We start from the raw sequence: 142,315 nt of genomic DNA, 5'->3' as shown, positions 1-142,315 counted from the left end.
AAACATGAAAACAACAGAGAGAATAATATTGTTATGTCCCAAGGCATACATCTATTAAACTTACCAGGATGTAGTATTTGAGATACCAATTTTGTTTCCCCGGCAAAAAATCGTTATACCCGCTAGTGAGGCATAAATTATAAACCGGATAATTAAATTTGATGATTTTTTTCTTTTTCCTCAATGTTTTATGGTAGAGAATTGTAGATTTCATGTAGGGACATTTATCTCTTTCTCTTATATAGTTTTTTATTATCAAAAACAAGAAGATAACAACTTAGTAAAAGAAAATAATAAAAGAAAGAATGGACAGAAGAATAAATGTGTGATTGATGCTTGAAGTCTCAGTCTTAGTACTACCAAAGTTTTGCCATTTCTTTCAGGCAGAGTGCGCATTATGCGTCAAGAATCATAAGATCAATTCATATAAACCATGTATAAGAGTGTGATGTTAGGATGACAATTTCCTCTTCCCCGTATCGTCTTGAATATGGATTGAGAGCCGGACCGTGGTTACAAAGTGTGTTGCCCTAGTGTGTCCAAAGAACTTGCATCTACCACATCCGTACGTGTACTTTGTCGATTCTCTTCTTGGGCGATATCTTTTGTTTGTTTTCTTCCGTGTCTTATTTTAACATCAAAGCGGCATTATTTTAATATCCATAATGTTTTGTGGAATAATCCATGAGTCTTGATTTCCAACCGATAGTATTTCACCTTTGTATGTCTCTTGGCAGCTTGTTTCTTGAACCAACCGCATGAAAGATGTAGATTTTGGCAAACTTCTTTTGTCTATAATCGCCATGGCATGTGTGCACGGTAACTCGTCGTTTGGAACTCCAAGCACTCACAAGTCATATTCTTCTGTGTCTACATTGTATTGATATCCTTCATCTTTCACAACAAATTTGATGGAGTTATGTTTTCTACCCGTGGAAATTGACAATATAAATGAGTGATATTTTTTCGGGCAATTTTCGATTATGTGAGAGTTATGCCCTTTCCCAAGATACTTCCCCGTATGCTGAAAAAAATAAGAGTCCGCTTTCCTTCCTTTAACTATTTATAAAATAGGTCAAAATGCTGTTCCTTTGTCCAAGATAACTTTTGTGTTTGTTTGATTTTAAACTATACATTGCTCATAAACTAAGATTTGAAGTGTATGTTGGTAAAATCTACTTTTTTCATTGTGAGTATAAAAACAAGGTCATAATTATGCCCTTACCGCATAATTCCATGCTAGTTAAAATAAGAATCGCTTCTTCCTACAGAATCTAAGTATAAAAATGGGGTCATAGTTCTTCCTTTATCCAAAGATAACTTTTGTGTTTGGTTAAAATTAAACTATGCATTGCTCACCAAACTAATATTGAAGTGTATGTTGGGAAAATGTACTTACTTTCATTGTAAAGCTCTACTTATCTTTTCAGCGAATCTTTTCACCAACATGTCAGGTCATGGGACGGTCCTATTGCATCCAATTTTCTCTCGGTAAAACCAATTTTGCAGCTTGTTTCGATGTAATCAATACATGCCATTATTGGCAACTCCCTTGCTTTCCTCAATACAGAATTCATTGTCTCGACATTGTTCGTTGTGAGCATGTTGTAACGCTTCGTCAGGTGTGGAATGAACGTGCCCATCTTTCCGTGGTTCTTCTTCTATGTATCCCGCAGCTTTTGGGTCGATTTGTTGTATCCGTGATATATAGGTACGAAACTCGCTCTGCTTGCAGTAGTTGCTGCATTGTAGAACAAAGGATAGATCGCTTCTGATGGAAATATTTTTGCAAGTTCTTCTCCATGTGGTAGATGATATTCCATGCCGGGTATCCGGATACGCTTGATTGCAGTTGCAAATTGATGCGTGGCGATCGAAAAGAATTGATAGGTCTTTGCGCGTGCCAAACACCTTTTTCACGTGTCTAAGAACCACCGTAGGATTCATTATTCTCGTAGTCCGCAATACCAAATGCTAGAGGAAATATGTCGTTGTTTCCATCTTTTCGCTACGTACTATCATGAGCACATACCGCGGTATTTTGATTTCAAGAAGGTTGCATCCACCATTATTATCGGGCAGTGTTTCTAACCCTCAATTGATGCTCCATAAGCGAAAAAAGCATACTTAAACTTATTGTCGCGAATTCATTTGATGTTAGCAATCGTCCTAGGGTTTCTTAATTTCATCATGTGAAGATATTGCGGTAGAAGTGTGTAGTTATTTTCTTGTTCCTCTTATGACATTATAAGCGTGTTGAGGGAACGCTATGCTTTGTGGTAACTAATGTAAGCCATATCTGCTTCTCATTTCTTCAATGAAATTTGGGTGTTATCTCTGTAGTGTACGGCGTACTAGGTCCGTAATGTATTCCGCTATGACTTTTGAAGTTGCATTCCTGCGTCGAGGTGATGAAATTTATTGAACAACTATGTCTCTTTTCAAAGTTAACTACTTTGAAAAGTTCCGATCCTCTCAACCTTGAACTGGGAAACGCCAAATGCAGTTGGTTCAACACATTCGATGTAATACCGTTGCGTGCATGACTTTTCTACCTTGTACCGTTGATGACGAGTAATTGCAATGTTATTCATGCACTTTTTCACGGTATCTTTGTCTTTGAATAAAATGCCAACTTCTATTTGATCAATCGATGCACTAGGTGTCAAAATTTGTGTATCATTTTGTATCCTCTTCCTCTTGAGTGTCTTTCTTTTGTTGCATGGCCGTGTTTCTCGCCTCTTCAACCGTCATGCTCGGAGTAAGTGATACAACATTCATTGAAGTTGGATCTTTGAGAAAGGTCATTGTTTACAACTTGCTCAATGTTTGGCGATTGCCATTGTAGCCGCCGAGGTGTCCGGTTAGGAGTTACTATCTCGCCCGCTTCATGTGGAATCCCAAGGTTATGTCCAATAGGCTGTGTTGTTCATCATCCAAGCCAATTTCGTACATGTCTTCTTCATAAGCAATGCAAAGTTGTTTGTCAATTTCTCTATGGTTTGTCCTTCGTCATTAGGATAGAGTCATTATGATGTTCTTGTAATGGGTTGTTCTCCGCATCACCGAATTGAACTCTAATATGAAACGGGAATTTCGGTTGTCATTGTTGTTGAGCACAGGTACAAGCAAGTGTGAAGATCAATGTCGTTTGTTACACGCATCCCTTTGGATGTTTTCTCACTGGTGTCAAACCATATGTTGGTCTCTTTTTGCTGAGTATCTTGTGTATGCCCTGCAAATATCTGTTGAGTGAATTGTTGAAAATTTACACCATCATTGACAAGTATTAGCTTGGTTTCATGATTAACATAATTGTAGGTGGCGTCCCATTTGCCGTTGAAGGCTACGTAGATGCATCTTGGTGTCATTTTTTTGTTAAACTTCCTGCATAAAGAAAGATTCACTTGAGAAAAACCAAAATGAAATGTATTTAAGTTGTTAGTTTTGAAAATTTAAGTTCCTCGCCTTTCTTCCCAGACTTTGCATGTAAAGTCATGATGTATGCCGACACGGCATACTTACCATTTTGTAAACAAGAAGTTCTCGCCGCTACAAAGATTCTTCAAAAACGGAGTAACTCGTTTCGCAACAGCTTATTCCAATGAGATTGCAACAGCTATTTTCATGAAACTCGAAAACCTCCTCTGTCTTTATCCAATTTAAATCAAATCCATCCAACAGTTGCGTTGGTTTATACTTCTATATAAACCAACACAACTTTTGGAAGAAGGAAAAAAAAACACTTTACTTCTGAAAATCAGATATAATCACATACAAAATGAACCAAAATCAACATATTGTACATGTTAATGGTGGCCACGGGCAAGCACATGAACATGCCCATCTTCATAACCAAATTCATCCTAATATTGCAAATTTGCAAATTACTCATGAAATTGCCGATATCAAAAGAGACATAGATTTTCCGAGGGCTCTTTATGGTGCTCTGCGTAGAAAATGATGATCTCAAGAGAATTACGATTTGTAAGGCAGAGGTTATTCCAAGACACCGGCCAAATTGACGATGGGGCAATTTGGAATGGGTACACATGAAATTAGAACCGATGTACTTATGAAGTTAGTATTTTATGTTTTGTGGACATATATATATTTAAATGTATGTGTAATGAAGTGTAAGTATCTGTAGGTTTGTAGAATTTTACTTTAATGGCTTCTAAATAGAAGTATTGCCTTCTCCGGCATACTTGTTCAGAAGTTTGTTCACAACATTGCCGATAACGGCATACTATACTTTTTGGTTTAAAAAAATAAAAATGAAACTTTTGTAAATTTAACTTTTGCCTCCTCCGGCATACTTGAGCACTTTTTGTTTTGCCGATGATAATGCACTAATCGTTTTTGGTTTAAAAAAATAAAAAAAAATGAAAACCTCTCTACCTTCATCCAATTTAAATCAAATGCCCGTAAATGCTATTGCAATTAGAGGATTGACGAACCGGACTAATTTATACTTATATAAAACTAACTTTGCCTTCTCCGCATACTTGTTATGAAATTGGTTCACAACATTGCCGATAACCCGCATACTATTCTCTTTTGTAAATTGAACTTTTGCCTCCTCCGCATGAGCACTTTTTGTTTTGATGATGATAATGCAATAATCGTTTTTGGTTTAAAAAAATAAAAAAATTGAAAACCTCCTCTACCTTCATCCAATTTAAATCAAATGCCTGCAACAGTTATTGCAATTAGAGGATTGACGCAACTGGACTAATTTACACTTCTATATAAACCAGAAATTTTGCCTTCTCCGGCATACTTGTTATGAAATTGGTTCATAACATTGCCGATAACGGCATACTATTCTCTTTTGTAAATTGAACTTTTGCCTCCTCCGCATGAGCACTTTTTGTTTTGCCGATGATAATGCAATAACGTTTTTGGTTTAAAAAAATAAAAAAATTGAAAACCTCCTCTACCTTCATCCAATTTAAATCAAATGCCCGCAAATAGCTATTGCAATTAGAGGATTGATGCAACCGGACTAATTTATGCTTCTATATAAACCAGAAATTTTGCCTTCTCCGGCATACTTGTTATGAAATTGGTTCATAACATTGCCGATAACGGCATACTATACTATTCTCTTTTGTAAATTGAACTTTTGCCTCCTCCGGCATGAGCACTTTTTGTTTTGCTGATGATAATGCAATAACTGTTTTTGGTTTAAAAAAATAAAAAAATTGAAAACCTCCTCTACCTTCATCCAATTTAAATCAAATGCCTGCAAATTATTGCAATTAGAGGATTGACGCAACCGGACTAATTTATACTTCTATATAAACCAGAAATTTTGCCTTCTCCGATACTTGTTATGAAATTGGTTCCGAAAGTTGCCGAAACGTTTTGCCGATATAATGCCGTACGCTTTTGTAAATTGACCTTTTGCCTCTTGTACACAGTTTGCCTTAATTCAAGTTTAAATCGATAAGCATTGCCTGATTTAAATTGAATTTATTATTATTACAATTTCAAGTAAATAAGCATTGTATACTAATTTAATTAAGGTATAAAGTAATTAAAATCGTATCAAAGCAACAAATCCAATCAATTCTATTTTTGTTGATTAATTTTATCATGCGCAATTTTCAACTCGAACCGTATGTCATCTCGCTTTTAATAATCGTGTCGTAGAAGATGATTTTTTTCAAATATTAACAATCTAAACTCAATAAAATCGTTAAATTGAGTTGAATTAAGATTTGTACCTTTTACTGATGTTGTAGCAGCAAAATCAATTGAGAAATCTGGCTTGGAACAACGATTTGAATAATGTGAAAAATTGGGAATGAAGTTGGGCTGGGTTAACGATATGAAAGAAGCAAGGATTTGAGAATAACGATATTTGTTTTTATATGTAACGGCCGGGATAATAATGTCTTTTTACTATGTTGCTTTTGCTCGGAAGGGCAATAATTAAAGACCACCATTTTGAGGGGCAAAATCTAAAGACCAGCCCAAAAGAGGGGCATTCGCGCCAATTGCCCAAGTTGTTTTCAATTTTTTTGAGTGTTTGGCTGGCCAGCTTATAAGCCATTTTATGCTTAAAATAAGCTCAAAAAAATAAGTTGGGGTAGCCCAACTTATTTTTTTTTGGCTTATAAGATGCTTTTTTTAAGCTAAGCCAAACGGGCCCCTAATCTATTGGTCGCTATTGAGGTCAATCTAATTACTACTCCATCTGTTCAATTTATATGACATCATTTGACCCGACACAAAGTTTAAAAAATAAGGGAACACTTTATTATGTTTACCAAATTATCCTTACTTTAGTGCCTACTTTTGTTGATTTTTTTTCATAACAAGTACACATCTTTAAAAGTAAGTGGAATCCAATAAGGGTAAAATAGAGATGGTGTCATTAAAGAGTTGCTTAATAAGGAGAGGTGACATTCATTTTGGAACGGACTAAAAAGAATATGGTGCCACATAAATTGGAACAGAGGCAATTCTACACTTAGTAATATTAAAATTATAGTATTTAACATTTAAATAGTCCAAAAAGTTTGAATTCTCGAAAGTTATGGACATTAACACTATCTAAGAATTGAATGATCTCATATATAACTTAGAACAATGATTCAAATTATTGTGAAACACTCTTTATTGGTTCATAAATATTTGTTAGTTCAATTGTTTTTAATCCTAATTAGTAATCTATATATAATATCTATAAAGCTAGGGATAGTCAATCCTATGTGGCATTCCTCAAGGTAGGGGTGTACAAAGTAAACCGACAAACTGCACCAAACCGATAAACCGAGTCAAACCGGAAAAAAAATCCGACTAGTGGTTTGGTTTGGCTTGATTTAGTGTTGAAAAAAAACCGACAATAATTGGTTTGGTTTGGTTTTAGCTTAAAAAAGTCAAACCGAACCAAACCAACCCGACATTATATGTATTCAATTTTTACAATATTTTACACATAAAAATATTTAATTGTAATATAATTTATAAATATTTCTTAAGTTTTTTCGTAGTTTTCTATCTATTGTCATATTATTCAAGCTTAAACTAAGAATTTTGAATGTGAATAAGTTTTATATCCTATGAATGTTAGTAACTCATATAAAGTCCAAACCAAAACCAACTCAACACTAATACTAACAAAAGAAATTCAATTTACTACTAGGAATGACAATAATGTTGGATATCTATTCTTTAGTTTTGCATAATTGGTTTAGAGAGTGAAAATACATAACTTAAGTTTTTTTTCTTATTATGTAATTAATACTTATTAGCCGTACTTATTTTAGCATGACTAAGTATTTTTAGATTATGGTCATTTTCTTTATGGCTTATTAATTAGCAATATTTATTTTAACTGATTTTATTATCTTTTGTTGAATATTTTAAAACAATGTCATCACTCTTCTCACATTTGCGTTATTTTTTTATGAAACAGCTTAATTACATAGTTATATCTTACTAGGACTAAAGAAATATTTGAAGTAAAAGTTATATGTTTTGTATCAAGACTATTCCGAAAGAAAAAAAAACCCGAATAACCCGAGAAAACCCGAGGTTGAAAAACTCGAATTTTATTGGTTTGGTTTGGTATATAAATTTAAAAATCCGACGCCATTGATTTGGTTTTTAAAAAATTCGAACCAACTCGGTCCATGTACCCTCCTACCTCAAGGCCTCCAAATGCATTTGTCTTTTATCTCTTTTTTTTTGGGACATTTTTAACATCATTTTTATCATTAATTATATTTAAAAGCTCACATAATAAAGACAATAAAGAATTGTAGTAAATAAATGAAAAAAGTGAAGAGGCATGGCATGAGCAGTTACATATGATTGAATTATAAGGGCAATAAACACACGGAAAAGGGCTAAATATACCCTTGTACTATTGGAAAAGGGTCAAATATACCCCTCGTTATACTTTGGATTCAAACATACTCCTGCTGGCTGCCGTTATACTATTGGCTCAAATATACCCTTCTTCCGTTAAAGTTGTCCACTTTGGACATCCTATCCTACGTGGCAGTGACATATGATGAGGTGGATGCCATGTGGCATTGCCACCTCATCAACCCCTAACCCATTTTACTCCTCCCCTCTTCCACCTCTAAAATTTCTACCCCTCCACCACCATTGCCACCATTATTGTTACAGCTCAAGATGAAAATTGCCCTTCCAATTCTTTTATAAACATCTGCCTTTTGTCCTACCACCTTTTTTAAGTGTAGGGAAAGTCCATAGATTATTCAAAGTCTTCAAGAATGCAAAACCTTGTGCCAGTTAGTGAATTTCTTTGTAGTTTCATCATTCATGGCCCATCTACCTCATTGTTATCGATTCTAACTTGGCCCCAATTATAATCGACTAATTAATTTGTGATGACTGGTATATTTACCCACTCGAAGTGTCCTTTATTACCAAAAAAGATGAAACCTTTTGCACAATGAAAGAGTGAAATACTCCACTAGGCAATCTTGTGTTAAAAGGTTTAAGCAAGGTCTTGGCTCATAATGTCCTTTAATTGCCAATTATTGAATGAAACTCTGTTGGGTTTGAGGATGGTGTAACATTCTGAATTGAGTTTATTTGCAGAAGAAGCTGAAGTTCATCAAAGTCATAAAATAATTTGATCTTATTTATATTTATATCTATATGGTGTGATTGTCTTCTTCAATACCCAAACAGAGAGAATTGGAAGGGCAATTTTCATCTTGAGCTATAACAATAATAGTGGTGGAGGGGTGAAAATTTTAGAGGTGGAAGAGGGGAGGAGTAAAATGGGTTAGGGGTTGATGAGGTGGCAATGCCACATGGCATCCACCTCATCATATGTCACCGCCACGTAGGATAGGATGTCCAAAGTGGACAACTTTAACGGAAGAAGAGTATATTTGAGCTAATAGTATAACGGCAGGGGTATATTTGAACCCAAAGTATTACTAGGGGTATATTTGGCCCTTTTCCAATAGTATAGGGGTATATTTGACCCTTTTCCGATAACCATATGTAGTAAAACATAATTAAAATGAATTGTAAGGGCAATAAACATATGTAGTAAATGATAATTAATGGTGAATTCATTTAATTCTTTTTCATAATCCCCTCTTTCCTTCTATTCTACCGTTTTCTTCCACGTATATTATAAAGTTTGTCATCAAAAATATATTTATTAGATAAATAAAGATTTAAATGGTCATGTTTTTCCTACTTAAGTCACTTACACCCTTTTGCTTTCCCTAATAATGCCTAATAACCGTTTCACTTTCCTTAATTAATACTAAAGAAAAAGAATTCATCTATATTATATAAGTCAGAGAAAAGAAATATGCAGCAATGATCCACTTTCAATTTCTTCATCCAATTCATTTTTTGCATATAAGAAGAGTAGTGATTTTTTTTTTTTGTTCTTCTAGCAATTTGAGTGAATGATATTATTTATTTTCTATTGGGATTGTTCTGTTTCCTACGTTATTTTTTATGTATGTAACGACTCGTCCGGTCGTTATTTAATACTTCGCAAATCCCATGCTCAATCTAGGTCTAGGATTGTAAATAATAAGCCCTATGTATTGTTTTAAGGATTAAGAGTGGAAAAATCAATTTCGGATAGAATTAGAAAATTGTGGGCTAGGTAAAGAAGCGGACCGCTATAGCTGTCAAGGGACTGCCATAGCGAACATACGACCGCTATAGAGGTCGAAGCGCGGCAGTGACCGCATTTTTGGTCACTTCGTTTATTTTACCCTCCTTTTTAATAAAAGACTCCCAAAGGCTGCTATTAGGTTTCCATATGAAAGAAAAACCCTTGACACCAAGAAAAAGAGACTTTTCTATTTCCTCCCCACCGTTCCCTATGACTATTACCTCTCATGGATTCAGATGAAGGTTAGAAAGGCGAGCAATTCATGGGGATTCAATTAGCTGTTCGTCAACAAGGTAGGTTATGGTTTACATGAGTTAGTTTTTGATTAGCGAATCGTATATACTTTTAGAGTTGATGGGAGACTGCATGATTAGGTCTTCGGGCATGGAGTTTGGATGGATATATTCTATAACTTAAATAAGACTATGTGTAAACAGTAGCTAGGGCAACAATGAATAATTATTTGATTGGGAAGTGCTATCATCACTGAGGGGTACTTCGTTGTTTAGATTATGCATCCCTAGGAGTATGTGATTTCCGTCTTTATTCCCGAATGTATTGAAATATTCATGTGATTGTCTTTCTTGTTAACAAGAGATTTGTATTGAGAGGACTGAAGTAAATCGAGATTAGTACTACGCCTATCAAGGGCATGATTCGTGACTTGTTGATTTATTGCATCATTGCATTGCATTGCATGGGTCATGAGGAAATACATAGAGCAGGAAAGACCGAGTATGGGCAGTTGTGTTATCTGGCCTTATGGCCGTTTGAGTTGAATACGAGAAATCTATATGATATGTATCCACGTCCGAGGTTCTATCCGAAGCGGAGGTTTATGCTCGGGTCCGATGAGTATCCGGAACGAGTGGTACATGGACACCATGGGTCCCCTGCAGGTCATGACTACTGAGCAATGACATCAGTTAGCATGTATGTACAGCGTGGTTGGGCCCTTGCATCGCATCTGCATTGCATTACATCTCATATTTCTACGTCCTACTTGTGTGTACTGCTAGCCTGTTATGTTGCATTGTGCATCTTTTATGATTTTGTAGAGATTGTGTAAGGTGGTGATTATTATAAAGGTATGTGTAAGAATAAAGTACTGAGTGGTAAGTTGTCCCATGGGGATATCAGAAGCGATAAGTGAACTGGATAAAAAAGTTTTACGGCTAAAGGTTAGGAATTAGATGTTAGTGTAAATGAGAAGATGAGACTTAAGTAATTGGCTTAAGGGAAGGTGGAATGGGTTTAAATGACCAGTTAGATAACCGGTATTTTCCTATGGGGATGAAAGAAGTGAATAGCTGAGAGTAGAAAGGTAAGCTAGTGAGGGTGTAATAACCTATATTGAGAATCATTGAGGGTCTTTGGCTTATCTACTTATCTTATCAACTTTATATTTTGTTGCGTGTACTAATCTTAATCGACCTATGATGCTTACCAGTACGTGTGGTGTACTGATACTACTCTTGCTACATCCTTTTTGGGTGTAGATATGTTGCAGGTTTTAGTTGAAGTTTCTTCGTGTGGATTTCCAGGCATTCTCCTCTGCTCCTTGTCTCACTCCTGTGTAGAAATTGATCATTTATTTGTCTTCTTTGTGTAGTAGGAGCTCTTGTACCTGTCAAGATTAGATCCCGGGAATTTCTTTTCCGTTGTATTGTATTTGAAACAGAGTCTATATGAAGTTTATTCCAATATTGTGGGTTTTAAGAAAGTTTGATTTTAAAATGGATGAGTAATTGGGTGGTTGGTCAGGATTCGCCTACTGGTTGGTATTATGGTAGGTGCCCGCACCATCCACCAGTTGGGGTCGTGATAATGTATAATATTGGTTTGATTTATTTTATTATTAGTCGTTCTGGTCACTTTTTTTTCCCCTATTGCAAGTTTTAGATTGTAGGTTCTTTTGTTCTTTCGCTACTATGGCAAACATTTAGGACCTGAAAAGATTTGGTGGTTTTGAGATTATGATTAAAAATATTGAGAATTATGTTCAATTAAATATGCTTCGATCTTCTATCTATTATCGAAATTAATTGTGTCCCAGCTCTTTTTTTTTTTCGTTTTGTCCGTCTATTAGCGGCTGTTACGATATTGATATACTTGAATTTTCAGGCTTATAACTTAAGGATTTTTATTACATGTGTGGTTTGTTCTTTTGGGGTGTTGAAAAATTTTAAGCTACCAACAATATGTTTCTTTTTTATATATTCATCTTTACTTCAGATTTTGATAGATCATGAATCCAAGCATGAGAACTCCACTGAAACATTTTTTTTCTTCCTTTTTCTTCTTCTACTTTCTCATTTGTCATAACACAATATTTGTTTCGAGAGTGTGAGTTTTTGTTATTTAAAAAAATGAAGAAAAGAAAAAATAAATGAGGAGAAGGAGAAAAATAGCAACTTGATTTCTAACGTAAATTAGTGAACGAAATGTGTGCATGCTTTTCTTTTGGTGTTATTTCCATTTGAATTTTCTTCTTCTTTATGTAGAACAAAGAGGGGAAGTAGAAAAATTAAATAGGAAAAAAAGTGAGAAAATAGTTGATTCCAGCATGAAAAATTTGTTTCCATATGATTTTATCTTCTTTCCATGTTAGGAAAATCGAAGAAATTATAAAAAAAAAAAAAATGTAGTTCTAAAATTTAATGGAAAATTTTAATTAAGTTGATAATTTCTAAATGAGGAGAAACAAAATAATAAATCTAAATCAATTCTATTTAAACTCGAGGACTACAAATCTCTTTTTAAAAATATTTAAATCAAATTTTGACACTTCGAATGGCATACGGAAGTTTTTGAATGGTCTTCATATCCTTAGTTATGTATAAAGCACATCATCAGTGTAATTCAAAAACATTAAAAAAAAAAAAAAACTGAAATTCACATGATTAAAAAGATGAGCTGGATTTCACCTCTTTTTTTTTTCCCATTTAGTATTGGAGATGTCAAAAAGAAATTTTCGTAGTAAAAAAGTTTTTTTTTTTTTTAATTGAAATTATTGATGGTGCTTCAATTAAAAAGTATAATGACATAGGTAAACATAAATTTATATGCGTATATATGAAAATTGTATATCTTTTATCTTGATTACATGTATAAAGTATTTTTTAAATTCACTAACTAATTCTCATACGCGCGGCCAAATTTACTAGTGACTATATATGCAGACCAATTGAGGTATACACATAAAGATAATAAATAGCTAACGACTTGTATTATTGAAGTACTAGTAATATTTTTTTTATTTTTTTTCCTCACCTCGGTGTTCAATATCAGTATTGAAGTTCGACTATATTCGTATTCACGTCGTGTAAGGCCCACCCTATCAAGAATTTTTTTCATACTCAGAGCTCGAACCTGAACTTTTGATTAAGAGAGGAGCAGCCATCTGCTTAGTGGTCTAGTAAACACAAGGCGGGCCCATAAATAAAAAGCATCAACACCACGTGTGGCTTTGCGTCTTATATTAAACAAACACATACTCCCCCGTCTTTTTTTTTTTTTTGTTCTTCTCTTTGGTCTGGATAAAGCAATAGGGAAGGTCGGAGATGCTAAGGTTGCCGACGATTAGCTGTATGACACTAAAAGTGATTTATATACCTCTGCAGTTTCTTTTGACCAGAATCTTCTATGTCCAACACGAAGCAAAAAAAAAAAAAAAAAAAAAAAAGGAAATCTTCTTATTGAACTTCAAGAATTAAAAAGTTTACTTTCTTTCATAATTTAAATTTTCAAATGAGACATCACATAATTTAATAGAAATTATAAGGCCACAAAGCATTAAAAGTGTTTTGAAATATTAACCGAGAAGAAAAAGAAAAAAAACGTAAACGAAGATTGTATTGATGATAGAAAAGAATTTTGAGTAGCGAATAGTGATTCAACATTTGAGGAGTGTTTTTGTTATAGTAGTAGTCTTAAAAAAATGAAAGTACTTTTTTAAGCTATTCCTTAAAAAATGAAACACAACGTCTGCTATATATTACGGAAGAACACTTATTTCTTCACTAAAACTTGATCAAACAACTTCATTCTTTAAAATAAGTAATTTTATTTAAAAAAATAAACATTTTTGGCCATTCAAAGATTGGCCAAAAAAGCTATTAATATAAAACAAGGGAATTTATATATACTGCTTTCTGGATATATTTTTCTTATTTGTATTAGACTGTATAGAAGGCTTGATTTGTTAAGGTGTGATTATCCTAAACTCCATTACTTTCTGTTTTTATCCAATATACTCCAGCCGGAAAAAGATACAAATGCAACCACAGAACTTCTCCTGCATGTAAATTACTCACCACATTCTTAAAGTTGTGTTTTTTCTACACAAACAAATTAAACGTTACGTTTACATACACGCTGCACGCATTTTAATTATTAGACAAAGAAAATGAACTTATGCTAAAATTTTGATAAATAATACAGCATCAATCAGGCAAATTGAGTTTAATCTTAAACCGTGAGGAATTATGGCTTCAAGCTGTCCAGCATGCAGCCTTGCTTTATGGAAATAAAGAAGAAAAGATGAGTGACGTGCCTAATAATAAAGGCAAAGAGGCACAAAATTGATTGATCTAGACATTTTGCTTATCTTTTCCTTACTCTGTTTTGCTCATAGGAGTCATTTGATTGATTATATTAGTATTAATTAATCCCAACATAAAATCTTGCAAAACTAATGCAGTAGTTAATTAGTTGCTGGATGCATGCATCACAGGCGGAGCTAGGGATTGCAAGAGGATTCGATTTGTCGGAAAAAAATATTCCATATGTATGAGGTCTAGTTTTTTTTAATGTATATATAATAAATAGATGTTGAATTCTCTCGTCTTTTGTGTGTTTACGTTTTTATATTTTGAATCTTCTTAGTGAAAAAATCATAGCTCCACCACTACATGCATGAGAAAATATAATATCCCGCATAAGAGTAATGTAATCTGGATTCACGCCAAGAGTCCCATTTTAGGGTGAAAATGCTCCCTAGCAAATGTTTTTCATTTCCAAGATTGAGAAAAGGAGCTACCACTGTTAGAGATATCAAAAAATATTACAGATTAAGGATAGATGGATACTTAATTACCACTCCACCTCAACATTTTATGGTAATTAAAGTGTTCAAAGATAAAATGTCATTATAGTAAATATAAAACCTATGTATAACCTTTTTTCCATTATTAAGAAATTATTGTATAACGATCTTTATTATTGTTCACTTCTAACTAATTCTTATATTATAATTTATGCATATTTAGTATTTGAATTAAACGGTTCCATTGAGTGTCAATTTTCTTACGGTTAATGGAAATATCATTTTTGTGTTTAAGGTAGGTTGTCAAGTAAAATATCATACCAAAAAAAAAAAAAAAAATTGTAAATATCATCCCTTAATAATCTCATCTCTTACATTTCTTTTTATTCTAACGAATTTTGTCAATACTATCATCATTATTATGAAAAGCAATATTGTGAAGTTCTTGAGAACAGCTCATTAGTCTAACTTTATGTCAATTATAGCTTAAAGCTTGTTTTTCAAAGATTTTTTACTTGCTTACGTTCGTGAATAATCCAATAATGATAAGCAATAGTAGTAGACAAATGATAAGCTTTACGCCTCTATTAATATCTCACTTGAGAACTACATTTTCACTATGTGAGTAAAGACACAGTGTTCACTCGAAAGTATATCTTATTTCGATCAGGTAGTAACGTCCGTTCAAAATTTCAAATTCGGTCAAATAATTTAACACTAGTAAACTATAAAAAGAAAAGTAGTAGTATAGTATGTGTTGGTCTTTTTGGTGTGAGTTGGGTTTGATCCCATGATCTTTGGATTACCTACGTAACAGAGAATTAAATGCAATTTATGGGCTCGGAATTAATTAATGTTACTATTTTGGTCACAAATTCTGTTTTAATAATTCTGGTTAAGGATCATGAAGATAACGATATATCATATTACGAAAAAATAAAAGTGATATTCTTGATTCTTGATGAAGTTGTAAGTAGAATATATGTTTTAATGCAAAGCTTGCTATGGGCTTAAAGGAGTTGGATAGGAAGACATAAAAAGAAAAAATCTGAATCAAACTTAGAAATAAAAATAGAATTAAGTTGTTCGCTATCATTTGTACTTGAATACAACTCCAATAATTTAGAGGCATTTGAGACAATATTTCCAATATATTTGTCAAATATAAAAAATAACTAAGAAATTAAATCACCTATAACAGATGAATAATGAATATTAAAGATAGGTTTAACGTTATTTTCCCTGTTATCAGCAGCTCACCGCAAAGAACAATTTTCGTTAAGTCCCTAAATTACTGCTTATAACTAAGCAATTGATAGTGCGGAACAATCCCCAGTTGCAAGAAAAATGAACATAGAGTTTAAGTTTGGTGCACCATCAGTGTATAAGACTTTGTACACCATCAGGTAATCTCAATGGTAAACATGGTAACTTTATCAAGTAATTAATAGTACTACTTATAATTTACAGAAGAGAAAAAAATATATTAAAGGTAAGTTGAGTCCTATTTGTTCTCTAACTAATTAATTCCTAGTTGTGTTGGTAACAGATTTATTTCCTTCTAGTTCTAACGTTTTTCTTTGAAAGGGAGAAAGAGACTGCAACAGACGGAAGCTTTGAATAGGGGAGCGAGAGGAACAATAAAAGATTAGCGTAAAATTTTTAGAAAAGGAATATTAATTAGAAAAAAATTGGTGATCTGCAATTGCAGGTTAATGTCACCTGAAGGTGTAAAAAAAGGGTACACTGATAGTGCACCAAATTTAAACTCATGAACATATAAGCTTTTATCATGAAATTTTAAATAATATATAATTTCACTTCATAATTAATCACTTAACCATCTCATTATTAAAAAAGGTGGAATTAGCTAGGAAATTCACCGTTAATCTGTCGCTAAATAGCCTGTAGCTAACAAATTTTTTTTGGCTAATATGTTGGTCAGTATAATTAGCGACGATTTTTTTTTTTTTTTTGCTTAGTAACACAAGTTATCTATCGCTAATTCCTATTATAGTGATAGTTATTTAACAAGGTTGGTGTAAACACGGGGACCGGGTACATATATAAGTTTTTACCTATGTTCTTATTGGGTTCTTGATCATTCAAGAACGCGTTTCTTGATTAAAATTCATTCTATTTTAGACACAGAACCTTAATTTTCTTTCCATCGTTACGCCCTCAATATTTACTTGTTTTAAACGAATAAATAGTTATTCCCATAGTTCAGACCGTCATCTTGCACCTCGGTTTTGAATCACTTATATCCGAGCCGTATAGCTTGAGAAATGTCAGCTTCTTGAATCTGCCCATCAAATCGCTTCAAGAACAAGATCCTGGTCGATTGGTTCTTCGTTAACTCAAAGAATCACATCAATTTGGTATCAGAGCACAGTTGAGGAATATTATGGATTATATGCAAGAAAGAAGAGGACGTTGGGTTCAAGACTATGAAAAACTATGGAAAAAGGAATCTCTTTTCCACACTAGATGTACCTCCCATGATAAGGTATGTTCGGTAATCATTGATAAAGGAAGTCATGTTAATGTTCTTTCTGAAGAGATGGTTTCTAAACTTGGCTTTTCAACAAAACCTCATCCATATCCTTATAGCATCAAATTTGAGAATGATGATGGTGGTTTAGAGGTAACTCGTCAATGCCTAGTTTCTTTTTCTATAGGCAAAATATATAAAGATCTTGTTTGGTGTGATGTAATAAAGATGGATGCTTGCCACTTATTACTTGGAAGACCATGGGTGTATGATAGGGGTGCTAAATATGATGAATACCGTAATACCTATTCTTTCACAAAGGATGGGAGAAAAATCAATTTAGTTCCCTTGAATCCAGAAGATGTTGTTAAAGACTCTAAGTATGTTGATGATTCTTTTGTGACCAAATTACAAATCATTGGTCCCATAAATGTGGAACAGCAAACGGAGGAGAAGAATGAATTGGATCCACAAGTTGAGGATTTACCTCCAAAGTTTGATGAGAATCCATTGGAGCATCCAACTATTTGTGAGATTGATTTTCCATCTTTAAGTGATTTCGAAAAGAATCCAGATTTTGTTTCTTACTCCACACCAACCAAAGTAGCGTATTGCGTAGGACCAATAATCTATGAAGATTTGGAAGAGAAAGAGAATAAGTTCTTGAAAAAGGAGTCCATGAATGAGAGTTTAATTTATGATCTAGTTCCGAAGATTTATTCCTCAAAAGGTTGAATCTTTGCAAGAAAGTGTAGATTTAATATCTCTCAATTTCATTGAGGTTAATGGCTATAATCATGTCAAATATGAGAGCATCAAAATCATCAAGGAGCTCATAAGAAGACATGATTTATTCTCTAACCCTGATCCAAAGGTACATGAATTTGATTTATTTAAAGGTTTTTGTGGCACTAACTCAGATTTTGCATGCAAATACCACATCGACACGGGAGCGTTCAAGATTCATGAAGATCAAAAGGAAATAAGCTGTGATCATGGTTTACACATTGAAGATCAGTTTAAGATGCTACGTTTGAGAAATCATGATATAAAGTTACTACTACTAAGGAAGTGGGATTTAGTTCGGCCATATGTAAAGATTCCTTTCAACATGATGAAGCTCTATGATAAACTAGAAAAATGCAACTTAAAGCACAGTGGTATGGTTTGTTCCAATTTTTTTTTTGTTTGCTAATCTTTCACCATTTATGGAGCCTTTAGACTCAAGGACGAGTCTTTCTCAACAAGGGGAGAATGATGAAAGATGAAGAAGATAAAGAAATCCAAGAAAATCAAGAAACACAAGACTGAAATTCAAGAAAAGGAAAAGTCCAAGAAGCTCAAGTTTGAAGATTATTTCCCATTCTTGTTTCTTGAATCCTTTTCTAAATAGGTTTCTTGTTTCTTGATTTATATTATAGTAGGATTTAATTTCCTATCATTAGTAGGATCTTTATCCTAGTTCTAGTATTATTCTAGTTTTTTTTATTCTTTTCCTTGTAGAATAGGGATTTTACTTTCCTTGTTTTTAGTTATTTCCTTTCTAGAGTAGAATAGGGATTTGTAATCATCAAAAAAGAGACCCTAGGCCTATATAAAGGGTTCTTATTCTTTGTTAAACACTATTCACGTTTTTGAGCATAAACCCTAGTTTGCAATAGAGTTATTTTCTCTATTTGGTCTTCTTTATCCTTGTTTTTGGTTCCAAGCAAGGTGGTGATACTCTTTATCTTGTTTTCAATAGAGTGTGGTGTTTCTTTATCACGTAAGTTGATTTCAAGTGGTGACTTGGGAACTTTGTTGGTTCTTGATCATTCAAGAACACGTTTCTTGAAAACAATTTCGTTCTATTTCATACCCAGAACCCTAATTTTCATACACAAAGTTCCTCTAATTTGAGATCCGACATGATTGACTTAGTTAACATTGTGGAAGACAATATTGCTGCTGGCGCAGGATTGCAATGTTTGAACTTTATCAATTATATGTGGGAACACAATTACATCGTTGAACTTCATAGTGTACTTTATCCTATAATTGTTTGAGGGTAAAGCGTTGAAATTTAAGTGATTATAGATATTGACTCGACATGATATATAGTAGCACGAATATAAGTACTTTTGCAAGTAATTTGGAATTCTGTTGATGATTAAGTGGTTGAAGATATTGGTTAGACATGATAGTAGCACAAATAATGTGAGAGATCATGGTATATATGTATAATTAAATATAGCAAAATTATCTTCATTATTACTTCTTTCAATTTTGGAAAAGCACTTAGAAAAGTTTTTCAACAATCGTAACTATACAAGTGTGCTTCGTGTTGAAAACACACTTTGTCTTCCATAAATCAAACCAAAAAATGTTCGAAGCTAGCTAAGAAGAACGTAACAAAAGGTTGTCTTCACAATGTAAAACCAAAAAAATTATCCAAAAGTGTTTTCTCTCTTAAGGTAATTCAAATAGTACATCACTACCGAAATGTTTAAGTGATATATACTTTAAAGAACTATTAATTACTTTATTTTGTGGGTTATAAGCGGAGTGTCGTTACGACTTACGATAAGCTATCTACATGTTATTATAGATTATTTAATCTGACGATGTAAATATATTACACACTATCAGGGCATAAAATCTGAGGGCGACAAAACAAGCTTATGAAAACACGACTCATCTAACCAATTCAATGACCCGCTCATAGGAACTTAGCAAATACTAGTAAATACACAACTATTTACAGAACCTATAACTATTTTTTAATTTGCAGAATCTATAAACTATACCCTATAAATGATAAAAGCAAAAAATCAATAGATATGGTCAATTTGGTATAAATATGGTAACAAATTTATACAGTTTATTTTTTCCTTAATTTGTCCCTATAAATTCTCCTTTCCTGCCTATCATTAATAATATGATGAAGGCAATAATATTAAGTATTCAATTAGTACCATGTTTATACAAGTTATATTTTTTCCTTAATTTGTCCCTACAATCTCCTTTCCCACCTATCATTAATAACTAGTTAACCAACCCGCGCTTCGCGCGGTGAAACATTTCATTTTATAAATATAGGTAAAATAATTCTAATATTATAATAAAAATAAATAATATAATATAAGTCATACAATAATTATGTCACGCTGCAAGAGTCGAAAAAAGATAAAAACAAAAAGTATTAGTGAACTTAGAAATATATTTCCGAATTTTTAGTGAAAAAGGTAAAAATTCAAGGGAAATCCCTTTAAAATAAATATATGTGTGTATGTATGTGTGCCGCACTTTATAACTCATTTTTTTCTTATTCTAACATAGATTATTTAAATATATAGAGGTATCTGATTTTCTGTTTTATAGAATAAAACTTTTGTTTTTCTGAATTTTTCTCCTATATAAATAAAAGGAAAAAACTGAAATTAAAAGAAAAAGATATTGTCCACGGAAATGGTTATGCACGTCTAATCCCACTGTCTTTCTTTTATCAACTTTTGTCTTCCATTGTTTCATTCCTTCTCGCTTCAAATCCAATAACTAACCTCCTACAGAGTCCTACTCAACAAAAAATATTATTTACTTCCACTATTTCTTTTCGTGTCTTTTCTCCTTCCTCATTAAGGTTTCTATCGACTTAAATATTCATCTATAATCCATATCCATATATAAAGAAAACTGGAAGCATCCTAGTGGATTAGACTCCATCTTTTACAACGTGTAGTATTATTTTAATTTAGCTCCCAAAAAAATATATCTATGGTGGTATGTCATATATTCCTCTGCTCTATACACATATATCAAAATCAAATTACATCAAAGGAAATGATTGTCTATTTACCGTAAAGTTACGATTTGCATGCCTGCTTGCTCCAAATATTTCTTTGCTTCAATTCTTCTTGATCAATACATTTGTGGAGAAATTAGTAAGCCAAAAATAAATTAGAAGACATCAATACATGTTTAGTAAGCTAATAATGAAATTAGATGTCATCCCTCATATAGCTCGTAAAGTTTTTTTTTTTTCATTTATCTATAAAAAATACAAAAATCACTACTTAAATTATTTTATTTACACCTCCTTCTCGTCCTCTTCTTTTTCCTACCTCTCGCTAACTCTTTCAAGAGTTTCTTAGACATCAATTGAGAATGAAACGAAAAAGAAGATAATAACATCAACTGAAAATACAATAATCCACCAAAAATAACATATCAATAAATCACAACAAAAAATAATATGGATAAATAAAATTACACCTACCAAATCATGTAGATAAATTGAAAAGAACAAACAACACCTGAAAACAATTATTATCAGGGAATCAATATATCAATGAATTACTAAAACACGGGAGAAATAGTGTTACATCTAAAGTAACAATGTTCTAGGCCAAAATATTACGAAAAGATAAAGAACACACCAAAAAAAAAAAAAAAAAGAAGACACCAGAGGGACTGACCTGACGCCAAAAACAATAATAAAATTAATTGAGAACAAAAGGGACTATCTGAAGAGGACTGACTCTTAGGAGCCATATTTATTTTCACTAAAATGGAGATCATGGTCTTAAATGATATAACAATAATAGGTGTTGGTAAAAATACAACGAAAATACAACTACAATTGAAAAATAAAATGAAGAAATAAAAGTATCAAAATGTTGAGTCCAAAGCTCCACCAAACGAACACCAACCTTCAACTAAATAAAACTCTCTTTTTTTGCTCACTTTTCAAAAACTCTCTAATTTTTTTCACACCCCACAAGGTAAGGATGACTCACTATTTATAGGTAAAAAATTCATCCTTGAATTGAATTAGAAGTGAAGTGGGAGAGTGAGTTAATCAATTGAGAGAATATGGAGGGGTAAATTGTAAGAATATGGGTTAATAAATGAGATAGTGGGAAGATGAGTTTCAAGGCAAATTATGACCACCTCCTACCATATTAAACGTGAGAAAATGAAAGACCAAAATGAGAGACCACTTCTGCCTTATTATGGCCCCTAACAGATATGTTAGAAAAGATTAAATGTCACATTTTAATATTTATAATTTATATGATTAAAATGCTCCAAATAATCAACAATAGGTACTAAAGAGGCCGGTAAATAATGATACCTACAAAAGAATTGTAACGTACATTTAGAAGTTTTGATGGAATCAATATTAAGTGTAATAATTTAATTTATTTAATAGTAAAAATTCCATCGAAAGATAAAAATAATTTTGGACAAAAAAAATGAGAAAAAGGATCAAACAGATGCACATGCAGTATTTATAATAATGAATGTAAATAATCGACGTTAAAAAAAAAAAAATAGTAACGTGAGAAGTTGTAAGAGAAATAAGCTATGTTGAATAATTGTAATAAGTGTAATGAGTTTACATAATTATATTGAATAATAGTAATGAGTGTACATAACTACCTATTCTCCTCAATTAACCACTATTATCCTGACCATTTGTCTTCATCCGTTAATTGACAAATTTAAGATATTATATAGGAGAGTTCACTTTTAATTAATAAGGATAGTAGAAGGAATTTAGTTACTTAGGACATTTTTTTGGAGCAAAATGAGAAGAGAAAAATTCAAAAAAGGAAGAAAAAGATAAATATCAATGGAGGCCATAGAGAGGTGTCACATCACCTTGTTTGTGCCTAGCTTTATATTATGTATAGATATGATGAAGGCAATAATATTAAGTATTCAATTTAGTACCATATTTATACAAGTTGTCCCTACAATCCCCTTGCCTACGTATCATTAATAATATGATGAAGGCAATAATATTAAGTAGTCAACTTAGTATAAATATGGTAACAAATTTATACATGTTATATTTTTTTTCTTAATTTGTCCCAATAAATTCTCCTTTCCTACCTATCATTAATAATAGAATAATAATGTGATGAAGCCAATAATATTAACTATACATATACGACATAATATACCATCTACTATATTAAAAATAATATACTATATACTATATATATGCATATATGTGCATCGATATACTATATTAATATAAGTTGAAGAAAGTGCATTGATATACTATATAAGTTAAGTTAAGCATATAAGTGCATCAATATACTACATATCTTATGAAATACATTAATATAAATATACCTCTATATTGATATTTTAGGAATGTAAAAAGTTGTATTTATGTAATTAAAAAGTTCAAATTTTGAATAAGTTGTATTTGTGTAATTTTTTTTAAAGTGTTGTAATCTTTTTAATTATCATTTTAAAAAGTTGTATTTATGTGACTTTCCCTTCTATTTAATCAGCCTATTTCATCCTGATTATTTTAGCCCACCTAGACGTTAGACTAACTTAGATTAAATATGTAGCTCAAATTGATCCTTCAAAATATTTTTTAATTTGATATGTTATATATAGCCTTAAAAAGACAACTTAAAAAAAAAGTTGTACTAGTTTGTTTGGTAACTAAACAGATTCTCAAAAAACAAACAAGGAAATTATAACTTGCAAGAGTTGGGGCCTCGGGTTTTTCTCTAACTCATTGTTTAGCTCATTTTAACCGGCCATTTTGATTCACCAAAATTCATTCCAACTTGCCCATTTAACACCCCAAATAAAATGTAAGCTCAAACTTATCGAAATTACATTGGATTAATAAAAAAAATAGGGTAAAATAGGGTCACCAACAAGAATTCTAGTGAAGTGGTAAGTAATTCTTTACCTTAATCAGAGGTCTCGGATTCGAATCTTGCTAGGTACAGAGTTGCACTCCACATGTGGGACTTCTCAACATGAATCCGCATTTAATTAAGTCCCAATATAAGAATTGGACATCGACCGGAAAATCAAAAGAATAACCAGAAAATAGGGTCAAATGTCAACAGAAAACACTGGTGGTTTCCTTTCTTTGGGAGTTTATCCAAAGTCGGTGACATTAACAATTGGACAAATCACAAAATGGTGCTTCATTCAAAGGGCACCCTAGAAGGTCCAAATTTAAATACCACTACTAGGAAATCTCAGATTTGGTAGTTACTAGTAACTGACTCGTAATCTCAAATTTGGTACGGATGATTTATTTGTCAATTGTCATCCACATGTGACATATTTTGAAAAGAACTTTCCCTTCTCCACATTAATTTCATGAATAAGTCAAGTTCCTAACAGTATTTTTACTTTCTAGCATTCTCAGGAAACTCTTCAAGGCAATTGCGTTTTTCTTGGGTCAATTCGATCTATAGAATTTTGTCCCGAATGATCAGTTATGTTTTTCTTTTATTTTTCTTTTATGTTGCCAAATTATTACTTTGGTTTCTACTTGAAGGTAGGACGGTATGGTAGCAGATTTTCTAGCTAATTATGGAAACTTTTGAGCTTAATTAAGTATGAGAAAGTCTGGGTTTCACGTGGATTGGCTGATTGAAAGCTGCTTTTTGAAATTATTCTCCTTTACATTTTATTTAAATCCGTAAAGACTTTAATAAGACTGAATCTTCAAAATTAGTCCTTTTTTTTTTTGTACTGAAGCTCCTTACTTTCCTGTATTGTATTTTTGCATTCATTATCAAAACAAAAACAAAAAAAACAAAAAAAAAGGTTAGCTTACTACAGTGAAGTGCCACAGGGAGAAATGCCTAATATCTGTTCTTGTCTTAGGGAAGCAATTGCCCCATGTGTATGTTTTTTTGCGTCGAGTATCCATGAACCACCTTTATAGTCAAAATATTGAAGTAATTAAATGGATTCAACAAAGTCAACTATTCGTCATATCTATTGATACACAACAGGAAAAAAAATGTAACATAATGTAAGCGTAATGTGCTTGTCATAACTGGATTATTAACGGTAGTAAGTGCAATAAGTTTAATCGAAATTAAGTGTATCAATAGTTGCTATCAAAAGCATGGTAATATAATGTAATTAGACTAATAACATTAATAAGTGTACTAAAGTTTAGTAAAGTGGTGTGTTAATATGTTTGTAACCACCTACATTTTATTTCATTTGGATAAGTACTAAGTGTAATCTAAAGTAAGTTTAATTGGCTTGTAACCACTTACTTTATGCTTCATTTTCAGTTATGGAAATTAATTTATTCCATTATATTCTATTGATAGTAACAAATGCAATATAACAATTATATGAAATGAATTTTACTGGCTCAGTATTTATCAATTTTAAATCTGTTTCTCTATTGATAGAGTTAGTTATATGCGTACATTCTTTTGAATAGACAAAAATGCAAAAATGATGATTATATGAAAATTGCATTCGCCCACGCTAATATATATATAGTGCCAGCTCAAACAATTATATGAAATGAATTTTACTGGCTCAGTATTTATCAATTTTAAATTTTAAATCTGTTTCTCTATTGATAGAGTTAGTTATATGCGTACATTCTTTTGAATAGACAAAAATGCAAAAATGATGATTATATGAAAATTGCATTCGCCCACGCTATATATATATATATATATATATATATATATATATATATATATATATATATATATATATATATATATATATATATATATATATATATATATTGCCAGCTCAAGGGCCAAGCCAAGTGTGATGCAATGGCTTTAGGCTAGCTCCCGAATTTTTAGGACCCCATTTTCTCCAATTCATAGTAATAGGTTAATTTTTTGGTATGTAGTTTTTCTTACAAAAATATTCAATATTTATGGAAAATAAATATAAGATCTTTATAATAACAAAGAGAATTATTTAGCCAATGTGATTGATGATGACATAAGATTAATTGACATTCTAATAATAATTGTATTAGATTTGAAAGGCATTAAATAAACAAAATTGTCTTTTTCATTTTTTTTTTCAAATTTTCATGCATCGCAGTAAATAAATTTATTAAAGTAATTTTATTTCGATATCAAGTTATCAATTTCTAGAATCAGGTTCTATGTTCTAACTTTTTACGAAGCATCTTTTTCTTTAAGTTTGAAATTTATTAATTTTTAAAAAAAATATTTTTACCAAATAGTATTATTTTTTATTTATTTATCAGAACTCAAATACATCAATTATGAAGCATGAGCCAGGTTACTTAATATGATTTCTTTTTAAAGTTTAAGGCTTCTTAATAAAGTTTGACTTTAGGCCCCCATTGTCCTTGAGCCATCCTTGTATTGTATGTATACTAATCACTTACTCGAAGCCAATTTCCCACTCTCGTTATGTCCAAATTCCAAAATAAAAGTAAGAAAATCAGGATAAAAGTAAGAATATCAGGAACTCTTCTTCGTGGATTTTATTCCAATTACAAATTAGCTAAAATTATTATTAACTTACCTTTATTGGTGAGGATAAATATGTATTAGCATGTTTGCCACTAACATTTTATTTCATTTGGATAAGTTCTAAGTGTATCTAAAGTAAGTGTAATGTGCTTGTAACCACTTACTTTTAAATTTATTTAAATTATGGCTATTATAGTAAGAAATGCAATATGCTTGTTAAAAAAAACATTGCACTATCTCTATAATTCGTGCAATATAATGTTCGCAGAATTGCCCTGGCCTTCTTTTGGGGTGGTCTTTAACTTTTGCCCCTCAAATTGGTGGTCTTTAATTTTTGGTCTTCGTCTAAAACTGAGGGGGTTCGAATTCGCTCGATCCAAAATTTTTAAAAAAAAATCGCAAGACGATTTTGAATTTCGCTCTTTTCCGGCGGACTTTTAGTTAAGATAACTAAAAGTACGCGAACGGGATTTTTTTGTCTTGAGGCATTTATTTTATTTTATTTTTACTTTTTCAAGGCAAACTTTTAGTTATGCGTAAGGAAAAGTTAAACTTATGGGCATACTTTTAATTATGCCTTAACTAAAAGTGTGCCCCATAAGACATAGCTAAAAGTATGTCTGACAAGGCGAAACTTTCTTTAAGACATAACTAAAAGTTTGTCTTAAGGAAAAGTTCTGTCTTATGGAGCATACTTTTGGTTATGCCTTAATTAAAAGTCTGTCCCATAAGGCATAACTGAACTATGCCTTAAGGAAAAGTTCTGCCTTATGGGGAAGACTTTTAGTTATGCCGAATCCGGCATAACTTTAGTTTTTTCTTGATCCAGCATACACGCCCCCCAGCTCTGTCTTGCGAAATTATTTTTTTTATTTTATGCCTGAGCGGGGGTTCGAACCCAGAACCTCAGGTATTAGCCCACCTTTCCAATCGAAGGCCAAAACTTAAAGACCACAAATATGAACGCCAAAATTTAAAGACCACAACTATGAGGGATGAAATTTAAAGATCACCCCAAAAGAAGGACAATCCGCGCAACAATTTGATGTTATTCGGTCTCCTCTTAAAGTCACACCCGAGGTCCTCGGTTGTACCCCGGTCACTTCCGATAAATACTTATTCACACTCGATATTTAGACTTATTTCCACTAGCCAATCCCGATCTCTTTATGTCCAAATCCGAAAATAAAAGAAAGAAATCAGGTAACTCTTCTTCCTGGATTTTATTCCAATGATAAATTAGCTAAATTATTTACTAATTACCTCTATTGGTGAGGATAAATAAATAAATAAAATGAATATATTTAATTTAGTGTTTTATTTAATGTCTTACCAACAAAAAAAGAATATACACTTTGTTTTTTAAATTCTAGTACTAGTATATTCAGTGGCAGATCCAGAATTTTCATTCAGGGTATTCAGAAAAAAAAAAGAAGCTAAATATAATTTATTCAGGGTGTTCAAAAGTTAATATATGCACATAAACACAAAAAATTTACCCCATATATACCCTGTAATTTTTTGCCGAGGGTGTTCCCTTGACAACATGTAGATCCGCCCCGGAGTATATTCTCCTATTCACGTCTTTATCTACCCCATTTCATGCCTATATAAAGAGGCACCATCTCCATTCTGCTTCAACAACAAGAAGAAGAAAAAAAAGATCGCCTCATTCACTATACTTTAATTAGCATTCTGCTTCACTAAAGAAAGTTCATTTATCCTATCTACATAGGAGTCTTTCTATATAACAAAAGGAACATGATAAATTATTTTGAAATACTTTTCTATATCTCTATATTTCTTCTTAGTATCTTTTCATATTATTTTTGTTTCAAAAATGACAAATCATCATCCCAAAAGAAAGCTTATAAGCTTCCTCCTGGATCAATGGGATGGCCTTATATTGGAGAAACTCTTCAACTTTACTCTCAAGACCCTAATGTCTTCTTCGTTAACAGGCAACGGAGGTACTATTTAATTTTATGTTTTTATGTCTTAGTAGTAATCTTTGTTGATTTGACTCTTCAAAAATGCTAATGAATGCGTGTCGGATCCTCCAAAAGTAGTGTATTTTTTGAAGATCCGACAAGGATGCGTTAACATGTTTGGAGAGTCCGATGGTAATAATTAATTTTCATTTGTAGAAACTAACAACATTAATGGCTGAACAATCTTTCAGGTATGGTGAAATTTTTAAGACAAAAATACTAGGATATCCCTGTGTCATGTTGGCAAGTCCGGAAGCTGCCAGATTTGTACTAGGGAACCAAGCTAACTTGTTCAAGCCAACTTATCCTAAAAGCAAAGAGAATTTGATTGGTCAATCTGCACTTTTTTTTCACCAAGGAGATTACCATATTCACCTCAGAAAACTTGTTCAAGCTTCTTTAAATCCAGAATCCATTCGTAACCAAATCCCTCATATTGAAGAATTAGCGATTTATGCGTTGAATTCATGGGCTGGTGGACATGTTGTCAACACTTATCATGAGATGAAAAAGGTTGGTTTTGATTTGAAAGGGTTTTGTAAAAGCCGAATTTCATAAATCTGCTTATTTTAAAAAGTTGTTTTTCAAAAAAGTATTTTTGGAGAATATCAGTTTGGCTAATCGATTTGAAAAGCAATTTTGTCAATACTAGGAAAGAAGCTGGTCAAGATTCCAAAAATACTTACAGGGAAAAAGTATTGTTGAGAAAATTATTTCTGTATTTACCAAAATCACTTATTTTTATTCTAAACGTTGACCAAAGCTTTTAGAATCTTGGCCAAATAGGCTATTAATTAAGTACTTCCTATGCTGACCCGGTAAAAGATTTTTTCTGACTTTTTTTTTTCTGTGTGTGTGTTAGTATTCGTTTGAAGTAGGTATACTTGCTATATTTGGACGATTGGAAGGTCATGTGAAGGATGAATTGAAGAAGAATTATAGCATAGTTGATAAAGGTTACAATTCTTTTCCAACAAATTTGCCAGGGAGTCCTTATAGAAAGGCCCTTCGGGTAAGTGTCATTTTAGTCATATATCACTTAGTTATTTCAAGGTGCATGAAAACTGATCGATTGTCTTTTTATTATATTATGTGTGAAGGCAAGAAAGAGACTTGGGAAGATTCTAAGTGAAATTATAACTGAAAGGAAGGAGAAGAAGCTACTAGAGAAAGGGCTATTGAGTTGTTTCTTGAATTCTAAAGATGAAAAAGGAATGGTAGTAAATGAAGATCAAATTGCTGATAATATCATAGGAGTTCTATTTGCAGCGCAAGATACAACAGCAAGTGTTTTGACTTGGATTCTGAAGTACCTTCATGATAATCCAAAGCTTCTTGAGAGTGTCAAGGTAAAAGATCTAGAACATTCCGTTTTTAAACCTTGTCTTATCATTTCTTTAAAAAAAAGCTATTGATTTGAAGACATTGTGGTTTTATTGGCATTTAATGTTTGGCAATAATTAATGATTTCGCAGGCTGAACAGAAAGTGATCTGCAAGTCAAATGAACAAGAAAATCATGGGTTGACATGGACACAAACAAGAAAGATGCCCATCACTAACAAGGTAAGTTTTAGTAAATTCAGAAGCACGGAGCTAGAATTTTGAATTTTAGAAAATGTAATTTACTGACTTTTAAATAAATTATTTACACCTCTTAAGTCGATTTAAAAAATATATATATATAGAAATACAAAATATAAGCCAACACTATTGAGTTCAGCCAAACTCGTAAGCAGAGGAATTGTAGCTTCGACCCTGTTACTAATCCAGAGACAGTTACAAAGTTTTTCTTAACAAATGTTCTAGGACTATGACAATCTAATATTAACCTCTTGACAATGCATCTTGTTTAGGTTGTTTTGGAGACACTGAGACTGGCTAGCATTATATCTTTCACATTTAGAGAGGCTGTGGCTGATGTAGAATACAAAGGTAAGAGCATGGAAAAAAGACTAAATTATATATAGTGACTGCGTAAATATGTTTTTTTATTATTATTATTGTAGTTAAACTTATTATAGCAAGTCTCTTACCATTTTAATCAAATATATCTATTACTCCATGCTTATCATAGAGATCCTTGTTGCTTGGATCCTCAATAATTGCCGCCGTTGGATTCTCCAAAAATAAATAACTTTTGGAGGATCTAACACATGGCCGACAACATTTTTCAAAGATCTAAATAACATATATAGTACTTGTAATTATTTTATAAATGACATAATTACGTACATCATCAATGGATAATGTTTAAACTCATTGAAAATGTGGGATGTAGGTTACCTTATTCCAAAAGGATGGAAGGTAATGCCTCTGTTCAGGAATATTCATCACAACCCAGAGATCTTTCCTGATCCACAAAAATTTGATCCTTCAAGATTTGAGGTACAACACGATCTTTAATACGTGTACTTCTTAATGATTTTATTTACCTACCCCATATTTACTTACTAGAAGTAAAAAAAAGAAATAACTCCAAATGAAAATTGTGCATTAATTATATATATTCATATTTATATTTGCAGAATGCGCCGAAACCCAATACATTTATGCCATTTGGCAGTGGAGTACACGCTTGTCCAGGGAACGAACTTGCCAAGCTGGAAATACTAATTATGACACATCATCTAGTCACTAAGTTCAGGTAGTTGTTTTCATTTTAATATAATAATCCTTCCAATAATCATATGATCATGACATGTTAAATCATGCTTTTTAATGAGTTAATAATGGATAACGTGTCATCTAATCTTGTAAAGCGTCGTTTAGGACACTTATTAGTGTTTCCTCAAAAGTAACTACTGTCGTTATTTGTAACAAACTTCATTGAACAGTTAAAAGTAAATAAATGAGTTACGATTTTGGACTAAGCAATTTCAGATGAACTTCAAATCGGAAGTCCTTGTAACAATAACTATGCATCATTCTCAAATAAGTTAGAATCCATTAAACCGATAAGTCGTTATATTCAATAATTTCAAAAGAAGAGGTATGGACCAATATGTGACCACTTCTTACTCAAGGCAAACATGTAAATGTGAAATGCATGCCAACGCTGTGATCTAGACATTCGCTCCAAATTATTTATCTTATTTGTAAGCTTCTAATAGTTATCACGTTATTCCGTAAATTAATCATACTATCACTATTTTCCTACTGAAAATTTTCAATGAAAAATATCCAGTGGTTATTGCCAGTTTGCCACAGATAATTTGATGGAATCAATGAGAAAAGAAAAAATAATAGTGTTTTCATACAAAAAAATTAGGAAGTTTCTCGGCGTTTCAATGGGAACATTTTTCTCACCATGTGTTTTTCCAGTGAGCTGGTTCGGTATGAATGAGGTGGGAAATCATGTTTTATAACACGAACTTCCCACTGATTTTCGGTGGGAAAAACCTCTGTTTCTAGTAGTGTATTTATGCTAAATATAATCGATTTTGACTCAGGAAAAAAGTTCTTGTGTTTAGATTCTTGCTTGATTATCATAGTTGGTGAAAGATAATGGAATTGAGAGGTAGTTGATTGACTGATATAATTTATTTGTGTTTTTTTTTTTTTGGTTATTTACAGGTGGGAAGTGGTAGGATCTGGTAGTGGGATTCAATATGGACCATTTCCAGTGCCAGTGGGTGGACTAGCAGCAAGATTTTGGGAAGGATCTACCACCTCAAACTAGAGGCAGGCACTGAGCAGCAAAAACAAAAAATCGCTGTTCTGATTTGCATATCTCAAATGATTTCATCAATCTTATCCAAGATTATTTGCTCATCCCCAAAAAAAAAAAAAAAAAAAATGAAAGAGATCTCCACATTTCACCCTACAAATTAGTTTATATTCAAGAATTTACTAAATTTGAGTACCTTTACAGCTAGAATTTTGTACAATTTCAATTTGCAAGAATTGGAATTCACAAACTGTTAAATTTGATCACTCAATTCTTTTAGTTCCTTTATTTTGGCTTATGTTTGACAAAAAGCAAATAGACTTTGCCCATGTGTTGAGATGGCAAATGGGATTTTTCTTTAGTAGTACGCCTTTTGCTTTTTGCCATGTGTCTTCTGAGTACAGGTCCTTGTGTAAGGTCCTCATCAGGGAGGCTATTGAGGAGCCAAGTGTCGTAGGTTATATTGGGTGAGTTAAAAAGTGGTGGGTGATCTCTCAGCTGGAGAGCACAATACCTTAAAAAAAAAAAAGGGGGAACAACTTATGATTGACCTTGTATATCGCTAAAATGTGGCTAATAGATTTTTGTGTCCTTTGAAGAATTTAAACCTTCTGGTTCCCTGCATGTACTCTTTTATCTATCAGGAGAGACATTCTCCTGAATAGGTATGGAGTCATCTTCTTTTTTTTCTTTTTTTTTTTTTTTTTAACTCCCAATGTAGTCTTTTCCAACACGAATTCATATTAAGTCAGACCTCAATAGGAATATCAAACACCGGATGAAAAACAAAATATTGCTATCAAATGGATTCTATTAGGTCTATAGCTTTAATGATACAGACACTACATGTGAATTTGTAGTCTGCATCTCTCAAAATTCCCCACTTAATGAAAAGAGAAGATATAACTCATGGTAAAAACTCGAATTTGTGGTTTTATAAGGAAGAATGTTTAGTCTAATGCTAATCAGCAGCTGCTTGAATTCATTTTGCTAAGGTCCATTTTCCTCTATCATTCTGAGCTTCCTCACAGTTCACTGCTCCGGAAATTTGGCTATTTGAACTTCAGGAAGAGGATTGGCTTTGAAAACTGGGCACAATGTCCCACTCCCGAACCCGTGAGTGGACTACTCAAGCTGCTCCCATAGCTAGAGCAGGCACCGCGTGCCGGCCAGGTGATGGACCGAGAATGGTTCCTTCACTCCCACTGGAACCTAAAAACTTTGATTTCTCAAACTTTGATTTCTCATAAAAAAAAAATACTTATAAGGTTAAAATTATTTTTTATGTATATATTGTAGATGTTGGCAGAGTCCGTAATATTTTGAACCCCAGGCGGACAGCCCCACCAGTCTAAAGACAGCCCCACTAGGTATACTGCTATTAATTTTGAGATTCAGGAATAGCGATGCAATTGGAAGATATTGGAAAGACGTAAACCAACAAAAGCACAGGAGTGGATCAGATACAAAATTCATATATAATATAAAGTTAGGCATAGATACGGTGATGTGGCACCTCTCTCTGGTCAGCATTTGCATTTATCTTTTTTCTCCTTTTTTTGACATTTTCTCTTTTTCTTTTATTGCATTTTGTGGTTCATTTATAGCACTAATCTATGGAATAATAATGGAATAAGCTAAGCCGAAATAAACCTAATGTAAAAATATAATGCTGGCAATTAAAGCTGCAACGAATAATTTTCCTACATCTTGGCTTATGAAACGGCTGCAGCAATAATAAGGTTAGCAATTGATGCAGTCAATTTAATTCATCTAACTTTGTCAATATGCGGTGTGAATTTTAAAAGGCAAGACATGGATACAAAGTTTCCTAGATTTTAACTTATGAAACGGTTTCAGCACTAATAAGGTTAGCAATTGATGCAGTCAATTTAATTCATTTAACTTGGCCAATATGCGGTGTGAATTTTAAAAGGCAAAACATGAATATTTATGTATTTTTGGTAGTAAACATTGTTAGCAGCATGAAGACGGGCGGATTTACTAAGGACTAAGGGGTGTCATCCGACATTACTTGGTTGAAATTGTTTACGAAATACATATGTAAATAATATGCAAATACGAAAGCAAGTATAAATTATTAAAGGTGACACCGCTTGACATTGTTCGCTTTTACCACAGCGGTTTGGAGCTCATTTTCCACTAACCAGTCGCGAGTTCGAGCCTTGTGACTGCATATTTTTTGAAACTTTGACCTCAGTTTTTTAAAAGATGGAGAGGTCAATAGGCATTGAGCTCTTTACCTCTTCCAAATAACTACCAACAAAATCATTGGGACTAAATTGTGCTGATGCTTTATTCCAAAAACGGAAAAGTATGTGCTATGTATAATGAACAGGTACGACAACAATGCAACGCCTATGTTAAAATAAGAACATGGTCTAGAAGTTGGCATTTGGATATAGGTTTGGAAGTAAGTACCATTTTCCCTGTAAGTACCATTTTCCCATTATTTTTAATTGGTATACCGTGGTATCCACTATCCAAAATGGTGCTATATACAGTGTAAACATAAATAAGTAACATGCTTTGGCCGTTAGCTTCTTATCATTTTTTATTCGAATATTTACAATATCATATTATAATGTTAACGTTATAAAAAGGTCGTAATACTTATTTAGTAATTTAAATTACACTTGAGTATTTTTTATTTTTTTTCATATCGACGCTACATATGTTAAACTGTATTTGCCTTTTCTTTCTATTGTTATGCTCTCATATTAGTCATTGCTCATTTATTTATTATTTTAAATTATCTGTTCCTTATTAATGCGGGTTTTCAATTTTTTCTATTCTTAAATATTCTTACTTTGTGCTTAAAGGGTCCTAATTTTTGGTAGTTTGATCTCTCTATGTTTTTTTATTTTTGGTCAGTGCTCTCGGTGAGAGATTCGAGACTATAACTGCATGATATAATTTGTTTCTATTTGCCTCTAATTTTTCTTTTTCTCTTTTACTTCTTAATTTCTCCTTTTTCCTATAAATTTATGGCTTTGACTTATCAACAATAACGATAAAGTTATCTTCGAGTGACTTAAAGGTCATGGGTCCAAGCCCTGAAAGCAACCAGTACTACTTGCATTAGGATAGTACGCGGGTTGTCTACATCACACCCTTTAGGGTCTGGCCCTTCCCAGACCCGGCTCATAAGAGATGCTTTGTGCATCGATCTGCTCCTCTCTTCTTCTTTTTTTCTTTTTTTTTTCTTTTTTTATCAATAATAAATATTATGTTTTTTCCATTTAATGTTTATATATGGTAAAAGTTATCATTTTTCGGTAGAAATAATTCCTTAAGCTAAATGTATGAATAACTTGATTATCTTAGGACCTTAAATAGGAGAAAAAAGTCCCGATACTAATGAATTGATGATTTATGAAAAATAAATCTCGAAGCAAAAGCTTATACTACGTTACTAAAAATACAAAATGCACTACAATAGAAAATTAAACAATAAAATAACGCCTGCTACTTTAACATAAAACTATTAGATAAGTTGCTAACAAACGTTCATACAACCTTTCTATTGATATAAAATGTTAGTAGTGCTATAGAAAATGAAACAATAAAAAAAATTACTACTGCAACATGAAAATATAGGTGATACTAAATGGTTTTAATAAGGAATCTTTGTTTGTTCAGATTTGAAAATTTAAAAGGATCTTTAAAAAAAATTGTAGTTTTGAATATCGTATAAATAACAGTTCATAATTGAATAAGATTTTAGGGATCAAAGCGCGGACAAGTTTACTAGTAGATACTAGTATAGTTTAAGGACTATCAATAATTTCAATATACAAGAGTACAACAACAACAAAACAACATACCCAGTGTAATCTTCCCACAAGTGGAGTCTGGGAAGGATAGGGTGTACGCAGACCTTACCCCTACCTTAGAAGTAGGGTCAATATACAAGAATATGCAGTATAAATTCTTATTATAAGTAGAACAACAAATACAAAGGTATTATAATACAGATGGGTAAGTTTAAGGAAAAAGGAAATTGTTTCAATGTGTGCTGAGCACCAAGAATGATTATACAGAAGCACTAACATTACGCAGAAGCAAGTGAAAACCAGACCAGTTCAAGCATCCGCCGGAGCAGGAGCAGTGTATTTAGAAATAGCTGCAAGTATCCTTTCTTTGTCTCTAGTTGGAAAAGCTTCCAATAGGACTCCATTTTTATAAAAGTGAAAAAGGGGTACTGTCTGCACCAAGTCAATTAAATTTGAAATATCAATTTTTTGTAGCATAACCAATTCTACATAAAAATAATAAGGACATCAACCAGATTTGAGAAGTAACAATTCTAGTTGCATCAAAGACCTCTAAATTATTTCTAAGCCATCAAAAAAATGCACCTTGATTCGCAGTCGTTCAGCAACCTCAGATTGTTCATCATATTCATCGATCACCTGTAGAGATGGGAATCATTATTCACACTATCTTCTGCTTCATCAAGTAGGAAAAAGTTAAGAGGATATGCTTTTACTCCTACCAAATCTAGACTAGAACAGAAACGCTCCCTGCTTCAACCAAAAAAAATGCAATGAATAGGCTAATATCAGCTTAAATGCATCCAAAACCACCAAGTACAAATTTAGATAACCATTTGCTTGCAAAAAATCCTCGCGATATTTGATATTTAGGTGGAAGAGATAAGGTGAAGTCACCAAGCCTTTTCCTTTTTTAATTATGTCTAATGTAGTATTCCCTTCGTTCCAATTTATGTGAAGGTGTTTGACTGGGCACGGAATTTGAGAAAGAAATGATGGCTTTTGAAACTTGTGGTCTAAAATAAGACATGGATACTTGTGTGGCTACAAATCATCTCATTAAGGCTAAAATGGAAAGTTTGAAGTTAAATTGTTACTAAATATAGAAAGATGTCATTCTTTTAAAACTGACTAAAAAAGAAAGAGTGTCACATAAATTGAGACAGTGGGAGTACTTACATTGTGTTTTAAAAATATAACTGGTGCTTGTTCATCACCAGCTCTCCTGCATAATTTTACAAACCCTTGCTCTATGTACTTGCAGCTCCCACAGGCGGTGCGGTAGAAGTCTACCACAACCAAAGCACCGGTCTTTTTCGCTTTTTCCAGTACCATGGAGAATTCCTCATCAGTCTTAAATTCTCTCACACATTCAACAGGACATACCTCGTCCTCTTCATCAAGTAGTTCATCAATGTTGTCATGAACCGTGCTCTGAATTTCTGAGCATTGACGCATTAGACTTTGAAGTGTGATATTCAGATCAGCATGTCTAAGTTCTGAACGAAGTCTTGCCTTTGAATGAGATGATTCGATGTTACTTCTACAGGAAAATGAATTAAGCAATGTATGGGCTGATTCATCACGTAGTAGATTTATGCTTCTAAAACTCAAGTTACACTGCCAATCAAGAACGCTTAGTCTTTGCATGAGTCTATATTAAGAACTGACCGACTGAAACCTGTATTTCCACCGGATGGAAAGCTCTTAGAGATTTTTGACAAGCAAAATTTAACATCCACACATAATAAAGCGGCAATTCCTTGTGTTTCTTCAGATCAAATTCTCATGAATTGAGATTATACTGCAGAGCCCGCTGAAATCAAAAGGCCAAACTTTAAGGAATTGAAAAAGAAAAAGAATTATTCCTGTTTAGAATAGAGGCAGCCACATATATTTCATAAATTTGAAATCTAGGTAGGACATAAACAATCAAGCAGAAGCTATATCTACAACAACAAAACTAGAGAATGCAGCACTTAATTGTATCCATCTCAGCATGAACCTGCACTTTGATATATAATCTCTCTATATGCAGATTGAATATGCCGCTTACGCAAAAGCAGAATTGAAAATTCTTGCTCCAGTGAAAAGTAAAGGCTATTACAAAGTTTGAGGTCTGAAGGAGGCAGTATGCTATAAAGGTTCTACCAACAAGCACCTATAACGCTAAGTGTAGCTCTATCTTTCTTCAGTCTGTTCGCGTTGGTTATACAAGATAAGCATTTTATGAACCAAAAACTAGTCCCTTGGCTTCGTGACTTATAGACTCAAAATTTAGCAAGCGCAGTTGGCAGAGAGTAGATAAATCTCTAACATGCAGAACTAGATTATCCCCATTAATGCATTAACCTAAGTATCACAATCCTGAAGGTCCATTCTATAAGCCTCTTTTAAACTGGAATGTTAGCTTCCTTTGCATTTGCAATATTAATACCCACTATTAAAATGTCTATTAAAGGCAACAAGAACAAATTCCACTAAGAAAATCTAAAGTTGGAGAGCCCATTTAGCCTATAAACTCATTAGTGTTTCTCTTTCTAATCAGGCTTAATACACAGACATTCCCTCAAACTTGCTAGCAAATTTCATTTAGACACTCGATCTACAACTTGTTCCAATTGAGCATAATATGTTCCTATTAGACACTTTCGGCTCATATTTTGTGTGTTCTCAATTGCACATTACTTAGATAAGTCAACCACTTAAAATATATCATTTTCTTTAATTATACACATCATACTCAATTGGAACATGCTTGAGGTTTTACGACTTATTGAAACTAATTCGTATAAGTAAATGTCGTAAGATATTTTAAATGGTTAACTTATCTAGATAATGGGCAATTGAGAACACGCGCACACAAAAGATTCAAAATTTGAATCGAAAGTGTCTAATAGGAATACTTGATCATGTGTTTAGGTGCTCAATTGAAACAAGCCGTAGTTCGAGTGTCTAAATGGAATTTGCTGGAAAATTTGAGGGGCTGTCTGTGTATTAACCTTTAATCAATGAGGGAAAATTAGCACATAACAAGTTCAAGTAGAGATAAAGAGAGAGAAAACAAATGTCCACATTCAAATATTAGATAATGGACCCTTAATTAGATATAAGTCTTGAAACAATGACATAAGGAACACCCAAAGAAGAGTTACTAAATTAGATCAACAAAATAAAGAAAAGGCAACAGAGTTAAATTGGGAAACAGAAAAGCAGAATAAAATTGAACCAATATGAAAAATAAACAAAAGGGCTTATAGGGAAGTGAAGTTCAGATAGTAAGGTTTCAGAAGAGATCTATAGTTACCAGTTTGCAGCAATGGCGCGAGTCTGCAAACTCTGGAATAAAGAAGCAATTTTTATATGGATGAGAAAAAGGACACGTTATCATTTTATCACTTCACATGTTGCCTGTCCTCCTCGATGTTGCGTTTTTTTGGGCCCTTTACGGTTTTAGACCAATCAATTTGGCCATTTACACACCTAGCGTAAAGTCAAATACTGTTACCGTAAGGACTAGGAAAATTGCATATCCATGTGATAGGTGCTAAATTATGTGAACTTTTCATACTTGAATTTTATATTTTATTTATTTTATATATGTACAGAAGCGGATTCATAACTTAAAATTAATGAATTAAACCTTTGAGATTCTTAACATTAAATTCATTATATTATTAAAACGAAAAAGAGACAAAATTGTCTCTATACTTTACATCGGCACTTTACCCTCCGTTAATAGTTGGCCGATTTTTCGCCCTTACCGTTATCAAAAGGTGTCACTTTTGCCCTTTCAGCTAACAAAATCTTTAAAAAACAAAAATCAGAAAATTCATACGAAAAAGGGCAGCCCTGTTCTATTTCTATAGCTGAGGGGCAATTTTGACTCTTTTCAATTCTCTCATCCTACTCATTTTCTTTCTATTTTATTTTTCTTTTCCTTTCTCTTTTTTCTTTGAAATCTTTCTTTTACTTGTGCTTTAAGGGGTCATTGGTATGCGGACTAAATTATTTCGGGATATAATCTCAGGATTATAATCTCGAGGCTAATTTATCCCATCTGGGAGATGGAATAAAATAATTCCAAGGTTAATGAGATAAGATGGGATACCCTATCCTGATTAAGGCATTTTATACTGCTTAATAGAAGGTATAAATTTATCTCAAACATGGTACAAAATTAATACCAAAAGTGCTAGGATATCCAACTTATATCATGTATGTAACGATCTAGAGCTCGTTTGGATTGGCTTGTTTACCAGCGTTTGTGGCCCATTTTTCGCGCTTAAAATAAGCCTCAAAAAAATAATTGAGCTTTGGCTTTAGCTTATCTAAAACGTACAGATAAGCTACTTTTTTTAAGCCTATCCAAACAGGCTCCTAAGTGCGACAAGTGCAATTACGCTCCTTGAGATTCATTTTTTTGCGCGGATTGCCGCTTTTTCCAAAGGTCTTTAAAAAGTTCATATTTGTGGTCTTTAAATTATGCCCCTCATATCTTGGTCTTTAATTTTTGCCCTTTGCATTGCAACTAAGCGTTCACGCGAAATCACAGGTTCGAGTTCGAACCCACGCTCAAGCATAAATTTAAAAAAAATTGCGGGGGCGATGCGGGTCGCGTGTATGCCGGCATACTCTTGTTAAGAATTACAAATTTATGCGGACCGGCATACTCATGCCTTATGGGCGTACTTAGCATAAGTATCTTGCCGGTCCATATTGCCTTATAAGGCATACTTTTAAGGGCAAACTTTTATACGACGACATAAACTTGTGAAGGGACCGACCCCGCATACTTATGCCAAGTTTAAGGCATAAGTATGTCGGGTCCGCATAACTTTGGTAATTCCTTCACGAGTGTATCCGGTGGGGGCATAGCAAAATTTAAACTCGCCTTGCGAATTTTTTTAAAAATTTTTGACGTATGAACAAACCCATGAATTTTAACCGGGAAAAAAATTTAAAGATTTGAAATATGAAGCAAAATTTAAAGACCACCCCAAAAGAAGGACAATTCGCCTTGATATTAGAAAGTGGAATCTAGATAGGCCCGTGTTACTCATGCAATTTCTACTCTATTCATCACCCAAGTTCACTGAACTAAGTTTTGGTTTTGGCCCACGAGCCTAGCTTATATGCATCTGAGTAAGCCCGAAATATTCACTTTAACTGATCTTACTCAATTCCGATCTGCTGTTACCATAAAAAATCAAAAGAAAAAAAAAATAGTAAATACAAGTTTTAACTCTAAGTAATACTAATTGGTAGAGCTCTATCAGGAATTGTAAGTTCCAATTCTTAATGTAACAGCTTACAGTCTGCCGACAATTGAACTCGAAAAAAAAAAAAATTAATGTGAAACTTGTCTTGGGCAAATCTCAATTCTCACATCGAAACGGGAGAAAAAAGTTAGACGTCACATAAGAAAGAGAGCTGAAGTCAATTGTTTAGGCTCATTTTGGATTAAAGCGCAAGGGAACAAAATCGTGAGGCCCAATACCATGAAGTAGCCCGGAGGGGCGGGCCGAGCATACCTTGACAGTTGGATCTGGATTGTGACACTTAGGAAGGGGAAAGAGAGAGAGAATAGTAAGAACTAAAGTCACACTTATTATGTAGGAGACTTCAGTCGGTATCACCGGTGATCAATTTTCTATTTTTCACGATAATCTCTGAACACATCGACTAAACAAGAAGAAGTGCATTCAAGCAGGGAGATGTAGTATGGTTGCAGGCCAAGAGAGTAAGGTCATGTAGTTAAGCAGCTTTAAAAATGTGTACATATACTTTAGTTCGTATCCACTACCACAAAAAAGTTATAGCTTATAGTAGCATTTTAGATCCATCTCTCCACACTTAACATAGGATGGAAGTAATTGCACATTTTGACCTTCAAATGGACTGGTCTTTAATTTTTTTCCCTACAAATGGACGGTCTTTAATGTTTGCTCTTCAAAATTGAACTTATGTCTATAGGGGTATAAGTTCCTTAATTTTAATTTATTATATATTTAGCACCTATAGGCATAAGTTCGATTTTGAAGGACAAAAATTAAAGACCAGCCATTTGAAGGCCAAAAATTAAAAACTGGCACAAAATAGGAACAAAAGTGCAAATGATCCCATAGGATGTTGCATCTCAAATGAAAATAAGGTACTAGCTGGGTTGGACACAAATTGGGCTCAAAATAAAATAGTAATGCCCAAATAGAAAGAGAATATCGGACCCAATCCTCTAGCCTCAATCTGGTCTAGTGCAATTACAATTGGGAAAAATTACATAGGATACCTACTTAATACTCTTTATTATAAAATATATAGATAGTTTTTTCTTATTTACAAAACATAACGATATATTACGAAACATGAAACATGACGGATTTTCATATATTTTTCGTTTTTTTATTTTTTTAAAAAAAATAATTTTTATATTTAAAAAAAAATTAAAATTTTTTTTTGCTCAAAAGCTTAAAAAATTACCTCAAATTTTTGTGTATGAAAGCTGTATGAAATGTGTATGTTTGAGCGAAATTTTTAACAAAATTTTCATATACAAAATTGTGAGCGAAAACTTTAAGCCTTGAATATTGTATGAAAGTTGTTACAATGTTGTTGTAGTTGTATTAATTTTCCAAAAACCTAATATGAATTTTATATACGAAAAAAGTGAATGAAATTCTAAGTCTTCCGCGAGATATACATATTTCATATCATTGTCATACACAAAATTTTGAGCGTAATGTTTAAGTCTTGATTGAGATATACACATTTCATACGTTCTTTATACATAAAATTTGAGCGAACTTTTTAAGCCTTGAGCAAGATATACACATTTCATACACAAAAATTTGAGTGATTATTTTAAGGGGTGAAAATCATTTTCATCCCCTAAGTTTAGCTTAAAAATCAAACACATCCCCCACGTTTGAACAATTGACATTTTCATCCCCATCTCAACTTCCGGCCATTGACCAGTAAGTTAATCGATAGTTGACCGGTCATTAAAGGGCTAAAATGTAATTTACTAATAGTCGAATTTAATAAATGCCCTTAATTAATCATATACATTCTTTTCATAATTATCATTTATAGTTCATGAGCTCACATTGATTACTCATGTTTAAAAAAAATAAAAAAATAAAAAAAAAGAGCTCACGTTGACTAATGTTATTTGTAGCCTTTGGTCATGAATAATATTTTTTTTTCGGAATATTTTTTCCAAATTTTTTCAAATCAGTGTTTGGTTATAAAATAATCCATTTTTACCAAATCCAATTTGAAGAAATGATAATTATGAAAAAAAAAATGTATATGATTAATTAAGGGCATTTATTAAATTGAAATATTAGTAAATTACATTTTAGGCCTTTTTATGACCGGTCAATTATCGATCAATACAAGTCGAATTCAATTGTTCAAACTTTTCCTTTGATTTTTAAGTCAAACCTGGGGGATGAAAATGATTTTTACCCTTATTTTAAGTCTTGAATGTTGTATCAAAGTTGTATACAATGTTGTTATAGTTGTATTAATTTCATAGAAATCTAACGTGAATTTTATACACGAAAATGTGAGCGAAATTTTAAGACTTGAGCGAGATATAAATTTCATACTCTTTTCATACACACAATTTTGAGCGAATTTTTTAAGCCTTGAACGAGATATACACATTTCATACATTTTTTATACTGTTTTCAGAGTGAACTTTTTAAGCCTTGAGCAAGATATACACATTTCATACATAAATTTTTGAGCGATTTTTTTTTTTTTAAATAATTAATTTTTTTTATTTTTAAAAAAAGCATGTTTGTATAGGATTTTTAATGTTATGTTTTGTAAATATAAAACTATAGTCACGTTTCGTAAATATTTCTCCTTAAGATGTATATATACGTAGTTGTCCCTTACAATTGTAGCGAATGAGAAGCTTCTCTTTTGTTTAGTTTCGTTAGATGAGACGATGAGTAAAGGCAATGACCAACAATTAATTACTCCCTCCGTCCAATTTATGTGATGTAGTTTGATTGAATACTGAATTTAAGAAATAAATGAAGACTTTTAAATTTTATGGTATAAAACAAGCCAAAGATATTTGTGTAATTATAGATCATCTCGTTAAGAGTAAAAGAATAAAGTTTAAAATGAAATTATTATCAAATAAGAAAATACTCCCTCTGCTTCAATTTTACTTGTTTAGGACTTTTCGTTGGAATAAGACATAATTTACCAATTAAGGCACTGACCATATTTTTATTGGGTTTGAAAGATTATTTGAAGTGAGTAATTACTACTATGAATAAAATAGAAAAAAAATAAATTATCTTCTCTTGATATACTAAAAATGATAAATAAAAATAAAAATTTATTTTTAAAATATTGGACAAATAAAAATAAAACATATCATGATTCTTGAAACCGAAAAAAGATATTCATGTATTATAAATTATTTTCCTTTTTGATTTATCTTTTTTTTTCTCATTACGATTTGTTTTCTTCAACACAAAAATTTGGAAAATTATCAATTTCCACACTCGCAAATTATAAAATAAATCACTAAATAAGAAAATATGTCATTTTTTTTAGATTAATTAAAATGAAAATTGTGTCATATAAATTCGGATTGAGGGAGTAGTATTTTCCTTTTTTTTTTTCAATCAGGCCGTATAATTTATTTCCCTATTTTTTGAAAAATTATCGATTTGTCTTCTTCAACACAACAATTTGGAATCGCCCATTATCAATTTCCACACTCGCAAGTACCTACTTCCCTAAAATAAATCACGGTACCTATCACACGTGGTTTCATTAAACAGCGAGTAAACAAACATTCAATCTGCAAGCGCGTAAGCGCAAACCCCCTAATTCTTTGCTAGTACGTCATCCTAATCTTGCACATTGAATTGCGTGTCGATCCACTAATCATACGCCCCTTGCCACCTCTATTACTTGCAGTTATTAGTCGTCTTCTTCGTTGGTAACCAAAACTTCAATCTTTTTTTTTTATCTTTTTCACCAAATTCTAAATTTTCAACTGCCATTTTAATGCCCATTAATACTTCACTCTATATATTACTCTTTCTCTAGCACATAAATTTATTCATTGTGTATTCTTGTTTTCACCGTTGAGCTTATTTTTTTGCAAGTATTAGCCATGGCGGATAATTCCACTCAGCTTAAATCTGATGCTATATTTGATCAAATGAAACTTCATCTTTCTACTGATGCTGGAAAGGAACTTATTAAGAAGATTGGTCTTGTTTACCAAATTAACATAGCCCCTAAGGTCCAAATTTTTCTATTTTTATATTCATGTATATATGTAGTTTTTTTTTTTAATTATTAATTTGTTTTTTTTTTTTTAATTTCTCAATTGGCAGAAAATTGGATTCAATGAAAAGGTGTATGTTGTTGATCTAAAGAAAGGAGAAACAAAAGAAGGTTTGATCTTCTTTCTTTTCTTGATTTTTTTTTTCATGCTTGTTCGGGTCGGGTATTTGAATTGTATGGATCGCTAATTGAATTGGGTATTTGGGAATTTAGGGCCATACGAGGGAGGGAAGCCTGATGCAACATTTTCATTTAAAGATGATGATTTTGTGAAAATTGCTACTGGCAAAATGAACCCCCAAATTGCTTTTATGAGGTACTACTATTACTATTACTATTACTCTTCTCTTTCACTATGTCAAGTTTTGTGCTTTTTATATTGAGATAATGGTCAAAAATGCACTGAACTATCACTTTTTCTCTGGTTTCATACCCCAAATATCACATGTTCTCTTTTCCTACCTCTTTTACTACCTGAACTATCACCATCTATGTATTAAAACACAATTCAACTATCAATTGTTCCCTTTTCCTACCTGAACGGTGGTGACAATGCAGGTAGGAAAAGGGAACACTATTCATAGTTGAGGTGTGTTTTTAGTTCAGGTAAGAAAAGGGAGAACTGATAGCTGGGGTATGAAACTCGTACAAAAGCGATCTATCAGGTGTGCTTTTGATCCTTAACTCTTTTTATATTACTACAAAGTTTGTCTTTTTGATAATTTTCCATTTGTGAATGCAGGGGTGCGATGAAAATTAAGGGGAGCATAAGTGCAGCACAGAAGTTCACACCTGACATTTTCCCAAAGCCTTCTAAGCTGTGAACAAATCTACTGAAAAAATGTCAGTAGTGCTTCTAGATTTTTCTTATCTCGAATCACCAAAAATCAGCTTATATGATTAGAAATTATGGAGGATTTGGATTTATCTGTCTGTTCTAGGGTATTATTCAGTGTCACTTTATGATGTAACGGTTGCTCTGGGCTTTTCTTCAAGGAATTGAAATTTAAATGTTCACATTTTAGGCAGTCAGGCAGTTTGAGCCTTATAATGATGTCTATTATGTTATACCGACCTTTTATTATAGATGGTGATTCTATTTTATGATTATGTCTACTCCTGTTAGTTTATGCAAAGCTGATATTGCGTTATTATTCTGTTGTTTTGCAAGTCTTGTTATTGCTGTACTGCTGTCTGTGACTGTAAGATCATTTGAATCAACCTTATGTTGCATCATCAAATTCCTGTCATATTAGCATAGTCTCGAAAGATGGGTATTATGTCATTCTGGAAAGATTGTAGGCACTATTTGAATTATTTATCAGCCTGCTTGATGCATTTGCTTAAAGCTAATTCTGCTAATCACAGTTTGAATGACAATGTAGCTAAAAGCTAGTAAAACCTATTTGCTGGTTGAGTTCTAGATGATTTATGTACTATTAACAAGCAAAGAAACTGGTTGTAACCCATTTTTGCTTTGAGTAGATACCAAAACGCATTGTGTTCTTTTAGATTCATGGTTGTGAATCTTGGTTACCATGTATCAGCTTTTATACCAGTGTCTACTAACATAATAACCCACTGATGCAAAGAACATTTCTCCCGCAAGTCCCAGGCTTAGAGGTGGACTTCCTAGTTCTACTATACCTCTTGATATCTAATTATAACATTTAATTAAGTTATCTTTGCACCTATAGCTCATCATACGGTATTTGTTATTCCATGTTTGAAGATGTGAAAAAAGGGTTCAGCCAATTAGTGACAGCTGAATGAAAACAAATGAGGAAAACCAGTAATACATTCATATTGAATGAGGCTAACTTCCTCTGTTCTTATCTATGCTTACAGGAATCTAACAAGTTTGGTGATAACGTTTCTCACGCTACAACCACTTCTTTAAAAAAAGATTTAAAGTTTATGTATAATTCTAGTATTTTTAAGTAACTGCCTTCCGAAATAATAATTTGTACAGAACAAATAAATTTTCTAAAGTGATTGGATTCCCCCGAACAGGCTAGTCCCCGGCTTCTAGCTTGTCCTTATCTCATAATGTCCAAGTATTGTCACTGAATTATTTGCTTATTGTGTCCATTCAGACTTACTTGGAACAAAACTAGGAAATGTGAAAACTTCGCCATATGTGTATGGATATATGTATAATTTATGTTGGCTTTGAAGATAAGTGCAGTGTGAATTGGAAAATTATGGGAAATGAAACAAATTTAATTTTTGCAAAGGCACTTGTCCCACGTTGGTGAGGAAAAACACTTCTTATGTGCTTATATATAGAATCACTTTTTCTAGTTATTAAAGAGTTAAGAAGAGAGTCTCTACTGGCGCTGTCATCTCTTGATTTTGCTTGGCTTCAGATTTGGCCAAATGATCTGATTGATAATTTTTTTTTTGGACCAAATTTACTTTAGAACAATTTTTAAAGTTTTTTTTTTGGGTTCTTAAATAAAAACGTGTTTTTTTAAATTACTGATTTGAACACAGGATAACAATTCAAACAAAGGTGCATCCATTCAGAATCCACTTTAAAATTGTTTATATATGTATATTTTATCTAAGTGCATTCACTCGAATATCCACTAATTATAAATCATGGATAATGTGAAAGCTTAATCTAAAATTTCAATTTACAAATTAAATATACTGCGTAAGATGAAGTATCTAACTCTATTGGCGTATGATCTAATACTATCTAGACTCCATGTCTTACCCGCTCAACATCTGAGTCAAGAAAAAACGACCACAAAATGACTGAAACTTGACACCTTTTTTTCGTCAAAAAATCATGTCCAAGACAAGAACTTTAATGCATAATTTGATTGGGTTTCGCTGAAGGCAAGAACTTTAAAATGCATATTTGGACTGGATTTCGTGGAAGGTAAGAACTCCAATGCATAACTTGATTCGATTTTGCTAATACTCATAGGCAAGTGATTCTCAATTGAAGGCAGGAACTTTAATGCACAGTTTGATTGGATTTGGTTAATACTCATTATTGAATGCAAGAACTTAAAATGCATCAGTGTGAAAATTAGTTTTGAAAAGTCAACATTTCTGTGCCAAAACATTACAAATAGAGCTTCTTGCCAGTCTTTTCTCCTCATCCTAAAATTAACACAACACAACACAAGTAACAATGAATCTCTTTGTTCCTCTTTGTTTAGTTCTCTCTCTTTTTCCTTTATTTGCAGCTCCAACGTTGTTGTTTCAGGTACATGCCTTTCCTAAACCTTGCCCCATGTATCTGTATATCTAATTTATTATACTTAATCACCATGCATATAACTATTTTCTTGTTTAATGATTTGTTAGGGGTTCAATTGGGAATCAAGTAATAAGGAAGGTGGATGGTACAACTCTCTCATCAACTTAGTTCCAGATTTGGCTAAAGCTGGAGTTACTCATGTTTGGTTACCCCCACCATCTAATTCTGTTTCACCTCAAGGTAAATTTAATTTATTTCGTTTCCTCCCTGCAGTTCAATAAAGTTTCCCTTCTTGTGTTTCAATCCATTCATAAAAATTGGACTCTAAGTTCGATTCTTAGGAATGAGGGTGTTCTTGAGCTGCATATGATTAATGGTGGAATATATAGTGCGAAATCAAAAGAAGAAGTTTAAAATTGTCCAGGGTCGTTTTGTTTAAAGTCTATTTATGTTGGAAGTACAAAGATTGCTTATGTGGTGAAGAAATTTTACGAGATGAACAATACTATCTAATAGGCATTGCCAAATTAAGAGCATTTTGTCTTTAGATACTCTTATGCACGTATGCTAATACAAATTTCTTATCCCCTATCCTATTTTGTATAAAATAATACATAGATTCATGTTTATGTTATAACGGAATCAACAATACCAAGTTTGGCCTCCAGAAAATAGTTTTGCAGAGATTACATTAGTTATGCATGATCTTATGCTGGAAACTAGATGATGTATAACAGTACAAGTAATAGGGAATCTGACAGAAACTAAATTTTCTTATACTTCAAACCAAACAATTCATTCAGTGTAATAACTTCCAGGACAAATGTTATGTAAGTCCTATGTTAATAAACTCAAGGATCAACGTATGTTTCAATTTTGATTGCTAATGGACCGGCACTACGTACGAATGACCAGCTAAATGTCGTTGAAATGAATTGCTTAATTATAGCGATTTTGTTATGGCAGGATATATGCCAGGAAGATTATATGACTTGGATTCGTCCAAGTATGGGAATGAGCAACAACTGAAAGATCTTATTAAGGCTTTAAATGGGCAGGGGATCAAAGCTGTTGCTGATATAGTAATAAACCACAGATGTGCTGATAAACAAGATAGCAGGGGAATATACTGCATCTTTGAAGGTGGAACGGATGATGACCGTCTTGATTGGGGCCCGCATGAGATTTGCAAGGGCGACACACAATATTCTGATGGCACTGGAAATGATGACACAGGTGAGGACTTTGGAGGTGCCCCTGATATCGATCACCTTAGCGACAGAGTCCAAAAAGAGTTATCAGATTGGATGAATTGGCTCAAATCTGAAATTGGATTTGAAGGTTGGCGATTCGATTTTGTTAAAGGCTATGCCCCTAGTATCACCAAGATTTATATGCAAAACACGTCCCCCGATTTTGCAGTTGGTGAATACTGGGATACTAATAGAGATGCGGTAGCTAATTGGGTTCAAAATGCCGGTGGTTCAACAGCTTTTGATTTCCCAACTAAGGGCATTCTACAAGATGCTGTTCAAGGGAATTTGCAGAAATTGAAAGATGAAAGTGGAAAACCTCCTGGTTTGATTGGTATTTTGCCTCAAAATGCTGTCACTTTTATCGATAATCACGATACTGGTTCCACACAACATATGTGGCCATTCCCTCAAGACAAAGTTATGCAAGGATACGCGTATATTCTTACTCATCCAGGGATTCCCTCAGTGGTACGTAATTTTTTCATTCGATTCTCATCAAATTCTTACTGTGCTAAGTTCATTTTACAACAAACTTATATATTGTTGTTCTTGCAGTTTTATGACCATTTCTTTGATTGGGGACTGAAAGACGGAATTTCGACGTTGTCCTCTATTAGGAAGAGGAATGGGATTTCTGAAACAAGTAGTTTGCAGATTTTGGCTGCTGATTCTGATCTTTATGTAGCAATGATTGACGAGAAGGTTGTTGTCAAGCTTGGCCCAAAAACTGATCTTGGAAGTCTTATCCCACCTAATTATCAGGTGGCAACTACTGGACAAGACTATTCTGTATGGGAGAAGAAGGCATAATAACTTTGAAATTTTTAGTTACAATGTACAATTGATTGGAGCTAATGTATTCATAGAATTCAATGTAAGGCACAATTTCCTTTGAGATCAGTGATGATTGCTTATGTTTCCTTCCAACTCTTTTACTTGAAGTTACTCAGAGAGTTGTAGAATAATCTTTGTGGAGGAAAGTCGAACAAATTAACAAGTTCGATATATACAACATTATTTTTTAACTATTATACAGACTTGATGCGTGTAGTTAATCAATATACATTTTCAAATTAATTTATTACTTAATCGTGGTAAATTAGAATGATTTGATGTAAACACTAAATAATGAATATTATTACTGTCTAAAAGTTCTCTACTTTTCTCTTTCTTCATGGTATGTTATACTAGATAAAGAGTCCTGATATTGGCTGGAATGAACCGTAATTGCGAATTGAGCAGGTCATGTCCATTGAATTGCAAATAATATCCTGTCTTATTTGCCTCTATTATTTGTTCCCGATGTAAATGCATGATGCTTTGTGTACCGGACTGCCCTTTTTATTCTTTTTCCTATGTAAATTACACTTTCACATTCATCAAATGGGATATGACATTAGCACTGAGAACCATTTTGTCCATAGTCAACTTGTATTTACTTCTTGAATGAAACAATGAATTAGTGGTGAAAGTTTCTAAGAGCAACTGCAATATGTTTATTATTTTTTCTCCCATACAGCATAGTCTTTTCCAGAAGTTGCTACCCGATAATTACGTGGGATAAGATTTCCAAGATCAAGTTTTGGCCCAATCTTGACAATAATTTTCTGATCAATAATTGCTACATAAAGATCAGAATCAGAAGCCATTATCTGCACATTACTTGTCGCAGAAATCCCATTCCTCTTCCTAATAGAAATCAATGATGAGATTCCATCTTTCAAGCCCCAGTCAAAGAAATGGTCATAAAACTGCAACGACAAAAAAAGTACTTTTAACTCATCAACTACTCAGAAATAGCAACAAAAATAACTTGCTTCAATGTCAAACAAGTTAGGACTGGCTATAAGAATCATATTCTGTATTATGAGAATACATCATAAATTGACTAACTTTACGCTGGCTATTAGCCTATCGCAACCCTCCTCCTTTATTAGGTCTTGGGACCGGCAATGTGAGTAAGCTCACACAGGCAGAGTTCTAAGCTACTTAGAACAAAAGAATATAAATTTCTCCTAAAATAAACTCTATAAGAAATGTATAGTAAGATTTTAGTGAGGAAGGACGAAGTTACCACTGAAGGAATCCCTGGATGAGTGAGAATATATGCATATCCTTGCATAACTTTTTCTGAAGGGAATGGCCACATCTTTTGTGTCGAACCAGTATCATGATTATCGATAAAAGTCACAGAATTCTGAGGCAAGACACCTATCATCCCTGGAGGTTTTCCATCAGAATCTTTCAATCTCCATAGCTCTCCTTGAACAGCAGCCTGTAGAATTCCCTTAGTTGTGAAATCAAAGGCTGTTACAGCCCCACCCCCGTTTTGAACCCAACCAACTAGCTCATTCCTATGATTGTCCTGGTTATATTTTGGTTTTCCGTCCTGGCCATAAGCAAGAGAGTTCCAGAATTCACCAACCGCGAAATCCGGTGAAGTGTTTTGCATATAAATCTTGGTGATGCTAGGTGCGTATCCTCTGACAAAATCGAAACGCCAACCATCAAATCCAATTTCAGATTTCAACCAATTCATCCAGTCTGATAACTCCTTTTGCACTCTGGTATTAAGATGATCGATATCAGGAGCAGGTTCAAAGTCCAAACCCGTGTCTGGATTTCCCGTGCCATCAGAATATTTTGTGTCATCCTTGCAAATCATATGCGGGCCCCAATCAAGACGGTCATCAGGCGTTCCTCCTTCAAAGATGCAGTATATTCCCCTGCTATCTTTCTTATCGGCGCATCTGTGGTTTATCACTATATCAGCAACAGATTTGATCCCATGGTCATGTAAAGCCTTAATAAGAGTTTTCAGTTCTTGTTGATTCCCAAACTTGGATGCATCCAAGTCATACAACCTTCCTGGCATATATCCTGACATAAAAGATGGCATTAGCCTTCAAGAAATCCTTTTTTTGTAACAACTACATCTGTTTTAATGTGTGCAATTTTTCAAACAAGTAAAATGCATGTCACTTATAGGACAATTTGTTGAAACTCTAGTCTTTAGCTTGTGCATTTCATCCACTAGTCCACCAAAGTTAAACGCCAAATCTCCGAGTTTTGAGTAAACTGGTACTTCATATAATTTTGACGCTAGGAGATTCTACGTGCTCAAGAGCAGATTTGATTGAACTCATTACTTTTGATTTGAAGAAGAGTTAGATATTAATGAATTATCTAACTACGTTTCAATCTAAACTCAAACTATTCTATGAAGTTTAAAATATATAAATATATATTGTAAGTCACCATGCATAATCACAAAAAATGACTAAGAGGTTCACCATACTATGAACCTGATGAAAAATGTTATATCTCAAAAAGAATAAGAATCATTTCATTAATCTCTTTAATGTCTACAATCAATTTGGTCAAATAATTATGTTGCTCAACGTCTCTTTCCTTAAATTTGATCATATGAATGGTTTTTATTACTAATGACCTTTATGGCTTTTTACTCTTAAATATTTGAACATTGCAGATTACAAAACGATATCATTTCTTCTTTTCGTTATATATATGATCTTGTGTGGTCATATTAGAGATAGAAAAAACGAACAAGAACAAATTTCCTCTTCTTCTTATTTTCTTTTGCTGGGTTATCTACATTTGTGAAATCTTTGTTAGATTCTGGCTCCTAGTTTTGTACTAAAAGAGTTTGTTGAATCACAAAATACGAAAATACACTTATACCTAGGGTGAAATATCATTATGACCGCCTTAATTGACATCTTGCTCAAGCTTTGAAGAATTCCCGACAAGTGTTCGTGATCAAGTATTTTCCGTAAGATTTCCAATAGAACCTACTTAAAATCCTAGATCCACCTTTGTGTATCATTTCCAACAATTGAAGGGGAGTCCTAATCTTTTTCTGTCCTTGTTTCTAATAACAGCGGTGTTTTGGTTAGCTTGCTTGCTGCACTCCGACTAATCCGCTGAATAATTGCAACATTCTACCAACATTACAGCTTCATTCACCAGTAGGTCACAATCACACCTTTGAGTGCAAAGTTAGTCCTATTCTTATCCACAGATTCAATAAAATTTTACTAGGTCCATTTTATTTGTCATGTTTGTCTTTTCTTGACGCTTTTAAATGAATATTCATTTAAAGGGTAATTTGACTAATTTACCCTTATTTATTCTCTGATCTCAATTAAAATCGGTCTTTTTAATCTCTCTCCACATTTATTAGAATAAGGATAAAAATGGAAAAATTGTTGATTTTCTAAAATGACAAGTATTTTGGACCAATTATTTATAGTAACCACGACAACTAAAATGAACAGGAGGGAGTACAACTTAATTGTATTGAAAAAGGAGATAAATTACCTTGAGGGGAAACAGAGTGAGATGGTGGTGGTAACCAAACATGAGTAACTCCAGCTTTAGCCAAATCTGGAATTAAGTTGATGAAAGACTTGTACCATCCACCTTGTTTATTACTTGATTCCCAATTGAACCCCTAAAAATCATTTTTTTAAATAACTACACTTTTTAACTATATAGAAGCATGGGTTTAGACCCATGCTTCGCCGTCCGTCATTAAAAAAAAAAAAAGGGTGGGCCCCATATTAAATAACACCAAGCAATATAAAAAAAAGAAAAAAAAAGAAAAGTGGACTCTATATTAACAAAATCAAGTAATATAAAAAAAAAATGAACCCCATATTAAAAAAACAAACAATGTTAAAAAAAAAAGTGCAGACTTTGTATTCATAGCAAACACTAATATAATAAAGTTTTAGATACAGAGTACAAACTAACAATGTTATATTAATCGTTTTTTGAACATAGTATGTATATATATATATATATATATATATATATATATATATATATATATGAATAAAAACATAAACTAATAATGTAAAAAAAAAAAGGGTTCTAACAACACCAAGAATATAAAAAATAAAAAACCATGCCATATTAACAAAATCAAGAATATAAAATTAAAAAAAAAAAAAAAACCCCATAGTAAAAAAACAATGTTAAAAAAAAAAATAATATTTCTATTCGTTAATATAATAAAGTTTTAGATTTCTACAATGTTATATTAATCGTGTTTTGAACATAGTATATATATATATATACGTAAAAAACGATAAACTAATAATGTCCCGAAAAAAGAATTATCCAAAAAAATCAAACAATATTCATGATAAAAAAAAATAATAATGATATTTTACACCTTTATCAATCCATTAATCGGAGCAAATGAAATTATTGTACAACAAAAAATATAGCTATTATTTTTTCTCAAAAGGTTAAAGTAGCCAAACCATACAATTTTCTTTTCTTTTTTATATGAGCTCTAATTAAAAAATATTTAAATTTTTATTCGTCATTTTTATTTGTTATGTTTAAAAATAAATATAATAAAATATTTATATTTTAAAATAAGATAGAATTTAATTACTTTTTCATTTTTATTCTTACTCTAATAAATGTGTGTGATAATGTATATATATATATATATCATATATATATATATATATATATATATATTATAATTCTAATCGACGTTTTCTTAAAAAACCATACAAAAGACAACATGACAAGTAAAATGAGCTAAAAACGAGAATATTTACCAAAAATTAAAAAATAGTATTTCTTCGTTTATATAAAAATCAATTTCTACTTTGTTTCGTTTTATACATGTAAAATTAATTTAATAATTTGATATATTATCCAAATCAAAATTTGATAAAAAAATAATAAGTGTTTTACACCTTTAAATTAATTGAATTAAAATTGATAGTTGGAGATGCAAATACGTATTGATCTCAGAAAAAAGAGATTAAACAAAGATGGAAAAAATATTTTGTTTGTGATTTTGTATTCGTAGATCAATATAATAAATTTTAGATACGGAGCAAAACTACAATTTATATTAATTCAGTTTTGAACATAGTATATATATGTGTGTATATATTATATATTATCACTATCTAAAACGAAATATTTCATACTGATGGCCTGATCGATCAGGATGAATTTATTATATAAATATGCAAGTATACAAACGTAGAGATAAATATATTTGCGAGAAGTTTGAGGAAAGGTTATTGGTGATACCTGAAACAACAACGTTGGAGATGCAAACGTAGGAAGAATAAAAGAGAGAATTAAACAAAGATGGAAAAGGGAATTCATTTTGTTTGTGTTTGTGTTGACTCCAGGATCATGAGAAGCAAACATGGGCAAGGAACTCTATTTAATGTATTTCAGTAGACAGAAATGTTGACTTTAATTGCTTTACAAAACGAATTTTCACACTGATGGCCTGATCGATCAGGATGAATTTATTTAATTGGCTTATGTGTAATTATATTAACAAAATCTCATAAAATTATGCCCGGAAATTATTGTTTCGGATCAGAAGAGAAGTTATCCACTTTCAGATAGTGTGGTCTTTTCTCTTTACTGACGTTTTATGCTTCATATTTTGTGTTGACTCCAGGATCATGAGAAGCAAACATGGGCAAGGAACTCTATTTAATGTATTTTAGTAGACAGAAATGTTGACTTTATAATTGCTTGACAAAACGAATTTTCACACTGACGGCCTGATCGATCAGGATGAATTTATTTAATTGGTTTATGAGTAATTATATTAACAAAATCTCATAAAATTATGCCTGGAATTTATTGTTTCGGATCAGAAGAGAAGTTATCCACTTTCAGATAGTGTGGTCTTTTCTCTTTACTGACGGTACGCCGTATATACTGACGTTTTATGCTTTCATATTTTGGGGAATAAAAATTTGAGATAAGCTTGCGGAGCACATGGAGTGGAAAATAACACATTATTTATGGGGTCGCTTTTTTTATTTTTGTAAATAATAAACGCCCTCTGATAATCATGCCTCCACCATACCAACTGGTTTGGATGTACGTAGTAGCTTTTGCTTAAATCTTATATTTGAAAAACTCATTAAATATGCATAAATATGTAATAGCGAACCCAATAACTATTCACTCTAAAATAGGGGTAAGGTCTCCGTACATTTACCCTTGCCAGACCCACTTTGTACGATTTCATTGGATATGTTATTGTTGTTGTTGTTGAACTCAGTAACTAAGACGAGTTATGAGTTCAGCTGCAAATTCAATACCCATAAACCTCAGATCCTAAAACAAATTATATATTTCAAGTTTAAAATTAAGATAATTACTCAATATAATAAATAAACAAACACTTCTCTAAAATAATCTCCAAATTTAATTTCAAATTTTTTTAACCTAAATCTATAGCCAACGGCTCCTTAAAAGTTGTACGTAGTATATAATAATGGAGTAGTAGGAGTATAATCTAACGCCAATTTATTTTTCTTTTTGGTTTCATTTGTTTGAAATGTCATATTCCAAAGTCCAACTATACCATTTCAAACCCTAATAATATAATTCAATAAAACCCAAAACCCAACCGTCAAAAATTCAAAATTCAAAATCGCGCTCCTCAACACTTCTCCCTTTCCACACCAATCTCCATTATTCCCAACCTTCTCATTTTTCCTTTCAATCCATCAAACACTTTCAAAATTCAAATGGGTGCTAATCACAGCCGTGAAGATCTGGATCTATCCGACTCCGAATCCGAATCTGAATCCGAATACGGGTCGGATTCTCGAACCCGAAAAGAAGAAGAAGATGACTACTACTCAGATGCCAAAACGACACCGTCTTCCATTGATAAACAAAACCCCAAAACCCCATCTTCTTTAGATGATGTTGAAGCTAAGCTCAAAGCCCTAAAACTCAAATATAACACAAATGCAAACAACCCCACAGTTAAAAATGCCGTTAAACTTTACCTACATGTTGGTGGTAACACCGCGAATTCAAAATGGGTCGTATCCGATAAGGTTACGGGTTATTCCTTTGTCAAATCGGGTAGTGACGGGTCGGGTGATGAAAGTGATGAAAATGAGGAGAATGGGTCGGGTTGGTGGGTTTTGAAAATTGGGTCGAAGGTTAAAGCTAAGATTGATGAGAATTTGCAATTGAAAGCGTTTAAGGAACAAAAAAGAGTTGATTTTGTAGCAAATGGGGTTTGGGCTGTGAAGTTTTTTGGTGAGGAAGAGTATAAGTCGTTTATCGATACGTATCAGAACTGTTTGTTTGAGAATACGTATGGGTTTGAAGCGAATGATGAGAATAGAGTTAAGGTTTACGGTAAGGATTTTATGGGTTGGGCGAAACCTGAAAATGCGGATGATTCAATGTGGGAAGATGCACGGGATAGCCCCGTGCCTGAAAATAAGACGCCTTTAAGACTTAACCATGATTTGAGAGAGGAGTTTGAGGAAGCAGCTAAAGGGGGAGCTATACAGAGTTTAGCATTAGGTGCATTGGATAATAGTTTTCTTATAAGCGATTCGGGGATTCAGGTTGTGAGGAATTATACTCATGGGATAAGTGGAAAAGGGGTTTGTGTCAATTTTGATAAAGAAAGGTCTAGTGTAGCTCAGTCTACCCCGAGGAAAGCGTTACTTTTAAGAGCTGAGACTAATATGCTTCTTATGAGTCCGGTGACTGATAAGAAGGCGCATTCTCGGGGTTTACATCAGTTTGATATTGAGACTGGGAAGGTTGTTACCGAGTGGAAGTTTGAGAAAGATGGAACTGATATCTCGATGAGGGATATTACGAATGATAGCAAAGGAGCTCAGATGGATCCATCAGGTTCGACTTTCTTAGGGTTAGATGATAACAGGTTGTGTAGGTGGGATATGCGTGATCGACATGGGATGGTTCAGAATTTAGTCGATGAAAGTACACCTGTGTTGAATTGGACTCAAGGACATCAGTTTTCGAGGGGGACTAATTTTCAGTGCTTTGCTACTACTGGTGATGGATCAATCGTTGTTGGTTCACTTGATGGAAAGATTAGGTTGTACTCGAGCAGTTCGATGAGACAGGCTAAAACTGCTTTTCCAGGGCTTGGTTCTCCTATTACTCATGTGGATGTTACCTATGATGGGAAGTGGATATTAGGGACAACTGATACTTATTTGGTATTGATATGCACCTTGTTTATTGACAAGAACGGAGCTACTAAGACTGGTTTTGCTGGTCGCATGGGGAATAAGATTTCAGCTCCAAGATTGTTGAAGCTAAACCCTCTTGATTCACATATGGCTGGGGCTAACAAGTTCCGTGGTGCTCAATTTTCATGGGTATGAGTTCTCTCTTCTTCTGCCCTTTTCATGTTTATTCATGTAGCATACACTTTTGACTATCATGCCTATTTCTCTTCATACATAATATTTTTGCTTAGTCAATGCCTTATGATGTGTGTTAAAAGCAAAGGACTTGACATTGAGATGTTTGCGAAATATATATCAAGTGTCAATGCCTTCATTTTCTCTCAAATAGTAGTAATATAACTACCATATTTTCTAGGAGGTGTCAACTACTACTGAATGTGATACGGTTTGTAGCTCTAGAGGGAGGACTTCTTTGATGATTTGTATCTTTCTTCACTAATGTAAATTGCAATTGTAGATGCACTACATTTGACTTGGTATGACTTTCCTTAGTTTGCTAAAGCTTCAGTCTCTTTTCTTAATGTATCAAACAACTCTGTATACAGATTTCAGAAATCAGCTTATTTACCTATCTTATCGCTACCATAATAATAGGGTATCCTAGGTCCAAGCTCTGAATCTTAATGCTTAAAGTGACAAACTATATCACAAGAAGTGAGTGGGAGTATAAACTATTCGGTTCACCAGTTTTCGGCTGAGTATTTTTTTTATTATGTTCTGAAATTGATGACTAGTCAGGTTAGACTAAAACAGGGATGAACAGATTGTATCTTCCAACTCATTGCTCTTCTTATGTGTTGGAAACTATAACCGTGTCGTATCTTCCGAATTTGGAATGAAACAATTCACACGCTTACTGAAACAAGAAAAGCAAAATTGAAAAGGAGTACCTTTTATCATATGAAAGTTTACAGCCATGCAGGAGACCTCACTTTACAGCCATGCAGGAGACCTCACTTACAGTGCTGTAAGCACATGCGGTGTCCTTTGCTGTGCTGCTGGAGCTCCTTCAGTATTTTGTCAGCTCATATATATTGCTTCTTTTGTCTTACCCTATGACTGGGTTTGAAGTAAATCCTGCAGGTTTAACTGCTAATATTTGTTGATAAAAATTGCGAATTGTTTTGTAAATTCTGTAGTTCTCCGACGCTTGTTTCTTAAGTCTGAGAAAATTTTCAGGTCACTGAGAATGGGAAGCAGGAACGCCACCTCGTTGCTACTGTTGGGAAGTTTAGCGTGATATGGAATTTTCAACAGGTGAAGGATGGTTCTCATGGGTGTTACCAGAATCAGGTGGGGTTGAAGAGTTGCTACTGTTACAAGATAGTTCCAAGAGACGACTCAATTGTAGAAAGTCGCTTCATGCATGACAAATATGCTGTTTCTGACTCTCCTGAAGCACCGCTGGTGGTAGCAACTCCCATGAAAGTTAGCTCATTCAGCATATCTAGCAGGCGTTTACAAATTTGAAAAAGTTCATAGATGCGACTTATTAGATATATCTGTAGCAGAATTAGTGTCTCTCGCACTAACTAGCTTGAAAAATTGCACATCTGCAACCCATTTCTAGTTCAATGTATTACTCTTATCTGAAGACCTAAAAGACAGTCTTCCAACTTACTTCTAGGTATTCCTGGCGACTTTATTGTTGTTGTAATAACTAATAACTGCTCGGTTTAGATCCATTTTCAATGATTTCAGTTGATTTGCATTTTCCTATATTTCTGTTTTTCTTGAACACATCCCTATAGATATAAAACTGTTAACCTATTTTGCTGTTTAACACATCACTTAGCAAGGCATTCCTTATGCACTTTCCTCGGCTTTGTTACAATTTGACTGCATAGAACCTGTGACTGAGAAGCGAGACAGTTGAACTCCTATCTTAGTTGCAACGCTAAGTAGCCAACATTTGGATATCATTTGCATTATGAACCTTTGTTTATTGCCTCATGACCAGTCAGTGCCCACCAGTTTGATTTGAGAAGATAGAATATCAACTTCCAATTTTTTGCAGTTTCTGTCGAAGTACTGATTCATTTTCATAACCTCTTTAGGATGATGAAAGAAAATATAACGCAATCAAGACTAGATGGAAAAAACTAGAGAAAATGGATGATAGCAGGTAATAAGAAGCTGACTGAATTAAAAAAAGAACTTTTGATGATGGTATATTATACATTGAATGCCTACCAAATAACGAAGCACTCACCCAATCTCATTATTCTTTACAAAAACCAGTTAAAAATAGGAGCCCCCAAATGACGATTAGGCCAAACTTATTCTCCTCCTATAGTGCTATCTATCGAGTGACTGAAGTAACTTAATATTGTACACTTAAAAGAATACTCAGTATGTACATATCGTGAAAGATTACCCTTCTGCTTTATCAACCGAGACAAACAGCCAAAAATTTTGGAGAAATAAAAGTTTTAACAATGACAAGATGTTGTATATGCAGCAATCATTGAGCAGCAGACTTGGCCTGTGCTGCTTTTCTTCTGCCTAGAAACATGAAGATCCTTGGGAAGAAGGACCTCTTCTTTTTCTTTGGAACTTTCACATCTGGTGATGAATCAGCTTCAGTGCTGCTCGCTAGCACTTGTGCTTTTGGACTTGTGCTGTCATGAGATGCAGCTGCCTCTGGTGCACTTCCAGGGATCTTTGATTCTTTACTCTCCTCAACGCTCATTCTAGGTGGAATAGCTCCACCAGCTTTCCGTCTTTGCTCGTGCTCCTCTCTCCATTTCCTCAGCTCTTGCTCTACAGCCAATTTCCCTCCCTTGGCTTTCTCGGCTTTTCCCAATGCAACTTGTAGAGCTTCTTTTCTTTCTGTTATCTCGCGATAAACCTCCTCCAGCCTGTTTAGGCTTCTCAGCTCTGACTCCTTGGCTACATCTATTTGGGTATGAGCATCAGCGATCTTCTTGTTAGCTTGCTCCTCTGCCTCATGCGCTTGCTTGCTGAGCTCATAATACTCCTCCAATGAAAGTGTTACTCCAGGTGGGGTCTCCTCGTCTTTTTCTCTTTGAGCTGATTCACTTTCCTCCAGAGCAGTGATAGCTGCTAATGCCAACTTCTCTGCAGCTTTCGCAGCTTCGATCTCCTTCTTAGCTGCAAGTAGTCTACTTTCCACGGTACTTGCTCCAGCCTTTGCTAAATCAGCTTCTTCCTTTGCCTTCTTCAGATCTTCATGTGCAATTTCAGCAAGTGATTTTGCACGATCAGCTTCTTGGGATGCCTCTTGGAGTTGCTTGGGAAGCTCTACCATCTTCTCTCTTGCTTCTTTTTCCTTCTTCTGTGCAAGATCAATCTCTGACTTTGTCCTGCTCAACTCAGCTTCAAGAGATGCAGCAGCAATAGATGCCGTTTCTTCTCTCTGTTGGATCACGGCTAGTTCTGACTTTTCCTTTTCCAATTCTGCCTTCAATGAAGCTGCTGCCACCTTCAAGAAATTTACTTCAGTTGTAGCCTTCTCGATGTTGAGTTTCACTTCTTCTAGTTCTTTCTTAGCTGTGGCCACTGCTGATTGTATCTCATCGTGAGTTCTTTTCTCCGGCTCTGTCAGGTTTCCTTCTTCATTCAACTTTGATTCCATGTAAGCAGCCAACTCAGCTTTGAGATCCTGTAGCAAGGCTGAAGCAGTATCGAGTTTCCCTCTGAGATCCTTTGCAGAGAGAATTTGCTGGTTTAGTCTGTCGAGTTCCTCTTCTGCTTGCTTCAGTTCTTTCTCCCAGTTTAAAGCATCTTGCTCTCCTGCCATAGCTGCGGCGATTCTGTGTTCCTCGGCCTCCAAATGTACAGCATGAGCAGCCTCTAAAGATTCCTTTGCAGTGATGAGCTCAATAGTTAAATTCTCCAAGGTTTTCTCAACTTCTTTTGAGGCAGAGACTGCTTCCTCTGCTCTTTGCACCGCACCATCTTTATCAGACACCAATAAAGCGTAATCTTTTCGAAGATCTTCTAACTCAGATTTTACGGTTTTTAGCTCAGAAACTGCAGCTGCATGCCTAGCCCTAGCAACTTCAAGCTGTGCTTTCGCTGCAATACTTAGATCATTGCCGATCCCTTGCTCCATCTCCTCCACCCGGAGCTTGGCAAGCTCTGAATCCTGTTTTGCTTGTTGCTCTTCTTTTTGTGCTCTTTCCAGGTTCAGCTTCAATTCTTCTATAAGTCTCTTAGTGCTATCTAGTTCCTTTAAAACTAGCACTTTTGCATCTTCAGCAGCCTGCGACTGTTTTTTATAAAATGGAATCTCCTCCTGCACTTTTGCTAGTTCTTGTTCAACAAGTTGCCGTCTCTGCATTAGCCAGGAGAACAAAATTTTTAATAGTCAGGGATTAGAACATAAAATTGTGAGATTAATGTGGGATTTAGACCCACTCAAACACCTAAAAGAAACAGGGTACATGCCCAAAGACTAATGTTCTTTGCAGATGCAGCAATAAAGTGGTTATGAAATCTCTGACAGGAAAGCGGCTATCAGAAAAAAAACAAAAAATCAAGAAGTGTATATTACCTCTACAGTCTGTACGCGATGAGCCTTCCAGTCAACGATCCCTCCAAACTTGGAAACTGCCTGCTTCACAGATTCAATTGGCGCAGCTGTGTCAATGTGGCCTTTGTTTATGTCAGATTTTTTAGGATGCTTCAGACTAGCAGTGGGTACTGAGGTCCTTGCTGTGAAAGTGGAAGACTTAGCTAGCGGGCGACCAATGTTATCTGGTGTCAGTATGTGATTGTTATTTTCTGGTTTCCTCGTCACTTGAGGGGATAAAGGAGAAGACTCGTCCGCATCAATAGGAGAATTATTTGGCTGATGAAGCGGTGAAGCATTTTTTGGTTCTACTTCCGGATGATTAGATTGAACATGTTCAGAAGGTTCCTTTTCTACTTCTGATTGATTAGATTGAACATGTTGAGAAGATTCCTTTTTGTTTTCCTCTTTTAAGGGCGATGTGTCTGAATTCCCGGTTAATATTGTTGGTCCATCAGAGGAATCATTTCGCTGGTTGTTAACCTTACCATTAGCACTGATGTCCAATGCTGGCTCAAAGATTTCACTTGGTTTTGCATCCAATATGGATTCTGAGAGAGCTGTCGTACTACTATCTGCAGAAGAGTCCGGTTTCAGATCATGTACTAATCGAGGTGAGGCTTCCGGCTCAACCATAGGTGTAACAGAAGCCATTTGAGAAGTTCCAGTTGCAGAAATGTCACTCACTCCATCCGATTTAATAGGAGCGGCCGAAGTTAAATTTCCTCCAGAAGGAGCCTGACTTTCTTGCAGAGATGAGCTCTGAGGAGCCTCTTTTAAATGTTCTGAAGCCTTTTCCTGAATTTTGGAGTTCTCTTTTTCACTGGTATTTTGGCCGGTTTGAGCTGCACTATGTGATTGATCATCATTTTGAGAGGAAACCGTTGGTTCATGGGACGATACTGTAGGAGCATTTTCCTTCATATCTTTAGCATCTCCCATTTCTTAATTAAGAACTGAAGTTAACAAAGTCGGGACCTAGATATCAATCACAGAATAAGTTAGGAGACGTAGACCTGCCATAATTTTAACAGATATGCAAAATATAATGTCTGTGGTAAATGTGACCATTTTCTCAATTGAGGAATATGGTAAAATCAGTATTTTTAAGAATGAAAAGCGCAACAAAAGAAACAAACTGAACAGGGCTTCACGTAAAAGCGAGAAGCAAGGCACATGTCTCTTTGAAGTAAAGCGCACAATTTACACAATACAAAACGAAAAAAGTTTCAGCATTTAATTTCATATTTTGTTTAAACTGGTAATGTCATTTAATTTCATATTAAATGCTTTAGTAATTGTACAAAGAGAATAGAAGAGACTCGAGAAAGCAAAAGAGAAGCTCAGCATTAGGAGTGGTAAAAGAAGAGGACCCGTATACCGAAAGAAGAAGAAAGGATCATAGTTTGAAGAAATAAGTAAATCAAAGATGCAGAAAAATAGAACTAGTTGAAGAAGAGGCGTTACAAACCGAGAAATAGAAAAATAAGACGATTACAAAGAATATGCTGAAGCATATGTGGAGAGAAGTCTGGAAAACAAATATCTGGAGGCCCTATTAAGTTCCTCCTCTTCTTTTTCATTTCATATTTTAGAGTCAGATACAAAGTATTGACGCTTCTTGTTAGATCATTTAGCATCTTATTATTTGAAGTTCATCACTACACCCATGAGACAAGAATCCTTCTATTGGCACTGCTCTGTTTCTTTAAGCAGCAAATCAATGACTTTATAATAAAACTGATAGCAAGAAGATAAGATAAGTCTACCTAATTAAAAATATAAAAGCAGCTCGAACTGTTCCCTTTTTACGTGCAGAAATCATAAGGAAGCTTCATCCTCCAACTAGCTTAGGCAAGTGCATACCATGAAAGTTTAGAAAGTGCAACAAATTGTGTCAAATTTGAAGTTGAAACAAGTTGTTTGAGCCCTGAACTAAAATCACATTGATCATGTGTAGATTCTACAGCATGTTATCAGTTGATAGTCAGATATCTATTTTGTTTTAGAAAAATTTGATAGTCAGATATCAGGTTAATGAGAACAATTGTTTAGAACATATGCATTGTGTTAGTATAAGAACCGTGCTTTAAAACTGAGGACTTATAAATTAATCATAGAATCTGAAATATCTTCAATTAAACCATCACGTTGGGCCATGATTGATCAAGCTAAATAAACTTCCATCTTAAAAAAACAGTAGTGCGGGTGGAATTAGACATTTTACTTGAAGCTTAAATACCACAAATTTCAATAAACGAAGCAACAATAGATAACCAAATATTTAAACATAAAATTCATGTTTGGCTATTATAGGGCTGATTAAGCATCCTATGACGTGTTGCTATATGGCAGACTTACCCAAAATCTGTCAAATAGGCCAAAACCAGCAGACTCTTGAAACTAAATCTATCAATCATTCTATCAGATATTCTTCAATCTCAGCTAGTTAGAGTCAGCTATATGACCCTCTAGAGCCGGCCCAGCAAGTTTCTCTGTCGGCGTATCCCAACAAATCCAATATCCAGAGGAATCATTAAGATAGATTATCTTTACGACTACCTCCACCGTCCTCCTATAACCAAACTTGCTATCCTTTCAAATTAAATACATTTATTCTTAAAAGAAAAGGACTATCCAATTTTCAAATAGCTTCAAATTTGATTAACCTTTATAGAAAAAATACAACTTTTATTGGGATAAAATGACAACTTGCAAGTTTTATACCTTCAAAACTCAAAAGCAGAATAAAGAATCACCAAACAGAAATATTACTAAATGCCCATACACATAAATCTCCCAAATCCATTAAACAAGAAAACAATCTGAAACTCAAATTTATCAGCTAAACACATTCTTCATATAATAGAAGCTTAAAAAAAAAAAACTTCAGAATCTCCTCTTAGGCTTCATTTACATCTAATCCTTTATGGTATATACAAAGATTGCTCCTTTATTACAAAATACATCATATGAGAAAACAAATGCCCTTAATATAAAAATTGAAGCTCATCTTATGCTTCATTTACATCTACTCCTTTCTGGGGTATCCAAAGATTGCTCCTTTATTACAAAATACATCATATGAGAAAACAAATGCCCTTAATATAACAATTAAATCCCATCTTAGGCTTCATTTACATCTAATCCTTTCTGGGGTATCCAAAGATTGCTGCTTTATTACCAAATACATCATATGACAAAACAAAAATGCCCATAATATAACAATTAATCACAAAACATAATCACATCTTAATGACATATTAGCAGATAAAACTCATCAATGTTAGCAAATTAAAAACCATCCAAAAGAAGGGCAAAAAACTCAAAAAAAGAAGAAAAAAAAAAAATAGAAAGAGAGGAACATTACCAAGAATCACCAAGAGAGTAGTCAAAAATCAAAGGACAGTACAAAATGATGATAAAATCTATTTCTCTTGTTATTTCTTTCTCAATGTATCTTTCTGTAGGTATTCTCTTGAAAAGAGAAATAAAACAAAAAGATACACAAAAATATAGGGGTCACAAAATTCACTGAAAAACAAAAAGGAAAAAAAAAGGGAGAAGTGTTCCTTAAAAAGGAATAATATAAAAATAGATAAGAGTTAGAAGAGGAGGTTACTGTAACACGTGGGTGGAGCCTGTCCCTCTTGTGTTTTTTTTCCCGTTAAGAAAAAAAAAAATATTTTTCCTAAAAAAAGAATTTTCTCAAATTTATATTCAAATTCAAATTTCTTTCCTCTTTTATTATTTTTGGTTGGTAGTTTCACATTTTTAGAGATAAGAATTAAATGAGAGAAGAAGACGGTGTACGAAACCTTGCACCTAATGATGTAATGTTTTTTCTTTTCAACCTAATGATGTAATGTGAAATTACTGCCATTAAGTTACAACTACTAAATTAGATATTGGTAATAAATAAGCTAACAATGGAGTAGTAACTATTTTAGGAAAAGAAAAATTATGGTATAGAAATTAAAGGAGGAAAAAGAGATTGGTGTAAAGTACAATTAGGACCAACTAAATCATACCTTCAACCTTATATCATCTGTAAAGGATCTGGAGATGAATTTACTATAGATAAGTTAATAATTAATTATTGCCAAAAAGATATGTGGTTTGAAAAAGAGAAGAGAAGTTGGTGTAACGTAAAATGAAAACTACTAAGTAGGTTACAACTTTAATCTTCTGTGGCTGTATTAAACAAAGCTGATTTCTAAAAGGTCAATTAATTATACTTGTTATCTTAGAAAGTTACTTTTTTTGTTAAAAAAATTGGAATAAAAAAGAAGAATAACTTTATGAGATAATAAGTAGTATTAGTTGATTGATTAAATTCGGCAAAATGGTATATTTATTTTATAATTGAATGTATATTTACTTGCTTATTTTGTAACAAGAGTATATATATATCGAACTTTTATGTGAGAGGTATATCTGCTCTAAATCGCAAAGTTGAGGGATATATTTTGCACCTTTGCCCTATAAATAAAGTAATTATTAATTACTAATAATCTTATGTAAAGAGAAATTGTGGTTTAGAAGGGAGGAAAAAGGTGTAAGTGTTTATTGACCATTAAAGGAATCTGCGTCTCTCAACTAACCTTCTAAACTCAGCTTCCGTTATTCTCTCTCCCTTCATTATTTCTCTCTCTTGTCTCCCAACTATATTAACGTTTGCATTTATGTAACGTTAGTTTGGCTAGACACATATGAAATTTGAGAAAGAATGTTGTTTTTTTTAAAAAGTTTGTGATTTTTAAACATGACCTGAGATTTCATGGCTATAAAACGTGTGACTAAGAGTTAAATGAGGATACTGCAATCAAATTGTGATGCTATTATTTTTTTTAAAATTATATTTAATTATTTTATAGGAACTATTTCTCCAGTCTCTTTTATCTATCACTTTAACTAAAAAAAATATTTCAACTTGAATTACTTATTAGTTTAGAAAATAAGAACTTTTTTGGTCATTTCACCTTACTATTCCAACATCAATAAAATTATTGATTACTCATTAAGGAAGGGCGATAGGAATTTAAAGATCTTGAAATTTTAGTCAATACGACGTTATTACCTACACATGCTTGCAGATTTTCACTCAAAAACAGGTGTATCTGCAAGTTTCAAAAACTAAATACTTTACTCAAAGGTGGAAAGTTTGCTTCATCACTTGGACATCAGATTAAACTTAATTTGTCTAGGGCTGACATGGCATAGCCACCTGTGCATGTCTGTCAATGTAGCATGCTATTAGCGGGGCGGATCTAGGATTTATAGTTTATGATTTCTTACAATGACCTCAAGTTAATGTAAAGTTAATTATATATTTATAAATATTTAGTGAATGTCTGAATAAAAGTTATTGAGTTCCTGTGAACCCGTAGAATATATGTTAAATCCTCCACTTCTTAGTAGAATGTTACGTGACTTCTCATGGGACCTTCGATTGTCTATTTCATTTAGTAAACATTAGTTTAGTCATTTTGGCTGAGAAAAAACATAAACTAAATGACCATTTGAAAAATGAACTCGAACAAATATGAAAGGAATATATTTAGCCATTTTTCAGTGGCATATCCCATGAGCTTTGGGTTCATCTGAAGTTTTGAACTTATAGATTTTGGCTTAGGCAATGCATATGTGTTAATAAAATTATTAAGTACGTACAAATGATAGATACCCAATCCAATAAATTTAGTGGTTGTAGACTTACGAATGTACCCAAAGATTCAAATCATATATCTGTCTCTACATTAATCATGCATGTCTATCTATACACATAAATAAATTAAGTCAATAAGGCCATCCATATAATTTTTCTTGTGTAAAAAGACTAGTATGATGGGTGAAAAAGTTTTAAAGGAAAAACGAAAGAGCATATACATAAACAAAAGGGAAACTAAAAATAGTTAGAAGAACCCAATTCAAGAAGTTAAGTCAATCTTCTAGGATCAGTAATATTAATCCTCCAATGTTCATCTTTTAATCCCAAATCTTCTGCCTTCTTTCTACTCCAATATAACTCTGTTTTCCTCTGACTTGTCAACCCACAAAATTTCTGTAACTTCTCGTCCATGGCATCATGTAATTTCCACCATGTCTTATGTGCGACATCACTAGCATAAACACGTAAATAACCAACGTCCCAATTACAATCATAGTCCCTGTAACATACCCATGGCTTTAACCCGAGATAATGTATCGCATACAGTTGTGGAGGATCTGCTTTGAATAATTGGTTCTTAGCACTAACCTCATTCAAATTTTCGAAATTCTTAAAATAGTTTACTCTTCTAGGCAACCTATGCCACCACACAAATATTTCATTAAGAAAACCTTGGTCACCTCCGTTATATGAAATAATGTCTTTTGTACTTTGCATGAAGATGTTGAAGGTGCAATTTGATGGCTCGATCACCATTACTCCAGAATTGAAGATTGATCCAGCATTCCCTGTAACATTGAAAAACCATTTACTCATTTAGTATATCAACAGTCTGATATATACTTCCTCTGATTCGATTGTGTTTTCTACTTCCCTATATTTCAAAAAGAACGTCACTTTTTATAGTTAATAAGCTTTTTATTTTAACATTGTTTACCCTTAATAACACCCTGAAGGCATGACATGAATGAAACTGCCAGATTCAAAAGGTATATTCAGTAGTCTACTATTATATATACTTTTAGTTTTAAAACTCAAAATTCAAAATTCACTTTTATATTATATCTTAAATTTCAAAGACATATTTGAAGTAAAAGTTATATGTTTCGTATCAAACTAATAGCTAGTTTGGCCAAGCTTTTAGATAGTCAAAAGTGTCTTTTTTTTTTAAATGCTTATTTTAGACAGTTTAGGCGTTTGATCACGTTTTTTCAGAAAGAAAAAGGTCTTTTTTTTTTTTTTTAAATGCTTATTTTAGAGAGTTTAGGCGTTTGGTCATTTAAGCGGTTATTTTTCAAACATTTTTCAGAAAAAAAAAAAAAAAAAAAAAACAGCTTCTCCTCAAAAGCATTTTTTGATGCTTGGTCAAACACAAATTACTGCTCTAATATTAACAAAAATGCTTTTTAAATTGATTAGTTAACTACAAATTGCTATTCTAGAAAAATAATTTTCAAAATACCTTACTTTTGCAAAAAAAAATATTTTTCAGAATAAGCAGATTTTGTAAATTTGACCAAACGGCTGTAAGACACATATTTACACACATATGTATTCCTAGAAAAAAAAGTGCTATACTAAATTACCTGTAGCTGACAATTGAGGAAAATGGAAAAGAAGGTCGATGTTACGAAGAACGATGATATCAGCGTCAATGAAGATGATTTTGTCATAGTCAGTGATTTGCCATAACCTGAACTTGCTATAATTGTATTCATTGTACGAGTTTTTCTCAGCTCTAGTGTTTCTTATCCTCTTTATGAACCGAAGTTTCCACCCGGCTTTGATAAGAGCGTCGCGTTTGGGTTCGGAGATTTTTTCATCAAGGAGAAGGATAAGGTCACGTTTGGTTCCAGTTCGAAGAAGACTCTGAGCTAGTGTTATTGCACCACATACATATATTCCAGATGAATGAAGAATTGTGGCGTAAGCTTCTCTACTTCTTAACTTCGTGCTGACCTCGTTGATTTCTGAAATGATAAATGTTTGTCAAACATTTTATATAAGTCCTCAATTTCACTTGATGTGACGGAGTTTAAGATATGTAAGAAAGTTTCTCATAAATAAACTAAATATACGCATACTATCAATAGTAATTGAGTAGTAGTCAGAGTTTCACATATCTTTTTATTTTTTGTCTATTTTTAAAAGTTTGATCTTTTATATCAATTGGATCCAAACACGTTAAGCAATTAAGGGTAAAAATGGGAAGCTAATTTTTAAATAGTTTCAAACTAGAGAAACGTATGAGTCTTTTTCAATAGAAATGAGAAAGCAGACAAGTAGTCAACTTAATTACTACTAAGAAACTACGACTGAAGAATAAACATGGAATAAAATTATCAGTTGCCCCATGTGATAACGATTTGGTTCAGTGACACACTGATACTATATGTTTTTATATTAATAAGTGATGTTTAACAAAGGACAATTTTGGTGGTTAATTAGTTATTTATAGATAGATCCACCTTTGCCATTAGAAAGAAAACAGAGAAAAATCACTTTGGATCTTATGTTCAAAGTATTTTTTTCTTTTATATAGATTGAAGTTTCTAGTATATGATGAGAGGAGTTGATATGGTTTTTTGCTAAAACGAAGAACGTTTTAAAAAGCAGAAAATTGCGGTAATAAATGTATTTACAGTTGATAAGGTGATAAGTTGAAGAGAGAAAAGGAGTGGGTTGTTGATCATATTGTATTGTATCAACAAAAAGTATAAATCTATTTCATTCATGTGTATTTCATAACAGGCCTTCGCTCTTTTGTAGTTTCTACACACAAGTACCCCATTTGTTTTTCCAAAAAGGACCGTATCCTTTGGTACTTACAAGCAAATAATGCCTTCACTGAAACATCTGACACTAAATTACCAACTTGTAATCAAGTTCCCACCAATAATTATTTATATCTCAATCAATTAGGCTATAACAAAAAAAACTGCTAACAAATTTAGTTTCCAACAATATTAGGTCGATTCCACTCCGATCTGTCAACAACATTTAAGAATAAAATTTTTAACTTCATCTGTACACCGACAGTTATATATCTGACCCCCACTTGGCGCTTTCTTTTATTTTTGAGAATGTATTGTTGATACTACCAACTGTATTATTTGCTAGCAATATATAATCATGTTCTAATTAGTGTCACAAAAATAAAGAAAAGAAGAAATGCAAGTATAATTAAGCAATAAAAATTTTGAAACTGTAACATACCTTTTTCCCTGAGGGACAAAGCCAATTTGCAAGAACCAATTGGCAATGAAACTTTTTGTTCTAACTTAGCCATATTTGGCTCATAATACCACCAATCTCCTTCCCTTCTCTTTAATTCTTTACATCTGAAAATCTCCATCATAGGCCTACACTTACTCAAAAAGATCAATTTCATCTTTCCATTCTTACCCTTTTTTCTCTTCACAGCCAAATTTGCAGCCACAAGATGAACTTGTAGTCTAAGAACATCTCTTCTCCAGCCTTCTTGTGGATAATTGCATGGTAATTTCACTACTATTATGTCCATGTAACTATAGCTATAGAAAGGTGGCATTGGTATCTCTGGACATGTTTGTCGATCATCCATCTCTTCTAATTCCTCATATACCTGTCCTGGAAATAAAGGTGGCAAAATCAATTCATCTTTTAGTAACTCGTCTAACCCGTTCAAGTCTAAAGGGAGGGATTATGACTAACTTGTTAGCTTGAATCAATAGGTTTGAAGTCGAAATGACCAATCAAAATATTGGGCCAAAACAAATCAAATATTGTGATACAACATGTCAAAATGCAACATCCCAAATTAAACATCAAAATTGAAGATATGAATGATGTAACTCTGGAAGACCTTAAGCTAATAATTCAAGAAAATACATTAACTTTCACCTTTTTTTTTTGCAAAAATTAAAATAAAAAAGGAAGGGACATCGGATTATATTGGGCAAGTCCGATTATGACCTGTTATTTGACCCAACATAATCCATTTTGACGTAATCAAACTTTAGATGAGTAATTGAATTATTACCCCTTTACTGATTTGATCAGTTTAAGTTTGACCCAATTCGCCCATTTGCCACATACTTTACCTGGAAACAAGTCATTCCATTCCAACAACTCTGAAACCTTCTGGAATTGTACTGTTATTATCTGCCCATGGACTCTCCATTCACTAACATGTTCCCCTTCCATATTCACCATTCCTATCTTCATTCCTCTCCCCATTATTTCATTCACAAAACTTGGCTTTTTGTGTTTCACCATTTTCTTCAATATTGCCTTTGTCTCATTCCCAATTGATTCTTCTAATAATGCGTTCATCTTTATACCTGCAGCTTCCACCTTCACAATACAAGAAAATACTTCAAGGCTATTTTTCTCTTTTCAAAAAGATAAACTTGTTTTACTATCATACCATCGCTAATTTCCTATGGAATTTAGCTCGTTGATAACTTTTTCTACGGATTTTTCATCAGAAATCCCTTATGAACTAGCCAAATTCCAACAAGACGTCCGTCAAATATTAGCGATTTTACCTTTTTGAACTGAAAAAAAAAAAAGGTCACTTACCTTGTGATGACATTGGCACAGTGTGCATTTAATAGGAGATGTTGAATATTCGTGATAAACAGAAGATAATTGCCAGTGAAGAAGGGCAGCATAAGCAACTAAAAAACAGACCAAGAAAACTAAGTTGATTTTGATTATCAAAGCCTTTGAAGGAAGGGACTTCATAATCAACGTTTCCAGAAACCAAAATGCTACTAGTTCAATAGGAATACTCTACAACAGGATTTAATAGCTCATAATAGTGACCGAGTTAGATTTTCACTAAGGAGAGTTAAATCGTTAAAATATAAAAAAAATCATACGAAGAATTTTTATAACATATAACATATTAAAAAATTACGAGTGTCAGCACTACTCATAATTAATTAATTATGAATCTTAAATTATTATTCTTAAAAATAAAATAGGTTACACAAAAGTTAAAATATACTGAGCGTAAAGAATGCATTCTCTGACTAATAATTGTAGCAAACCGAGACAATAATTAATTTGGGTGATTAGCATACTTGGCAGCAATATAAGGGTCGGATCAAAAGAAGGATCTTTTAATACTGTTTACCGTACGCGTTCTGTCTCTTGAAAAAAGAAAAGAAGTTGTATTTAATTATGGAGTGATTATAACAGGCAAAAAGTGTCACGTGCTGAGCTCTTATGTCTATGACAGATCCGCCGACGTTGAAGCTGTAACGCATGCATTTCAGTAGCGAGATTATCTCGACACTTCTTTTGTTTACCTTCTTTAATCTGTACTCCCTCCGTTTTATAAGTGTCACCTTAATAAAAAATACGTATATTAAAAAATTAATAATATAAAATTTATTAAATTACCTTATATAATGAAAATAAATTATTTTTTCTCCTGATTAGCGCATGCACAAGTAGTGAACCTTTTAATATTAAGAATTTAATAATACCAAGTTACTATGTAGCTTTTTCATCATCATTTAGATATTAATTTAACTTGTCTTTTTATCTAAGGGTAAAATTGAAAAAATCTAGCCAATTTATATCTTGATTTCCTAAGATGACACTTATTATGAGATATTTTTTTTAATTAAGGTGATACTTTTGTAATTAAAGTGACACGGGAAATATAATTTCTTTTACATTATTTAAAAAGATAGTAATTACTTAGTCATTAATTCATAAAAATAAGCTTAGTAACCAAAGGAATACGACAAATACACATTAATTGATTAGAAATTGTATAACTTAAATCCATATTATTGATGTGAGATATTTTATGAGTTTTGTCCTTATGTGTATGGATACATCAAGGGAAAACATTTAAGTACAAATGTATGACCAGCAATGATTGTGGCGATGTCTAATATATTCATCCGCCTTTGATCAGAGGTCTCAAATTCGAATCTTAAATGTGAAAAAAAATTTAATTGATTGTTTTTCTGCTTAATAGACCTTAAGTGGCTCGAATACAAATTAGTCGGGGCCAGTACAAATTGAGACACATAGGACTGGATTTTTCCAGCCAAACGCAGACCCATTAGGACAATTATTCCCACTTTTCGGATTTCTTCTGCATTTTCTTTTCGAGATAAAAATTAGGTCACGCAGAAAATAAGTCCATGAACTAGGATAAAAAATGTCCTTCCAAAATCATATGGGCGAAATTGGAAAAAGAATCACAAGGGCAAATAGGGGGCCATTCGCACGAATGCTCCTGTCTCGGGGTGGTCTTTAATTTTTGTCCCTCAAATAGCTGGTATTTAATTTTTGTCCTTCGACACTTTTAAGTAACAAAAAAGTGGTTGAAAATACCCCTGAAATCCAAAAAAAAAAAAATCGGCCTACCCTTATCTATGACCTAATTTCACAATTACATAGAAATTTTGTCTTGTCCGTCATAAGTTTTGTAGGAATTAAGTTATCTGACATAACTTCATTTCTACAAAACTTATGCCGGACGGGCCAAAGTTTCTATAAACTTATGCCGAACAAATGAGTTACTATACAACTTATGTTGGATAACTTCATTTCTATAAAACTTATGCCGGACAAGGCAAAATTTCTATGTAAAATCTCTGATTTCCTAGACCAGTGAATAAGAATACTTTAATCCACAAATTTTAATTAAATAAGAAGCAGAGATAAAAATTAAAGACCAGTCCGTATGAAGGCAATCTGCGCAAAAAATTGGCAAATAGGTGACTCAATATCTGAGCTTGAGCAGTAGTCCAGTTAAATTATGAATAGTCCAAATTGCATCAACCTCTGATACTTTGATTAAAACTTGATGAAGGCCCAATTAATGAAAACTAAAGTATTATGGCCCAATAAATCCTAGGTTCTTATGGCCCAGTAAATCTAGGTCCGAATTCATTTAAAAATAGAGTATTTTGACTCTTGTACTTAGAACTTTGCCACATGAAGTTGAACAAAAAGAGTAATAAGTTTTGTATTTTCTTTAAGAAAAAAAGACCATTCACCTAGTGCCAAATTAAGATAAAATTGACCAAGGAAGTGGGTAAAAGAAGTGAAATTTAAATTTTCACAATTATTTTTATATTAGGGGACCCCATGTCTATGGATCCAACATAAGAAAAAAACTAAAAATATTGAACATGCACAAGTTTTATCCCTTTGTGAATTTAAATAGGTTGAACTCATGGGGAGACACCTAAAGTTGATACGATTTTTCACTTAGATATCTAAACTTAGTGGTGTTCATATTGAACATTTATATTATTAAAATTTATTCCAATTAGACACTTTTTGCTGATTTTAAAATATATAGCCGACCACATCTCAGATTTTGCATTGGAAGCTTCTATAATATACTGTGTTACCTGAATTGTAATGTATTTACTATTTAAACAATTTGTTAGCACTTGTTAGGTGCACCTAAAATTAGTTTGCTCAACTAATAATACTCATTTTGTTTTTCAACTCTATCACTATCGCATAACAATTCTTGGCCTTCACCCCAATCATTTGGCTAATTTACCTTTTCTTCTATCCAACATCAAAGATCATAACGTAACTTTTAATTTCTTCTAACATTGAAAGTAATATATCAAACAACTAAATCTTTTAGCTAACGCAAAATTCACCGTTCCAGGAAAAAACAAAAATCAGAGCAAGCAAATAAATGATTCTGTTTTGGAGACATATAAACTTGGACGGAATGAGGTATTTCTAAGTTGGAAAATAAATACCGGTAATTAACGTGATGGAATCCATATAGCATATGAAGAAATAATAACATTACCATACCATTTCTATTTACCAAAATGTACATAGAGGAGGAAATAAGAAAGGGACATATATAATAGCTACTTCTCTCATGTTCCAAAAATAATGGAGTACAACCATCCTCTATACACAACGATAAATAAATAATAAAATTTGAAGGCCATGTTGATAAAATTCTCTGAGCAAAAACACTAGTGCTATATATACGCGACAAAGGTTCAAGGTAAAAAAGGAAATTAAAAGGGAAAACAAGGAAATAAGGGAAAGAGATCAAGTAAATTTTCTAGGATCAGTAGCATTAATCCTCCAATGTTCATCTTTAAATCCCTTTTTTCCAGCCAACTTCCTATCCCATTCTAGTTCAATTTTCCTCCGCTTTGTCAACCCACAAAATTTCTGCAAGGTCTCATCCATGGAGTCATGAAGCCTCCACCATGTCTTGTGCGCAAGATCACTAGCATAAACACGTTGATCTCCTACGTTCCAGTTACAATCGTAGTCTCTGTAACACACCCACGGCTTTAACCCTAGATAATGTATCGCGTATACTTTTGGAGGATCTGCCCCGAATAGTTGGTTCTTAAGACTGACCTCATTCGAATTATTTGACCAAAAGTTCTTCAAAAAATTAACCCTTCGAGGCAACCTATGCCACCATACAAACACTTCATTAAGGAAACCTTGGTCGCCTCCATTATATGAAACAATCTCTTTTGTACGTTGCATGAACATTTTGAAGGTGCAATTTGATGGCTCGATCACCATTATTCCGGAATTGAAGATTGACGCAGAGTTACCTATAGATGACGGATTCAAAATTTAAATACTAATGAATGGACAATTCGGTATATGCGTATATATATCTAAAAGTTCCTTCAAAATTAAATCAGGAAAATGACTTTGAGGATGGTATAGAGATAGCAAGTTCTATATAAGTACTACCATGCCATGCTGATTGTCTCTTCTCCATCCCCAACATCCCACCCAAGATGCCTTCACCCGATCCACCCCAAATTAAATCTGTACCTCCACCGGCTAACACACTCATGACTTCTGTAGTACTTGCCTATATTATAAGTAAATGAAAATATTTTCTGCTTACTTACAAACAGTAGAAATAAGTAAGAAAATTACTTATTTTCTAGGACAATTCCGTGCAAAATGTTTTCCTTCCTTCCAAACACACCTAAGAGTGAAATAGGAATATTGGAACTAATAATTCTTTTCAAAAATAAACAAAAAAGGAAAGTAAGGCACATAAATTGAAATACTCGACACAGTACGTAGGTGTTACCTGTAGCTGTCATCTGAGGAAAATGGAAAAGAATATCGATGTTGCGAAGAACGATAATGTCCGCATCAATAAAGATGATCTTTTCATAGTTAGTGAGCTGCCATAACCTGAACTTGCTATAATTGTATTCATTGTACGTATTTTTCTCAGCTTTAGGATTTCTTATCCTCTTTATGAACCGGAGTTTCCAGCCAGCTCTAATTAGGGCATCTTGTTTCGGTTCAGAAATACTGTTATCTAGAAGAAGAATAAGGTCCCGTTTGGTTCCGGTTCGAAGAAGACTCTGAGCTAGTGTTATTGCACCACAAACGTATGTTTCTGAGGAATGAAGAACTGTGGCGTAGGCTTCTCTTCGTGCTATTTTTGTGCTGCTTTCGATGTTGGATATATCATAGACTTCGTTGATTTCTGTAATCAAATGTTTGCCAAACATGTTATAAAATTAAAAGTTGGGAGTGAAAATATCAAAAAAGCATGCAAAACAAATACATTAACAGTATACGAATCTACTGAAAGTATAAAGAATTTTATTTAAAAATGTATTTACTATTTGTAGCAGGTAACCTTCCTTATTTTACTAATACTAAAATCCAGGTACATAGGTAATATATAAACATGTGGATTGGGTAGAACCCAATAATTTTAGTCTAACTTTTTTATCTCTTAAAAATATCACTTAATATTTAAAAAAATTAAATTCAAAACTCAATTACTAACACTTGAAAATCATGTTCGAGAATCCAGAACCCATAAGGTTCACATCCTTATTTCGCCTCTGAGTCCAAATCCACTCATTATGAATTGTCTGATAGTGAAAACATTATGCAATAAAGAAGTTAACTCATAGTACTATATATTGAATGCAATTATATGAAAACGAGTTGTATAATAACACTTCATATTTTTCAATCGGTACTTATAGTTGAAAAAAGAGCAATAGATGTAATATTGGAGGTTAGTGAAGTAACAGAAAGCTCCAGCATGTGAACTTAGATATTTTAGTTTGCATCTTATGTTCAATTAATTTATATTATTAGCTTCTTGATTAATTGAAGGGAGCAAAGCTGGTGGCTAGCTCTTATTTTCGTTGACTTTCTAGTTTCTATGAAGAAAAAAGTATAATTGATATCATTTTCGTGCAATTTTCATGACACGCCTTTGCCTATTTTGTATCTCTATTCTACATGCAAAACTGTAAGTAGACACAATTGATGTCTCAAAATCTACCAAACATTTTACTGACTAACAGGATAATGCTTTTCTTCCTCTCTTTGCCACCAAACTCTCAAATCAACCTTCAGTGTAAGAAATATTTTACATTATCACATTATTCAAAAAATATTTATAGGTAAGTCTCCTTAAATTTTAATTTTGAAAGTACGACAGGCTACCTGTTGGCTTGCTACAATAAGTAAAATGATTTGATGGTGTAAAAGTTCCACACACTTGGTGTGTATATAATTACTTAAAACTCATAATTATACCATCGATTGTCTTACAAAAATAGCCAAGTTAGATGTCAGACAATCCTCACCTTGCCAACAACATTTAAGAAGATTATTACAATTAAGTGAGGAGCAAAACATTTGATACGATTATTACACTTAGGTGACGAAAACGTTTGAAAATAATATTACGATTAGGTGAAGAGAAACCACTCAAGAAGATTTTTTTTAAAGGGCTATAAATAATAGTAGTAAAATTTTAGTACCCTCGAACATCCAAGCGCCTGTAGCTCAGTGGATAGAGCGTCTGTTTCCTAAGCAGAAAGTCGTAGGTTCGACCCCTACCTGGCGCGTTATATCTCTTTTTTTCGATTTAACACATTCCAATACTGCTTAAGGATTTAAGTCTCTCACACACTGACCGTGTTATTTCTTATGATAAGTGTAGTCTAAAATGTTATAACGGAAATTTTAATTTTTCGAAAACGTAATGTTTGATGGTTTTACAAGCTAGAATCAACTTCGAGATATCAAGAAAGATAAAGAAAAGAAGAAATCTTGCATTAGCAATTGTAGCAAACAAGTAGTAATATTTGTAAGTGTAACATACCTTTTCCCCAGAGAGGCAAAGCCAAATTACAAGAACCAATTGGCAATGAAACCTTTTGAGCCAATTTCTCCATATCTGTCTTATAATACCACCAATCCCCTTCTTTTTTCTTTAACTCCTCACATCTAAACATATCCACCATAGGCCTACACTTACTCAGGAAAATCAACTTCATTTTCCCATTTTTCAAATCCCTTTTTCCTCTTTTCACAACCAAATTTGCAGCCACAAGATTCACTTGTAGCCTATAAACATCTTTTCCCCACCCTTCTTGTGGATACTTGCATGGTAATTTCACAACTATTATGTCCATGTAACTATAGTTATTGAAATCTGGCATTGGTATTTCTGGACACTCGTTACCATCCATCTCTTCTTCTTCATCTATCCATTCTGGAAATAAGTCTTTCCATTCTAATAAATCCGAAACTTTCTCGAAATTCACTTTGATTATCTGTCCATGGACCTTCCATTCACTAACATCTTCACCTTCCATATTCACCATTCCTATCTTCATTCCTCTCCCCATTTTATTTAAAAAACTTGGCTTTTCGCGCTTCACCATCATCTTCTCTGCCTTTGCTCCATTTTCCATAGCTCGTTCTTCCATAGCTCGTTCTTCTAACACTGCTTTCATCTTTATTCCTCCTTCTCCCTGTTTAAAACAAGAAAAATAAGGAAAAATACTTCATGGGGTTTTTCTCTTTTCAAATAGATGAATCTTGATTTATAACTTTCTTGAACTGAATGAAAAGGAGAACAGATGGTACAAATAAAATGCATTTATGCCGTATCCTACCAAATATCTTAAGTTTACCCTTCCGTATACTTTGGAGTCGTTCGTACCTTTGGTGTTAGCAAATTTGATCATACTTGCTCTTGACTTTGACAAGGATCCAACGTAAATTTGTTCATTAAAATCAAGAGCAAATACAAGACGGTTTGCTAACGACAATGGAATGAATAACCACAAAGCATTATGAAGTGTAAAATTAAGATATTTCGAACAACAAATAAGAACATTGAATTTTTTATCTTTTTAAAAACAAGGAATTTTCACCTTACTCTACAAAGTATCCTAATTTTATCATTTGTTATACCCTGGATTCATTCATACATTTGACATTAGTAAATCGTCTTGTTATACCCTGGTCCAGCACGGTTTCGTCCATTAAAGTCATAAGCGAATACCGGACAGTTCGCTAATGCCACGAATACGAATATCTCCGAAGTATAACGGAGTGTAAAATTAGTATACTTCGAAGTAATTTTTTCTACAAAGAAACAAAAAAAGCTCACCTTACCTTATGATGGCATTCTCTCAATGAACATCTAACAAGGGATGCTGCATATTCATGATAAACAGAAGTTGATGGCTTGAAAAGAATAGCAACATAAGCAATTAAGAAGCAAGCCAAGAAAACCAAGTTGATTTTAATGATCAATGCTTTAGAAGGAAGGGACTTCATAATCATCTTCCCAAGAGAGGAAAAAAATAAAACAGTGTAGAAAGCAATGTGCTAGTTCTGGTGCTATATAAAATGTACACTTTCACTCTCTCTCCAAGCTAAATAATTGTATAGTGAGGAAGTAGAGAGAATATTAAGTTAATCCGAGTGATTAGCTTATATTTAAAAGGGATTTGGCAATTGTTGTTAGAGAGACAGAGAGGAGGCCTAATTATGAAAAGATTAGGGAATAAGTAATTAGAACTACTAGGAAAGCTCCAAGTGTTGTTTCCTTGTCCTTTTAGATTTCCTTCACTTGGAGATCAAAATAAGGGAAGGAGCTTTAAATTGTTTGTCATATGTTTTGAGTGCTGTTTTTAATTATTATTCAGTTTGGGAAAGAGAAAACTATTGTATCCTTAATTATCAAGATAACGAGTTGATAATGACCGTAGAGTCAATTTGTTTTTCTTTAAAGGAAGGGCAAGTCATTGAGTTTAACTTCTATCTCCTTTGATCAGGTCACTAAAAAACGCTATAAATGACTATTTATAAAAGTGGAATTAACAACCTAACAAATGAGATAAATAACCTGCTATAAAAGGTTTAAAATATTCCAAATGATATTACATACATTAAACATGTACTTTTTTGTATGTACATCAGTACATGCATGTGTATTTAATTTTCACTTCATTATTTTTTCTGTTGTCTATATAAATAAACGAATTGTGGTTGTCTCTAATAGAATAGTTTTTAAATTATTTTTAAAATTCATTTACGATATAAATATATCCCCACTTGGTTGAATTCCACTGAGTATGTTGTTGTTTTTACAATATAGATATATAATAGTTTAAAAATTTGTTATAAAATATCTCTATTTCTTATTAATTATTTTTGTATTACCTGCATTGAAATAAGTGTTAAAATTACCGTTACTTTTTATTTTCACTTGTCCAAATAGATACTAGAGTTTTGATACTCTCAATAAAACTAGTTTTTGATCATGTTCATTTATTTTATTATAAAACATCATTAACGTATATATTCAATTGGTATTTCTCACTTTTCTTTTTTCGTCGCAAAAGCAATATTTATTTTTTTTCCATAGAAAATTTGTTACATTGACTAAAAATGAAAAATATCATGATATTAAAGAAGTAAAAAAATGATAAAGATTGATAATATAAGGGTAAAATAGACATTTACGAAAGTCATTTAGGATAAAAGGGGAAGAATGTTTATTGTTTAAAGTTAATTGAAAATTTTGATTTTAACACAATGTTGGGGGATGGAAATGATTTTCACTCGTATACACCAAACTAATCGATGCATGACGTGTTTGTATATTTTTACTTCTCTTATTTAATTAAGATTAGCTAATATATGTTCTCACGTCATTAAATCACTTATGACTTAATCATGATAAATTAATATGGTACATCCGGTACAGATAAATTTTTACAATACCTGTTATAAAATAAAGCATGAAAAGACGATTATTAAAGAAATTTTGAAAATCCACGATTCCAAATAGCTTAACTAAATTGCTAAAAAGCAAAGGCCTTTGCCAACAACTTTTGTAGTTGCCTTGTCAATGTCTTATGAACAAGGAAATGTCGCTTTTAGCTGTTACGAAATCGCAAGGTCGCACCAATACTTGATTTTCTACACATTTTTATAACTTGTACATATGCCATAATAAACAAAAGAAAATTAAGTAAGAAACAGCAATGATCGCCTTTAACAAATGATCATTTTAATAGGCTTTAGGTGGGATAACCACTCCTTACCAAAACAATAGACTGCCACGTCCACCAAACACGAGATATTGGGTAGAAAATCATTGTTGTACACTCAATGTCAACCCTTTCAATAATTACATGAATATTACTCTATCTCATAACAGGACACCCAATACTGGAACTAATAAGCACCATACCCTTGTTATCTATCATCTTTCTTTTCCTTTTTTTAATCACAAAGGAAATTATCGAAATTACGTTGTTAACAACATCGTAAACTATGTTAATGGAAAGAACATAGTAGTTGCGGATGAGCTAAATATTCTCTCTTTTAGGTACATAGTCTAGCTAGCTTCAATATCATTCATTTTTAGAAGTAAAACGTAGGCTTGCAAGTCTTTTTTGGCAAAGCCAAAAAAGTGCAATGACATTTTGACTACACCACAAAATTTTCCGTTTCAAAAGGCTTCTGACAACACAATTATCACAAAAACTTTTTTTTCCAGAGAGAAGTTTGAAAAGGTAAAATGGACATGAAAAGGTCAAAAGACTGACCAGAATGAAAAGAAAAACAAGAGAGTCCAATTATTAGCCGCGATCTCTTGATGGCATTTGTCATCAAATCTAGATGTCAAAAATGTAACCTTCAAAGTGATATAAAAGGGAAAATTCGCAGGAATGTCCTTTTGGGGTGGTCTTTAATTTTTGGCCCTCAAATTGTAGTCTTTAATTTTTATCCTTCGCTTAATAGTCTTTAATTTTTATCCTTCGCTTAATACCATAAAGCTTGGGATTTGAATTCCGACTAAGTCAAGTCTAATACCATGAGGTTTGGAGTTCAAACCCCGGCTAAGTCAAGAAAAAAAAAAATCGTAAGGCAGAATTTTATAACAAATTTAGGCCTATTCGGACCAAAGTTAAGCCTGCAAACAGAATTTTGCCTACTTCAGGCAGAATTTCAAACTCTACCTAAAACTCTACTTTCGGTAGAGTTCTGGCAAAACTCTACCTTAAGGCAGAATTTTACCTTACCTTAAGGCGGAATTCGCCTTAAGGCAGAGTTTTGCCTGCGAAATTTGAAGGCAAAATTCTACCTCAAAAGAGAGAGTTTCGCAGGCAAAACTCTGCCTTGCTGATCCAAGTTCTACCTGACAAAATTATTTTAAATTTTTGACTGAACGGAGGTTCGAACCCGGAACCTAGGAGTTTTAGGCGAAAGCCAAAAATTAAAGACCAACAATTTGAGGGACAAAAATTAAAGACCACTGCATTTGAGAGGTACTCCGCACAAAAAAATATAAAAGGCTTCTGCAAATAAGGCCGGCACATTCATCAGATTGTTCATTACTATATCATCACTATAATTCCAGAAGAGACCTTAATTCAGCCTCCAATTATTTTTACACCATCAGCATCAGCAGTTAGGTGGTCAAATTGACATTTCTTTACAGATCAGTGTGCTCAAATATGTGGTCTACTTATTTTTAACGCTCTAGCATGACTCACAAGTCAAGACGGATGACACTGGACAGAATAAACAAAATGATGCACCAAAAATCAAGAATAATTGGTTACACAGCTAGTGGTTCTTAAATATAATCTTAATAAGGAACCGACGAGCACATTTTTAAAAATTTACATTTTTAAAAATTTCGTCCCAAACTCGGGGCACCATGAGAGGAGGGGGGGGGGGGGTCCATATGTGTTATCACTTGTTCACACTCAAATAAAATGGGAGGTGACAGTGTGCAAAGCATCTTCCGTAATGTAAAATCACTGCACTGCTATTTGAGATATGATTAAAATTCAGCCACTCATCAGGATGACTTCCTAGTTCCTTAAGTATGAAGTAGTGAATGCATTACCAGCAAAATTTACCTCATCAATGGATGGAAGTTATGGTAGACGAGTCAAACATAATTCAACAACTCAAACTGTGCAATGTACAGATGACACCAAGTAAATTATGCCTCTGGTTACCAATTCATTGACTTTTAATGTACAACATGTTAGATATTACCCCATTAAATTTTCAAGCAAAATTTGATCCTTGATGTATCTTTAAGTTATTCCAGCAGTACCTGAACATAGCAAGTCATTAGTAAATGCTTCTAGAAATTACTAATAATAAAACAAGTCAGAGGGAGAAAGCATACGGAGCTTAACTATTTGGATTTTTCTGGTCGGCCAAGTGCAAAGGAGAATGTGAACCTGCCTGTATTTTGATTTGTTTCAAACATAAGTTGCTTCCAAGAAATTCATGCTTTTGTGACATCTTGAATGTGCTGTGAATGGCTTTTACCGGGGGGAATAAAGATAAGGTCCTCCCAGCCAGAATTTCTCTGACTTATCTGCCACAGGAAATACAAAGTTAAGAGAAGTAACTGAGAGAAAAAAATGGAGGGTGTTCCATGTCGGAATACTGTTGCTTTTGCTTAAACAAAGGATAGAATAGAAAAGCTTTAGGATATTACACAGAAAACATTTCATCTATGCACTGTTTGATACTATTCAAACTTGGGGATGAGCTTCATCCCTTTTAATTTTCATTTCTGCACTTGCCTTTGTGTTTTCATTTCACAGTTCTTCCTTTCAATTTCCAGCAAGGAACCATTTAACAATGGGCAAACATCTTTTGACGGTATGAACTGCTGGTGTAATTTTTTAGTCTTTTCCTCATCCCTTTGACAAAAGGAAGGGGAGTGGTTAAAGCTGGTAGATTAGTCTTAATTTCCATGTCTTCTGGTTCACTCATTATGTTACTTTCACTGAAATGAATAACTATGGTATCAATTCCCCAACAAGTTTCGGACCGAGATGTAATTGATATGACATCAATTATAATTCTGAACTCAGGGGTGGGGAAGTTCATCTTTACAGGGTGTAACAACAACAACAACAACAACATACTCAGCGTAGTCCCACAAGTGGGGTCTGAGGAGGGTAGAGTGTACGAAGACCTTACCCCTACCTTGGGAGGTAGAGAGGCTGTTTCCGATAGACATCTTTACAAGGTGTAATGCCAGAACAAATGTTATTGGTGCCAACAGAAGCAATGAGACTAAGAATTCAAAGTATAATCAACCTTTTAAAATGTAAATACTAATAAGATATGAAATGTCCGAGCACCTACCTCCATTTTTTTCAGGACATCTTCCAAAGTCCCTACCTGTTGATGAGGAAAAAGAATATTAGTAAGTCAACATTAGTTGCTATAGTGTCTTGTTATAATGGCAGATCAGATGACAAATAACACTTGACGAATACAGAAAAGGCAGCAAGTCTTGTCCTTTCATGGACAAGCCCCTATGATAGTCCTACAGGAATCTTTAGAAAGGAAAAGAAACACTATTCTTTTGATAACTTAGAAAAAAACTATTGCCAGTAAGAGGATGGGCAAGATAATTTTTACATACAAAAGGTTTTATACATCAAAGTATTAATGTACTTGGCATTCATCAAACCTCCTTCAGGGTTCTTAACTCCATTTCCTTCTCATAATTGAAGTAAGAAATTTTGCATTAACATGATAATTAACTAGAGAGACTTAGATCTATTTTTCATGTTATTACTTGAAAAATGGACTTTCAACCATAATCTCTCCATTACATGCAAAATTTACTATGGACTCTCCAAGTGAAACCTGTTGACATAAATCCAAATTTTGAAATTCTCTCCACACCTTCAGTTTAGAAAGAACTGTTCCTGCAATTTTACTTCTATCTGCATGCCCCAAATGAAAAAAGTGAAAGACATGGACACACTTATGGAAGTGGACAGTGCAGGAAGTGAAGGCCAGATTAATCCTCCGTGACGCGAACTATGCATAATTAGGAGCATCTTTCAAGATGTCAGACAATGCTAGACTTAATAAAAGAGAGATTACCGCCAATGAGATTTACTCCAAGACACTTGTAAGAAAAAATACTTACTCAGAGACATTTTATATTCACCTTAAACATGTTTGACCATCCTATAACTATCTGCATGCCGTATTGGAAAGCAAACAGAAAGCAAAAGTGATTATGATACCATAATGTGCTGAGAGACACCAGATCCTCTAGATGCCCTTGACAATATCTCCTTTTCTATATCCTCCTGCATACCAAAATATGAACCCAAATGATAACCATCATAAAAATATAATCACATCTGATTTCTTTTTTCTTCTGACTAGCTACATTTCAAGATATTAAACCAGCATACCTTTCGGAAATATATTGGACAGTATCGTCTGTTTCTCTTTTTCACAACTAGGAGGTCTGACTGCACAAGGGAAAAAAGCTAAAGAAGTAAGCGGAGTTTAACAATATTCAGTACAGTCCACCCCCAACATATAAAATTTCCAGCAAAAACTTTCCAGTGAGTGAAAGTTCATAAAATTCTAAAACATACACAGAGAGAGTATATAATGTTCACAGGTTTTCTTGCATACAGTCGGAAAAGAAGTTTATACGGTACCTGGAAAACAGGGACTCCATCAAATCCAGTCTTTACATCAGAAGCTTTTAACTGTCACAGAAAAAGTCAAATGTTAAAGCGAACAGATTTTCTAATAAGCACGCATTAAAATAACATGTTTAGCCAAAGAGGTATATTATTTAGGAAGAGGAGACAAGAGGTTGGGTGGCAATGGAGGTGCTGCAATTAGTAATCTTTGTGTCATCTTCAAGGCTAGTGAGCAAGAGCGTATGTACAAGGCAAGTTGGTAATCCAAGTTCAAATTTCGGAAAGACATCCATTTTGGAAAATTGTTATTTACCAGAAAAAAGAAAATATAAGGGCAAGTTAGTGAAACTCAGAATTGGTGGGCTGCAACCAATTCTACTACATCTGGTCATTAGTTTGAACTACATGCCAGTGTACTTTCACGTGAAACTATCACATGTAGATGAATATACAGCATAACTTTACTTGCACAACTGGAAGAGACATCCTGTGCAATTTTACTGCATTCAGTTAAAACTACAAGGATACCCAACCAAAACTTAAGGAAGACCAACGAGGATAACAACCTCCATTGCATTCTTAATTTGAACAGGATCTGGCAAAAACCGAAATGCGATTCCTTCAACCTTCAACATGTAAACCTGCAAGTTGATACAAAAAGAAAGTATGTGTAACCAATCAAAATATGGGGCTGATGCCTAGCAACACCTTTAAGAACAAATGGAAAAAACATAACATTAGAAATTCTTGGACATACAGATAACTGCAACTAATTGCAATAGATTACTTAACCTAAACTGAACCTGTTAAGTAAGGAGAAAAACGGCTTCCATTCTTAAGTTAGGCTTCAACTATTCCCTTTTAACTTAATAACAGAAGAGGAGATATTAAAGAGGACAAAGCAGAACCTGAGGCTCAAAACCATATGAAATGATCCCTTTTTTATCGTGGATGAAAACAAGATGCGAAATGTTCCAATAATGCATACACCTTAATGAACAAATCACTAAAAAGAAAAGGAAAGGGAAGTGGCTCAGTGAATTCTCAAATATGCACAGACCTAGATCGAATTTATACATAAAAGTAAATCACCAGTAGCTTGTCTGACTTTCCACCAATCAACCTTGATGAGCACCAGAGACAAATTTTCTCCATCACTAATACCATAATATATTACCAGACACTCTCAGGGTCATAAAATTTCACTAAAGTTCAAACCTTTAACCAAGATAATGGCTTCTCAGTAGAATAAATTGGCCTTTTCCTTGTCTTTGATTCCTGTTACTACATGTAGTTTCTTGTGCTTTGGTATCGCATTATTTGGCTGTTGTTATTGTTTCTTTTTTCCTGAATGCTATGTAATGCTTTCCATACCTCTTTAATTCTGTATTTTCTTTTTCTAACTGTTTTGATGTGCGATACTTGAGCCGAGGGTCTTTTGGAAACAATCTCTCTACCTCAAGGAGGTAGGGGTAAGGTCTGCATACACTCTACCCTCCCCAAACCCCACTTGTGGGATTACACTGGGTATGTTGTTATCTTAAAGTTTGCAATCTTTTTCCATTGAATCTACTAACTTTTAAGTTCTTTAAATTAAAAACTACCAAAGCAGATATATCTTAGAAAGAAAAATTCAAAGCAAAAGGAAACAAAAACATTCACCTGATCAAGTGTCAACGGAACAACCTTAGCTCCACCTCTCACTTCCTTCTTCCGCAACCGTACCTGAAAAACCTTCACATGTTCATTTCTCCGCACCACTCGTGTTTCAAAAAAACTATATCAATTACTCATAAACTACACCTCAATCCCAAACTAATAAGGTCAACATTATAAGTCTTTCTGTATCTGCTCCACTCTATTCAGGTCCATTACATTCCAATACTAAATAACTTGTCCTCTAAGGCAATCTCATCTTCCAATGCTAAATACTACTCCCTCCGTTTCAATTTGTTTATCTTACTTCCCTTTTTAGTCCTTTTAAAAAAGAATGCAACTTTCTATATTTACTAACTTTTTAAACCCAACATCCTACATGGCATATTCAAGACCACAAGATTCAAGAGTCTTCTTAAATTTTCTTAAACTCCATGCCGAGTTAAACTAAGACAAACAAATTGAAGCGGGGGGTAGTAAATAATATCTCATATATCAATCATCTTTAACTTGGTTTTGCTCTTTTGGGCTAGTTTACAACTTCTCTCTTCTTCTGTATAACAAATATTCTATTCGCATTCTTCTACATAACAAAAATTCAATTCAATAAAATGAAGTATAACCTGAGCAAGAAATGCTTCGGCGTCCTCTTTACGGAAACACAATAATCCAATTGATTTAGCACTATTAGGGTCCGAAATAAGGACAAACTCATTATTAGAATTGCTAACAGTATATACACAAGTTCCAGCTAATGTCTTCGCCACATAACCCGAACTCAAACCGGCAACCTTCTCTTGACGCTGTTGCGAAACCGAAGCAAACGGAAGATAAGAGTTCGCCGGAAACGAACAACTCTGCCCTACCGCCGCCGCCGGAAACGGTTGCTGAATAAAACCGTCGGCGAGCCGTTTAGCTTCGGCACCGAGCCGTTTCGCTTCGGTACCGAGGCGGGACACGTGTTGGTGGATGAAGGTGGAAAGGGAGAGGAGTGGACTAGTGGAAGGTCCGAATCCGGTTGAGGGTTTGGACTCCATTGTTTGTTCACTGAGAGAGAGAGAGAGGGAGGAATGGAATTCGGAGAAGAAAGGCTGAATATTTTTCAAATTTGGGCTTTAGTTAGTTGGACTTGGGTTCATCATTAGGTCCAATTGTAATTGGATAGTATGTAGGGTTATTTGCACTTTTGTCCCTATTTTGTGCTGGTCTTTAATTTTTGTTCCTCAAACAAACAACTTTTTTGGGGGACATTAGTATCTATTTTCGCATCATAATATACCACACTTTTAATAATCTTTTAATTGGCTAGGTATAAATTTGATTTTGAAGGGAAAAAATTAAAGACCAGCCCATTTGAAGGACAATTAGTGCAATTTCTTCCTATCAAGCCTCCTTGTAGCCTGTAGGGATCAAATGTCGTTTATTCTTTCGTCCAAAAAAGTAATACATTACCCCAAAGTGCAAAACATTTGATCATATCCATGCCCCTTCTGTTGTGTAGCTCCAGGCAAGAGAGAAAATTAAATAATGAACAATTTTTGTATAGAGACTTAAATTAGTTAATAAGGGGTGACTCAAAGGAGGATAGTAAAATCTTTGCTTTAGGCCCCAAAAATATTGAGATCTCGATTTTTTTTAATTGATAGTAGATTTTATGGTTTTACTTTCAGTTAGAAAATATTGAAGTCTCAAATTTGATGGGATAAATTTATTTCATCAACAAAAATCACGTTATACATTTTATTTAAAAGTTTAGTGTGTTTTAGTGTGAAATTTAAGAAACTAAGATGAATTTTTGAATCTTTTAATTTTAAATTAAAAATATGTATAACGTACTAAAATAATTTTTATATTATGTGATTTTAAATATACAAAAAGAATATTAAAATTAAAGAATAAGTGAAATAAAAAGTAACATTGTTTTTCAAATAAATTATCACACCTTTCTCTTCCACGCTCTCTCGAAGTAGACTAGCTTTTGGGCATTGTATGAAGTTAAAAGTTTTATATCTTTTAAGCATACTACAATGAAGAAGAAAAAGAACTACAATGAAGAAGAAGAAAGAACATAAACCTCTTTAAAAATTGCCTTGAGTCTCTCGAAGTAGACTAGCCTTTGGGCACTGTATAAAGTCAAAAGTTTTATGTCTTTTAAGCATACTACATCATATGAAGACGAAAAAAGAACATAAAAATCTTTAAAAATTGGCTTGAGTCACCCTTGTATTTAAACCATTATTAAGTCAAAACTTTAAGAAGTTCCAATTATAATTAAAACAACATTCATAACTAGTTATAATAAGAATATAGATAAAATAAGGAAAATAAAAAAAATAAAAAAAGTGACAAAATTAATGTTAAATAAATTACCATAAGAATTATATTTAAACGATATTTCACAACCATAGTTTTGAATATTTTTCCTATAACCTTTCAGTTTAGCACGTGGGAGTTTGAAAACGTCATCACTGGCAGCACGTGTGTGACAGTTGTTAGAGTAATACAATGCTACTTAAAGCAACACGTACCGCCACAAATACTGAAATCCAAATCGCTTTTCTAATTAGAAATCGAAAACTATACATGAGAAAGTGCAACATATTCTGCAAAACTCAATGTATATTTTTTGGGAATTTGCAGATGTTTAAATACTTCCCCAATATTTTCTTCTTATGAGATTTTATCCATTTATAATTGATTGATTTGAAATTTAAGAAACACTCTAAAATATTAGTTATTTTGATTTGATTTCAGAATAAGTAAAAGATAATGATATCTCGAGTCCTCTTCTATGTGAAGAGACTCTTGACGATGTTGGTCTTTATTGTAACTAACACTGTAATGTGTTATTCCAAACCAGATAGCGTACAAAGGAATCATTTCACCTCTTTGTTAGTGTGAGTCTCCCAAATTAATTTTAGTTTTTTTTTTCGTCAAAGAAAGAACATTAGATATTTTTTGCATTTTTCAGTGCAAATCTGGAAAAGCATCTATTTAAAAAAAAAAAACACCATCTACATGGCAATACAAATTATCCATAAATTTGTAGAAGCAAGGACATCAGTGTAAGACTTTTTTATGAGACAATTTTCTATCTAACTTGATTAACTATTTAATTGAAAAACTGATTTTCTTGACAAATTACTCTAGTAGCAAAAAGAATATGACGTTCTTATGTGGCACCTGCTTGTCTTTTGCTGACAAAATGAACCCATAAAGGTACCACGAAGTGGAAGAAATTAAAAATTTCAGGTCACAAGACACTGGCGAAACGTTTAGCAGAATGGAATTGTCGCGCTCTACTCGAAGTATCAACGTGGTAACTCCTTTTGTTTTTACAAGCTTTTTTCTATCAAAGTTATACATACTGTATTTCATTTATGAGTGAACAAAAGACACCATTAGTATCAAGTCAAACCAAATCATCTTGAAAGTTGTTACAAGTAACTTTTAGTTCTTTAACTTTATGTACTCCTTCATCACTTCTCACTCCTCATTCCTTTATTCCCTCTTAATCCCCAAATTCTCACTTTTTGCACCTAGGGTTTTTCCATCCAATCGATAAATAAACTTTACAGCTTATAGTTTTCAAATTCATGAATTTTCTCTCGAATTCTCCTTTTTAGCCGTTAGTATTGGATTTCAGCCTATAAACCCCACTCTTTTTAAATTCTTCTTAATTCTTGATCATCCCTCTCAATACTAATGATCAAACACACTCTCCCTCTCAACATTAACGATCAAACTCACTCACTCTCTCTCTCAATTCAAGAAAGAAAATTCAATTCAAGAAAATTATCACTCAAGAATTATGGAGGAGGCAACCTTGATTGTCAAAGATTGTAATGGGATCAAAATGATTGAGGTTGAGCGTCTTCCTGATGGATTGTTACTATTTGATGAGGGGGTGACCTTCTAATGATCTGCTGTGGGTTCTGATGGTTCTTTATTGTTTGATGGAAAGGGCGATCTCGTTATGCCGGATGTTGAATCTGATGAGGGTCATCTAATCTTGGTAGAAGAATCAGCTGAGGTATTGTTTGATGAAGATGGCGACGTCATCATGGCGAGTTATGAAAGTGTTGCTGCATTTGATGAGGGTCATCTCATCAAGTTCAAGAAAGGCTTTTTCCTTTTAATGAACTTTCTCCCGAGTTTTCTCCCTTTTTATCAAAATGTTAAGAATTTTGATTGGCCAAAATCCTTCCTTCTCATTTTCAGCTCTCAGTTGAATATGAACATTTGTAGAGTTTTTTTGTTAATTTTGTTAGAAGGAAGATGTAACATATTGAATTAGAAGGGAAGTGTGTTCTATCTTAAAAAAAGTTCTATAACTTTTTCGATTTAATATATTTCCTTTTAACCATCAATTAAAATCTCCGTCTCTTTAAATTTAGTTTAACAGGTGGAAACAGACCCTCTAAAATATGTGTTCTTATTAAATCTAATGTTTCAGTTCCTTGCGGATGGATGACGGATAAAAAATCATTACAGTATTTCATGTTCTTTAAAAAAATGTTATGAAGAACTTGACTAGTATAATATGTTAGATAATGTGTTAAATAATTAAAAATAGTAAATTTTATTAAATATATTAATGTTATTTTTCGAAATTTCAAAGTTCTTTGTGAACATATATAGAAAATGAATTTGACAGTAGATTCATTCTTGATTTTGACAAATGGATTTGCTCATCTAGGACATATGTGTTATGTTTTAATAGATGTGCCATCGCAGTCAAACTCCGCACCCGACAATTTCTTTTGCCGATCAATGTTTATAAAGCATGGAGTGATATATCAACTTCATTCCATACACATGCCAAACTGTTGGATGTTAGTTCAAATAAAATGATCAAAACATCTTAATAGCAATTGATTGAAACCATACTATGCAATCAACATACTAGCCAAGACTCTAAGACGAATCTAAGTTTTTTAGAATATGGGTGCACTACTAAAAAAAAAAAAAAGAAGGAAAAAATGCAATAAGTGGGAATTGATCCCTAGTCCTCTAGGTAAATAACTCAACATTCAACTAAGTGCACCATTTTGTAGCATGGGTGCCACCAGGTAATATTAGAATGGCCCTACAAGGCGCATTGGACCCGGACCATTCTAGATTTGCGTCTCGTAAAGCCCATTCGGAATAAGCGCTTCCTACTAAAGATTTTTCCATGCCCAGGGCTCAACCCGAGAAATATCCAGAATATCGCGAGAAATAACTAGAATATCGCGAGATATAGCAATATATCGTGAGAAATAGCTAGAATAACGCGATAAATAACAATATATTGAGAGATATGACAGAACAATATTACTGCATAACTAATGCAAACATTTTTAATACTAACTCAAAAATGATAAAATAATATTTAATTTATTAAAACTTAATTGTTGAATTAATATTTTCAATACTATTGTGGGTAATAAATTAACCTCGGAGAGTTAAGAAGAGATTATTTTAGTCAAACTTCAAAAAGAAATAGTAGGAAGATATATAGAGAAAATCGAGGGACAATTTATAGAGGATCATGATTTATCCATCTTTTGAACATAGCAAAACATTCTTCAGGTTTGTCGGAACAAGCTGTGTGTCCTGATCCCTATTAAAGAAAAATAAATGCGGAGTTAAAAACAAAAAAATCCAAAACAAAGCTCTTTAAATATAACTCAATCTAGCTAAATTGAGATAAGTTAAGGGTTAAGGGCAAAAACACACCTCAAATACTATCAGGTTTTTTTTTTTTTTTTTTTTTTTTTTGAGTTTTCTACATGAACTATCAGGTGTGAGAGTTTCCAACCTAAACAATCACCAACTACTCAACTAGTTTGCGAAACACACTTCAACTATCAGTTTTTCACTTTTCCTACCTGAACTATCACCAACTAGTTCAGGTAGTTTAGATAGGAAACTAGTTGGTGATAATTCAGGTAGAAAAAGTGAACAACTGATAGTTGAGGTGTGTTTCGCAATTTAGATAGGAAACTCTCACACATGATAGTTCAGGTAGGAAACTCAAAGAGTAGAGGTACTTGAGGTGTGTTTTTGACCATTATCTCATTTTTCAATTTTCATGTAAATTATTTCTACAATTATTTCCATACCTTCACTGTTGCATAAGTCATTTTGTTGGAGTAAGACCTCATATAACTACAAAGATATGACAGAAAAATAATCAAGCATTATTAACTCACATAATTAGTTTTAAAAATTCATAATTATAATTAAAGCTGTTAAATTTAGAGATTAACATACCCGGCAACTTGATCATTTACGTTCCATGGACGCCAATCTTCAATAATAGAATAATTCAGAGACTTTATCCATACTTCTGTGGATTGGAAAGGAACCATATAATCATGGTCGCCACTGTTTAAACATGAAAAAACCTCCATTTTATTCATCAAATATTTATAAATACATCAAAAACTAAAATTCTAATGACATGAAAAAAGGGCTTCGATATATCTTTGTAAGGAGACACAAATTTTTTTTTTAGTTTTCTTTTCTTCTGTAACCCTTGGTGAGATTTAAACTTTGCATTATTCAGATGTATATCATGCAAGTTAAAATTGTAATCATTAGACAATGACTTCAATCTCATGCCAAATATATAAAATTTACATAGACACAAACGTAACAATGAATATTACCTGTATATAAGTGATCGATAACCTTTAGTGCTTAGGTTTGCATGATATGCTACAGCGTTATTTACAGTCATTGTGTAGTTTTGAGAGCTTCTATATATACTTTTCCTACATTTTATCCAGCTTCCTATGATTCCCTACGAAGAGTAAAATCACGAGTTTAGTTAATGTCTGTATGCCAAATATTGTAGTTAATTATGTGATATATATATATAGACGCACACTCATTTGGTAATTCACGTACCTTCCGAACATGAAGAGCTTCTTGGACTTCAGGGTCATTAGCCCAATACCTCATATGCTTGCGCCAATCGGACTGAATTAATTAGAAATACGTTTCCACAATTAGTAGTATTTTGTTTATTCATTTAAGTTATATAGGATATTAGTGTAACAATTTATTTTTAATTTACGTTTATATACTCTTGATAATGTTAAGACTGTCAAAATACAATTATGCTCCGTCTAAGGGATAATGCCCATTTTCTTCATTTAAAAAAAAAAAAAATTTAAGTCATATTTTTTCTTTTTCTCTTTCTTTTGTTTTAGTAGTCGTATATTTTTATCTATATATAGAAAGAACTTACAGCACACTTGTCTCCACGTTGCAAGGAGATGAGTTTATCATCAAGTAATCTTCTTTCACCAGACAGTTGGTGTGGGCGTTGTAGGTCATCATCACTTACGCAAAAGGGCTCTAATACGTGTTCCACATTAATGTTGCTTACGATCTGCATAATTATTTTAATTTGCTCGCAAATTTTGATAAAAATAATAAATAACCTACCATCACATGTTAAACTAGATCGATAGTACTGAAAAAATCTTTACTGTTTAATATATAATTTAATACATATTTAAAAGCAATACTTATAACCTGCTTGAAAGTTCGAACGTCATTTGCACATCCCGTATTGTTGGGATCTATGTCTGTATATTCTCCTTCACAATTCTTCTCCAATGACTGTTCAGGCAGACATTCAAGTTTGACATGTCCAATTTAAAGCCTTATATTTTGGAATAATGTAGAAATTAATCAATAAAGAAAAACAAATTAATTCTGATTTAACCTTATAAAGTTCATCAGGTATAAGTCCCATGCCATGGGCAAAAGGTATATGATAATTGGATTCTTGAGGACGAAATGTAGAAGGATTGCCAATTAAATATCCCTGAAATTAACCATGCAACTTTTAGAAAAGAGATTACTTGATGATGGTAATTAGTATGGTTAGATAACAAATTAGAGAAAAGAAGAAATATTGACCTGAAGATTAACCAATGGCTCCTGGCCTGCTCCATTTCCTGTATAATGTGTAGTACTTAATCGGATCCCTCCGTCCCAGTTCGGTGGGAATAGCTACATAACATTTTACAGATGATTTACAGCCACACAAATATCTAAGGGGAAATTTCAATGGGTAAATAATTATTATTTGGTAGTGTGCGTTACTAAAAATGTACATAAGCCAATATGTATCGAGTACGTGTATACTCTTAAATGTGTCCATGTAACATGTACATCAAATTAATTTGGGATACTCAGTATTTTAATCCTATACATGAATCTTACCATTTGATATCAACTGGGTTATAATTGGGATAGTAATCCCAGAATATGAGTTTCCAGAAACGTAAAATGGATTTGAGATGAATTGGGGATGATCACTGAGCCACTGAAATAATCAATGGATTCATGGTCAAGTGTTCATATTAGAACATTTCAATCTTGTTATAGTAGCAAAGTCCGAATGCAAATTTAATTTCAGAATTCGAAAATTACCTTTCTTAGGAATTCATAGACATATTCACATGCTTGTACATCAGTGTACTTGTGTGCAGGGTCATTTGTTGCATATGAGAATCCAGTATTTACGGGTTGATCCAAGAAAATTACACTTGCAATCTGAAAATTGATGCACGCTAATTATTATTCATTTTTTTTATCAAAACAATAATGGAATATTGATCATGTGAATTACCTTGGTCCATGCGTGTGGGTTTAGTACGAACTTGGGCAAACTCCCATTGTAGACTTGTTCAACAAAACGCAATGGCCCTCAAGAACAAGAAAAATTCTTAGCTTGGACTTGTGTTTTCTATGGAAACTCAAAAAATTATTTAACGTTTGGAAAACATTTGTGAAACACAACAAAACAACAACATACCCAGTGAAATACCACAAGTATGGTCTGAGAAGGGTAGGATGTACGTAGTAGGATGTACGTAGACCTTACCTCTACCTTTGTGGGGTAAAGAGGCTTGGACTTGTGTTTTCTATGGAAACTCAAAAAATTATTTAACGTTGGAAAACATTTGTGAAACACAACAAAACAACAACAGCATACCCAGTGTAATATCACAAGAAGGGTCTGAGAAAGGTAGGATATATGCAGACCCTCCCTCTACCTTTGTGGGGTAGAGAGGCTGTTTCCGATAGACCCTTGGCTCAAAAAAAATATAGTCGATGTAGGATTGCAAGGAAAATAATTAAGACAATAAAATAGCAAGATAGAAAATAAATGAAGCAATACATAGTATGATATATACACAGAAGAGTAAGGATCTACGTGATACCTAAATAATGCTATTAAGAAAAGGTGAAGAGGAGATGAGGAGGATAGTCCCTTCGTCTCCCACACGCAATGAAATACGAGTCCGGAGCCAAAAATGGCATATTTTTACAAAGAATTAGACCAAAATAGGTCAGTTTTTTTTTTTTTATACCCAAATGGGTATTTCGTTGATCATTCAACGAAATACCCCCGCCATCTGTTCATAGCAAAAGAACTCTTTTTTTTTTTTTTTTTTTTTTTTGCTATTTCGGGGATTGTTCCACGAAATAGCTTTTTTTTTAATTTTTTTTTGCATTTCGTGGAACAATCCACGAAATAGCTTTTTTTTTTTTTTTTAATTTCGTGAAAAAAATGATTTTTTTTTTTTTTACATATCATGACACAATCCACGAAATAGATGTTTTTTTTTATTTTATTTCATGAATAAAAAAAGAAATAGGAAATTATAATTTTTTTTGTTTTTGCATTTCGTGTATTAAAAAACGAAATAGGATAAATTTTTTTCTAATTTCGTTTGTATAAAAAGGAAATTGGAATATATATATATATATATATATATATATATATATATATATATATATATATATATATATTTCGTGTATTAATGAAGGAAATTGATTTGTTTTTTTATTTTTTTTGCATTTCGTAATCTAATGAACGAAATAGGTTTTTTTTTTTTTTTAGTATTTAGTGAATAAAAAAATATGAAATATATAATATTATATATATATATATATATATTTTGCATTTCGTGTATTAAAAAACGAAATAGGAAAATAATTTTATTTTCATTTCGTTTATATAAAAATGAAATAGGAATACATACATACATATATATATATATATATATATATATATATATATATATATATATATATATATATATATATATATATATATATATATTTCATTCATGTACCAATGAAATATTTGGTTCCACGAAATGAAAAATAAAAAAAAAAAAAAAACATATTTCGTGGATTGTTCCACGAAATGCAAAAAAAAAAAAAAACAGTTTTATTTATATTAACGAAACTGTTTTATTTTTTAATTTAAAACTGTTTTTTTTTTTTTTTTTTTTTTTTTTTGCATTTCGTGGAACAATCCACGAAATATGTTTTTTTTTATTTTTTATTTTGCATTTCGTGGAACAATCCACGAAATATAAAAAAAATAGTTTTTTTTATATATTTTTGAAATTGATTTTTTTTATATATATATATTCCAAATTGATTAAAAGCCATTTTTTAATTTTTTTTAAAATATATTTTTCAAAAAACTTAGTGTTTAACTGTAAGATTATTTTAGTCAACTTTATATATCGAGAAAATTAGTCAGCTTTATTTTCAAAAATTGAAACCGCAGAAGTGAAATTGACATTCACAGATACATTACCCCTGGATTTTTACGTTGAAATCTATTGCGTATCATCATCTTATAAGTAAATAAAACTGAAAATTTCACGCCAATTTGGGAAAAATTGAAATTGAATGTGATAAAAGACGTTTTTTTTTAAAATCGGCTCGGCCAAACCGCCTTACGGCGGTTTGTGTGCATAGATCTCGGAAAAATACCCAAAATCAAAAAAAAAATCGCGTAAATCGGACGTCCGAGCGCAAAGTTATGACCATCTAAAGTTTGACGACTTTACAACTAGTTTTTCTCCCTATATTTTTTAGAATTATATTTATATTTAAAATAAAGTTATGTCTTGACTTTACAACTAGTTTTTTTTTCGTTTATTAAAAAACGAAATAAGATTTTTTTTTTTATTTCGTGAATATATAAATTTTTTTATAAATGAAACACAAAAATATATATATATTCATCCTATTTCATTGGTACATGAATGAAATATATATATATATATATATATATATATATCCTATTTCATTTTATATAAACGAAATGAAAATAAAATTATTTTCCTATTTATATATATATATATATATATATATATATATATATATATATATATATATATATATGTATTCCTATTTCATTTTTATATAAACGAAATGAAAATAAAATTATTTTCCTATTTCGTTTTTTAATACACGAAATGCAATATATATATATATATATATATATATATATATATATATATATATATATAATTTCCTATTTCTTTTTTTTATTCACTAAATAAAAAAAAAAAAAAAAAAAAACCTATTTCGTTCATTAGATTACGAAATGCAAAAAAAATAAAAAAACAAATCAATTTCCTTCATTAATACACGAAATAATATATATATATATATATATATATATATATATATATATATATATATATATATATATATATTTTCCAATTTCCTTTTTATACGAACGAAATTAGAAAAAAATTTATCCTATTTCGTTTTTTAATACACGAAATGCAAAAACAAAAAAAATTATAATTTCCTATTTCTTTTTTTATTCACGAAATAAAATAAAAAAAACATCTATTTCGTGGATTGTGTCATGATATGTAAAAAAAAAAAAATCATTTTTTTCACGAAATTAAAAAAAAAAAAAAAGCTATTTCGTGGAACAATCCACGAAATAGCAAAAAAAAAAAAAAAAAAAAAAAAAAGAGTTGCTGCTATGAACAGTAACTGGGGGTATTTCGTTGAATGATCAACGAAATACCCATTTGGGTATAAAAAAAAAAAGACAGCCTATTTTGGTCTAATTGCTGTAAAAATATGCCATTTTGGCTCCGGACTCTGAAATACAGGGACGGATATTTCTGGAACAAAATTTTCTTTGATAATTCAAACACAATCATATTCTCCCTCTAAGTTGAATAATTTATACAAAAATCAAACTTGTACTAATATTTTTGCAAAGATAATACAAAAATACAAATAATTTAATTCCCAGAATTTACAATAAATAATTATATGAATATCACTCTTAAGTAATTAGTATGAATATTGTACTTTAAAAAAAAACTTTAAGAAGCTACACAACATGCATTAGGATTAGGATTAGGATTATGATTAATGTGAGTACCTATTTCATGCACCATCGCAATAACAGAGGAGCAACCGGGCCCACCAGATAGCCAAATCAAAAGAGGATCAGTAGTAGGGTCAGATTCAGATAGCAAAAAGTAGTAGAAAAGTTGCACCTCCTCATCTTTACCAACTCCAACATACCTATTTAATTAATTAGAGTGTCATATAATAACAAGAAATAAAGAGCGTCGTCATATAATAACAAGAAATAAAGAGCGTCTTTTCTAAAATAGGAGTAGTTTATAAAAGTAATGCTTTGACAAATATGAAATACATTCAAATATTTTGCATTATCATGATCGAGAGGACGTAAATTGTCTTACTTTTCTTATTAGTTTGTCCAAAAAAGATTGACACATTTTTATATTTCAAATAATTTAACTTTATGAGATGATTTATATTCACAGAAATATCTAAGGCTTGTTTTGGACCACACATTTCAAAAGTCTTCCCTTTATTTCTTTAACTTCGTGCCAAATCAAACTAAGATAATCTGTTTGGGACGAATGGAGTATTAATTATGACATTGTTACCATGAAATTCTTGAGTTATACACTATATATATAGTTCTAAGATCAAGATCCTCGTTCTTAACAGTTATCGATGATCTTGCTAACTTACTATATGAGTAAAATAAATTAGCATTATACTCATTCTAATCCTCGATAATTTTCAGTTTAAGCTTCAAATAACAATAATTGTAAGAAGTCTAAAAAACACAATGACGCGGAGTAAGCAGTGAGTGTTAAAAAATACAAAGAAGTAAAGAAACGAAGAAACCAAGAGGTTCAACATCTATTAAACACATAAAAAATAATTTTAATCTTATATATACAGTGTAATATTTGATCGAAGGGATTCGGATGAGCCCCCTTGCCCCTTACTAGCTTTGCCTGTGGGAGTAAGAATCAAGGAATTTGAGGTGTGGAATATTATTATTCTAACAAAAAAAAAAAAAAACCTATTGACAAAAAGACAAACAATTTTTTCTAGGATACAAATTCAGAAGAGAATCTAGGATTTCTAGAATATGAGTGTATCACTAAAAAAGAAGAAAAAATGTATTAAGTGGGAATTAATCCTTAATCCTCTAGGTAAATAACTCAACCTTTAATCAAGTGCACTATTTAGCCTTTTTGTAATACGAGTGCCAACATGTACTATTATACCAATTTTCAAAAATATGAATATAAAATATCTAATTTTATAGAAAGATCATAAATTTAAGTGCCTAAAATTTAATGTGTAAATTCGCCCTTGGATACAATAATCTTGTAAATTCATGGGAGCAAACAGAGCTTCACTCCCAAATTTTATAATAAAAAGGACAAGAAAAAGAAAAAATCAAACCAGCCAGCTCACAGTACAGTCTACCAACATGATTGTGGTGGGATGAACAGATTTTCTCCACCATTAAACAGAAAAAATTCTGTTAAGGAGAACTTCCCCCTTAAAAGGCCTTATACGATACGAATCTGAAATAATCGGGCCTTAATACCGATATCAAACAAGAAAGCAAAAGAAAACTCACCCAGTCTCTAGATAGAATGGGAGGGGTCCATTCAAACCGGGGAGAGACTCAACTGTGGAGTGAGAAGCAGCTTGTTGAAGAAGAAGTAAAAGGAAAAGGGGTAGCTTCAACAACCACTTTTCCATTATTCCTAAATTATCGCTTGCTTGCTAGTATCCAATAAGTCTAAAGTTTTTACAAAGGAGCTCCTTCAAAGTTTATCCCTGCCTGATCCCACTAGTCATTTTCTGGTCCCAGATGTAGTTAAAGTTTCCTTTGTCGGTAGGATTTCTTTTCTCTTCTTTTGGAGGGGAAGGATGGAATGTTAGTGTGGATGATTTAGAAGATATAATCGGAGTACATGTATGGTTAGGATCCATTTGTATACTTGGTGAAATCTGTGATATCTTAACAAAACCCTTGGCCTGGACTCGTCGCGCACTTGTATGGTCTGGAGAAGCTTACTTATCTCATAGTTATTGTACTTTTATTGTTTGTTTGTGTTTGTGACTATGTGACCACCGGAAGCGGAAGAGCTATTTGATGAGACTTCATTAGATGATTGTATTTTTAAAATGTAATTTTAAGCATACTGACATTAGAAGAATTGCAACTTATCGTATAATTTTTGAATATTCATATTTTAATTTTAAAATATTCATGAGTTGATTTAATCCGAATTTAGTTTCAAAAATTGATCAAATTTAACTTTCGAACAACGAAAAATATCACATAAATTGAGACGAATATTATATTTGGAGTTAGTTAGCACATAGCTTTCCATCAACATGCTTAGTTGCTTACGGCAGGGGGTAAATTTGGCATTTCAAAGCTTCCATTTTTTAATTCTGACATAGTACTGTATTGTTTTGTGCGTTGTACGTACTACTTTTGTTTGATTTCTTATGTATTCCCTGGCCCGGCAGGAGTAATTCTGCTGGCTTTGTAGGTGAAGTTGAAGATTTTATATTCAAATTTACATCGAAGGTTAGTTAGTTTGACCTTCCTAAATTGACACTGAGGTAGTAATAATTGTGCCTTAAAAGGGAAGGCTCTTGTCTACTTTGTAGTTTTCATTGCCAAGTCAAGCTGTTTTAACTACATCATTAAAAGCCAATAGGGAAAAAAATGGCACTCCAAATAGTGATGTTCCCATGGTTTGCTTTTGGCCACTTCATCCCATTTCTCAATCTGTCGAATGAACTAGCAAAAAGAGGTCACAAAATCTCATTATTGTTGCCAAAAAATGCACAAATACGACTGCAAAATCTCAATCTTTATCCTGATCTCATCACTTTCCACAAACTCACAATCCCTCATGTCGATGGCCTTCCATATGGAGCAGAGACTACAGCTGATGTGCCTAGTTCTTTGGAGAGTCTGTTAGCAACAGCTATGGATGAATTGTATGATCAAATCAAATCATTTCTTCAAAATCTAAAACCCCATTTCGTTTTCTTTGATTTTGCTTATTGGATTCCTGATTTAGCACTAGAAATAGGGGGTATCAAGACTGTGTGTTACAAAGTTGTTTGCCCTGCTGCAACATCTATCGCGTTGATTCGATCACCAGATAAGACTACTTTTACGGCATCAACTGCAGCTCAGATAGTAAAGCCACCACCAGGTGATTCATTCAAACTCCTTTTTTGTTTTGTTTTGAGTAGTTATATTCAAAGACAAATTTAGGATTTGAACTTTATCATGAGTTATGCATTCTAGGACAACTATGTGCTAGTAACTGGGTTGCTAATTTAATTTCGTACATATGGGGTTTAGGCCAAAATTATTGAATTCCCGCGGGCTATATGTTATATATTAACCAAAAAAACATTACAAGAGTAAGTGCTAGTATTTGCACTTGATAATACAGAGTCATTACAAGCTGATGTTTTCAGAGACGAATCTAGAATTTCTAGTATTAAGTGGGAATTGATCCCTAATCCTCTACGTAAATAACTCAACCTTCAACAAAGTGCACCATTTAGCCTTCTTGTAGTATGAGTGCCAGTAGATAATATTATAGCAATTTTAGAAAATATATACATAAAATACCGAGTTTTACGGAGAGACAATAAATTCACGTGCCCCGAATTTTACATATAAATTCGCCACTGGATGTTTTCCTAATATATGTAGTTCCCGTTTGTCTGCTTCCAATCTGGGGCGGAGTTGATAGGAGTGAAGGGGGTTCAAAATGAATCCCGTTGGTCGAAAAATTATCTTGTAAAAAAAAGTAAAAAATATATATATATATATATATATATATATATATATATATATATATATATATATATATATATTATATGTTAACTGTTCGATCCCTTGGCATAAGGAATTTTTGTTGTAAGGGATTTCAAAAGTTGTCTTAGGTCACAAGTTTGAATTTCAAACTTTTTTGTCCACCACTGCTTCTAGCTTGTTTGGAACAAAGGAAGAACTGCCAAAATTACAACTTTAGTACTAAAATTATGCATCATATAGTGCTATGCTTTGCTAGTAAATCTGCAATTCCGGTCGTTCTGCTCTCTAAAGATGTGGTCAATTGGTGGATCTCCAGGTTACCCTTCTACTAGTGTGGTGTTGCACGAATGTGAAGCTAAGTTGTTATCATTTCTTTTTCATGAATATGGCAAGGGGGTGACATTTTACGAACGATCGAAGAAGGGAATGACACGATGCGATGTAATAGCGATGAAAACATGTAGGGAGATTGAAGGAACCTTTGGTGACTACATAGCAACACAATTTGAAAAGCCAGTCCTTTACACAGGACCTGTTCTTCCAGAGCTGAAAAAGGAGCCTTTAGAAGAAGATCGATTATCGAATTGGCTCGAGAAATTCGAGCCAGGATCAGTAGTGTTCTGTGCATTTGGGAGCCAATTGATTCTTGAAAAGAAGCAATTTCAACAACTTGTTTTAGGCCTTGAACTGACTGAGTTACCATTTCTTTTAGCTGTTAAGCCACCCGAAGGGACAAATTCAGTTGAAGAAGCCTTGCCAGAGGGATTCAAAGAAAGGGTTCAAGAAAAGGGATTGATTCTTGATTGTTGGGTGCCACAATTGAAGATTTTAAATCACAAATCAGTTGGTTGTTTTGTGAGTCACTGTGGGTACGGATCAATGTGGGAGTCTTTGGAATTGTGTGATTGTCAATTGGTACTTCTGCCAGGACCTATTGATCACATTTTAAATGCTAGGCTGATGGAACAAGAACTTAAGGTTGGTGTAGAAGTGGAGAAGGATGAAAATGGGTTGTTTTCAAAGGCGAGTTTGCGCAAGGCGGTGAAATGTGTCATGGATAAAGATAGCCAAATAGGTTGTTTTGTGAAAGAGAATCATAGGAAATGGAAGGAATTTCTTTCAAGTCCTGGCTTCATGAGTAACTATATTGATAATTTCATACACAACTTGCATGGAATTCTAGTTGAATAGACCTATATTAGCAGAAAGTTACTGGGTTGGCAGAATCCAGTAATTTTAGTTCAGAATCGTGTATTTGTGTTAAGAAATTTACTTAATATGTATAAATAATCCATCCCCAACCTGTTGTTGTCCTGTTTTGAGATTCAAAACCCATAAACTTAAAATCCTGTATCTGTATTTGCATATGATTGTGATCTCTGCTAAATTTATCTAAGACAGATATTTGTACTCTTTTAGTCGTACTACAATTTCTAATTGTACTAATATTGTCATAATGATCATGTAATGTTGATTTGATCTAATATAAATTCATTTTAGTCTTGATTCCATGGGGAATTTTGAGTTTTCTTGTTAGAATATGCTTCTTGATATTACATCCCAAAATTAAACCCATGATGTAACTTGCATTTATCCGATGTTTTCGTGCAGTGTTTAGGAGTTATACACCTTTCCTTCAAATTTAGTGCCATTTCTTATTTTTAATTTAGGGCCTCCAAATACACTTCTAAACACTCAAAGAAGTGTACAAGTTCAGATATAAAGTAGAGTCTTGTATCTTTTAACTACGAAAAAGGGCCAAAATTACCCCTATCATATGAAAAAATGGCTCACAAATATCCTCCATTCACATGTTGATCTAAAAATACCGCGGCCAAAACCTGATTGCTTTTTGCAATTTAAAATAGTCATGTGGCCTATTCTGATTTGACACATGTATGACTTAATTTAAAACTTTGTTTTTTCTTAAACCCAAACCGTTGTGGACTCCATTGTCGTTCACAGAGAGGGGGAAGGGGATTTGGAGAAGAAAGGCTGAATATTTCAAATTTGGGCTTTAGTTCGACTTTGGGTTCATCATAGGTCCAATTCTAGTCTGATCTACTTGTATCACTGACCAATATCAAGCCTGCCTTGTGGGGATTAAATGCCCGTTATTGTTTTGTCCACGAATGTAATACATTATCCCAAGTCCAAATTATATGAAGTCATATGCATGTCCATTTTGTTGTGGATCGCTCAAGGCAAGAGAGAAAATTAATAAATGAACAATGTTTATGCATTTTTTTTTTTTTTTTGTAGAGACTTAAATTAGTTAATTGGGGGTGACTCAATGGAAAGGCTAAAAAGATTTTTCTTCAGGCCACAAAAATTTGAGACCTCGAGTTTTTTAATTAGTAGAAAACAAAGAAAGAAAATTTGTCTACTTTTTTATAGAAAACTATACATGAGAAAGTGCAACATATTCTGATGGAGTTTACTCGAGATCAGCAAAGTCAAGATATACTTTTTGGAAATCTGTACGTGTCTAAATACTTCCTCTGTATTTTCTTCTTATGAGATATTTTTCCCATTTATAATTAATTGATACAAAATTAATAAATACTATGAAATACTAACAAAAATTCAATAAAATGAAGTATAACCTGAGCAAGAAAAGCCTCAGCACCCTCTTTACGGAAACACAATAATCCAATTGATTTAGCACTATTGGGGTCCGAAATAAGGACGAATTCATTATTAGAATTACTAACATTATACACACAAGTTCCAGCTAATGTCTTCGCCACATAACCCGAGCTCAAACCGGCAACCTTCTCTTGACGCTGTTGCGACACCGAAGCAAACGGAAGATAAGAGTTCGCCGGAAACGAACAACTCTGCCCTACCGCTGCCGCAGCAGGCGAAAACGGTTGTTGAATAAAGCCGTCAGCGAACTGTTTAGCTTCGGCACCGAGCCGTTTCGCTTCGGTACCGAGGCGGGACACATGTTGGTGGATGAAGGTGGAAAGAGAGAGGAGAGGACTAGTGGAAGGCCCGAATCCGGTTGAGGGTTTGGACTCCATTGTTTGTTCACTGAGAGAGAGGGGGAATTGGAATTCGGAGGAGAAGGCTGAATATTTTTCAAATTTGGGCTTTAGTTAGTTCGATTTTGGGTTCTTCATTAGGTCCAGTGGTACTAACTGGCTCTACTTGTATTGGTAACCAATATCAAGTCGGGTCATTTGCACTTTTGTCCCTGTTTTGTGCTAGTCTTTAATTTTTGTTCCTCAAACAAACAACTTTTTTTTAAATTTATAAACCAAAAACCAAACCAACAAAAAGAGGGACATTAGTTTTTTTCTATGTTTTCGCATATATAATATACTAGTAAGTACTTTTTAAGATAAAAAACTTATGACTCGCTAGGTATAAATTCGATTTTAAAGGGAAAAAAATAACAGACCAGCCCATTTGAAGGATGATGAGTGCAATTTCTTCCTATCAAGCATCCTTATTTTCAATCCTAGTGTTAGAATTGAATTTATTTTGTTAGTATTAGTATTAGTTTGACATTTGTTGGGTTTTATTTGAGTTACTAATAGTTATGGGCTATAACACTTATTGAACCATTCAAAATTCTAATTCTAAGCTTGAAATAATATGTAAAGACAAAAAACTATGAAAAAGTTTAAGAAATATTTATAAATTACATTATAAGTAAAGATTTTTATGTATAAAATATTTTTGAAATTTTATACATGCAATGTCGGGTTGGTTTGATTCAGTTTGACCTTTTTAGTTAAAATCAAACCAAATCAAGAGTGGTCGGGTTTTTCTTTTTAAAACCAAACCAAATTAAACCAACCACTAATTGAATTTTTTTCTCAGTTTGATTCGGATTACCGGTTTGATGCGGTTTGTCGGTTTCCTTAGTGCACCCCAACCTGTAGGGATCAAATGTCCACTATTCTTTTGTCCAAAAATGCAATACATTACCCCAAAGTGCAAAACATTTGATCATATCCATGGCCCTTCTGTTGTGTAGCTACAGGCAAGAAAGAAAATTAATTAATGAACATTTTTTGTACTTTTTTGGCATATAGACTTAAATTAGTTAATCAGGATTGTATTATAAAAATTCGCGTTTTTCTATAATTGTTAAATTCAATTTAAATGAATTTACTAATTAAATTGTGATGGAAATTTCGTAAGCATTACTTAGAAAAAACATAAAATTTATGATTTATTTTTTATCTAATTCTACATTTACTTATGGGTGTAATTTACCTATTGAAAAGTTTTTCTATAATTTTTCTTATTTTGATTGGTGTAATTCCCCTATTGAAGATGTTATTTTACTTGTGCAAGTTCATTTTTTCATATACATAAAAGATATAAGTTCCTTGATGAAAATGTTGATTTTACTCCTGTTGTTAATGGGTGTGATTCCTCGTTTAAGATGCTAATTATGTTCGTTTCTTGATTTTAGAGATGTAATTTTCATATTTGCAAATAAAATAGGCCTATTAAGTTGACCGAAAACTCAAAAGAGATGGACCCGACCCAAATACACGTTCCTAACAAGATGTACATTGAAGAAAATTGTGGCACCCGCTACCTTCAAATCCTAGATCTGTCTCTGACTGATTCCGGTGTGTTTGCGGCAGTATTTGCTAAATCTTTTGTATGGAATCGCACGGTGACAAAAATAGACTTAAATGTCAATGCTCATCGCATTAGGCTGGGGTCGTTATTGTGGAAGTATGGCAGAATGAAGCAGAAGCAGCATATCGTTAGCGATTTAGAAGAGACTGAAAAAATGAAACTTGGTCGTGTGAAACAATGTCGGCAGTAGATTTATGTAGTTTTTTAAAGCAACCATATAATCATGGTCGCCTCTGTTTAAACATAAAAAAAACCTCCATTTTATTTATCAAATTTTTATAAATACATCAAAAAATAAAATTCTAATGACATGAAAAAAGTGCTTCGACATATCTTTGTAGGGGACACAAATTTTTTTTCAGTGATCTTTTCTTCCGTAGCCCTTGGTGAGATTTAAACTTCGCATTATTCAGATACTAGATAAGTTAAAAAATTGCCAACAGAGACGGCAAAATTAACTGCGGTAAGTGTCCAAAATAAGCACTGGCATTCCAACAGAGGCTCTCTTTTTTGCATTTCTGTCCGCCACCCAAAATTTTGCAACAAAAAGCATCTTGACACATCAGCAAATTCTATGGTCATCCCACGGGACTGAAGAACGCCATCTAGAAGACAGAAGGTAATAATGTAACACATTAGCCACTGAACTTCTCCAAATAACGCACCAGCAGAAGTTGTGGACACTCAAAAGTATACAAGTATCTATGAAGACAACAAAATAGTTTTTTAAAAGGCAAGAACGGTATAGAGAGAGCATAATCTAAGAACTGTAATTGAAAATGTCAGGGAAACTTAAAAAGGGCAGTAAGATATACCTTGGTGACTACCGCCTGTCAGTTTTGCCAGTTGATCGCTTTTCAGAGAAGAGATGTTTTGGTTTCAGAGTAGGAATGACTCTATCAGACTCTCCCCGCCGAGCATCCCTGTTCCTCTTATTGGCAGATTTCCGAGACATCTTTATAGCCTACTCCATCTGGGGTTTGTCCTTGAAACCTTCCCCTGGACCAAATTCACTTCGAGGTCGTGACATTGACCATCTTGATCCCATGGAAAGTGATCTAGACCTACGTTGCTTCTTGTTGGGAGTAATCTCATCCACATCCATTGCATCATTACCATTGCCATCCCCATGTTCACCTGATCTCTCTCGCTTACGACCCCTCGACTTACTTCGGGCTCGATCGATAGCTAGAGTTGGATCCAATCCCAAAGCAGATAACTGTCTTCCCATTCTTTTTGAAGTAAACTCCTTGTCCTTATCAAACTTCCTTGGTACAGTAGGTCGGCTCTGTGCAGTGCACTTCTTCATCCTATGCTGTTGAATGAGCACACTTTTCTTTTTCCGGATTACAGCTAATGCGGCTTCTTCTTCAGGGGTCAGCTCTGCACCGTCCATCTCAAAATCATCATCTCCTTCCTCATCCTGACGAAGACCTTCTTCTCTCTCCAATTCTTCAAGCCTTTCTAAGATATCAGGGTCAACATAGTCATAAACATTGTGCCCATCTAAAATTTCAGGCATTATATCTTCCTTCCACTCTTCATTTGCTAATAGATAGTGTTTCCTCAAGCTAGCAGAATAAACACCAGCACCTCCATTCTCATTCTCCAGATCTCTCTCAAGCTTCCTTTTCTGTTTCTCAGCATCTGCCTCGGCTTGCTTCGCTCTGACTTCCAACACTGCCTCAGGTATGCATGCTGGCCTCTCTTTCTGGTCACGTGGTTTTGGCATAGAAACATGGAAGCGGTTCAGACAGCCGCTTAACTTTTTCGACTTCATTTTTAGTTCTACCCTTTGATTCAGTAACCTCTCACAAGCTGCATTCTTCACTGCTATTACGCCATCTTCGGTCAAAGTGCTCATAGTTAACAGCGCACCTGCTTCATCTGTCGGCTCGCCACCTTGACCTATCACTGTCTTCATAGCTTCATCTTTCATCTCCACGACTAACTTCTTATCTTCCTCTGAAATCCCTTCCATTGGCTGCAAGTCCGTTTTGTTGCATACGAGCATCAACGGTTTGTTCATAAAAAGTGATTTGATGCTATGAAAAAGAGCTGCCTGTTGCGCAATGCTATAGCCACAAGACCCAGAAATATCAAGGAAAAATAACACAGCAGCCCTCAGATGTGCTAGAGCTGTAATACTGCACATTTCTATGATATTACGATCCTCAAATGGCCTATCCAAGATCCCTGGAGTGTCTATCACTTGATACCTCAGATATTTGTAGTCCGTATGACCGACAAACAATGACTTTGTGGTGAAGGCATAAGGCTGTGCATCCACATCTGCTCTGGTAATCTTTTTGATGAATGAACTCTTGACAACATTTGGATACCCGCAAATCAATATGGTCCTAGTATTAGGATCAATTGTGGGAAGTCTTGTCGCGTGCTGCCTAATCTGCTCCAAATAAGCTAAACTTGGGCCAATGCGCTTTATAACAGTGCACATACGCCCAAGAGCAGCAACTTTCAGGGACTTGCAGCGATATAGTGAGTCACCATACTTCAACAATTTCACATAATCTTTAGCAATTTTAGAAATCAAATTTCTAGCAGTATTAATCTGGCCAAGGGCAAGCTTGTAATGGTCTTTGTTGCAGAGCACATGAAGAAGGTCCTCGTGGAAAGGATTGATATCGTCAAGCTTGGGGAACTCATCAATAATGGTGGAGAGCTTGTCATAGAAATTCATCTGCGTATATTTCGCTTTGCGCATGTAAAATTGACGAATACGAGAGATAGCATATCCTTTGTGCACAATAGTAGGAGTCTGACGCTGTGTGCGAGACAGAATGGTATCGACAAAGTTTGGGAACCACAGTAATCTTCTTAAAAAAGTACTGCACCATCTTTTATAATATGGATTTGCAGTATAGTGTTGAAACTGCACAGTAAAATGAAAAACTGCATTAGCAGATGCACAAACATAAAAAGGAACACATCAACCAACTGATATCTCTCAAACCAATCACACTCAGCAATTCAAATTAGAAAAATATCTTCCATTGAAAAGCTTATTAAAAGTGCCTTCAAATTCTTAGACTATGAAAATATACACAACCAGGAAAAATAAAAAATTTCGGCCTAGAGTTCAAAATTTATAGCTAGACTATTCCATTGTACCTTAATACTACTATTATGACATGCATTACAGATTGAAATACAACATTACAACACATAGTCTCTATTTTAAAACCTGCTCAGATAGAAGCACCAGTTGTCCAATTGTTCAACTCGTCCAAGTTTATATAACTTCATTGCAAATTACAATAAAGCAACTATTGTTAGCTGTTTTTAATATACGGCATCAACTTTAAAAAACAAAAAGGAACTCTAGAACAAACCATGCTTTAGCATTCATATCCATGACATTGAGATGAAAAATAACACTTTTTAATCCACGAAGAAATAGTAAATACTGATTTGGTTCATACCCAATAACTAAAGCACAGAAGCTGAACAAGATTTCAGAAAGCAACATAATTTGGAGTATTCAAAACATAAAATTTACGACGTTTCAGTCAAAAGAGAAAACAATATGCTGCAAACGAGAATCAATAACTAAATCCTTGAAGTATAAAGATGGAAACCTTTATTCACTTTCAGTTCCACAAAATAAAAAATAAGCAAACCCGTCAACTGAAATCACACATTAAGCACAAGTTTCATCTAAATTCATGCATTGAAAAGAAATCGATACACACATCCACTTAGAGATAACTATATCCAACGTCTAAATTTACCACAGAAATTCACCTCAGGAGCAAAACAAAATATGAGCTCAATTCTTCTATCATGTATCAGCAAAAGGAAATGAAAAAAAATACTTACGGTTATGGATGGACTCTGAATATGGCTTGGCCTTTGAAGGGTTTTTGAAACCTAAACCCTAAGAAGAGTTTGTGATGAGCCGCACCAAATTATATACGGGGAAGTTACATAAATACAAGTAGTAAAATATTTCGTAATCTACAACTATTAACCGAATTACATAATTTACTATATATACTCTATATTTAGGGTATATGTATGATTTTATATCATAAATAAAAGAATGTTGCTATGAATAAAAGGCTAATAATAAGGAGTTTCCTATATTAGTGATAACTAAATTAAATACGTATCAGAACTCATTAATTACTTTTCTAAACATCTCAATATACTCAGCTAGCATTTTAATCCATAAAATAGTATACTACTGTTTATATGATATATATTATACAATTCCTTGAACAAGTATATATATTCTTGTACTTATATATTACGTATATTTCACTATTACATACTATATATAATATTATGTTTTATGTATATTAACTAGTGTATACTATATATAAAATAATTTCTTATGTATAGTAAAGAAAAAGTGTGTGTATATATATATATATATATATATATATATATATATATATATATATATATATATATATTGACCACGTACATTATTGTATATATTAGGCATATATTGTTTATTATATTAAATATATACAAATATAAATTTAATTGAGTTAATTTTTCTATTTCATGGAAGAGAGAGAAAAAAATTGAATAATTAATATGTGATGGCAGAAAGGAAGCCAAGTTTATGGGGTGGGGTGTCAATTATTAATTAAGATCCTATTTTAGTGGTTCCATAAGTAATTGTATTATTCTTTCTATATATTGTATATTGTATATTTTATATGTTATTGTAGAGTACAATTGGCAGGCACATAGAGTAATATATTCATAGATTAGATATATCGTAATATTATATACTATATACACAAATAATATTATTATATTATATACTATGTACAAACTTAAATATACTAATTTCTACTATTATATTCACAAGTATTTTGTTATCATCTTTTTAGTTAAATATACCATATACTTTTTAAGGTATATTTTCATGTACATTTCTTATACTATATTCCATATACCATATCTTTTCATGTACTTTTCTTAATATTAATATATTCAAATAATTTATTTTAGTCACAAAAAAATAATTGAATCATCATCAAGTCAAATTAAAAAAAGAAGAATAAAAAGGATGAAAGGAAAGAAAAAAAGTCCTTTTAAAACGGTAGATGGAATATGGGATTTGAAGTTGATTTTGTTATGTTTATTTGGAAAATTACATTCTAATATTTTTGAAAAAAAGAGAAAGTAAAAACTGGATACGCTTTAATGGTAGTAACTCCTAAAATTAAGTATTATTAATATTTTTGGAATGTAAAAAGTTATATTTTTGTATTAAGAAGTTAAAATTTTGAATAAGTTGTATTTATGTAATTTTTTGAAAGTAATTGTAATCTTTTTAATTACCATTTGAAAAAATTGTATTTGTATATGGACTTGGGACGGTTTGCAATATTTCGGCCCATTCTAAACAACTAGACTATCATAAATAGAAATAGGGCAAGGACACAAGTAGTCATTGGATCAAAAATATTGATAACCGGATGGCCACATAAAAATTAAGGGAAAATAACCTAATAATACTTTTTTTTTTTAAGCCAATCACCCTTTGAAGTTTGATCAGTGATCATCGGATGTTGGGGGGTTTGGCATGACCCCTACCTTGTTTATTCATTAAACCAGCAAAAGAAGTGGAGGGGGACAAGGACCAAAACCTCCAGAAGTACATGAGGTTAGTGAAGCAACCTGTCAAAAAATTAGAAGCATGAAGGGGATAGTTAGCTCTTATACAAATATACATCCCTTCATGCTAGTACAAACGATTCTAACTAACAAAAAAATTAGCTTTGTCCACTTTGCTCCTCAAGCTTGGAAGCTGCCAATTATCCATATAAAATGGGCCTTTGATGTTTCCAGGAAGTTGGCCATACGATGAGTATTGAGAGGTGTTGCCACTGCTTGCTGCATTTTTGGCAAGCAAATCAGTAACATGATTCGCTTCCCTGTAGCAATGGGTGACATCAACATTATCCTGCCTCATGGCTTTAACGGAGCTTAGGATGATCCCTTTTAGTCTAAGATTGTTGGTATCCTTAGCTTTAAGCTTGTTGACTATGACTTGCGAGTCTAGTTCAAGTTGGAATTCACGAAAGCCGAGATGTAAGCACTGATGAATTCCTCCACGGGCTGCCATGGCTTCAGCGATATTGTGGGAGCTGCACTGTATAGACTTGGAGAAGGCAGCAACCATCTCCCCTGTATAAGTTCTAATGATACGACCTATTCCTGCTTTGCTATTAGGAAGAAAACTACCATCCGTGTTGACTTTAATTTTCCCCACAGCTGGTTTGTTCCACACCACATGCAAGTACACTATTTTGGGTCTCCACAACTCGACATCTCTGCATAAATTGGGCCACGGCCAGCTGAAGCAAAAGTTGGGAAGGCTTTGGTTATGGCCGCGTTTATAGTCCAACTAATATGGTATTCCATTTTTTTGATAAATAATTTGTTTTGATCCCCGTATCTACAGGCAGTCCACGTTCTCCAGATGTCCCAATAGATAGCCAAAGGGACAATGTTAACGATTAGCTTGTGGACACTATTAGAAGTTGTAGTGTCTCTCCAATGTTTCAAAAGTCTTCTTATAGGCCAATTGGTGTGTCTGATACCTAGAGGGGAGCCAAAATGATTCCAAATTTGTTTAGCTGCTTCTCCTTTTATAAAAGTGCGTTGGAGGCTATCTCTCGTGGCTATGTTGCAACAGCTACAATCGGTATCGTCATTGATGGAAAATCTGGAGAGGTTCTTGTTGAAAGAGAGCTTGGACAAGCACGCTCTCCAAGCTAGAAAAGAAACCTTGAAGGGGATACAGTTATGCCATAAGCTGCCTAGGCTCTCATTTTCTTGTTTCCTATCTCTATTTACCTGAAAAGCAGATAAGTTAGTGTAGAGTCCATCACTGGAAGGTTTCCATAGAATGAAATCTTCCAGTGAAGGGTCTCCAATGATGATGTTATCAATGATATTTGTCATTCTGTCCTCAAAGTCGATGGCTAGTTTGTTTAAGTCCCAGCCACCATTGATCATATACTCATTGACAGTAGTATGCCTGTTGTGGTAATGGTCGGGAAAAAAATTGGCCAAAGCACCTTTATCTGACCAATTATCCCACCACAGACTACAAGTACCAGAATTAATTTTCCAAAGCATATTATTTTCCACCTTTTCTCTGATTTGTAACATGTGTTTCCAAGCATGAGAGTTGCCTGCAACCTATTTTTTTGCCGCAGGATGAGACATGCTACAATATTTGGCTCTCATAAAAGTGCTCCAAAGCGAAGTTTGAGTTCTAAACCTCCACCATCTCTTTATAGCAAGGGTGTTGGTTATTTCTCTCATACTTCTTACGCCTAAGCCCCCCTCACTGGTAGGATAGCATAGGTCCTTCCAGGCACTCCAATGATATTTGTTCTTTTCCTTTGAAGTGCCCTAAAAAAACCTAGCAAAATGTTTTTCAATAAGCGACAGAGTACCTTTAGGGGGGCTCATAGCAGAAAGAGTATATATGAGGAGAGATTGGAGAACATTTTTAATCATCACCATTTTAACTCCATAGGTAAGCATATTGCCCTGCCAACTGTTGAGTCTATTAGCCACCTTAGTAGCCATATTCTCAAAGTAAACAAGTTTCTTTCTACCAATATAAAGAGAACATCCAAGATAAGTGAAAGGAAAACTTTTTTGCATGAACCCAGTGCAAGTTCTCATTTTGTTAATTCTTTGAGCACTCGCTTTTGGGTCCGTTAGGAAGAAACTTTTCTCCCCATTTACCTTTTGTCCAGAAGCCTTTTCATATTCCAAAATATGATTCATGATCAGATTGATAGTCCTTTCTTTACCACTGCTGAAAATAACAATATCATCCGCATATGCTAAATGATTGATTTGAGGACCTCTCTTGTTCATATGAAATGGGATGAACTCCGGGTTACTGTTGAGGCTGTTGAGAGATCTAGTAAGGACCTCAACAGCAATAATAAACAGAGAAGGGGATAGAGGGTCCCCTTGTTTCAAACCTTGGGAAGAGGTGAACAAACCTCTTCTAGTTCCATTAATAACTATGGAATACCACACATCAACAATCAGCCCCCAGACTAAATCTATCCAGATTTCTGAAAAACCAAATTTCCTCATAACAGAAATAAGGAAATTCCAGGACAGCCTGTCATAGGCTTTTGCCATGTCAAGCTTAATCACAATATTACCACATTTGTTTTCTTTTCTTATGCCTTGAATGATTTCCTGAGCTAACATCACATTTTTAGTAATCAATCTGCCTTGAACAAAACTACTTTGGTTTTTCGAGATGAGTGAGGGGAGAAGGGGGTTTAGTCTGTTGGAAATTATTTTAGAGATGATTTTGGTGGAGAAGTTAGTGAGGCTAATGGGTCTCATCTCTGTGAAATTGGATGGAGATGTGACTTTGGGAATCAAGATAAGGCAAGTATGGTTATAGTATTTGGTGAGGCTTCTGCCGTTAAAGAATTCTTGAACAAAGTCAGTGACTTCTTTTTTGATAATATCTCAACAAACTTGAAAGAAAGTGCCATTGAAACCATCAAGGCCAACAGTGCTTTCTGAACTAAGATTAAAAATAGCCTCCTTGATTTCTTTTTCCTATGGAATTTTAGTAAGCATATCATTATTCTCCTCTGTGATAATACGAGGGATATAGCTCAGAACAGTATCGTCAGCAGAATGGAGTCTTAGGTCGAACATTTTTTCAAAGTGATGAACCGCAGCTTTGCCAATTTTGTCCTCTCCCTGTATCCAAGTACCTCGGTGGTTCTTGATTCTGGAAATATGTAATTTTCTTCTTTTATCTCTCATCACACTATGGAAGTATCTAGTGTTGTAGTCACCCTCTTGAAACCATTTGATTTGTGATTTTTGTCTAAGCATGTTGTCTTGGATACCCAACCACCTGATGTATTCAGCGTTGGCTTTGTTAATCTCTTCTCTGCTATGCTCATTACTGTCTTGAAGGTCTAACTCTTCCAATAGTTGACTTTAGTTTCCCAGGAGTTAAGTTGTTCATTGATGTCGCCCATACTAATCTTGGACCAATGGCTCAGTTTCCTTCCCACTGCTTGCAATTTGCTCTTTAGTCTCCACATAGCATTTCCTTGAACTTGGTTGTCCCATACTTCCTGCACCACAGTTAGAAAATCAGGTTGCAAGGTCCAAAGATTAAGGAATTTAAAGTACCTGATGATTTCTTGTTGGCCATTATGGCATTTCAAGAGCATTGGTCTGTGGTCGGATCCTGTTCTGGATAGGTTTCTGACATAGTTATGTTGAAAACATTGCAGCCACTGATCATTAGCACAAATTCTATCCAGTCTTTTCTAAATTCTTTTGCCCGGCCTCATGTTATTGCACCAAGTGAACTTTGGTCCTACAAAACCAATGTCAGTTAACCCACAAGCTTCCATAGAGCTAATAAAGTCCAAGCTCTTGTTTGCTCTATGGGCTCTGCCTCCAATTTTTTCCTCAGTGTCCATGATGACATTTGTTACACCTCGTAAATTTTCGCGTCGTCGTAAGCAAACTAATGTGAGTCCAGAGAGGCTATGATACCCCTAAAAGGTTAAGGAAGACTTTTAATAAGTGTTAGACAAGTATTTAAAGGTTTCGGGATCAAGCGAATCGAAGAAATTAGGTTCATTGAAAATTTGGAAAAACTTGACAGAATTTTGGACAGAAATTTTGGTCCAATTTGGGAGGGGCATTCTCCTAGAATATGAGGAGTTACGGAATCCATTGTTGACACCCAATTTTGTCCCGCCTCTCCTCCAAATGTATATTTACACTCCTCATATTTTGGCATTTTAAAAATTAATTATTTATATTTTTACTATAATTATTAGCTTTTATTAATATCGGCGTTTCATTACTCAATTTTCATCAGTTGTTATTGTTTTCATTATTATTATTATTATCTTTATTATTATTATTATTGTTATTTTTGTCGTTCGCATTAGAATCGTTTCAGCATTTTACCATCCCATGCACACGCTTCGCGTTTATTTTCGCAAAATTACATATTAGCGTTTATTTACTGTTGCTTTCAAAATACTATTGCACGGCTATTACGAAATCATATAATTTTATTTTATTATATGAGTACTACTAATTACATATTTTAGTCCGTATTAATTCAGTTCATGATCAAATCCTAAACTATTTGGGCTAAAGCTTAATTCATGAAACCAACCCACACAATGATCAACCCAGCCCACTTTTTTTTAAGTCACCAGCCCATCGAACCCGGTCCACTCCCGCGACCCGACCCGACCCGTTTCCCCTCTTCACAAAGGAACCATTAGGGTTCCTTTGTCTACAGATCCGCCGCATAACCCCCCCCCCCCCCCCCCCCCCCCCCGCCCTTTCCTTTCTCTTTCTCCTTCATCTTTCTCCTCTCCTTCTCCCTTCCCCCTTTTACATGAAAATAAACCCTAATCCCTTTCAAATCTTGAACGCCGCCAGCTCATCTAAATCGATTTTTGGCAAAGATTCGTCCGCATTTCATGTTACCAGTACTGTTTGCCCATTTCGGGTAACACATTTAATGTTGTTGTCTTTATCCTCTCCATTCAACGACTCCAACGCAGAAAAGTGAATCCTCTTTCCCCTCCCTTTTCAGAAAAGCTCAGTCTCCCTTTCACCTTCACAGATTTGTCTACACCCATTTGCGCGCAAGATTTGTGTCCTTATGCGAATGACGATACCAGCATAAATCTCTGCTTTTTCAGACATGTCTGAGCCGAATCACGTGATCACTTGAAACATTTTCAACGTTCAGATTTGAACGGACCATTTTGACTCGATTTGAATCCGATGCCAAAAGTCCCGCCCAATTTCCAGTTGTAAAACCCTAACAAATTCGCTATAAATATTGGTTTTCGAGAACAGAGAGAGGGATTTTTTTCGAGCCGCCTCAAACCCCCTTGAAAATATTAAGTTCCGATTCGCCCCAAAATACCCGAAAATATTAAGTTGCAGTTCGTGGTGATAGTTCAAAAGATCGAATCGAAATACTCAAACAATTGCTTCTTTTTCTCGCCTGTTTATTGTTGTTGCGAATCCGAGCTTAGCAAGCTCAGATTTGGTAGTCGTCGAGTGTAGATCGAAGACTCGCACCCACTTCGCTGCACCCGGTTAAGGTAAAATTTCCTCCTCTTAGTTTAGTTTTAATAATTTTAATGATGTTCGTATGTTTGTATATGTGGGATTAGTTTGCTAGATTAATCATGAATTTAGCCTATCATTAGTCTTGTAATAGAAGTCTGCTTCGATTTAGTCTACTATAGTGTCATTTAACTTCTTATGTGTTGGTCAAAATATGCTGAGCGATTAGTTTGATTAGTATATATGGAGAACATATTTTACATCAACTGACTTCAACATACTTGTTTAGGTGCAAAAGAACAATGTAATCGGACAAATACATATGTATAAAGATTAACCTAGGTCGATTTGTTTAAAGCATGGTCTGTTCATGAATTGGTTAGTTCATATAAATTCAGATAGTAGAAAATGGCTAGGTTCAGTCCGTAGTTGGTTCTGAGTTTCACTTTAAATGTATGTTAGCTCAGCTTTGTCCGTTTGTGCGTGAATGTCCGAGTGCTATTTATCAGCTTAAGCATGTCAAAAAATGTAATGTTTTACTCTTGAGTGGATAATTTGATCCCCATTGTGTCGTTTGAGTAAATACTAGCACATTACTAGCAGTTTTAAGGTGTGGCCATTACTTTCTATGTTTCAAGCTGGTTTGTATTCTTAATGTGTTTGTAGTTTATCCACCTGTGTGCAATGTACTCTATTAATTGTTGAAAGCATGTTTAGCAAGATCAAATATCAGTTTTAAGTTGGATAAAGGCAGATGTTAATGTGCATTTTGATTGAACATCTAATATTGGGATTAGACGAAGTATGTTTTCTTGTATTGTATTTGCCTGCTGATTTTTAAAAAAAAAATGAAGTTGCCCATGTGTGCATTTGCCTAAGATAGTTGATAAGAAATGTGGCTGCGAGGTTGAATATTCATTTGGAAGATCCTCAGATAGCTCAGTGTGTTCGAAGTACGCTGCCTGAATTTGTACATTAGAGTGAAAAGGGGTAGTGATGAAGACAGGCCTTTTCGCCTTCTAAAATCGCTTTTATGAGTGCAACAACTGCTTATTTGGTTTATTCTCTTTTGAGTATAGAGTTGATTTTAAATCTTTTGAATTAAGGACAAACTCTGTGTTTCTTTTTTTTTCTTTCCTTCAAAACAAGTTGAATTCGCACCTCATGACAATAGCATGTTGTCTTTAAAAGAAAAGAGTAGTTTCCAGTTTGTTAATCCTCGTCGTAGCGGGTTTAGACCTAAATTTTAATTTCAGGAGGCCTTTAAGGATCTGTAGAATGGCAAAGTGCGAAAAGGCATTTCGAATCCGGGCTTAGCTTCTCGCTGTTGTTCATAAATTTTTCAACTCCTTTATCCGCAAAATAAAATGAGTGTTTAGGCAGCTAGTCTTCGTTTCGTTATCGCAGTTGAAAATGTTACGAGTTTATGGTTTGAGTCTTCTTTGCTCGTCACAATAAGAATTTTATGAATCTTGCAAAAGGTACATGTTTCTAGTGTGGTTAACGCGTGTTTCAAAGTTTATTATAAGAAGTTAAATATGCTTTGTGTTGTCTAATACTCTATTCCCTTCTGTATCTCCTGCACTTTTTTTTTTATGTTTTGATTAGCATAGTATGCTTTAGCTTGGTTTGGTTCAATGTCACGGTAATTATGTCCCAATAAAAGCATAAATCTTTGTAACATAGTGGTTAGATGTCAGATTGATTTTTTTTCTTTTCCGTTGCAACCTTTTGCCTGCTATTGATGTGCCTGTTTGAATTTGCGTTATATCTATTTAGCCTTATTCATTTGATTATATACTAATCCTTTTCCTTTTGTTTTATGCATGATCATCGCATACGAGTCCGAAGGGACTCGTTTTCCTCCGCATTTGTCAAAAGCCCAACATGACTTCCTCTCATGTCCAGCTGACGCGCAACAAAATAAAAGATTTTCTGGGCCAAGGCCCAATAGCAAACAGATCACAGCAGCTGATCGTGGCAGTTCTAAAATGGGCTGAGCCCATTAAACTATATTTGCTCCTCTATTTTAATTTTTATGCATTTGATTTGTGGTGTATGACTAACCCTTTACTTTGTCTTGTCTTCCTGACTTAGATGAATTCTAATGCATTAGTGGGGTTAGTTTAGTGTAATGGATAGTTAATTTAAAGAAAACCCGTAATCAATTCCATAAGTTTCATTCTTTTTTATTTTTTTTTTATTTTTTTATTTTTATGCAATACATCATATTTTCTACAAGTATTATTTCAAATGACATCATTATTTTTTTATTTAAAGTCTTAGCGATATTTATAAGTCCTATTTTTAGAAATGGCATTTTAAGTTTTCTTTATATTATATTTTCTCAGGAATCTTATTTTCACTAATATTATTTTCCTTTTTAAAATTTTAACAACATTTGTGGACCATTTTAAAATTTAAGCATCATATTTACTCTTAGCTAATTAACCTAAGTTTGGCCGGATAACCAGAATTAACGGATTCTAAAGGATGCCTAACCCCTTCCCTTTAGGATAATATAGAACCCTTACTTAGAATCACAATGATTAAGCAGACCATTAACAGAGATTTAGGTAATTTTACCTTAGTTAATAATTAGGTGTCCTAATTCACCTTTAAAATCAATTAGGTGGCGACTCCTTAAAATCAAATTAATAGGAATCACCAATATGTCATACTCCTAATTTTGATCCCGGTTAAAATGGGGTGACATCCATAGCATATGTAAATTGAAGTTCGCCGAGTCTTTCCAATGCAACCCATGATCGCATTTCGTGAAGTACTTGAGAAAGTACGCCTACAATAAAGTACGTCCCGTACTTTTTTGGCGTATTTTAGTTAAAATTTTTGCCCCCAAAGTACGGGATGAACAGTATCACGCACTTTGAAGTACGTGATGAACAGTAACATGTACTATTCCCGAGATTTCCAGAAATTTGAGGCGGTGGAATTTTTTTCCCAAGCTTTTAAATACCCATTTCCACCACTTGGGCCTCATTTTTCACCCAAAATCAATCCCTAATTTCTGTCTAAGCTCCCTTTAACACCCATAAACGCACCAAATCATTCCAAATCAAATCAAGAGAAGATCAACCTTGAAAACCTAGTTTAATTTATGGAAGTCGTTGCTTTCACTGAGTCGGATTAAGTATCGAGCAAGTTGTGTGAGTTGAAATTCTTCAAATACATGGTATGTTCTTCATCTCATCTCTTGGTTAAGTGGATGTGAAGGTTTAGCAAGTCTTAAAAGTGGAAAGAGTTATAGGAAAAGTTCAAATATGAATATTGATGATATTTTGAGTGTAAATTAACTTGAGATATAATTGTTAGCATATTATGAGTATAATCTTGTTAAGGCGGGGGTAGTAATGATGTTGAGAAAGTGTTGTATACAAGAGTACAAGGGGTTGTACCGAATTTGTTGTTATGGATTGTTTATGAAAAGAAGTTTTATACGGAATTGAGTATAATTTGAATATAATCTTTTGATCATGGAATTGTTGATATTGTGATTTTAGGAGTTGTTTATCATATGGAGGAAGTTGTTGGAACAAATGAAATGCTGCTCAATTTTCGTTAGCTCATTTATTAATTGAGTTTGACCATATGAGCGTTTCAATCACTTACTTTTAGTGCGGATCATCTTGAATGTAGATTACAAGCTTGGAAGGACGAGCCGTCGAGTAGTTAAGGAGACGATAAGGTATGTTAAGGCTAGTCCCCTTTTTTCAAAGACATGACTCCTATTCTCTGATTTCTTTTCTATGTTCCATGACCTTCTTACATTCCAAAGTTGAAAGTCTAGGATTATTAAGAGTCTCTTATGAGCTAGAGACAAGATATGTTCCATGACAATGATGATGATAATGATGCTATGATGGGCTTGATATTCTTATCTTTATGATTTCATTGATGTTACTTCTTGTTGTTATCTCACCTCATGATAATAGTTCCTTCAAGGTGATACATAGTGATAATGAATATTCCATAATACAATCGGAGGTCAATGACCTTACGTCACTCTGATATGATTGCAGCTTTGATTGGGCAAATGCTTTTGTGGATCATTACAAGTTTCATGCGAGATCGTCCCGATGCATCAATTACAAAATTAAAGAAGTTAAGTTAACCGAATCATTTCGAGAATATGCTATACGGTGGAGGGAAGAATCATCTAGGGTACACCCACCCATGGAGGAAACAAATGGTTACTTTCATTCAAAGCGCCAGAGCCGCAGTATTATGAACGTTTGGTGACAATGAGTGAAAAGCTTTGCAAAGTGATCAAAGTCAGGACATGATCGAAGACGGTATTAAGACAGGAGAATAACAAGTCTAGCGATTGCAGCCTACTAGTAAGGCCATACAAACCGGCACTTTTAAATGGAAAGAAAAAAGAAAAAGAAGCGATAGCGTAATGGCTCGGGAAACACCTCATACCACCATTAACAACCTCCACGATACCGCCTAACGCTCCCCACCCACAATATTTTCAATATCCATCGCATCCATACAACCAAGTTTTGTCATCTTACCAACCTCAATCACCACAAATTTCCTACCCGTCTACCACACACAACCAACGTACCGACCTCCACGACCACCAACATACCAGTGCTCCACCATCACACTCTCATCATCCAAACAATGCATCCGCACTCGCCCAAATAGACCTTTTCGTAATTTTACACCGCTAAGAGAGCCGTTAAGCGTTGTTTTTGAAAGATCCGCAAGCTTCAGCTTATTATATCCCGTGGAAGGTAGAATCCATCCACCGCCCCGAAGTTTTGATCCTACTAAAACGTGCGCATATCATTCTGGGTAAAAGGCCATGCTACCGATCGTTGTTACGCATTGAAACATAAGGTCAAGATCTTATTGAAGCAAAACAGATCATGGTCAAACAACCGACACCAAATGTGGATAACAACCCACTTCCGACACATGACGAGGCTTCGATAAACATGATTGAACAGACGAAAATGACGATGACCCGCCAAATTTATAGGCTCGTGAATAGCGTGGAAGATCACGATCTTATAGCCGTTGTTTCTCCGACTACATAGTGGTAAGAGGTCTGTGTGCCCGTCGAGACAGAGCTTCATCAACACCTCGTGGAGATAGCTCAAGCGCCAAATCGCCAAGCGTACTTAATACCAAAGCCGTACCATGGAATTATCAACAAGTCGCGATGGAATGTCGAGGAAAGAACGATCACCGACAAGATTAAGACGTCGTAACGACAAGGTCCTGGGGTGTTATACCCCGGAAGAAGCCAGCTAGGTTGAGGCAAACCAAAGAGTGTCGCGCTCCAAAAGGGCTGTGACGGAAGCCGAGGCCGAAGGATTTTCGGGAAGATTACGCGTTGAATACTCCAAGGATCGCTTGAAAAGACTAATGCTCGTATTCCTATCCTTTCTTTGCTTTTGAGTTCGGATGTACACGTAAACGCACTCTTGAAGATTTTAAGTGAAGCATGTGTTCCGACACACACCGAAACAACCAGCGAGACATTAGCCGAATGATCGGGCACGCGTCGATGGGTCATCGAATCGCCCTTCGGAGCACGACGAAATCGCTCCGTAGGATATAGTCACAACAAAGCGCTCCATAACTCGTCAAATGTCGTAATACGTTTGTGTCAAAGTGTTGATTGCGGAGGCCTGGGTTTAACATTTGCCCGCTGGCCGAGTCCGAAGAAGACCGGACATAATACTAGCGAGCTTAAAAACAAGTGATATGAATATTCGAGCATTTTATTGCAGGCTTCTGGCGTCCTATTAGAGAAATAGAACTAAACGTGTTGATTGGACCGGCTTGAGTTCATTATGGATTTTTAAGTACTTGATATCCCCACGACACACAACACGTTGTTGTGAAGGCCGGATCCATCTCTGGCCGGGAGCCGCGCCATCTACTTTGCATCGTACTATCAAATTGAGTGGAATCAACAAAAATCTACAAGAAACATGACTTATTGTGGCGACATTTAGTGGCGACCTTATTTATTGCTACATAAGTGACATATCTAGTGGCGACACACATTGTTGCTACAGAAACTAAATTTTTAGTGGCGACTTTTCTTAGGTCGCCACTAATATATGTCACTAATTCTGAAATTCTAGTTCCCGCTACCGCTAAAAATTTGGCTCCAAATATTTAGTGGCGACTTGTAAATAGTTGCCACTAAATACCAATTTGTGGCAACCAGGTCGCCTCTAATAATCCAATTAATTTAATTTTAAAATAAAAAGAAAATAGAAGCAAATTATTCATTAAAAGAACAGAGAAAGCTTATACGCATTCAGTCCTCCATTTCTCTAGAAAAAAAACTTTTCTCCATTTCTCTATGCTCATACCACAAAATTTCTTCAAATCTCCCAATTCTCTATGCTCTTTCCATAAAATGTGAGCCATATTTTGGAGACCCAAAAAATCTAGCTAGAAATTGTGACTCCATCAGGTATGTTTTTCGTTTTGGTCATATAATTTTTTGGATTTTATCTCTAATTTATTTAACCCATTTGATAATTTATAGGAATCTGAGTTCTTTAAAGTTGAAGGAGGAAGGAAGAGAGTTCAAAGTCTGAATATTCACTGTAAGGGTAACCCGTTTGAAGGTTTTGAAGGTTTGAAGCTTGAAATCACTTTGAGGGTAAGTTGTTCATGTTTATCGACTCTCATCACTAATTTTTGCTTTTTGTATTTTGTCGATTCTTGGTCTTGATAGTAGTTTTTGTGTTATCCCATAACTGAAAGTTTCTTTTTGAAATTTTAGACCTTTTGATGTTGTTATTGTGATTTCATGTCCATATTACATTGGGTAGCTTGAATTGGGTGATTTATGCAGAGAAAAGGGGTTAATTTAGGTTAAATTTACTTGATTTTGAAGTATTGAGTACATTTTTTCTTGAAAGAGAGATGGGTAAAGCTAATTCAGTGATTTATACAGCGAAAATAGCTTAATTTAGGTTAAATTTACATGGGTTTTGAAGTATTGAGTACGTTTTTTCTTGAAAGAGAGATGGGTAAAGCTAATTTAGTGATTTAAAGGTGAATCTTGAAACAAAGAATCAAACACCTAATGTGAGTATGTGAATTCTTGATTGTTGTTTATTAAAATTATGATTTTGGTTGAACTAATACCACCTGATGTGAGCCTTGTTATGAATAATGATTTTGCTTGAGTTTGGTTGTTAAGAATTCTGTCTTTCCCTTTATTTGGTCATGCTAAAAACTTCAAGATTCCAGCTTTGTTTCCTTCAGAAAAAATGCAAAGTGAGTTAAACGTAGAATCTTGGATGAAATTTGGATTTTTTTGCTTCACTTGTAGCTTGGATTTTTTGTTGGTTGGATGATTGATTGAGTTTGGTTAGTAAAGTTTATGTCTTTTGTGGTTTCTGACATTTTTGTGGCCATTTCTGTTTTGTGAGGAAAGATGGGAATAGCAGTATATGACTTCTTATTTTTTGTTGTTATGAATAATGATTTTGCTTAGTTTGATTGTTAAGAATTATATCTTTCCCTTTATTGGTCATGCTCAAAACTTCAAGATTCTTGCTAAGGTGAGTTAAAGGTTGATTTTTTGCTCCAACTATACCCATCTCTCTTTCAAGATGGTGTAATTCTCCATTACATATTTAAGGATAGAAATTGCTTAGTCCTTAGTTCTGATTTTGGACATGAATTTTACAGGTGATTCACTGTTTGAACGGATAAGTTAAATCAGATTTATCTTTAAATCTAGTTGAATCGGTTGTGTGTATTCTGTTATCCTTGATATTAATCAATCTCAATCTAATCTTAGATTGAGATTCAGCTATGTGTAACAAATTTTTTATACTATCAGGTAATTTTGACCTCCTACAGCAGGTTACCAACTTTTCCACCTTTTTTTTCTTTTTCTAAAATTCAACTGCTCCTCCGTTACTCTGCTCTCTCAAATCATGCTATCTGTCAGCCATTTTCTCTGGCTTTCTATCCCGTCAGCTTCTTTTTTCTCCTTTAGACCCTCCATCCCTGCTATCTATTTCAACAGAATATGATTTTTGGGTAATACTAAAGAGATCAGCCCCTGTAAATTGTAATAATGAAATAGATAACACAAACTTTCAAAAACAATCTAAAAGGTTTTTAAATATTGTGGTAAAGGTATATTTTCAAACCATAAAGAAATTTAGTGCAAGAGTGATGCTTAATCAAGACAAATTTCATATGTCTAATGTTCGATGTAGCTAAGCCTGAGGTGAGTATATTGCCTGTTGAGTTTTATTATATTTTAGGGCCTTCATGTTACTGGATTCATTTGTCAATTTTATTATGGTCAAAAAAATTAAGATATCTACAGTTTTAAGTTAGAACTAGCAGGATCTTTGAAAAATTGTAGTTCGTGCGTGTTCTAAAAACTCGAATTGCTTAGGAAGAATAGTCTCTCAAGAGATGTGACTGAAATTACTGCTTCAGTTTACAAGATCATCTAAGATTTGAATCGTGCTTGTGAATTCATATTGCTTATATATTGTATATGAAAATATTCTCATCTGAGATTGAATTTGCATTTCCAGTTGAGGGGTTGAAGAATTTGACGAGGATGTCGATAGAAATCCATGAAAATTGTTAGACTTTAGTAAATAAAGCTGGAAAAGGAAAAACTTTTGGCTAACAGTAAACTTGAAAATAAATTTGGCGACCAGTAAAACTAGAAAATAATTTAGGTAACCAGGATAGTGCACAAACTTAAACTCATTCTAAAATGTGTTAAGTTCTGGGACACACTTTCAGTTTTTTTTTTTTTGTCATAAAAAAACTACTTTTCTGCTGCTTTATTTGTATAACTAGTAAGTTCATCCTTTATGTATGTAGCTACTAAATTTTTCTGTTGATTTATGTATATAGCTAAGTTTTGTCATAAATAGAATTAATCCACCAAGTTCTTAAATAGTATAATATTCTTCTGCTCCTTTAAGCATATAACTCTGATTAAATGAAAGTTTGTTATGAAATGTGCTAGTTTAGAAATTTGGGGGATGAAACTAGTATGTGTATTGTATTGCACTAGATAATTTGAACTAACTAATGATGAAAATGCAAACATTGATAGCCTAGTCAAAATACAGAAAGATATTAAACACTTTCTGAATAGTCACTAGAGTTCATACTTTGCAAAATGCTAATTCATAATTGTGTGATATTTTTTTTTTCTCTTTTGATTTTGGGATTACAGTACATATTATGGTTTAAAGCAAGTGACAGTGAACTTCTTACATGTTTGAGCTCGGGTATTACCATTATCTATAAGATGCTTAGTTTATCTTTTAATTTCTTGTAGCAAGTCAACTATTAAGAATTCAAGCATTTGTGATTTGAATATTCTTCATAAGTTATAGTAATCACAACTATTCTTGTTATAATGATAATGCACCTCTCATTTAAAGTATGTTTTAGTTATAAATATATTAATTTTTTTAAATATGAAGGTTCATATGCACTCACTAATGCTGATGCATCTTCGTATCCTTTTCCACTGTTTATCATTATGAAAAATCTAATTAATTAATCTGTTCCTTTTTTCTTGAAAAATAGGATGGATAAAAGTTGGTTGAATTTTAGGAATAGAGTTGACCAAAGGTATAGAGATGGAGTAGAAGGATTTCTTAATTGGGCATTTAGTCAACCCGGGCTATGTGCGTGGTTTTGGATATGGAAAGAAGCCTCCCATAAAGACTCAAATGCAGCAAGCGAACATAGAGGCCAGCGTATCTTCTGCAATGGAAATTATGTGGCAAGAGATGCAAGCCGATATGGACCGAAAGTTGCAAGAAGAACTTAACCGGAAGTTGCAAGAAGAACATGAACAAATGGCTATAGACTTAAAAAGGGATATGGAACAAGATTTGCAAAACAAATTGAAAGAGGAGCGTGCACACATGAAAGGAGAATTTGACAAGATGTTCCAAGAACAAATAGCTGCTTTCATCACTAGAATGCAACAGGTACTTGCTCTTGCTCTTGCTATTGGGGAGTATTTTTATTAATCAACAACTTTGATTTGCTCTATGGTATTTTAGTGTGATTTGCTGAGCAGTAATGATTCAAATATGCAGTTTTTTTACGTCTATGTTGTTGTTGGAGATAGCATCAGTATTTCACTGATGTTTGGAACTCTTCTTTTTTCTTTACTGCTTTGAAATTCACAACACAATGAAATAGTAAAAAATAGGCCAAATACCTATATGCCCCCTAAACTTGACATGATTTTCCATTTAGGCGCCTTAACAGAGGATGTTTTCTATTAGACACTCAAACTACCATCAAAATGTGTCTATTGAACACTAAAAACTTAGTCCCAAACAAAAGATCAGTGTTTGAAGCTCAAATGCTGCTTATATGGCTGAATAACCAATTAAAAAAAGCCACATCAATTAAAAATAATCCACCTTGGAGTGACTAATTCCACACAACTAGACTCACTAGCTTCCTCTCTCCTTGGCTCTTCTTCTCCCCTACCATTGTTCCAGCAAAGAAGTAGTGCCCCTCATATTGTATTTGCCCCTTTTCTCCTTCTCTAGTTGCCACATTCTTCAAGGAAGGGAATAGGATTGTTTTACTCCTCTTTTTTTTTTTTTTTGGTGATATACTCCTTAAGTCAAGGATTCTAGATGTAACTTTGCATTTGACATTTATTCGTAATATGTACTCAGATTAATTTGATTTCGAAAAAGTTACTGGTTTATTATTATTATTAACTATAAATGGCTTCTTTGCTTCCGAAAACCTTATTTTTTTTATATAATTATGATATTATCTTCCGCTCTATGTTATTCGACAAGGATTAGAGAAAGGAAAATTAAAATCTGTTGATTTAGTCCTTTCAAAAGAGTAGAAATATTTCAGTCCTCATTGTCTAGTAAGGATACTGAAAGAACGAAAAAAGTATATTGATTTTATCTTTTTCTGAAAAAAAAATTATTAGTTGTGTAGTGATAAACTTTTCAAATTCATGAATTTGGGTCTTTCAAGTGAGGAACAGAGAAAAATACATAACAAATGAGAAAAGACAAAGGAAAACAAATTCTCTGCTGTCTTATTTGAGATGAAACACATTGGTTTGACGGAATGGTAGTAACTTGCTGGACAGAAAAGGGGCACCAAATTGGAGAGGATTGAGTTTGGCAACATTATTTTTTTGTTTGCTTTAAGAAGATGAAGTTGAGGGACAAAATAATCAGAAAAAGAAAAGTTTAGGTCAACTGATCCATATTACCTTACCTGCTCAAATATGAGTGAGTAACACAAGACTTGCCATGTTAGCTTTTTGTGTCCAGTAGACACTTTGATGATTGTTTGAGTGTCTAATAGGAAACATCCTCAGTTCAGGTGTCAAAATGGAAATTCATGACAAGTTTAGGGGGCTGTGCATGTACTTGGCCTAAAAAATAGCATGAAAATAAAAGTAGCTCTGAAATTCACACCCATAGAAGTTAGACCATTTTAAAAAAAAAAATTAGATTTGTGATTTGAAGTTTAAAATCACTTTGTACCAAAATTTATAGTCTTGTGGTATCAGTACCTTCTTGCCTACATTGGTTGTAAGCTAAAAATATAGAAATGTTGCATCTATGATTGATGATGGCTAGCTAAAAATACTGCAATGCTGAAGTTCTGATGCAGCTAGAAATATAGCTATTTTTAGTGATTTATGAAGTTTGCATATGTTAATTGAATTAGTAGTTGTCAGTGGTGTTAAAAGCTTGTGTAGTTGGTATTAAGATTAATGGCTGCTAGCAAGTAGTATAAGTGGTATCGTTACTTTATCATTGTAAAAAAAAAAAAGTATCAGTGGCATCGTGTTCAACTATGATTGTTGGCTGAAGCTTGCCTGTTAGGAATTTTTTTTTGGCAACTATCAGTATATTTACCAAAGTGGGAATTTTGTAAAGCTCAAAATTGCAGTTTGGATAAGAGCCCCAAACTTGCATTAAAAATAGCAAAATGACTAGTTGCATCTGCAGAAACTTCATGAAAAGCTTCTGCTTGAACAAAAGCAACTTCCCTCATTTCTTCTCTAGTTTCAATCATTCTTCTCACTTTCCATCCATTCTCATCATTCACAAAACACTCCACTTCATATTTTCCTCTTTGTTTTCCCAACTTGATCAACCCCACTTCTTCTTCCCTTGTTATTAATGAAACTGGAAAAGAACTTCTAGAACATTGTGGAATTTGCAATCTCTTTTTACAAGTTCCTCTACTTCTATTAATAGAAACTGTGTATGGTTCAAAGCCTCTACATTTTCAAGAAATATCTTTCTTTAATGTTGTTGAAATACTCTGAAAGTTTGGTTGCCATTGACATTGTTGCACCATTTTTTTCTTCTTCTCAATATTTCATAACAATGAAAAGAGATAGAGAAGAAAAAACTTATCCTTGTGGGGTTCGGTTATTTCAGTTGGGATTTCTCTATGGTTTTGTAAATTGTAATTTTGTGGTTGATTGGTGGTTCTCTTTTTTTACTTTTCACATACTTCCTGGAACTATTATGTCATTGACTTTTTAAATCTTATGTTCTCTATGTGACCCTTTTTAGTATTAGCATTGGATTATGATAATTTTCAAACTGATCATATATTTTTTTTAATAACAGGGACGAGGTTCTTAAACAATGGGGCAAACCAAAGAAAAGTTTGAAGGCGTGCAATAGAAGTTTTTGGTCATATATAATATGCATAAAATTGAAGTTTTTGATCATATGTAATATGCATACAATGGAAGTGTTTGATGATATGTAATATACATACGTTCGAAGTTTTTGCTTTTTTGGGTCATATGTATATGCATATAATGAACTGAAGTACTATGTCCATAGTATATCTGTAGTTGACTTTTAAGTAATGAAAGTATATATAATGTTCGGCTTGGAAATGCTTTTTACTTTGTTATGCTACTGGATGTTTTTAGTAGCTATATATTAGTTTCAGAGAATTCAATTCTCAATAGTAAATCTAATGATTTAATAGTTTTTGTAGCCAATTTTATTGTTGCTAAAAGTTGTTATTCAGCAGCAAGATAAATGTTGCCACAGATGTTATAGTAGTTTTGTGGCGATTTCTGTTGCTACTAAAGTTAGTTTTAGTAGCAACATGAAAGTTGCTACAGATGTTATAGTAGTTTTTGTGGCGATTTCTGTTTAATTTTTTGTAATGCTGTCGCCACTAAAGGTTTTATTTTAGTGGCGACTACGCAATATAGATGAAAATATTTTTTTGTTGTTTACTTTTACAAATAGTATATTGGTTTTGTGACGACAAGAGTTGCTACTAATAGAAACATGTATTAAAATCACCACCAACACACCAAGGACTATTAATTCTCCTAAAGAGATTTATGAGACTGTCCCATAAATCTCTTCTTTCATTGGAGGTACATTTGGCATACACAATGGTAACATAAAGAACCTCGTTACTGGAGGTGTTAGTTATCTCAAAGGTAATTTGTTGATCATCATTATCAAACATAATTGCTTGAACATGATTTTTCCCAAAACACCAAATTTGACCATTATTATTAGAAAGACATTGATGGTGACCTAGGAACCTTTTATATCCTTCAATCTTGTTGCTATTTATAAAAGGTTCAAAGATTGCCACAAAATCATTTTTATTAATATAAGAAAGTCTTTTTAGCCTGTGAATGGCTTTTTTGGATCTTACCCCTCTAATATTCCAAATGATAGCCCTGATCATGGAGAGTTAGAATTTTTGTTACCATTTTTTTTTCCCCTTCCCATAGTGATCCAGGGAGTTGTTGGTTTTACTCTTCCTCCCTTTGTTCCTGTTCTTGGTTTTACCTTTACTGGCTGATAGTTGGCCTTTGTTAGTGCCACTGATCTCCTGTTTCTGTGATACGTCGTTCGAACTTTTTGGGTCCTGCTTGCTATCTTCTTCTTTGGATTTCTCTTTCTCTTGTTGATCCTCAAGGTTGATATTCGAGTCTTCGGATTCTAGGGACATATTCTCCTCTACTGAAGTACTTTTGTCATTCTTACCTTGACCAGCTGGTGCAGCGACAGCAGCAGCATTCCAGTCCAAGTCAACAGTCAAATGTACCAGTTCCAAATTCCTATCCTCAGTGTTTGCGCTAACTGGTTCATTAGGTGCCTTTATCATATGCATCTTGTCCATACTTAAGACTCTATCACTTAAATCACAAGCAAATAGCAGTCGAGGGAGGCAGGAGAGAATAGAGCGTGAAAAGGCGAGACCGATAAGAAGAGAGATTAGGTTGTCCGGCAGGAGGTCAGCCAAACGTTTTGCTCCTAACGACCGAGTTTTATGTTGTTGTGCGTGTGCATCTGTCTTTATGTTGCCAGTTATGTAATATTATCTTGGCGTGATTTAGTTAAAGTTTTATTTTTGAATAAAGTATATTGCGATCAGTCATTATTTTGAGTTCGAATATACACACGATATTATTGGTAAAAGTTCATGTATTTGATAATTAGATCTAATTTTTGAGTTCGATAGATCAATTTGGATCGAGTTGAATTATAACAATTGCAATCGTTGCTTTGTAATCTTCCAAACATCATGAAGATCAGTCATTCCTGCATTGAATTTTACTTGTCTTGCTCTATCTGACTATTTTCCTAATATCGTATCGTGGTTGTTTAGTTTCAAATATAGAATTCTAATAGCAACAATGCAGCAAGTGCAAGAACTGGAAAAAATGGCTCGAATTATAGCGATTTGATACCTAATTACCTTGGTATGAGAAGTTGATTATGTAGGTTGACAATCTTTCCTGTTGTTTCAGTCGGGCCAAATAATTGGTTAGTAGTACGGAGGAATTATGTTTCGTGAAATTGATAGAAGTATAGTCTTTGTGAAAGGCATATATTTTACTGTTCGTCACGATCAAGTTCCCAATTTTGTTTGCTAACCCAAAAAAAAAATGCTGAAAAGATTATTATTTTTTCAGGCTATGGCTTTTATGTTGATGCCCAAAGTACCGCTTATGATTCTCTTCTAAAGGAAGAGTTTCATGGGAATGGCTAGAGATAATTACCACTGACCGATTGGATTTATTTAGATTCTTAGAGTCTATATATCTAAGAATTTTCAATCATAGGGAGGAATTTTGAAGAAGATATATATGGTGAAAAGTCCAGGCATGAAATTCTCTAGAGGAAGATTAAAGGACATCCGAATATGCATAATTTATCATTTTAGACATAATTAATATAAAGTTCATATAAAATTAGAATTAAACATATCAATAAAATATTATACAAAATCTCATTTTAATTTTTTTTTTTGATAGAAAATAATGTTACAAAATATAAATGAATATTTAATATTTCAACGGCACTTTTGCACGAAATATCAAATTTTATCAAATTAGTGAATAACCAAATCAAAACGATTATCATAACTTAATCTTGGGAGTACAATATTACTTAATAATATTGAAATTGTGTATGTACGTGATTACTGAAAAGGAATACATGCATTTTATCTTATATACCTCGGCCAAAAAGAAACAAAGAAACAACTTTTAAGAAGCAAAATGGATGACGAAAGCAGTTGAATGAAGATCTTATCTAGGAATGTAATTCCACGTACTACTATTAATAATATTTTTTTTTTATTTCGTTGGACTACCAACCAAATAGATTGATTGTAAATTTTAATTTTTTTTTTTTTTTTGTATAAATACTCGCTGATAAAAAAAATTTGGCGAATTTAATTTTTTTTTTTTGATTTAAGAGCTTTAAAAGGGAATAAACAAATCGGGTTTCATACAAAAACGAAATATGAAAATATAATTTTTTTATATTTTTTCAATCATAGAGGAATTTTGAAGATATATTTGAAAAGTCCAGCATGAAATTGAGGTAAAAAGGGGCGTGGAGTCGAATTATTTTTTTATTTTTTTTTTTTTTTTTTATTATTGGGTATTTCGACTACCATGACTAAATAGGATAATTTTTTTTTTTTTTTGGTATTTCATTGGTAGTCCAATGAAATGGGATAAATTTTTTTTTTTTTTTTTTTTTTTTTTTTTTTTTAATTCGTTCATAAAAAACGAAATAAATTTTTTTTTGTTATTTCGTTGGTATATGAAATAGGATAATAGCATAAAACATTTTTTTTTATTTCCCATTTTTCTCCCACGTCTTACAAAATATTTTCTCCCCAATGTTTTAAAAGCATATATTTTGAAATAAATATTTTAACACATGCAATAATTAATAAATCAATAAATCTTTTCTTTAACCAACACTTAGTGTTTTTTTCATACTTTACCAACGATTAGTCGGTGTCAAGACTAAACGTCAATATTTTATATAGAACCTAATATTTTTTTTCGCGTACTATAATGTAGGCTCAATACATCAAGGATACGTAAACGTTCGGATCGTTTTTAGGGGTTGAAAAGGTAATTCGAAGTAAGTTTTGTTTGGAAACTTTAGGGTGTTTTATTTTTTAAGATTTTGATTTAAGCGTGTTATTTTTTAATCAAGACATAACTTTATTTTGAATATAAATCTAATTCTAAAAAATATAAGGTGAAAAACTAGTTGTAAAGTGGTCACTAGTTTTTCACTTTATATTTTTTAAAATTAGATTTATATTCAAAATAAAGTATGTCTTGATTAAAAAATAACACGCTTAAATCAAAATCTTAAAAAATAAAACACCCTAAAGTTTCCAAACAAAACTTACTTCGGGTACCTTTTCAACCCCTAAAATGACGATCCGAATGTTTACGTATCCTTGATGTATTGAGCCTACATTATAGTACGCAAAAAAAAAAAATATCAGGTTCTATATAAAATATTGACGTTTCGGAGTCTTGACACACGACTAATCGTTGGTCAAAGTATGGAAAAAACACTAAGTGTTGATTGCAAAGATTTATTGATTTATTAATTATTGTATGTGTTAAAATATTTATTTCAAAATATATGCTTTAGAACATTGGGGAGAAAAATATTTTGTAAGACGTTGGGGAGAAAAATGTTTTATCCTATTTCGTTCATATACTAACGAAATAAAAAAAAAATTATTTTGTTTTTTTATGAACGAATTACAAAAAAAAAAAAAATTATCCTATTTCGTTGGTAGTCCAACGAAATACAAAAAAAAAAAAAAAAAAAATTATATTTTAGTATTTCATTTTTTATATGAACGAAATACAAAAAAAAAAATTAAAAAAAATTATTTTTCATATTTCAAAATACAAAAAAAATAAAAAAAATCCTTTTTTTAGTCCAACGAAATACAAAAAAAAAAAAAAATATATATATATATTTTCATATTTCGTTTTTGTATTAACGAAATCAAAAAAAAAAATTAAATTCGTTTTTTACCAATGAAATAAAAAAAAAAAATTATCCTATTTCGTTGGTAGTCCAACGAAATACAAATATATATATATATATATATATATATATATATACATTTCGCTACATTTAGCTAAATGTAACTTTCCCTACAGGAAATGTAACTTTTCCTACCGGATAACCAACGAAATACCCATTTTGGTATAAAAAAAAGACATTCTATTTTGAGCTATTAGCTCAAAAAACAAGCCATTTTGGCTCCGGACTCAAAAGGACGTAGCAAAGGTATTCCCGTAAGCCCTTTTGCAACTTTTGTTGCCTTTTTTTTACCTCTTCACTCAGAAAAGGTTTGTTTAAGCAAAAATTGATATACATAGTCAAACAGAATTCTAATTCTTTTTGAACACTAATAACTCACCGCCAATATTTATATAATTATACATCACTTCTCAGGTTGTGCGACTATACACGAAGACAACTCAAGACAATGACAAGAATGAGAAACTCAACGACGATGAAGGTGTTGGAAACCAATTCCAGGAGGATTTGAGCTTTAAAGGTTAATGTCTAAAGCTTTTAGCATTTAGACTTATTATATTTTAAAGTTATGAGTTAATACCTATTATTTTGTTGTAATTTAATAAAACAAAGTATATGGATATTAGATTTTTTTTTTTTTTTTTTTTTTTTGGAGAAATATTCGCCATGATAATAATCGTTTTTTTATTGTCACAATTTCTTAATGCAGAGATGTTAGCCGAGAGCTTGGAATTCAGAGTAGTGATTACTCAATACCAGTGTCGTGTATTGAATTTTCTTCTTATGGTAAGATTTCTAGCAGAAAGATATCAGAAGTCAACTAGAAATAGTATTTGTTATTACGTATATTTTCTAATAAAATAGAGTTCTAACTAAATACTACCGCATGATTTGATGCCTAAACAAAGTCAGACCTCTAATTACCTCTTCTAGATGTTTGCTGTTACATGGCGTACGTTTTTCCTCCCATTGTGATTGCTTGGGATTAGATAAAGATGATGGATGGATCATGTACTTCCGTCTAAGTCGATGAAAATAGATTTTGAATCATCTAACTATTTGTTTGTTTCTTTCAGTATTCTTTCAGGCCAAAATCACACAACCATGAGATCTGAGAGGAAGATGGGTATAGTTGTTTGCTGGGGCGTAGAGGGAACTTGGTTGCCAAGGATTCTATCCTTGGTTTGATAGCTATAATTTTGATGTTAATTACAGCAGCTTTATGAAATTTTGCTAACACCACTTTTGTTTTAAGCAACGTATGTTGGGTTTTAAGTGTTAGATGAATGGGAAATGGAGGGAAGAAAATATGGAGGGAAAATGAAGCATTTCTCCCACATTGGTTGTAGAAAGGAGAGTTCCTGTGCTTATAGCTAGAAGCACATCTTCTGGCTCATAAAGAGGACATCCCCTCGCTTCGTCGTTGTCACTCGGCTTCGATCAAATGATTTGATTGATAATCTTTTTGAACCAAATTTAATTAATTTTAATTGTTTAATTATTAATTAATTATTCAAATCATGACCTGGGTTCTTGGGTTATTTAGACAACTTTTCTGAAAGGGTGAAAACCTTTCTGAACCAACGCTTCCATGGATATATATAACCTGTTGATCTATAGCCTTCGAGTTAGTTCGCAATCGCGAATTTTCGATCTTCCTCGGTGAGTAAATCTTCTTCTGTATTCACAATAATAAATTCTACACATTTAGAAATTATATAGGAGTGGTAAGCCTTCGAGAATGATATTAAAGGCTCATTCTCTACGCACTCATGAAACCAGGCAGTGTTCATGGTTGAAACGAACACAACCGTGAGAATCATAGACGGTTGAGGGTTAATTGTGTGACTTGTGTTGTCTAGGTGTACAACAAAGCTCGACGATTCAAAGATATTACATCTACCGATTAACCGAGTACATCTGATATAAGTTCACTATGGAAAGTTCAAAGGGAAACCTACTTATCCAGATGAAATTAATCTTTACATGTAATTCACACACTTGTCCATGCATTCCTTTATCTTATAGTCATTCCTATTCATGTTGGGGATTGTTGGGTTTTAATGAAAGGTGAATGGGAAATGGAGGGAAAAATGAAACTTTTGAATTGTTCCTTTTTGCTTGTTGGATGAAGCATTTCTCCCATATAGGTGGTGGAAAGGAAAGTTTTTGTGCTTATATAGAGAAGAACTTCTAGCTCATAAAGAGTTGAGAAGCAACCTCCCTCAGAACGTCGTCGCTCGAGCTTCTGGCCGGCTTCCGATTGATTGATAATATTTTTGGACCAAATACGTTTATTAATTTTTAATTATTTAAAAAGGAAAATCTGACCGTTTTTCCTTGTTAATTTTCGCGGAATTTATTTAGACATTTAATTTTCCGGGAATTAATTAATCTTCCATTTCTGAAAGGTTGCTCAGTTGCACCTTTTCACTAAACCTGATCAATGGCTATATAAATCTGGCCAGTCCTCAAATTTTTCCTAGCGAAATTTATGATATTCTCTTCTTTTCTTCTTTTTGCACTTCATAAAACATTCGTGTGATTGACAGCCGTCGAGTGAGTTCAATAGGGAAAAAAACCTACGTTATCCGGAGCATATATTCCAACACCCCCCGGTACATGTAATTCACACACTTGTCCAGATTTAATTCCTTATATATTTTAAGATAGCCAAATTCCTATTGTTTATTTTTTCGGGGGTATTTTTTGAATACAGGTTAATAACACTTTTGCCAAGACATATTGATCACATTTTAAATGCTAGGCTGATGGAACAAGAACTTAAGGTTGGTGAGAAGGATGAAAATGGGTTGTTTTCAAAGGCGAGTTTGCGCAAGGCGGTGAAATGTGTCATGGATAAAGATAGCCAAATAGGTTGTTTTGTGAAAGAGAGTCATAGGAAATGGAAGGATTTCAAGTCCCGGCTATAGTAACTATATTGATAATTTCATTCATAACTTGCATGGACTTTAGTTGAATAGACCTATATTAGCCAAGTTGGTCAATCGTAATTTTAGTTCATAATTGTGTATTTGTGTTAAGAAATTTACTTAATTTGTATAAATAATCGATCCCAAATCTGTTGTTATCATGTTTTGGGATTCAGAACTCATAAACTTAAAATCTTATATCCGCATCTGCATATGATTGAGATCTCTGCTAAATTTATATCTAAGACTCTTTTAGTATTCAATTTCTGGTTGTACTAATATTGTCATAATGATCATGTAATGTTGATTTGATCTATTATAAGTTCATTTTAGTCTTGATTCCATGGGGAATTTTGAGTTTTCTTGTTAGGATATGCTTCTTGATATTACATCCCAAAGTTATACACCTTTCCTTCAAATTTAGTGTCATTTCTTATTTTTAATTTAGAACCTCTGAATACACTTCTAAACACTCAAAGAAGTGTACAAGTTCAGATCTAAAGTTAGTCTTGTATCTTTTAACTACAAAAAAGGGCCAAAAATGTCTCCCATGGCCATTGATCTAAAAATACCCCGCAACGTTTGTTTTTGGCTCAAGAATACCCCTCAAACTACCGGCCAAAACCTGATGGCTTTTTGCAATTTAAAATAGTCACTTGGCCTATTCTGATTTGACACATGTATGACTTAATTTAAAATTTTATTTTTCGTGTGATTCCATTGTTGTTCACACTATAAGGGGATCGAGAAGAAAGGCTGAATATTTCAAATTTGGGCTTATTCGAGAGTCCTGTCAGCCAAAATAGCTTATTTTTTGCAACCATTAGACAAAAATGGTATGCTTTTTTTTTAAGACCAAAATGGGTATTTCGTTGGATAACCAACGAAATACCATCGTTCATGGCCGAATTATT

General features: G+C 33.3%; 13 protein-coding genes, 1 non-coding gene and 1 pseudogene across 19 annotated transcripts; 6 read left to right on the top strand and 9 right to left on the bottom strand.

The window, feature by feature from the left end:
• Positions 1-28,056: 28,056 nt before the first annotated feature.
• Positions 28,057-32,432, top strand: LOC132033380 (abscisic acid 8'-hydroxylase CYP707A1). The gene is made up of 9 exons (XM_059423340.1): positions 28,057-28,396; positions 28,609-28,930; positions 29,280-29,429; positions 29,518-29,766; positions 29,893-29,982; positions 30,273-30,351; positions 30,698-30,804; positions 30,945-31,063; positions 31,993-32,432. The coding sequence occupies exons 1-9, from the start codon at positions 28,188-28,190 to the stop codon at positions 32,096-32,098; spliced, it is 1,431 nt and encodes a 476-aa protein (XP_059279323.1). The 5' UTR covers positions 28,057-28,187; the 3' UTR covers positions 32,099-32,432.
• A 3,441-nt stretch (positions 32,433-35,873) lies between these two features.
• Positions 35,874-39,294, bottom strand: LOC132033379 (thioredoxin-like 4, chloroplastic). The gene is made up of 4 exons (XM_059423339.1): positions 39,191-39,294; positions 37,063-37,699; positions 36,469-36,522; positions 35,874-36,315 (listed from the first exon to the last, which is right to left on the bottom strand). The coding sequence occupies exons 2-4, from the start codon at positions 37,531-37,533 to the stop codon at positions 36,193-36,195; spliced, it is 648 nt and encodes a 215-aa protein (XP_059279322.1). The 5' UTR covers positions 37,534-37,699; positions 39,191-39,294; the 3' UTR covers positions 35,874-36,192.
• A 5,557-nt stretch (positions 39,295-44,851) lies between these two features.
• On the top strand, positions 44,852-46,320 carry LOC132033378 (sterol carrier protein 2). 2 transcript variants are annotated; one of them, XM_059423337.1, is made up of 5 exons: positions 44,852-44,992; positions 45,031-45,166; positions 45,261-45,321; positions 45,424-45,526; positions 45,953-46,320. In XM_059423337.1, the coding sequence occupies exons 2-5, from the start codon at positions 45,035-45,037 to the stop codon at positions 46,032-46,034; spliced, it is 378 nt and encodes a 125-aa protein (XP_059279320.1). In that variant the 5' UTR covers positions 44,852-44,992; positions 45,031-45,034; the 3' UTR covers positions 46,035-46,320. The 2 variants fall into 2 exon arrangements, with proteins under 2 accessions (XP_059279320.1, XP_059279321.1); XM_059423338.1 differs by lacking the exon at positions 44,852-44,992 and having other exon boundaries at positions 45,009-45,166.
• Positions 46,321-47,909: 1,589 nt separating this feature from the next.
• On the top strand, positions 47,910-50,597 carry LOC132033377 (alpha-amylase-like). Of its 2 annotated transcripts, none has more exons than XM_059423336.1 (4): positions 47,910-48,100; positions 48,535-48,667; positions 49,394-50,151; positions 50,239-50,597. In XM_059423336.1, the coding sequence occupies exons 3-4, from the start codon at positions 49,399-49,401 to the stop codon at positions 50,491-50,493; spliced, it is 1,008 nt and encodes a 335-aa protein (XP_059279319.1). In that variant the 5' UTR covers positions 47,910-48,100; positions 48,535-48,667; positions 49,394-49,398; the 3' UTR covers positions 50,494-50,597. The 2 variants fall into 2 exon arrangements, with proteins under 2 accessions (XP_059279319.1, XP_059279318.1); XM_059423335.1 differs by lacking the exon at positions 47,910-48,100 and adding an exon at positions 48,130-48,433.
• Positions 50,598-51,155: 558 nt separating this feature from the next.
• On the bottom strand, positions 51,156-56,081 carry LOC132033376 (alpha-amylase-like). Its single transcript, XM_059423334.1, has 4 exons — positions 55,771-56,081; positions 54,025-54,157; positions 51,758-52,563; positions 51,156-51,434 (listed from the first exon to the last, which is right to left on the bottom strand). The coding sequence occupies exons 1-4, from the start codon at positions 55,891-55,893 to the stop codon at positions 51,183-51,185; spliced, it is 1,314 nt and encodes a 437-aa protein (XP_059279317.1). The 5' UTR covers positions 55,894-56,081; the 3' UTR covers positions 51,156-51,182.
• Positions 56,082-57,106: 1,025 nt separating this feature from the next.
• On the top strand, positions 57,107-60,464 carry LOC132033375 (protein CYPRO4-like). Its single transcript, XM_059423333.1, has 2 exons — positions 57,107-58,874; positions 59,925-60,464. The coding sequence occupies exons 1-2, from the start codon at positions 57,243-57,245 to the stop codon at positions 60,213-60,215; spliced, it is 1,923 nt and encodes a 640-aa protein (XP_059279316.1). The 5' UTR covers positions 57,107-57,242; the 3' UTR covers positions 60,216-60,464.
• A 422-nt stretch (positions 60,465-60,886) lies between these two features.
• On the bottom strand, positions 60,887-66,843 carry LOC132033373 (protein WEAK CHLOROPLAST MOVEMENT UNDER BLUE LIGHT 1-like). Of its 2 annotated transcripts, none has more exons than XM_059423330.1 (3): positions 66,653-66,843; positions 63,265-64,260; positions 60,887-63,045 (listed from the first exon to the last, which is right to left on the bottom strand). In XM_059423330.1, the coding sequence occupies exons 2-3, from the start codon at positions 64,222-64,224 to the stop codon at positions 61,210-61,212; spliced, it is 2,796 nt and encodes a 931-aa protein (XP_059279313.1). In that variant the 5' UTR covers positions 64,225-64,260; positions 66,653-66,843; the 3' UTR covers positions 60,887-61,209. The 2 variants fall into 2 exon arrangements, with proteins under 2 accessions (XP_059279313.1, XP_059279315.1); XM_059423332.1 differs by lacking the exon at positions 66,653-66,843 and adding an exon at positions 65,052-65,753.
• A 2,122-nt stretch (positions 66,844-68,965) lies between these two features.
• Positions 68,966-74,027, bottom strand: LOC132033372 (UDP-glucuronate:xylan alpha-glucuronosyltransferase 2-like). Its single transcript, XM_059423329.1, has 5 exons — positions 73,517-74,027; positions 73,036-73,288; positions 72,170-72,562; positions 70,540-70,923; positions 68,966-69,741 (listed from the first exon to the last, which is right to left on the bottom strand). The coding sequence occupies exons 1-5, from the start codon at positions 73,679-73,681 to the stop codon at positions 69,221-69,223; spliced, it is 1,716 nt and encodes a 571-aa protein (XP_059279312.1). The 5' UTR covers positions 73,682-74,027; the 3' UTR covers positions 68,966-69,220.
• Positions 74,028-76,725: 2,698 nt separating this feature from the next.
• On the bottom strand, positions 76,726-81,902 carry LOC132033371 (UDP-glucuronate:xylan alpha-glucuronosyltransferase 2). Of its 2 annotated transcripts, none has more exons than XM_059423327.1 (4): positions 81,383-81,902; positions 80,079-80,733; positions 78,024-78,431; positions 76,726-77,526 (listed from the first exon to the last, which is right to left on the bottom strand). In XM_059423327.1, the coding sequence occupies exons 1-4, from the start codon at positions 81,551-81,553 to the stop codon at positions 77,000-77,002; spliced, it is 1,761 nt and encodes a 586-aa protein (XP_059279310.1). In that variant the 5' UTR covers positions 81,554-81,902; the 3' UTR covers positions 76,726-76,999. The 2 variants fall into 2 exon arrangements, with proteins under 2 accessions (XP_059279310.1, XP_059279311.1); XM_059423328.1 differs by having other exon boundaries at positions 81,378-81,516.
• On the top strand, positions 79,749-79,821 carry TRNAR-CCU (transfer RNA arginine (anticodon CCU)). The gene has a single exon. It is a non-coding gene; the product is annotated as a tRNA-Arg (tRNA).
• A 3,222-nt stretch (positions 81,903-85,124) lies between the features above and the next one.
• On the bottom strand, positions 85,125-90,474 carry LOC132033370 (protein TIC 22, chloroplastic). 2 transcript variants are annotated; one of them, XM_059423326.1, is made up of 9 exons: positions 90,003-90,474; positions 89,386-89,448; positions 88,290-88,364; positions 87,736-87,786; positions 87,481-87,540; positions 87,307-87,372; positions 86,408-86,443; positions 85,431-85,625; positions 85,125-85,355 (listed from the first exon to the last, which is right to left on the bottom strand). In XM_059423326.1, the coding sequence occupies exons 1-8, from the start codon at positions 90,414-90,416 to the stop codon at positions 85,533-85,535; spliced, it is 858 nt and encodes a 285-aa protein (XP_059279309.1). In that variant the 5' UTR covers positions 90,417-90,474; the 3' UTR covers positions 85,125-85,355; positions 85,431-85,532. The 2 variants fall into 2 exon arrangements, with proteins under 2 accessions (XP_059279309.1, XP_059279308.1); XM_059423325.1 differs by having other exon boundaries at positions 85,441-85,625; positions 90,003-90,473.
• Positions 90,475-94,800: 4,326 nt separating this feature from the next.
• Positions 94,801-103,266, bottom strand: LOC132035324 (serine carboxypeptidase-like 13). Its single transcript, XM_059425592.1, has 14 exons — positions 103,142-103,266; positions 101,606-101,751; positions 98,015-98,091; positions 97,816-97,938; positions 97,606-97,708; positions 97,300-97,337; positions 97,103-97,204; positions 96,910-96,996; positions 96,620-96,763; positions 96,277-96,348; positions 96,036-96,169; positions 95,638-95,751; positions 95,487-95,532; positions 94,801-94,984 (listed from the first exon to the last, which is right to left on the bottom strand). Exons 1-14 carry the CDS (start codon positions 103,264-103,266, stop codon positions 94,901-94,903), a joined length of 1,395 nt encoding a protein of 464 aa, XP_059281575.1. The 3' UTR covers positions 94,801-94,900.
• A 767-nt stretch (positions 103,267-104,033) lies between these two features.
• Positions 104,034-106,821, top strand: LOC132035323 (UDP-glycosyltransferase 79B6-like). The gene is made up of 2 exons (XM_059425591.1): positions 104,034-104,747; positions 105,681-106,821. Exons 1-2 carry the CDS (start codon positions 104,249-104,251, stop codon positions 106,553-106,555), a joined length of 1,374 nt encoding a protein of 457 aa, XP_059281574.1. The 5' UTR covers positions 104,034-104,248; the 3' UTR covers positions 106,556-106,821.
• A 1,038-nt stretch (positions 106,822-107,859) lies between these two features.
• On the bottom strand, positions 107,860-108,473 carry LOC132035322 (protein TIC 22, chloroplastic-like). The gene has a single exon (XM_059425590.1). The coding sequence runs from the start codon at positions 108,388-108,390 to the stop codon at positions 107,920-107,922; it is 471 nt and encodes a 156-aa protein (XP_059281573.1). The 5' UTR covers positions 108,391-108,473; the 3' UTR covers positions 107,860-107,919.
• Positions 108,474-110,746: 2,273 nt separating this feature from the next.
• On the bottom strand, positions 110,747-112,830 carry LOC132035321 (nucleolar GTP-binding protein 1-like; annotated as a pseudogene).
• Between the last annotated feature and the right edge of the window lie 29,485 nt (positions 112,831-142,315).

Source organism: Lycium ferocissimum, chromosome 10, assembly GCF_029784015.1.
Source record: "Lycium ferocissimum isolate CSIRO_LF1 chromosome 10, AGI_CSIRO_Lferr_CH_V1, whole genome shotgun sequence".
Taxonomy (NCBI): Eukaryota; Viridiplantae; Streptophyta; class Magnoliopsida; order Solanales; family Solanaceae; genus Lycium; species Lycium ferocissimum.
Note: the sequence above shows the minus strand (reverse complement) of the source record. Positions and strands in the feature narration are given on the sequence as shown.

Excerpts from the sequence above, each read along its gene's own strand:
- LOC132033371 (XM_059423327.1), bottom strand. The coding sequence starts at position 81,553 with ATGATTATGAAGTCCCTTCCTTCTAAAGCATTGATCATTAAAATCAAC. Across the intron at positions 78,432-80,078 it reads TTTGCCTCTCTGGGGAAAAG|AAATCAACGAAGTCTATGAT; the intron begins GTATGTTACACT and ends ATTTGATTACAG. Across the intron at positions 77,527-78,023 it reads TCCTCAGATGACAGCTACAG|GTAACTCTGCGTCAATCTTC; the intron begins GTAACACCTACG and ends CGTCATCTATAG.
- LOC132033372 (XM_059423329.1), bottom strand. The coding sequence starts at position 73,681 with ATGAAGTCCCTTCCTTCAAAGGCTTTGATAATCAAAATCAACTTAGTT. Across the intron at positions 73,289-73,516 it reads TGTGCCAATGTCATCACAAG|GTGGAAGCTGCAGGTATAAA; the intron begins GTAAGTGACCTT and ends TGTATTGTGAAG. Across the intron at positions 72,563-73,035 it reads ATGGAATGACTTGTTTCCAG|GACAGGTATATGAGGAATTA; the intron begins GTAAAGTATGTG and ends CTTTATTTCCAG.
- LOC132033375 (XM_059423333.1), top strand. The coding sequence starts at position 57,243 with ATGGGTGCTAATCACAGCCGTGAAGATCTGGATCTATCCGACTCCGAA. Across the intron at positions 58,875-59,924 it reads GTGGTGCTCAATTTTCATGG|GTCACTGAGAATGGGAAGCA; the intron begins GTATGAGTTCTC and ends GAAAATTTTCAG.
- LOC132033379 (XM_059423339.1), bottom strand. The coding sequence starts at position 37,533 with ATGCAAAGACTAAGCGTTCTTGATTGGCAGTGTAACTTGAGTTTTAGA. Across the intron at positions 36,523-37,062 it reads TTATATTTTTAAAACACAAT|GTGATCGATGAATATGATGA; the intron begins GTAAGTACTCCC and ends CCATCTCTACAG. Across the intron at positions 36,316-36,468 it reads CTGAACGACTGCGAATCAAG|ACAGTACCCCTTTTTCACTT; the intron begins GTGCATTTTTTT and ends GACTTGGTGCAG.
- LOC132033378 (XM_059423337.1), top strand. The coding sequence starts at position 45,035 with ATGGCGGATAATTCCACTCAGCTTAAATCTGATGCTATATTTGATCAA. Across the intron at positions 45,167-45,260 it reads AAATTAACATAGCCCCTAAG|AAAATTGGATTCAATGAAAA; the intron begins GTCCAAATTTTT and ends CTCAATTGGCAG. Across the intron at positions 45,322-45,423 it reads GAAAGGAGAAACAAAAGAAG|GGCCATACGAGGGAGGGAAG; the intron begins GTTTGATCTTCT and ends TTGGGAATTTAG.
- LOC132035322 (XM_059425590.1), bottom strand. The coding sequence starts at position 108,390 with ATGGAGTCCAAACCCTCAACCGGATTCGGGCCTTCCACTAGTCCTCTC.
- LOC132035323 (XM_059425591.1), top strand. The coding sequence starts at position 104,249 with ATGGCACTCCAAATAGTGATGTTCCCATGGTTTGCTTTTGGCCACTTC. Across the intron at positions 104,748-105,680 it reads GATAGTAAAGCCACCACCAG|GTTACCCTTCTACTAGTGTG; the intron begins GTGATTCATTCA and ends GTGGATCTCCAG.
- LOC132033377 (XM_059423335.1), top strand. The coding sequence starts at position 48,359 with ATGAATCTCTTTGTTCCTCTTTGTTTAGTTCTCTCTCTTTTTCCTTTA. Across the intron at positions 48,434-48,534 it reads CTCCAACGTTGTTGTTTCAG|GGGTTCAATTGGGAATCAAG; the intron begins GTACATGCCTTT and ends ATGATTTGTTAG. Across the intron at positions 48,668-49,393 it reads TAATTCTGTTTCACCTCAAG|GATATATGCCAGGAAGATTA; the intron begins GTAAATTTAATT and ends TTGTTATGGCAG.
- LOC132035324 (XM_059425592.1), bottom strand. The coding sequence starts at position 103,266 with ATGGAAAAGTGGTTGTTGAAGCTACCCCTTTTCCTTTTACTTCTTCTT. Across the intron at positions 101,752-103,141 it reads CCATTCTATCTAGAGACTGG|GTATGTTGGAGTTGGTAAAG; the intron begins GTGAGTTTTCTT and ends TTAATTAAATAG. Across the intron at positions 95,752-96,035 it reads TATCGATCACTTATATACAG|TGGCGACCATGATTATATGG; the intron begins GTAATATTCATT and ends ATGTTTAAACAG.
- LOC132033373 (XM_059423330.1), bottom strand. The coding sequence starts at position 64,224 with ATGGGAGATGCTAAAGATATGAAGGAAAATGCTCCTACAGTATCGTCC. Across the intron at positions 63,046-63,264 it reads ATCGCGTACAGACTGTAGAG|AGACGGCAACTTGTTGAACA; the intron begins GTAATATACACT and ends TGGCTAATGCAG.
- LOC132033380 (XM_059423340.1), top strand. The coding sequence starts at position 28,188 with ATGATAAATTATTTTGAAATACTTTTCTATATCTCTATATTTCTTCTT. Across the intron at positions 28,397-28,608 it reads TTCGTTAACAGGCAACGGAG|GTATGGTGAAATTTTTAAGA; the intron begins GTACTATTTAAT and ends ACAATCTTTCAG. Across the intron at positions 31,064-31,992 it reads CATCTAGTCACTAAGTTCAG|GTGGGAAGTGGTAGGATCTG; the intron begins GTAGTTGTTTTC and ends GGTTATTTACAG.
- LOC132033376 (XM_059423334.1), bottom strand. The coding sequence starts at position 55,893 with ATGTTTGCTTCTCATGATCCTGGAGTCAACACAAACACAAACAAAATG. Across the intron at positions 54,158-55,770 it reads CTCCAACGTTGTTGTTTCAG|GGGTTCAATTGGGAATCAAG; the intron begins GTATCACCAATA and ends AATGATTTTTAG. Across the intron at positions 52,564-54,024 it reads TCACTCTGTTTCCCCTCAAG|GATATATGCCAGGAAGGTTG; the intron begins GTAATTTATCTC and ends CTTTTATGTCAG.
- LOC132033370 (XM_059423326.1), bottom strand. The coding sequence starts at position 90,416 with ATGGAGTCCAAACCCTCAACCGGATTCGGACCTTCCACTAGTCCACTC. Across the intron at positions 87,373-87,480 it reads GTCCAATATATTTCCGAAAG|GAGGATATAGAAAAGGAGAT; the intron begins GTATGCTGGTTT and ends TTTGGTATGCAG. Across the intron at positions 85,626-86,407 it reads ATGTCCTGAAAAAAATGGAG|ATAAGTCAGAGAAATTCTGG; the intron begins GTAGGTGCTCGG and ends TTCCTGTGGCAG.